Source organism: Nomascus leucogenys, chromosome 7b (assembly GCF_006542625.1).
Source record: "Nomascus leucogenys isolate Asia chromosome 7b, Asia_NLE_v1, whole genome shotgun sequence".
NCBI lineage: Eukaryota > Metazoa > Chordata > Mammalia > Primates > Hylobatidae > Nomascus > Nomascus leucogenys.
Window position 1 is genome coordinate 34812957 of NC_044387.1, and position 144179 is coordinate 34957135.

Consider the following 144179-nt stretch of genomic DNA (forward strand, 5'->3'; position numbering starts at 1 on the left):
AATAAATAGCTCCTGTCAAGGTCACTAAATGACGTCACTTTTTAAAAACCAGTGTGAAATTTTCAGGTCGCTTACTTATCACAAGTGATTGCACAGCAGATCCTCCCTCCTCAGTTGGCTTCCAGGGCACCATACTCTCTGATTTTCTCCCTGGTAAGTTGATGCTTCTTACCAGTCTTTTTTCTGATCTCTCCTCTTTCCTATTCTTTTAATATTGGAGTGGCCCAGGGCTAAATCACTGGACCTCTTCTATACTCTATGTTGGTGATCTCTCATGTAATCTCAGGGCCTTAAGTACCATCTATTTGCAGATGCTTCCCAAATCAATATATCTGAGCTGATCTTCTCTCTTTAATTCCCAGGTGATATATACAACTTCCTACTTGATGGCTCTACTTGGATGTCTAATTTGCATCTTAACTTTAACATCTCACAAACTGAATTCTAGATCTTCCTCTTTAAACCTTCAACCTCCTCCTCACATAGGTTTCCCCATCTCAGTGAATGGCAACACAAGCCATCTAGTTGCTCACACCAAAAACTTTGACGTCATTCTTGTTTTTTAATTCATTTAATTTAGTTTAATTTATTTATTTTTATTTTTTGGAGACAGAGTCTCATTCTGTTGCCCAGGCTGGAGTGCAGAGGCATGATCTCAGCTCACTACAGAACTCTCTCCTGGGTTCAAGCGATTCTCTTGCCTCAGCATTCCAAGTACCTGAGATTACAGGTATCTGCCACCATTCCCAGCTAATTTTTGTATTTTTAGTAGAGATGGGGCTTCACCATTTTGGCCAGGCTGGCCTTGAACTCCTGATCTCAAGTGATCCTCCTGCCTCGGTGTGAGCCACAGTGTCTGGCCTGACATCATCCTTGAATTCTGATTTTTTTTTTTTTTGTGATGGAGTCTCACTGTGTTGTCCAGGCTAGAGTGCAGTGGCGCAATCTCGGCTCATTGCAACCTCCGCCTCCTGGGTTCATGCCATTCTCCTGCCTCAGTCTCCCAAGTAGCTGGGACTACAGGCAGCCGCCACCACGACCGGCTAATTTTTTTTTTGTATTTTTAGTAGAGACGGGGTTTCACCATGTTAGCCAGGATGGTCTCGATCTCCTGACCTTGTGATCCACCCGCCTCGGCCTCCCAAAGTGCTGGGATTACAGGCGTGAGTCACCGCACCGGGCCCATCCTTGAATTTTTTTCTCGAATACCTCCCATCCACTCCACCAGCAAATCCTTTTGGTCTGACTTCAGCTTATACTCCACCCACACTACCCCATCATCAGAATCCTGTGTCTGAAATAGCCTCCTACTGGTCCCATTTCTATCCCTGCTCCCCTAAAGTTTATTCTGAATGTAGCAGCTAGAAAGATTCCTTTGGAAAAAAAAAAAAAGTCAGATTACGTTTTTTCTCCACTCATAAATATCTAATGTCTTTCAGTGTCTTCCAGAGTAAAAGCCAACAGCCTTGTAAAGGACTATTGAGTCCTATGCAATGTGCCCTTTTCTACTCCTCTGACCTCATCCTTTCTCCTCTCCCTTCGGCATACCTCCTCTTTAGATTATAGATAACATAATAATTTCAAGGCTAGAGAGACTTTAGCTTAGCCAAGAAACACTTTTTCTCATCCACATAATACCAAATGGGAAACTTCTGAGATAATTACAATGACATTTAGCAGTATCTGACCAACTTTAGCAATGTAGAATGATATGTCTGCCACTCACCATTGTTCTGCTAAAACATTAATTTATATAAGCAATGGCATTGAACAAAGGGAAAGGTCATTATTTAAATGACAAAATTACAATAAAATATCACTTTAATCTGAGGATAAATGAAACCTTACTTTATTATATTTAAATTCATTTAGGGAATGTATTTTACCAACAATTTACCTATAAATTAAACCATTGAGATTTTCAAATATGATTTTGGAAAATATACGTAGAGATTTTTTTTCTTTTTTCTTTTTTTTTTTTTTTGAGATGGAGCTTCACTCTTGTTGCCCAGGCTGGAGTGCAATGGCGCCATCTCGGCTCGCTGCAACCTCTGCCTCCTGGGTTCAAGTGATTCTCCTACCTCAGCCTCCCGAGTAGCTGGGATTACAGGCGCCTACCACTACGCCCAGCTAAGTTTTGTATTTTTAGTACAGACGGGGTTTCACCATGTTAGCCAGGCTGGTCTCAAACTCCTGACCTCATGATCCACCTGTCTCAGCCTCTCGAAGTGCTGGGATTACAGGCATGAGCCACCGCGCCTAGCCCTAGATTTTTTTTTCTTTCACCAAAAGAATATTTCTGGCTATCCTCAAAAGACTAGTTTCAATAATTTTAGGTTGATGCTGAGAATTCCAGAGGTGCAGATGGGTCAATATAGATTTAGGTTTGCTAGTGATGAGTAGGAACACCTAGGGGAAAATGTCAGATAAACCAGGGGAAGCATGCACCAATATCCTGCTTACCTTGTTACTGTGCCTGACTTCCCTCTATTTACCTCCTCTGTGTCAACCTAGGTTAAATATGGTGCTTCTGTAAACACAGATACCAATAAACTTGTTTATAGACCCTAACGCAAAAGCTGAAAAACGAAATGTTAAGCCAACACAGGACTTTTATTTGTATACAATTTATTGATACCAAGTCATTGAAGAAATGTTACTATAATAATGAAAATAAAGTGATAACTACAATTTGCTTTAGAATGTTCTTGTGAAAATTATTTATTCTTTAGTGTTCAAGTTTCCTTTATTTTAGTAATTTGGTTAATAACATTTGGTTTGTTTTTTGTTTGTTTTTGTTTTTGTTTTGTTTTGTTTTTTGAGACGTTGTCTCGTCTTGCTCTGTCGCCCAGGCTGGAGTGCAGTGGCGCGATCTCGGCTCACTACAAGCTCTGATCCCGGGTTCATGTCATTCTCCTGCCTCAGCCTCCCGAGTAGCTGTGACTACAGGAGCCCATCACCAAGCCTGGCTAATTTTTTTTTGTATTTTTAGTAGAGATGGCGTTTCACCGCATTAGCCAGGATGGTCTGGATCTCCTGACCTCGCGATCCGCCCGCCTTGGCCTCCCAAAGTGCTGGGATTGCAGGCGTGAGCCACCGCGCCTGGCCAATAGTATTTGTTTTCACCTCATTTCCTGTGATTGTTTCCCCTGTCTCTTGGAAGGTGTAGAAATTGATGTCTTATTGGATCTGTTTATAAGTACATTGGAAGCATTTTAGCATATAATTTGTAAAAGAAGGGGGAGAATGGGGAGAGGGGTTACATAAAAGAATGTGTTTTTTTTTCTAGGGCAATGTAAAGGGTAGGTTCTAAGCTCAGTGGGAGTAGAAGTTGGTTCCAGTGTCTTTGGGATTGTGCTATGAGAACTATACTCAGAAGGAGCGTCCTTATTCAAGTTTCCAAAGTTCTAGAACTGTCCTTAACACATGAACCAGTTTATGTGTAGCTGAAGTGGATTGTGTATATTCCCATTTCTCATCTAAATGCCTTGTTACTTTGCTACAAGCTTTAGAGTGTTTTGCACACAGTCAACAATCTTTAGAGACTTTAAAAAATATTTTTAGAGGAAGCATAATGAAATAGTCATCAAAATTCTTTATGCCTCTGCAAAGAGTTGAATTCAGAGGGTTAAGCAGTTCAGCCAGAAAGTGCCGCTATGATGTGGATGAAACAAAATGAAAGCAAACTTTATTCAATGAGAAAATTAGCACCAAAGAAATATTATAAATGCTTACTAGATAAGTATTTACGCTATGAGTCATGACCCATGATTAGTGAAGTATTCCTCTTCGGCTTTCAGTAACCATGAAGGTAATTTTTATAAAAGTAGTTTTTACCCTACCCATAGTGATAGCTGGAAAAGATAAACTCCTACACAAGGTAGTGGTGGGGGTATCGGAGGAGGAGGTTACGATCTGTGTGGGAAGCTGTAGGTTGTTGGGGACGCTTTATAGTTCCAGATGGCTCCTACTCATTCAGCATTAGCAATCACCCGCTTCTTTTTCATTGCTTAATTGGTCTGTTCTCTCTCTCTCTCTAATCCAACACATAATTTCAAAAAACAGCTTACAGTTCTTATTAAAACACTTGAGTTTGTATCAAATTGCATCAGCACATGGAATGAATTATTAAGATCTATTCACACACGTTTTATTATTCAAGCTGTGTGTTCCTGTAAACACCTTATTGACTTGTTCCATTTTAAAATAAAGATGCTGTGTCATTCAATATATTAAATTCAGCATTTCATTTGAAATTATCCAAAGCCTTAGGTAATACTGTTCACAGCTTTTTCCAAGGAAATAATTTCTATCTTTCATGGTGTGATTAAAGATTGTGGCTCAAAATTACCTTAGTGGAGAATGTTGTCCCCCACAGAAGCATTTACCAAACAGGGATTGCTGCTCTGAATTTCTGTGTCTCTTAAAACTGACTGAATTAATTTTCAGATCTTAATAACAATTTTAATTAGTTTTTATCAAAAACCAAAGAATCTCAAACTTTCAACATAATACATGTATTTATACAAATACATTTCTATATACTATAAGTATCTATGTCTTATATATACTCTGTGTGTGTGCACAAACACACACACTCGTATATAGAAAAGTAAATGAAATGAAAAAAATAAAACAGAAGTCACAGCAGCAGCACACTACAGTTTCACAACCATTCTCAGGTATTTTTACAAGTTCACCTCACCTGAAGAGGTCTCTGGTGTGCAACGCTAATTTGAAAATCTGACATATAGAGGTAATCCCAAGCACCCAGTTTCCCTAAAGAGCTCTGATGATGAGGCTATGCCTTTCTGTCTTTTTAAGAACTCTTTTGCTCCTCATAGTGTGGGGTAAATTGAGTGTGATGCTTACTTCACCAGTCTCAACAGCCTGTCACTACAACCCAAACAGGAACTTCCTCTTTATCCACAATTTTGGCACAAGTCTCTGGCCTAATTTCCAAAACTTAGCTTCTCTCAAAATGTCATCTCAGTCATTTCTGAGAACCCAAGGGAACCATACCATATATCCCCCAGGACAAATGTCTCTGGGTTTTCAGATTCCAGCAGACTTGCCTGACAGTTGCTCAGCTGCCGCAGCTGAGTTGACCTTCACAAGCTTGTGGCCTTCTGTGGACACCAGTCCTCCAGTCTGATTCTACTGGTGTTCCCTAGATGGCTTCAGGGAGGGTGGCTGCTCTTCAAAATTCCTGTTGCACAACTAAAATCAGGCTGTAATTTTTATCAAGAATTTCCTGAAAAGTTAAAGATAACAGAAACATAACTCAGAAGTTAGCTTACAACTGCTACTAGAGATCAAAAGTGACCTTTATCTTCCTGGGTAGCCTGTGATCAATGCCAGCTCAATTCCCTCTATTCCCACAAAAAATTTCAAATCTCTAAGCCTCATGATCCAGGGCCCTTCTCTTTTGCCCGAGCCGATTGACATAACATGTTCTAGGTACTTTACATACACCCTCTTCAATTCTCACAACAACTCCATAATAATGATTATAACAACAATAATAATCCTACTTGCAGATGTGAAAAATAAAGTCCAAAGAGGTTAAAAGTTATCCTAGCCGAGATCACAAAGCCAGGATTTGAAAACCGTCTAAGTATCTGACTCCCTCACATGTAGCTTTGGGAATCTAGAAGCAACTAAAACTCTGACAGTGTTTAGAGCACTGACCTCAAGTACACATTTTAATGAAACTCTTGCAGGCTTACCATTTGTTGCAGCAATTTCACTACTGGGTATCTACCCAGAGAAAAAGAAGTCATTATATGAAAAAGATACTTGCACACACCTGTTTATAGCAGTACAGTTAGCAATTGCAAAAATATGAAACCAGCCCAAATGCCCTTCAATCAGTGAGTGGATGAAGATACCGTAGGGCCAGACGCTCACGCCTGTAATCTCAGCACTTTGGGAGGCCGAGGCAGGCGGATCACCTGAGGTCAGTAGTTCGAGACCGGCCTGGACAACATGGTGAAACCCTGTCTCTACTAAAAATACAAAGAATTAGTGTGATGGCAGGCACCTATAATCCCAGATGCTTGGGAGGCTGAGGCAGTAGAATCGCTTGAACCTGGGAGTCAGAGGTTGCAGTGAGCTGAGATCATGCCATTGTACTCCAGCCTGGGCAGCAAAAGCGAAACTCTGTCTCAATAAATCAACAAATAAATAATTAAAAAAATTTTATATATATGTATACATATATATACACATATATATATACATATATATATATATAAATACTACTCAGCCATAAAAAGGAAAGAAATAATGGCATTCTCAGCAACATGGGTAGAATTGGAATCCATTATTCTAAGTGGTTATACTCAGGAATATTATACTCAGGAATGGAAATCCAAATGTCCTATGTTCTCACTCATAAGTGGGAACTAATCTATGAGGATGCAAAGGCATAAGAGTGATACAGCAGACTTTGGGTATTCCGTGGCAAGGGTGGGAAGAGGGTGAGGGATAAATGACTACAAATTAGGTACAGTGTACACTGCTCAGGTGATGGGTGCATCAAAATCTCAGAAATCACCACTAACGAACCTATCCATGTAACAAAACACCCCTTGTTCCCCTAAAACCTATGGAAATAAACAATAAAAATAATAAAAAAAAGAAACTCTGGCAGTCTTGAGTGAAAGAGATGAGGGGGTACATGGGCAGTGAGGAAGGAGCCAGAAGCAGGAGAGCAATAGCCCATATTGTGGATAGGCTAGGAGGAACAGCTGACTCAGGTAGACCCACACGGGAAATTTGAAACACCTACCTTTTTGGCCCACCAATCTCCAGCAGAATTAAAGCTTGCGTGCTCTGAATTCAGAGGAAGAAATGTTCCTTCCCTCTGGCTGCCTTGCCTTGTGGCAAGAATCTCAATAGATCTGGATACTGCACCCCAGTATCACGTGTAGCAGGGAGAGAGGGAGGCAATGCTGTTTCCATTGTCCTTAAACAAAAGTTTCTTCCTATTCCAAAGAAAGCCCAAATCTTACAGGTAAGACATGAGTTAAGCCATGGTTCATTTGATGGCTTGGACGTGAAGGGGGTTCTCCATAAGCCATAAGTCACCGTGCTGTTTGCAGAGGTGTGCAATGTGATGTGGAGACATTAGCACCAAAAGCTAGAACCTGGAGATCCAAGGCCAAGGCCAAGAAAGGCATGTGAGCCCCAGAGAGGAAGCTCACCACTGGAGAGGCCAGAAATCAGAAGCAGCAATGGGTGTGTAACTGGTGGGCAGTCACAAGTCAAGCAATAAGGTCAAGGCAAATTATTCATCGGTGAGACAAGCAAGAACACAAGTTCTCTTCAAAAATGTGGATAACAATTTATAGCTCTATCTGCTTGACATAATTAAACTAACTGCAGATGGTACAATTCTTTGTAGTGTCATGTAGATTTCACGATTACTCTAAAATATAGCTATTTTGATGGCCATTTATTTTATCTGCTCTCTCTAATTATTTGGGGCAACAGTCTCATCTTCAAGTCATTTTACCTTTACCTTCAAGATTCTACACGCTCTTACCAGCAAATAGAGTGATAACAATTCTTATAAGTTTGTATATTCGGGTCAAAATCTGAGCTGAGAAAGTAAAATGCCTTTTTGAGATTTTACTGCAGAAATCTCTGTGTTCCAACAACATGCTACTATCTTCAAGGTAATTTATACAGAACTAAGATAATACACTTCTTCCTCAGTTGTGATAAAAACATGATTATTAAAGATGTACATACATTCCTGAACAACATATTTTAGCTCTACCCTCTAAGTATAACTAAACCTGACTTCATAATCCTAAATTCTCAGGTCAATAGCCAGAAGGCTCCTTTTGACCACAGAACTTCCAGAATTATACAAGCCTCATGGACAGACAAGCCACCCTCCTTTCTAAAGAACAGTACTCATATGATAATTCTAGAATCTGCTCTACTCAGAACCACCTTCCCTCAGGGAGTTATATTTTACTTAACTTTCCAGACTCTGACCTAGCACTTTTGTTCAATCACACTTTGTGTGTGATTTCAAGCCATCCTTTCACTGGTCAAGATTTCCAACAGATGGCAACTGGATGAACTCATAATCACGGAGGGAATTCTCCAGGTGAGAGATTGACTGTGATTTTTAACCCACAATATTTTTTCTACAATCTCCAATAACCACACAATTATTTTATTGAACCTTTCCAAATACTTTCAAATCTGCTTTATTGCGGGTAACAGCCACATTGATGTTTACCTTGATTCTTCTTCTTTTTGGCCAACCTAGTTTGACTGTCTACCTCTAAGTATCACAGCAAAAAGTCAGGAAGTAGTTTCAGCTCAAGCCAAGACCTTTGATCTCCAATATAACTGTTCTATGATTGTGCAGATGTGGACCCAAAGAAAGGTCCTGGGAATTGGATACCCTCACAACCCTTTGATCTTTTCCACACTTTGCTGTTCATAGGCAATGATCCTAAGTCTCACCTCACTGCCCATCCCGGGATTTTCCAAAGCATGAAGCAGGAAACATTGTCTAAATGAACTTTCCATTTATAGGACAACACAGACCCCTTATAGGAAGGGCAGGAAAGGGTAGGAAATTTTAGTCTCATCTCAAAGGGTCCTGGGATACAGTAGTTGTTCTGACTCCTGATGCTAATGGTTGATTCCACCATGTGATCTCTGACCCTGATCTAGCATGTCCTCCTGTCTGACCACTCTGGCCTGTCTGCCCCGTGGTTCTGTGTTTTGAGTTTCTCTGGTAACTTAATATCCTGGTTCAATGTTTTGACTGGGTTTTCTGTACTCTTTGGCAAGTCAGACATCCTGGCCTCCCGCAGAGCACTCTGCTGCCCATAGTCTAGCAGTGCTGCCAGCTGAAGCTCAACTTGCACTGAGACATTTCCCATTAAGGCTTTAGTAACTACTACAACAACAGTTGCTTTCCAATTTCTGCTTGTTTTGAAACTACTTGCTAACTTGAGGAAGTTATAAAAAGTTATCTTTTAATTCTAAACTTTGTTTGCACTAAGCCTCACCTCACTTTGTTTTTTCCCCATTTGAACTCTTAGTTCGGGTATATCCGTTGGGGATGACTTTGGCAATTTATCCAAAACGCATATACGGAACTCTACATGAAGGTGTGAATCATTCACAACTCTGAGGCTCTTTTATTTTCACTTAACCCCAGAAGGTTTTGCTTAGGTGCAAGGTGAATATCTTTTTCTGAAAGAGCTTTAGAAGCTTTTTCTTTAGAAGCTTTAGAGCTTTTTCTGAAAGAGTTTTTCCCATAAGAAATGCAAAGTGAGAACAGAGTCCAGCTTTCCAAGGAGCACTGGCCACAGCTGTCTTTATGAGCAATGGACCAGAGGACGTGCAGCTGTTGGATCTTCAGGCTAAACCAAAATAGGCAGGGACAGGTCCCCAGAGTCACTCCCTCAGAGAGGCAGCAAAGCATGGCTTTGTCAGAGATGGGAATTGAAGAGCCTGGGCGGAAAGCGTGCTAGGCAGACGTTTGAGATATGGTTTCAGAATGAGGAAAGAAGGTCTCCAGACTTGCTTAAGAGATGTCAGAGCAAAAGATAATAGGTAATCATTTGCATTATTTGTTTCTTTTCTTGGAAGTGGGCCTGTGGGCTGTGAATTGGATATCCTTCAAAGTTTTCCAAAAGACAAAAGTAAAACTAGAATTAAATTGTAATGTTTAAGAGTTGTACATATTTTATATCTGATAAGGCAGTCTATTAGTTTTTGCTGCATAGCAAATCACTCTAAAACTTAGTGATATAATATAACAACCAATTATTTAGCTCTTAATTCTCACAGAGGCTGGTGAGGCCAGGCAATCACACTTTTGGGGTTTGGCTGGCTTTAACAAGGAGGAGAGTGAGTGGGGCATGGGAAGCACCTGAGAATATGTCTCTCCTCTTGATAGAGGACAATACAAAGTCACATTGCTTCTTTTACTAAAGGCTGGAATCTATTTTTCCAGGCCTTGAATCTGGAATACCCTTGTAACTTGCTTTGGCAAATAAAATATGCAAGAAGCGTAGTTGTACCATTTCCGAGCCTGTGCCTCAAGAGATCTATTCCCATTTACTCTCTCTCTCTCTCTTTGTTTTTTTTAGAACTCTGCTAGCTACCAATGAAATATTAATGAAATTTCATTGAAATCTGAATTGCAATTTTGGGAAGAATGCATGGTTTAAAACTGGCTATTTCAGGTAGAGCACCAAACTTACACAATATTGAGTTGCTTCAATAACTTAAGGAAAACTCATTATCTATCTTATGAAGCGGTGAATCTGTCATTACCTTTTACCCAACATCCATGAAGCACTAAATTTCTTAGGAAACAACAAGTGTTTAGGTTATTATTATTATTATTTTGATACAGAGTCTTGCTCTGTTGCCCAGGCTGAAGTGCAGTGCCACAGTCTCAGGTCACTGCAACCTCTACCTCCTAAGTTCAAGCAATTCTCCTGCCTCAGCCTCCTGAGTAGCTGGGATTACAGGCGCCTGCCACCACGCCCAGCTAATTTTTGTATTTTTAGTAGAGACAGAGTTTCACCATATTGGCCAGGCTGGTCTTGAATTCCTGACCTCAGATGATCCGCCTGCCTCGGCCTCCCAAAGTGCTGGGATCACAGGCATAAGCCACCATGTCCAGCCCTATGTTTGTTTTGATTATCACAGACTTACTGCTCTGCTTCACTGATATAAACCAGATTCCATATGGAGGTAGCTATTACTGTATGACTTATATATAATCAAGCAGGCTTTTGAACCATGTGCATAAAGTATTTTTAACATAAACTAGAGAAATTCATAGAAAGCACTTCTCTAAGATCCTAAGGAACAACTTTGAGTTTTGTTAGAATACACTAGTGACACAGACAGCATGGAAGCCTCAGAGTTTGAGAAAAATCAACAGCCAAATATGAGATTCCAGACCTCAACTCTGGGGTGGCTCATGGTCTCAGACACATACAAATCATATAGAATGGCCTCACTGCCCAAGAACAGGTAGTCTAGAGTAGACAGTGACTGAGATTCACATGGTTTCCTGTTCCATTTGGAAGGCAATCACATAGATCAGGTGGCAGAAGTGACAAAAAGATGCTTGAAGAAAGAGAAATAGGCCAAGTCCAAGTGAAATATACTTATAGCCAAAGATGGCTGAAAAATCTTGATACTCCCACACTAGGATGAAATACGAAAAGATATTTCCAGTGGCCCTTCAAGGGCAAGACAATGAAGGAGATCCAATTCGAGAAAATGTGGACTCTGAGAGTTGGAAAAAATGTAAGTTTGCCATAGCTTCTGAAGTCAGACCCAACAAACAAGAACCTGGGGCTAGAAATAAGCAAGTTCTCCAATTCCAGTCAGCAAACACCTCACCTATAACTTTATTCTCTGACTCCATACCCTCCAATCAGACTGGATCTCAGTTTGGAGACCCCATTCGCTAATTTGTTTTCATCAGGATGGGATGAGTCACAAATGGGAGGGCCACTTACCCCTGGTATTCACAAACTCTGCCATGGATAGGCAATGAAAACACTATCTCCTTGATAACATTCTGCTTCTTGATGTGGGTGCTGGTTACACAGGTGTATTTAGTTTTTGAAAACTCATCAAATGCAAATGTATATGTACCATTTCTATATATTATGCATCAATTTAAAATATAAAAGAAAAAACGAAAGATTACCTCCTAAATGCTTTCGACATTGAGGTTTGGACGTAGCCCTGTATTTTTTTCGAATGAGTTGAAAAGGGACATCTAGAGGCAGCTTGGCTTGTAACTTGAGATGATGTTTTCCAGAGAAACAAATATTCCCTTTCACGTTACCCATGGTCCCAGCTCGAGCACACACCTCTTCCCAGTCCTAGGAATGAAAGAAGGAATAATCCAGACACTACTCTGCTAAATCTGGCAGAGTCTCCTGAGTGCAATGACACTGACCAGGAAAAACAAAGATGAGGATCCTGCTGGACTGTAACTAGAAGGACTCTGGAGTGCAAAATGAATGTTGACTTTCTCATTGTGGACAGTGACATAGGTTTTACTACAGTTTCGCCAGAAATGCTTCATAACCATTTATTGTGAGAATTACAGTCAAGAGAGAAAACTATTACATTCTTTAGATGGTCCTTGCAGGTAAATGACCCAATCTATGGAAAGTCAGGTTCTAAAAGTCCTCAAGAGGACTGGGCTTTGTTTTATGGTGACTGAGACATCAAACTCCTTTGGTGGGGTCTGGATATATTCAAGAGAAGTAAAGCAGAAAAAATGGAAGTGAATGCAGAAATTGAATGGGCAGAGAGAAATTGGAAACAATGAAATCTTTTAAGTTTAGCTTTGGATCGGGTTTTCACCCCAAATGACTTTAGAAATTCTTGGTTTATTTGTATAAAAGTCATAATAATCACCATATGAGATGGTGGGAAAAATACAGGCTTCTGAGACTCACAAACCAGGGTGTGTTGGGCCTTAGATTCTGCATTGCTAGCAATTTTCCTGGTAATACCAGTACTGTTGATCCAAAGACTCCACTTTAAGTAGAAAGGAGATAATGTTTGTAAAGCATCTGGTATACCATAGATGATCAGAAATAATTACTGATCATTATTTTCAATCATCATTGTCATCAAAATCACATGTGTGAATTCCTTCCATTACAATTAATTATATACCACAACAATGATAATGTTATTAAGTTAAACAATAATTGTAAAATACTTATTTCAGCAATAAACTGTCCATATATGCTTATTCCTTATATTACACAATTTTTTAGTATTTACAATTTTAAAAACAAGAGACTATGAAAGCCTGTTGAATTTATGACATTTTTTATTCTCTCTCTTCATTGTAATAGATATAGAAAATTGTGTGAAGTATTCTTAGTATTGCCCAATTAGAAATATTATTACCAATAAGAATACTTGTTGGCTTCATTCAGTAACAAAATGTTATGCCTTGTATAATGTCACTTATTATGTGTATAGAGGAGATAAATATTAGAAGAATATATACCAAATTTTCTGAAAATGACTGTCATCTTTGGAAATCACATTCTAATAATAGGAGTCTACTTCTCCTTTTTTTTTCCTTTTCATGTAGTATAGTTTTATACTGCTTAAATTTTGCATGACTCTTACGTTTGGCTTTGTAATTTAAAATATTTTTTAAAATAATTATTATTTGGGTCTTTGGCTATGCTTGACTTTCCAGAATCCTAGCATCTTTGTGAAATAGAGAAAATTGTCTTAAGAGTGACGTACTTCCTCTTAATGTCAAATGTTTTTACAGCACCATGAAGTACACAAGAAGACAGCTTTTCTAAAGGCCTAATTACTCCTTTTCAGGAAATTAAGCATTCAGTTATATAACTTTTAAATTGTACTGGGAGTCCAACTCTTTTAGGTCTTTGGTACTTTGGTTTAATATCTGAAATCATTTATGCTATTAATTCTATAAGTAAAATCAACTCAGAGTATACACATTGTAGAGCAATGTGAGGGTCATAGTTTTGGGATATTTTTTCACAATGATACAAAGGACCTTAAGAAGACTATTGATTTCATGCCGTAAAACCAATCAAAATGGAAATGTGTCGTTTGCTATTTGGGGTGATATCAAATTAAACTCTTCTACTGGGAAGGGATTTTTAGGCACTATGTATACCAGTCTCATTTTTAGATAAAGGAATTGAAGCCTCCAGGGGTTAAATGAATCTGATATGTAATAAGTATGTTAGAACAAATGCCCCTGGAGAATAATGCATTGGTTTAAATTAAACTTCTATAAACAGTTTTCTCATTTTCTCTCCTTGGTGTATAAAATTACTTTTGATCAAGCTTTAAAATGTTTTTGTGAGTTTCAAAGTGGTAGAGGTAAACTTTTACATTTGTTACATAATCTTTTGGGTCTTTTGGGATAAAACAATGAGGGCTCTTCTCAAACTTCAGCTTAGTGAGTGACTTTACCTTAAAATATCCATAAACTTAATCATTTTAGTAACTGTTTTTATAGTTCCAGAGTTCCTGTCTATTCCCAAGTGCATGAACCCCACAATACCGTAGAGCTGGAGTGAAGATCTGAAGATCATATAAAAACAATTGACTGTAAATGAAGGTCATAGAAGGTGGAAACCACAGCTTAACATGAGAAGTTATTTTTCCATTTTAGGTTTTCAACTGAAAACAAGAAACTGCTATAAGAAAAATATCCCTTCAAATGTCTCTGTATTAAAAACAGAAAAGGATACAGATATGGTGAGAGTAAAAGTCAAAGGGCCCGAGTGTCAAAGAGTTCTCTGGGGACTTCTCTGTCAACACCTGGGATTGCCTTTTAAAGACCACCATGTCTTTTGGGCCTGGCTTACAGTGATAACTGGACTTTGGTCCCAAACAGCTGCATTTCTGATTTATCTACATCCATGGTTCATCTCCTTTTTTCATCCTCTTTAGTAAGGAGATTTATGCCCATCCTCTGTCCCAATAGTTTACATGATATATCCTCCTTTTGGCAGCATTTTACAGAACAAAAGTTGACTACAGTTTTTAGGAAAAAGCAGAACTGTGATACTTTAATGATTTAAATCATGTGTTGTTTGCCCCTTTGCTATCCATATCAGAGTAAAGACAAAAGCACATATACAGTAATGGAAGAGAATGTAGCAAAAATGCATTGAACGACTCGTTTCTCTAAAATAAGAGTCATCAGATATTGAAATCAGCTAGCCATACTTCTAGTTGTGATAGGAGTTTGTATCTGTGAGAAAAAAATGCCATTCTTTTTTATGAAGAGCAGAAAGCCCAAACTAACACTAAAGTTTGTTCCTAATAAACTAAGCCAGGAGAAAGTAGAACACAAGCCCATATAACCCTTTCTAGTTTGATATCCAGTCCAGCTGAGGCTTCTAGCACAGCCACCCTCTGTCCTTTAAGTAATATTACAGGTGATGTTCTGAAGTTGCCATGGGAATATACTCTCTAGTTTGCCTCTCTCATCAAAACAATAAAGACCAAAGTTTGGCAAGAGGCCATGGCCTCCGTCTTGAAAGACCCTGGAGGGTCATTAAATGTCCCTAATCCACAGAAAGCTCTCACCTAACAGACAAAATCTAGATCGAACACTTCCTGAGGAAACTGTACTTAAATGGGACAAACATTGCCAGGTTGGCTTTACCACACTTTGTAGAAAAACCCTATGGTGGTGAAGACTTTTAAAATAATTTCCTCAACTGTGACAAGCACATTTATTGTCTCCACTCAATCTCCATTTCTTACCCATGATTTGGAACTTGGATGTTGGGAGGCCGAGAGGGAAAGCAGCCTGAGTGTGTGGTGGAGAGGGAGGGAGGAGAGTGCCTGGAATCTCGCCGGAAAGTAAGCATGTGGAAGCACTTTGCCTGTCTTCTCGAGGACACCTGTGGACAGCCTACACACGAGGCACGCGGTGAGGTCCGTGGGATCTTACTCTTGAGTGACGCATTCAGCTCATCTTCAGAGACAAGTTGGATTTGCCCTTTCTCAAGCCTAAAGCTTGGAAATTTTCTTATCTTAGGCTCTTCAATACTCTCGCTGAATAAAAGAAGAAACATTGAATATGACTGCTTATTTTTCCCCCCAACTCTAAATGGCCTTGTCTTACTTCGCCAGTCTCATTTTCTCCTTTCCTCCCCCATTTCTTTCAGACACTTGTACCCTCAGACATGTGAAATTAATTTTGGATCGATCACTTTCGACACTGGTCTTCAAGTTTTATTATTTTCCTAACTCATTTCCTCATTTTTCCCTGAAGGTAAATCACTAAACAAAATACTCTATTGTGAACAGTAAAAATCATTTAGTTGGCATATTGCCAGTTTCTGCTCACAGTTGATGTCAGGTGGCTTAGATGTATACATGAAGCAATACAGCGTTTTATGTGCAAATAATGCATTTATTTCATGGTGGCATTCAACAGAGTCCAGTTTCCCCTCTACAGTTAGAACGGTGAGAAGCAGTGATAACAACATCTGTCTTTCTGTTTTATAGACGCTTCTCCTCCCCCAATAACAGTTCCATGAGGTAAATAAATATGGTGTCTTTCTACATTTTCATTTGACTAGCATTACCGTCCTCACCATCCATCTCATAGTTTTCGGTTTTTTTGTTTGTTTGTTTGTTTGTTTGTTTTGGAACGGAGTCTTACTCTGTTGCCAGACTGGAGTGCTGTGGTGCGATCTTGACCCACTGCAACCTCTGACTCCCTGGTTCAAGCAATTCTCCTGCCTCAGCCTCCTGAGTAGCTGGGATTACAGGCAGGCGCCACCACACCCAACTAATTTTTGTATTTTTAGTAGAGATGGGGTTTCACCATGTTGGGCAGGATGGTCTTGATCTCCTGACCTCGTGATCTGCCTGCCTTGGCCTCCCAAAGTGCTGGGATTACAGGCGTGATTTTTTTTTTTTTTTTTTTTTTGGAGACAGAGTCTCACGCTGTTGCCCAGGCTGGAGTGTAGTGGTGTGATCTCGGCTCACTGCAACCTCCACCTCCTGGGTTCAAGCAATTCTGTCTCAGCCTCCTGAGTAGCTAGGACTACAGGTGCATGCTGCCATGCCTGGCTAATTTTTTTGTATTTTAGTAGAGATGGGGTTTCTCCGTGTTGCCCAGGCTGGTTCTGAACTCCTGAGCTCAGGCAATATGCCTGCCTTGGCCTCCCAAAGTACTGGGGATTACAGACATGAGCCATCGTGCCCTGCCACGGGTGTTTGTTTTTTTAGAGACAGAATCTCACTATGTTGCCCAGGCTGGACTCGAATCTCTGGGCTCAACAGATCCTCCCACCTCAGCCTCCCAAGTAGCTGGGTTATCCCATAGATTTTGATGGAAATAACTTCTTGCTTGGATCAGTACTCTCTGAAATATGCTTCCGTGCTCTCTCTCCACACTTTAATTGATGTGATCGTCAAATGAAAAGACATGTGGCTTAAGACGAGATCGTCTTTCAACACACTTTGGGAAAACTTCAGTTCTAATAACAGCAATCACATTGTGAATTTGCATAGCATTCTGTAATTTTAAAAGTACTTTCAGGAAAGAAAGACATTAGTTAGATCTGAAGATTCCAGTCTGTAGGGATGGCTTAACTTTTAACCCCCTTGCTGTTGGCTGATTAATTTCTCCTTGTTCTTTTGATATTGCACTAAAATAGCATATTCTTATGAAATATTAAGTAATTAATTTTCTCACATTGAAAGAAACTAACAGGGTAAATGTCATTTTGTGTTCATTTAAAAGGCTTTTTAAAAGACATATTCAAAATGCCTTAGGGGACCTTGAAACAATGGAATTTTCATATCAGATGTATTTAATTTAATAACTCAGGTTAAGGATGGACTGTTGACTTCCTAAGCTCTGTTTTGATTTTCTTTTTCAGTTCACTGCATATGCAAGCTGTATCATATAATAGACTATTTTTTAAAACTTTTGAAAATACAGAAACATAAAATACAGTAGAGAAAAAGAAAATACAGTAAAGAAAAATGTAAGAAACAGTTACGGCTTTACCAACCAGGATTGATACTTACAGCATTTTGTAATGAAAAAGATAATGTTGAGGCCCCCTTTGTCTCACACTTCCCAAGGCATGTCTGTAGAAGTGGAAGTGTAGAAGGGGCTCATCATTGTCCATCTGCTTTTCTGAGGTCTCAACGCCTGTTGTGATGAGAGTTAAAGTAGAGCAAACAACCAAACTCTGAGACAATGTCTCCTCCAGCAGATCGCCAGTATGCTAGCTGCCATTTTCTTAATCTTACCGTGCCTATCTGAAAAATGAATACTTCAATATAAGCAAATGGTATAACTAATCAATAATAATCACTATTAGGCACTTCATCAGCAAACATTTTATTCCCAAACTGGTACAAATGTCTTTAGCACTTTGGAGAGGTTTGCCACTACTAATGATTATGCAGACTGTTTTCTGGTATGATAAGAAAAATTCACATAATTCCTAATGATATAGTGCCAGTGAAGCCACATAGAGACTCTAAATATAATTTCCCCTCTAAGTAAGAAAACACTCAGCAAGTCTATTTTTAAAAGGTAACCAGCTTATTTCTAAATTACTTTAAAGGGTGACTGTTTAAATGTTAACCTGGGTGCTAGCTCTCTCAGGGAAAGAAATAGGAAGATGAAACACAGGAACATTCCTAGAAATGAGTGTGTGACCTATGTGGTCCTTACAGTAAGTTATACTAATTCTAAATTTATGTTTATGTGTTGTGGCCCTATTAAGCTGATATAACTTTTCCATTAAGTGGGCAGGTAGATTTCCTGTAGTACCCCTGATTGCCTGAAGAGGTATATTGTTTTCTTGTGTTTCCATTACAACATAGAGACTAAGAGGGAATCCTCTGTGGTATTTTCACATAGGTTGTGAATCTTTTATCTGTAGGTTGTATTTGTATCTGAGAGATGAATATTAATAGCCTCTTGGCAGCAGAATGACTTTCTTAAAAAAGGGGTTTCCCTGTGTATGGGTGGATTAACCTTTCAAAATACATGTTTCTACTTAAACCACTTAGTTACTGTTTGATTCAAAGAGTCTTAAAGACAGGTCTCTGTATTAGACCTTGTAGTACGCTTACCTAGATCTGAGAGGGACTTTCAGGATAGAACATGGTGAGTAACATAATGTCTTGTGCCTTTACTTTCATTTCGCTTACTTACCAGAGTTGGTTGTAACTTAATTTCTTTCTTAAAATGCATAAAGTTATCCTATTAAAAAGACATATATAACTGATCAGGAGCTCAGTAATATTAACAATTAAGATAAGGTTTTATGTGTTCCCGGTGAGAAATAAGATAGAACTTGTTGTAAATGTAATAATGTATGCTGTTTCCTTCAATTTTTTTATTTTAGAGCTTTTATCCGCTCCTTTGTGCACATCAGATAAAATAAGCTTTGGAAATGACACATTTAACTATGTGGATGTTACCCTATTTGCTTTATTACTTCTAAAAATCCTATAAATAATAACTAAATGTAAGTACCTATACGAATAATTATGCTTTCCCTCTTGGGATATTACAGGGTTGAACAATCTTGATTAAGCAATGAGCAGAGCCAGCATACATTTAGTGTGTTCCTCTGCAGGGGACATTTTTCACCGTGTTCTTCATGGTGCTATAGAATCACATCGATGGGGAGAATAAAACATTCTAAAAGAATGTATTTCTGAATGGAAAGCTACCGGACTGTTTTATTTAAACAGTCAAATTTCCCAAACGAGATTACAAAATAAACTTCCCTAGGAATAATTTCAGTGTGAACAGTTAAACTATCCTGCAAGGAAGGTTCGTTTTAAAAGCCAGCAGTAGACAAAGGTAGACTAGATGCTTACAGGCGCAGTGCTGGTATCTCTTGAATCTGATAACGTTTGCTTTCTGGCTTAACCACAAACTCCCTGCTGTGAAATGCTGAGAACTTTGTTCTTCTTAGGAATCTCGATCGATGCCCTGTGGCAGAGACTCCCAGAGTGTCCTTTCAAGTGGCACTGCATGCACAGACCTGTCCCCACAGTGGAAGGCCTGAATCAGGCCTTAACCTAATGAGCAAAAAGCAATTATTTGTGGAATGGATCAACGTTAACAAACTATTTTCAGATATGATCTTCTCAACTTTTTTAGTCTATTTTTTATATCAGAATTTTAATGAATTTTTAAAATCTAGAAGAGAAAATTGTCTTTTCATTTTCTCCTTTCCTTTTCACTCTGTCTCTCTTTCTTTGTGTCTCTGTCGCTATCTCTCTCTGTCTTTCCTATGTGTACCTCTGCCTCTGTCTCTTTTCCTGTCACTCTCTGTCTCTGTCCCCCTTTGTCTGTTTCTGTTTCTCTCTTTTTTGTCTTGATCTCTCACTGTGCCTCCGTTTTTCTGTCTCTCTCTTTCTGTCTCCCCTTCTGCTTTGTCCTACTGTCTCTCCAAGTATGTATTTAATTATCATTGACTTCCAGTACAATTCTCTCAATGAAATTTGCAGCCATTAGACAATTTCCCAATTTTAATGACATTAATGAGGCATGAATGAGGAAGAAATAATTATTTTTAAACATGGGAAATTGGCTGTTAAATACAATTCCTCCTGTTAAAGGAACCTAAAGCACATAGCTGGTAAAGAGATCTGTGGCACAGCGTAGAAGAGACAGGCAAAGTTCCCATTTATTTCATCAATCAAAGTCCCTGATTCCTCAAAAGTCTTGGGGGCCTCCTTGTCCAGGTCAGGGGCAAAGGTAGAGAAGGTGTGAGGAGGGGAAGACAAAGGTGCTTACTAAGTTTTTGGTCAACTAAATACTTCCTGCTGAGGATAAAACCTTAGACCTCACTTTAACTGTTAACTTTTAAAAATTGCTCTTTAACACTTTATTCTTTAGCTCTTTTTCTAAACACTGCTTTCTTGTTAAGATCAGATAATGATGAATTATTAGAGGAACACCTATTAGTGATAGCTGTACTCCCATCTGTTTGGAGTTGTGACAGTTTGGATCTTTCAAATATTTATTTCATGAAGGATAAAGACCTTAGAACAAAAAGAAACCTCACTTTTCACATGTACGTCCACAAGTCTTAAACAAAAAACCAAGAATAAAAAATGCCTTTCTCATGAAATTGCACAGAGCATGAGTAAAAAATCACTTATATTTGAAAACACGGCCGAGATTAAATATCTCCATTGTTTTGAAACAAAGACATCATATGGGGGGAAGATATTCTAGTGGTTGCAAAGCACAATCCAAACAAATGAATCTCTTGATTAATCTAAGTATGTAAAAATCCTTGGATGACAGTCACAAGAGGCAGTTAGTGCATAGTTAATAGATCATTGTGGTAAGTAATAAAAGTTAATCATTCTCTGCCATTGCTAATCTAACATGTATGGATTCTGCAAGAAGAAAGGATATAGGATGTAATGTAGTATTAAGCAGTATAGTTAATAAAATACATTTGAAGGCAAATGATCCCTTTCTCAGTTTTCAATTACATCTTAAATTTCAAACATGGTGAAATGTTTCCTTTTGATGTGAATAAATATAGATATATAGATTACAGACAGATGACTCTCAGACACAGTGTATGCAAACACACTATATTCAGTATGCTGTTCAGTATGTTGTCATTTTTTTTCAATATTAGAGAATATGTTGTCATTTTCCCCCAAACTCTTTACTTAGAAAGGTGTTCAAAAATCTTCTAGGAAGATAGTTCACGTTTTTTAAATTATGAAAGGCAAAACAATTATAGATATTAAAATAAGAGAAAAATCGTTCAGCTTAACTTTAAGCTGTAAAAATCGAACTTTATTTATAATGAAAAGAAATACCTAAAATCATTTAATAGAAAAAAATGAGTAGAAAGATTATCAACTTTAAAGAGTTTAATGTAGACAAATTAAAACCTGCCTAAATGTGGGTGAAAACAAAAAGATGAATTTCTAATTAGAGAGTGTTCTGTCACTTGTTTAAAAGCAAGAAAAATATCAAAAAACATAACCATGAAGATGAACATTAAGATATAATTAGTCTGAGACGATCTTGAACTTTACAGGTAAAAGCCGAAGTGTGGATTCTGTATCGGAAGTCCAGTGCTCAGGGATCAAGTCTCATCTCAACTTTTCTTTTTCTTTTTTTCTTTTTTTTTTGAGACAGAGTCTTGCTCTGTTGCCCAGGCTAAAGTGCAGTAGCATGATCTCTGCTCACTGCAACCTCTGCCTCCTGGGTTCAGGTGATTCTCCTGTCTCAGCCTCCCAAGCTGGGATTACAGGCGCCCACCACCACACTCGCTAATTTTTGTACTTTTAGTAGAGACGGGGTTTTGCCACATTGGCCAGGCTGATCTCAAACTCCTGACCTCAGGTGATCCTCCCGCCTTGGCCTCCCAAAGTGCTGGCATCTCAACTTTTCATTATCAGCGGAGAGTACTAATTAAAATCACAGAGCTGAGATCATTCATTATTATTCATTATTATAATTGAGCAGTCTTCCATTTATTTTCATTTGAGGAATTGAGACAGCATAGTTCTTTGTACTGATGTTTGTTAATCTGGGGATAATCACTGTGTAGCCTCCGGTGGTTAGATTTAGCACAACTGATTGATTTTAATAGTAATAATATATGTTTTTTTGAAAGAATAGTCTCTGATATGGCTTCTATTGCTGAAAATTTGATGGAAATCAGAATTCATTATACTCTTTCCTCTTAGTTGCTAATGATCTGTTGACAGGAGTAGAAAAACTAGTATTACAATTATGCATATACCTACTGTGCTAATGGATAGGAAAGCTAAGAAAGGTGTTCAAGGACACAGCTCTGGCTTCTGCTCTTTATGCTCTGAATCTCATAAAGCTATGATGAAATGCAAGTGTGATAATGAGGCATTTTACCTTTTCTAGTTTCTGTGGAGCCTTGTTAGGTCTAAATAAATGTGGTGGAATTTAAATCTTGTTTGATATTCAAAACTCACTGGAAAGCAAGTAGCAAAAGTGATTTTCTTATAGGACCTGAATATTATTGTGTTATTATTTGAAACCATCTTTCAGCTACTTTACCATGGAAGTAATGAGAACGAATCCAGCATTAAAGTTTGAATTGTTTTTGTACAAGACCAGGTTTAAGTTTGGTCATTGCTTGCTAAGCTGCATTCAAAATTAATGTATAGTTGTAAAACAAAATTTGTTACTTCAGAACAAAATCCTGGTGTGCAAAGATTTCTGATAAATTGGCTCAGGCTATCCTTTACTTCCCTTTCAAGCGGGTGAGCATCTGCCTGGAGGAACTGGTACAGTTAGCAGGAGGCTAAGGATGGGCCGAGGCTGGCACACCTGTAATGGAACTGAAAGCGATCCATTACTAGTTTCACCTGAAGCATATTCTCATAAAAACACACACACACGGCTGGGCGCGGTGGCTCACGCCTGTAATCCTAGCACTTTGGGAGGCCGAGGTGGGTGGATCACGAGGTCAGGAGATCGAGACCATCCTGGCTAACACGATGAAACCCCGTCTCTACTAAAAATACAAAAAATTAGTCGGGCGTGGTGGTGGGTGCCTGTAGTCCCAGCTACTCGGGAGGCTGAGGCAGGAGAATAGCGTGAACCTGGGAGGCAGAGCTTGCAGTGAGCCGAGATTGCACCACTGCACTCCAGCCTGGGTGACAGAGCAAGACTCTATCTCAAAAAAAAAAAAAAAAAAAAAGCCCACAAAAAAACCACCCTCAGCTCCACATTTTCATGATTTTCAGCAGAACAACCAACTATTAATAACTAATAACATATATAATAACATTTATGTCCCATAAAAATCACTTTATCTATAGGCTTTCCAGTGAGTTTTGAAGATTAAACAAAATTTAAATTCTCTCACATTTATTTGGAGCTTACTATCTGCCATGCAACACTAGAAAAGTCATCTTATAGTGCAACTGAGGTGGAAGTTGCTCGCAAATGCAGTATCTTGTTTAATCATTATGGACTTTTCTTTGAAGAAGGGAAGTATTATCCTTACTTTGTAGGTGAGGGGCTTAGAGTATTTAAATAATATGCCCAAAGACATATAGGTTGTTAAACGTGAGAGACAGATTGGAATACACATCTTTTGACTCTAAACCCAAGCATCCTTCCAATATACGTTTGAAAAAGCGAATTTGTAATTTGGGGTGCTTTGATGAAATTTATCAGTAGAAATCCACAATGCAGGAATATTCCCAAATAGAGCTGAATAAAGACTCAGAACAAGGATATGCTCATTTTTATGCCGAATGAAGGAACATTCTATGGAAAACTAGACCCTCTTCGCAGGGTAGAAAATTCACTAATATTTCACTAAGCCTCTAAGATGCATCAAGAGCAATATAGCAACATTGCAAAAATCCTAGGATGACCGGTTTTCATAACACTTAAGTATTAGGAGCACTCTTAGCTACTATAATGTACAATCTGTTCTCATGTCAGAGCCGGTGATGGACATTCAGGGACAAGCAAATGTAGTGATAGCCCTGGTGACAGACAGAATCTTAGTCTCCTGACTCCTGGTTCAGGAACTTTTTTAGTTTCAGTCCTCAAATGTCAGTTTCGCATACAGAAGAAATGCAGGTGTTCTGATGTGATTGAGCTGTAGAGAATCTGTGGTGGTAAAAAACTTTATTGCTATAAAACAAAAAGACTTCTTAGAAGGAAATAGATGATGAAAGTCCCCTGATTTGACACCTTTCTCAGAAATATGAAAAGGAAAAAAAAATAGTTACAGCTCTTTTGGGTAGTTCTTTCTTTTGGTTTAGCCAAACGATGTGTAGCCAAAAATCTCTTTCTTGTTCTCAATTTCCCTTGAGCCATTACTGTAAATGAGAGTGGCGTGTAATTTTCCTCTCCTCCAGTTTCTTCCACACTGTAATCAAAGGTCCTTAAGTACCTGTTGGGTATAGGAATCTTATTTGCTAGAGGAAATAAATGAATTAAAATGTGTAACATATCCTTTTTATGAATATCATTATCATATTCTTAAAAACACTGAGCATTTGCCTCATTTTGCATAGAAATTATCTGAAATCTTTTATTGCTGTTTTAGCTTTGTGCTTGTAAATTCAGGTTAGTTTTCTAGTCACGTGATCTGCTTTACTGTTCCTGTTTCTAGGCTAAGTGAATTCCTGTTTCTTTTTTAATATTTATGGAGATAAAATGACTGATAGGGAGCTTTAAGGATAAAGCTTCTTGAACATACAAACTGGCTATTTTGTATATTAAGAGTGATTTAGACTGAATATTAAAGATATTATTAGAAAAACATAACCAAGATTTTATACTAAAAATGCTATAGTTCTTTACATTTCTTTCTTACCAATAATAGCAAGGATCTCAAAATGTTGTCCATTATCATCCACGTATTGGCAACAAATATCTCAAGCTTTGGAAATTACAAAAAGCCATGAGAATTGCTAACAGTAAACCAAAAATTTTTAAAGAGCATTGTGTTTTATTTGTTCACATTGATTTTTTTAAACAGAATTTTAATACCTTTGGGGAGGATATTTCTTCACTTACTCACCACAGCCCCTACCACCACTTGTCACCAATTTATGCCAGCTTCCTGACTCTGCAGGCATTTTCCCACTCTTGACTGAACCTATTGCTCTTTTTCATCCCCTACTCAGCCAAATCACAGCAGGAATGAATCCTGCTGTCCATTAGTTCAGTAAAACACACAGACTGGCACTTAAGGCACGCTGAATGCTCACAGCTAAGGACATTCACCTATTTCTGACTCTAAAAGTTAAGGGGTACATTTACCTAGGATCATCTTTGTTTATTCCCCCACACTGTTTATGACAATTTTACTGTTTTGCCATTACATATTTAAATAAAATGCATATAAGCCGATGATACATGAGTACCAAAAGGTTAAAAAAAAATTGTTTCAATACAAGCTAGTTTTAGCATCTTGGAAACATCTAGTAAAGGTTAAGTTACCAAATTTGAATTGGATGTTGGTGAGGGCAAATACAAAAAAAAGTAGTTAATTATCATAAAAACCTAAAAGCATTCTGTTGAGATTGCTTTGTGTCTTAAAATTTTTGCTCCCTTGTAAAGAAACCAAAACTAGAATTCACCGAGGATTTATTGTGGGCCAGAAGAGACATGTGGACAACCATTAATAGATCTCTCCTTAGAAAACAGAGCTTAGCAATGATGTTCACCTGTATAATTTCAGTGACATTAAATTAATATGGTATTAATGTACTATTCTTCATGAGTCCCAGCTTTGATCAATATTTTGATGAACTGACTGCCTACCTGTAGGTCTCTTATGTGATCAATAAGAAAGCTTTTCATGTATTCTTAAATGGTATAATGTCATTTCTAAAAAATTAATATAAGTGCTTTTATATCTGTAAGCATGTGAATGTACATATATGTATGGTTTTCAGCCTATTACTTTATAGAATCTTTATTATTTATTATATATGGATACAAGGATAGTAATTTTTATGATGGTTTAGTACCTGATGAAGACATTTTATCCTAAATGTATTGAACCTGGTTAACATTTAACGTTAATTTAATAAAGATAGTGAAATGAAACAGTTTCCGGGAAGGTATTATGAGCTGTAAATTGTATGACCCAGAAAGAAACACATTTTATATAAATAAATATGCCTTGTCAGCTTCTAGTCCTTTCTACCTTAAGTGAAGTTTTCATGCTTTTGATTGTATATAAATTACATTTGGACACCTCTCAATGTATAACATAGACTTGACCAACATAAATGTAAACAATAGTATAAGAATTCATTGGTAATGTTTTATATAACATTTTCAAGGTCTGTAAAACCTATTTGAGCAAACTTTGACTATAACTGGTAATACTAACACCCTGCCCTTGAATCTGACTTTAGAAATCCAAGTATATTAAAAGGTGTCACCAGAAATGTCAAAAAGCTCATAAAACTTGGTTTACTTCCAAAAGTAAGTTTATCCTTCAAAGTTGGGTTATTTTGGAACTAGGGATTGTGTAAACTTCTGCTTAAACAATCAAATAGCTTATGATCTTCACCGATGTGCTGAAATGAATCCAAGAATAGAGGACATCTTTTGGCTAAGTTAAACAGAAAGCAACAGCTGCTTCTTTAGCAGTATAGGAATTCCTAAAAAAAGGGGAAAAGGAGGAGGAGAGAGGAAAAAGGAGAAGTAATCAAATGATGGAAACAAAGACATGTGTTTGCTTTTAGCTTCAGAGGATGATCAGCCAGTTGGGTACTCTTACTTCTCTGGGTTTTTTGTTTGTTTGTTTTTTTGTTTTTTTGAGACGGAGTTTCATTCTTGTTGCCCAGGCTGGAGAGCAATGGTGTGACGGCTCACTGCAACCTCTGCCTCCCTGGTTCAAGTGATTCTCCTGCCTCAGCCTCCCGAGTAGCTGGGATTACAGGTGCATACCACCACACCCAGCTAATTTTTGTCTTTTTAGTAGAGACAGGTTTTCTCCATTTTGGTCAGGCTGGTCTCGAACTCCTGACCTCAGGTAATCCACCTCCCTAGGCCTCCCAAAGTTCTGGGATTACAGGTGTCAGCCACCATGCCTGGCCACTTCTATGGTTTTTAATTGTAAATCTTTTTGTTCCCAGAAATTGTATGTGGCTGTATCTAGGGAAAGTAGTGCACACCTGTAGTCCCAGCTACTCCAGAGGCTGAGGGAGGAGAATTGCTTGAGCCCAGGAGTCCCAGCTACTCATGAACCTGAGGGAGGAGAATTGCTTGAGCCCAGGAGTTCAGAACTATAGTGAACTATATAATGGTGCCTGTGAACAGCCACTGAACTCTAGCTTGGGCAATATAGTGAGACATCGTCTCAAAAGAAAGACAGAGAGAGGGAGAGGGATAAGAAGAGGGACAGGGAGAAGGAAGAAGGAAGGGAGGGAGGAAGAAAGGAAGGAAGGAAAGAGGGAAGAAAGGAAGGAAGGAGGGAAAAAAAACTATTGGAAATTATAATTTTGCCTGGGATATTGACTTTTCTGATTCTCACTGGTTAATATTTTTACTTCCTGGATAGAATAATAACAAATGAAAAATTCTAGCCTAGGAAAAGGCAATTTAGGAAGGAAATACAATGTTCAGTAAACTAATTAATGTCTTTGAGACAATTTCCATCTTGTCTGTTTCCAGTGCCTCCAAGATATTATTTGTAAATCTTAAACTGTACAATATTAAGTCTGGAGATTTCCCTTTGCACAGGCCATTTTTGGGGTGTTTACTACCAGAGTTCAAATAATACAATGCCATTACCTAAGAAATATAGTTTTATGGGGTTGTATCTGTAATGTAAAAATTTTGTGGGTTAGTTTTAAAATATATTAGTATTAAAATATATCAGCACCTAATTTTATTTTATTTCAAACTTAACATTTCATTTGTATAATTTTCAATTATGGAACAACAATAGAAGATCATGACTAGGAGTCAGATGATTTGGTGTCTAATCCTAGATCAGTCATTAATTAGCCAAGTCATTTGTTTTCTCTGGACTTGTGTTTCCTCTACTGTAAAATGATGGCATTATAATTCTTAGCGTGTTCTCCACGGTGTCAGATTCTATGATTCCCTGATACTCCAGGACTCCATGTGTAATTTCGCATATGCTTGGAAATTAGCATTTTAAAGGTAATTTTTGAAATAGTGAAAGAATATAAGACATTTCAAAAACCTTACTACAAATTTGTTTATTAATTAAATATTTGAGACTTCATGTTTCAGAAATGGGCACTTATTGTAGTCTCTCTATCAGATGGTTACCACTTGGTTTCCTCTTCAACATATTTGCAGAATTGTGTAATATCTCCAGCGTGCCATATAAACAAGATGGGCAGTTTTGCAATTTTGCATATTTAAAAGATAGCTGTACTAGTTGGTGGTCCAATTCCTTCAACAGTCCAGAAAGGCATTTGCTTTCATCTAGTTACTGGCTACCATGGTGGTAACAGGCGATTTTTAAACAGCTGTCACAAGCTGAAAACAACACAAAACAAAATAAAAAGCCACCCTCCCACACTATGTACAGCCAGCTTGCCAATAGCTGAAATGAATCTTTCCTGGAGCATTTTAATAAACTTTTTTTTTTGGTTGTTGTTACAATTAAACAGAAACACATGAAACTCAGACAAACTGGCTTCATGTTTCCCATGGGCCTAACTCCTAGATTTTCTGATGGGGTCACAACAATTGGTGGTTTCCAGATGAATTTAAAATGTGTTAATTGCCTGCAGGAATTGGCTTTTAAAGCATACACAAATCTTCAGATTCTTCAATCTCAAGATTCTACTGTAAGTCCCCTGACGTACTATGTAGTCTGTATAATGTTTGTCCACAGTTTGGTGCTTAAGTTGCACCAAACTTAAGTGAAACTTAATAATAAATTTAAAAAATGAGAAACAAATTCTGTTGCAAGTGCAGTTTTTTTTTCTTTTTTTCATTGTCCCATTACCACTTCCCTTGTTACCCTGAAAATCATAGAAATAATCAATAACTCCTATTGGAGAAAAAGCTGGCATGAGTGGTCTTCCTAGAAGAAAGCTGCTGGCGTCCTGGGGTCAGTAGCCACTCCTGGAGAACTCATTCTTAGACTGGGGTTAATTAAACTACAAACATGTCAGTCTGACAACTTTAACCGTTCATGCTGTATGTATTAGAATGTCTAGCTTTCTTTTACTTGCTCCTGGACAATTTCTCCCTGTCATGAGATTCTTCCTTAACTCACTGAGCCTGTGTTTACACCCAGTGTTTTACCTTTCATTGAAACTAGGCAGAAGGCAGGCTTGTGGTCTGTCTTCTCACATCTGGCAGGGCTGAAAACAAGACATGAGAATAAAAACATGGCTTTTGATGAAAAATGCATTTAACGGGTGGTTTTCTCCTTTGGTGACTGACATAGTTAACTTCCCTTGAGGTACATCTGAGCCTCATGTCCTTCATATTTTTTTCTTTTAGATTCCATGTGGATGGCTCATGAACAAAAATGAGAAACACGATGATAAACTGGTAATGTTCACCAATCAATCTGAAGATTCTGAAAGGTAATAACAGTTTATTTGGAGATTATATGCTTCTAATACTAATATTCTAATTAGAGCACTTCTGCTTTGTGGCAATGATAGTGTATTAAGAGTAGAAGAGAAGCTGTCTGAATGGAGCTATACAGAATAGAAAAGGAAAAGAGGATGGGTAACAGTACAGCCTATCTATCTGAACATATTTTCTTTTATTGCTATCCAGAGGGCAAAAGTCATGGTAGGTTATGAAGATTATTTGATTTTTAGAGTATTTGTAAATTTCCATTGACAAGCCTTGGTAGATGGTTTCTCTGTAATTGCACAAATTTTTCTCCTAGGAAACAACTGTATTCCACCAGTAAGGTGAAGGAGTAGCTGTATATTTTCTCCTGATTTGCTTAATCCTTAGCTCACCTGAAGGAGGGTGAGAAGTTTACTAAGTTCCTTATGAAAAAAAATTCCTTACTTAGGCACTTTCCACATTCTATCAATCTTTCAATGTTTTTTTGAAGTCTCATTCTATTCATTGGTTCATAGTTATTTCTTTCTTTTTTAATGTGGCACCTTTTATGTGCAAGATATTGTGCTTGCTCCTTGCAGAAGAGGAATCAGATTCAGACCCTATCCTCAAGCTGCTTGAAGTTTAGAAGTGAAAAGCCATGCAGATGCCTAAGCATCATATATGGTAGGATGTTCTGCCTCATGAAAGAGGCACAGATAAACTGTTCCTCGAAATCTGAGGAAAGTGAGATTTCCAGAGACTGGGATAGAAATACACAAAGAAACCTAATTTCTGGCAAAGAGAAACTGGGGAGAAAGATGGAAAAACAGAAGGAAAGGCTATTCCAAGCTGAAGGCAGAATGTGTGCAAAGACGTGGTGGTAGGAAAGTCGTGTATTTGTGTCTGGATCAACTAACTGTTTTGGCTTCTGCAGGTGGTGTGTAGTAAAAAGAAGGAAACTCAGTTGATACTCTCTCTTGAGTGAGAGTAAATAGCTGAGAATTTATTCTACAGGCCAATATTTCTGTTTATAAAGACAAAACTCCTATTTTGTGATACCTTTCAAAGGAAAGATAATTTCAAGAAATAATCAAGTTCTTAAGTCGGTGTTTCTTAAACTAGGGTTCTGAGATCCTGTGCATCTGGAGTCATATTCTCAGATTCTCTACGAGAACCTTTTCATTAAAAGAGGCCCATCTGTACTTTCAGTGTGAAAATCATGACTGGACAACTGGTACCATTAAAAATTTTGAGCCAAGGATTTCCAATAGGCCTACTCTAACAATAGTGTTTAAAATTAATTGGAAAGGGAAAAGATCTGAAGTTCAAATAAATATAGAAATATTGATTTCTCCCATTCACCTCAATCAATTACATTCAGTATCTTTAACAAGAATTTTAGCCTTCAATTGTATGTAATTTGGCATTTTCCTGTGCACTATATTATTCTAGAACTGTGCTGGGTCTACAATAAGCATTGATCTATTTTATATACATTTTAATAAAATATTAGTAAAATTGAAATTTACATCACAGGAGTCATTTGAGGATGAAGTTATTATACTGACAACCTCTAAGATACTATAGGCATTACAGAAGCAAAAAATATATGATGTGCTGTTGAACAACTTCTAGGAAAGATGATACCCATCCTCCTTTGGTAGCAGAAGCATATGCTTGGCAAAATTTCACCGTGTAGACAAGAAAGAAAGGAAGGAAGGGAAAAAGAAAGGAAGGGAGAAACCTATTATTTCTAAGAGATAGGGGCTATCCTCACCCGGCCGCCTCTCCACATTCACAAGCCATTTCCTTCCACATGGAGAATTCTGAGGAATTTGTGTGAGCTCCTGAGTCCCATTCTCTTGCCTCCTTTCCACAGCCAGCAATGCATTCGACTGTTTAGTTCTATTTACCAATGATGAAAATTATGCAGAATTTAGTAGTTAACATTTTTTCTACAGTGGCTAAAAATTTGTATTTCTGAAAGAAATAGATAGGGTTAGGTTCTTTGATAGTAATCTAAAATGTTCAGAAGATGGTTTTCAAGTTGCCTTCTAGGGTGTATATGCCCAGAAGTGCAGAAAGAAGGATGAGGGATGAGGCAGTGAGGCAGGGGCCGCAGTCCATGTCTTTGTCTGAGGGAAGTGGGAAAGAAGAATAAAGAAGAGAGGCGAGAGCGAACAGGGCAGGAAGAGAATAGTGAGCGCCTGAGTCATCTTTCCCTCTATCACTCCTGAACTGACTCCTTTGTCATTGAAGTGCTTTAGGTCCTACGTATTGATGTTATTGTTGCCACACCAGGTTTCCTTTCAAAGGAAAATAAAGGAGCGGAAGAAATAATTTTGATTGTCAGTGTGGGGGATTATCAAAGTAAACATGGTGTTTTATAGTTTTTATATTTCCCTTTAACACAGTTTTGAAGCATATTGTTATTATAAAAGTGGTCCCACTCAACATGTATGATCCTGGGGTCATCCTTTTTTTGAAGTACTCTTGTAATACCAGTTCCTCATTGTAATTTTTCTAAAGCAGATGCTTTCCTGTTGTAATATTGTAAGAAGAATGTCTTTTTTTTTTTTTTTTTTTGAGACGGAGTCTCGCTCTGTCGCCCAGGCTGGAGTGCAGTGACACGATCGACTCACTGCAAGCTCTGCCTCCCAGGTTCATGCCATTCTCCTGCCTCAGCCTCTCTGAGTAGCTGGGACTACAGGCGCCCGCCACCATGCCTGGCTAATTTTTTGTATTTTTAGTAGAGATGGGGTTTCACCGTGTTAGCCAGGATGGTCTCGATCTCCTGACCTCGTGATCCACTCGCCTCGGCCTCCCAAAGTGCTGGGATTACAGGCGTGAGCCACCGCGCCCTGCCAAAGAATGTCTTTTTTAAAACAAATGGATTATGCATTCAGAAAATTGTAATTATAACCTCGCAAGAAAAACGACTACGATTCATTTTAGCCTGAAGTAGAGCTCATCTCAGAAGAATGAGATGACTTTATGTTCTCATGAAGTGACCCTTTTACCTGGCATTAAACTCATTCACAACAGCAGTCATTCAACCTAATATTAAACAGGATCGAATGCCATGAGTTTTTCATGACTTCTGGTAACGATATAGTGGATTTCAGATGCACTTAAGGAACTCTGTGTCTTTCTTCATATTCAAATCATTCAAATGTCTTTATGTAAAGCATTGGTGGACATTAAGAAAATTAAACAATACTTTTGTCTTTTTTTCTCCATGTGAGTAGCATACGCTCTTCCAGATGCAACATTGAGCAGCCAAACAGCTGCTGGCTATTAAAAGTCCCTTAAAGCTCTATTATTTTTTTTCTCATAAAAGGAAGAGAAGTGTAGGAATGTTTATGGGGTGACAGGCAGATGTTTTAGTTGTACTGTTTATGTGGTAAGCGAAAACTAAAATGATCTCTTTTATGATATCATCGGCATTTTTACAATTCTTTAGGCCTCTTTATTTTTAACCCCCTTCTTACCTGACTCTAAATTAAACTATTCTGGAAAGGCAGAAGAAAGAACCATTTATACAGTTGCTATAAGTTAAGGATATCTCACACCTTTTCATAAAGACAGACATCCCTGAAAATGTATCTTCCGTCCATTCATATTGTTTTGGTAGGTAGAAGAGAACCTTATAGTTTGAAGAGCTAAATAAGAGTATTTTTCTTTTCACTAAACAAGCAGCAGCACTGATGAATAAGTATTTTTAATGACAAGCAAAACATCATAGACCAATCGTAATTTTTTTCATAAATTTTACTAATTTATTTATTTGCAATTCAAATTTGTTAGTTTTTCAGAAATTACATGTCTTCAAACTAATAAACATCAAAGTCACATTGGGTTTCTGGACAATAGACTAAGTTTCTTCTCTTTCCACACTAAGAAAGCTGTCTCTCAACCTTATTTATTTATATGTAATATAGTAGATGAAATTAAGTTTTATTGGATGGGTAAATTCACAGAGATTTGTGACAAGGAGCTTTGGGACAACTTGTGCTTTGAACCAGGCTCTGTAAAGCACATTTCAGAAAAGAAAGCCTCTTCCATGCAAACAACGCCCATGGGATAAACCCAGATTTCCATATTCTGAGGACTACCTTATCCAGAAGGTCCAAGAAGATATTTAGAGTACACCTTTTGTTCTGTCTGCCTTTAATACTTTATGCTTGCATAAACTCTTTGATTCAAGGTAGAAATCACTTGTAAGGCTATTACTGTATGCTAGAAAGTGTTTGGGAGATGTTGTTGAAAAGAATACCAAATTAGAATTTTCCCAAGAATCAACTTAGCATTTTTCTGGGACGTACTGGTACTAGCATAAAATTTGTGTGTCTAGAGACTGGAAATCACCCAGCTTTTACCTCCGTGGAAATGTCTTTGATAAAAGCTGTGGTGGCACAGAGCTTGCTTGGAGGTCTGTAGGAGGCCCCAGGCAGGCCACAACCTGCAGCCAGCTGAATGAATTTTAAGTCTGTACTTTCTGTGTGTGGCAACTCTAAGGAGTTGCTCTCTTTTTGCAGAAGGCTTCAGAGTTTATGCTGAAAACATCTCCTCCGAGCTGATAATTCAATATACAGACCCTCCATGGCAGTACATTCCATTTCTGTGGCTTAAATTTGAAGCAGTTTCAAAGCCAGTTAATATAATAGAAGGTATTGCATTAGCAAAATTCTAGTTTTCAGGGCAATTTGGAAATACCAAATTCACAACTCTCTCTGCTACTCTGACAGGAATTTGTGTAAATGCACTAAGTGAAGAAATAATGGGGGAAATGAAGAGACTAGAGTTTGGAAAATTCAATTTGGCTTTGGTTTGAATCTTTTTGTTTTTATTCCTTCACATAAATTGAAAATTTAAATGTAATACCCTCAGTGAGTTGGGTTTTCATCTCTCGTAGGCTTCGACTTGGGATACTACTTATGTCCCTGCTCAAATATGAGTTTAGAGAGTGGGCAGGTTATATTGAGGATTTGTTTCACATACCTTTTTATTCCTCTTTTTAGTATTTTATATCATTTGCTAGTATTTATATTGACGTAAGACTCTAGCTGTCACTTCATATTTTAAATATTCTGCTCGGTTAGTTAAATCGGATCATAATTATTTAAATCACACATCACCCCTCTTTCCAAGCCAACTGAACTAGAGAATCATTTTCCAGTTTCACATCTAGGAAATATTTCTATGCCAGGGGCATTTCTGCTTTCCAAGCCCAGTTGTTTTCATTGTTCTAACCATGTAAGTTCCTTTATTTTCTTTATATTACCAGATCAGGGTTTTCAATTATGGCAGAAAATACCAGCATACTAAAATGCAAAATAATATTTATTTTAAGATCCAAACCATTTGATGATTTCTCTTTTTTGTTTTCATTTTTTGCTGTGCTACATCATACTTTGTTTTAGAACACAACAGTGGGACTGAATTGTGTCCCCCTAAATTCATATGTTGAACTCCTAAACCCCAATGTGACTGCATTTGGAGATAGCGCCCTTAGGAGGTAATTAAGGTTAAGTGAAGTCATAAGGGTGGGGCTCTGGTACAATAGGATTAGTGCCCTTATAAAAAGAGACACCAGAGAGCTTGCTGTCTCTTTCCACACGTGCACAAAGAAGAGGTCATTTGAGCACACTGCAAGCCTTGAAAAGAGGCCTTAGAATGAAACCTACCTGCTGGCACCTTGCTCACACTTCCCAGCCTTCAGAACTGTGAGAAATAAATACCCACTGTTTACACCCAATCTATGCTGTTTCCTTATGGCAGCTCAAGAAGACTAAGACACCTATTTATGCTACAGGTACTTAATAAGGATTTTATTTGCTTTTCTTGTTGATCTATAGTGATTTCAGAGGCTGTGTGAAGGAGTTTGGCTTAAGCAGCTATTAATATCTAATAGGCATCTAGAAGTCCAGGCAATATATTAGAAGATATTTCCTTAGGGGACCACCAATACTTCTGTTATTCAAGATCTCATTACTAAACCTGATTCAACTTCAGGCTATTAAAAAATATTCCAGAGAACAAGGACTTATTTTATCTCTATGTAATAGTAATTTTTCCTTTCTTTATTATAAATTATGATTCATTAAAGGATGGTGAAATACCTTTTCATCCATGGGCTCAGGGTACCTCATACCTACCCTTTTGAGCAAAGCTGATAGCAAAAGTTCTTATTTATTTAGAAGTGAAGAGCATCCACTATCTCAATGACACCATTTAAAATCAGTATTGTGGTTAAGAGTGTGGTTTCTTGAGTCAGACTCCCTGAGTTCAAATCACACTTCTTAGGTAAGTCATTTACTCTAAATCTTTAAAAATACTTCAAATTTTAATAATTTTCTCTTTTCTTAGAAGCACTCATGTAAAATTCAGCAAAACTCTATACATTACCAAAAAAATGTGCCACCAACTAGTTTTTTACAGTAAGAAATATACTATAAGAAGTACCTAGAATAGTTCTTGGCCTGTAGTAAACTTCAATAAATATTTGTTGAGTGAGTGAATAAAAGTTGCATAACTAAAATGATCAATAAAACATCAATAAGATAATATAATTGATATTTATCTCTTCCTATTTGGAATAAAAAAATAGAAGATCTTGAATCTTCTGTATTTGTTTAATGGAGCTTCAGAGGTACAAGTATGTGTGATATTTGCCATAACTTTATTGGTCTGAATTTACAAGGCTAATCTGGAGCCTAATTATTTCCTCTGGGCTCACTATTCCTTCTAGGAATAATGCTGCTTGCTTGAGTTCATTTAAGCATCCATTATACCCAGTGTGACATTTTTTTCATGACCGCAAATGCATAGTTTTTTTCCCACAACTCTCCATGCCAACTACGTATCCAATAATTCAATTCGGTTTTGACACTACCAGAAGTTAGTACAGACCCCACATGTTAAGGCCTCAGTCCCACAAGACTGCCTGCACTTCAGAGGCCAGTTACAAGTCCAGTCACCACCCATACTTCTGACCAACATGCTACAAATTCAGAGGTTACCACAACCCCGTCCTCAGGTTTGGCAATTCATGAGAAGGACTCACAGAACTCAGGAAACACATGTTGCCAGTTTATTATTAAGATACAACTCAGGAACAGCCAGATGAAAAGAATCCAAAAGGTGAGGCATGGGGATGCTGTCACACAGCATCCTTGCCCTTAACAAACCTGCCATCTTCCCAGCACATCAATGTGTTACCAACCAGGAAGCTTTCCAAATCTCCTTGCTCAAGAGTATACATATCCATACTGAACCCAGTAGACACAAAATTTTTTAAAAGAGTATTTACATCCCAATGTCCAGCTCTCTCCCCTTCCTGGAGATTGGGGAATGGGGCTGGAAGTTCTTACCTTCTAATCACAAATTTGATCTTTCTGGTGGCCCCGCCCTGAAGCTCTCCATGGACTCCACCCTGACAGACTTCATTAGCACAAACTTAGGTGTAGTCCAGAGGACTGTATAGTTAACATAACAAGAGACAGTCATTCCTATCACTTAAGAAATTCCAAGGGTGTCAGAAGCTCTGTGCCAGGAACCAGAGACAAATAATATGTTTTTTATTATATCACATCCACTTGTAACAGCCCAATGGATTCTCCTTGCCTGTTGCCTAGACAAAACCAATTTATAAAGACAGAGGAATTGTAATAAAGAAAGGATTTATTTCAGGCATAGCCAGCTGAATGAGAGACCAGTTTTATTCTTACTCAAATCAGTCTCCCTGAAAACTCAGGGATCAGGGCTAAGGATAATTTGATGAGTAGGGGATTGGGACGTGGGTAGTGCTGATTGGTTAGGTTGGAGATGAACTCATAGGGATTTGAAGCTGCCCTCTTGTGCTGAGTCAGTTCCTGGGTGGGGGCCACAAGACCAGATGAACAGTTTATTGATCTGGGTGGCTCCAGCCGACACATTGAGTTCAGGGTCTGTAAAATATCTCCTCTTGGGTTTTGCAATAGTGATGTTATCCCTAGGAGCAACTGGGGAGGTTTCGAATCTTGATGTCTCTGGCTGCATGACTCCTAAACCATAATTTCTAATTCTGTGGATAATTTATTAGTCCTATAGAGGCAGTCTGGTCCCCAGGTAGAAGGGGGTTTATTTTGGGAAAGGGTTGTATATTAGTTCATTTTCCTGCTGCTGACAAAGACATACATGAGATTGGGAAGAAAAAGAAGTTTAATTGGACTTACAGTTCCACATGGCTGGAGAGGCCTCAGAATCATGGCAGGAGGCGAAAGGCACTTATTACATGGCGGCAGCAAGAGAAAATGAGGAACATGCAAAAGCGGAGACCCCTGATAAAACCATCAGATTTCATGAGACGTATTTATTACCTCAAGAACAGTATGGGGGAAACCACCCCCATCATTCAAATTATCTCCCACTGGGTCGCTCCCGTAACACATGGGAATTACGGGAGTACAATTCAAGATAAGATTTGGGTGGGGACACAGCCAAACCATATCAGGTTGTTATCATCTTTGTTTCAAAGTTAAACTATAAACTAAATTCTTCCCAAAGTTAGTTTGGCCTACATCCAGGAATGAACAAGGTCAGCTTGGAGGTTGGAAGCAAGATGGAGTCAGTTAGGTCAGAACTCTTTCACTGTCATAGTTTGCTCAGTTACAGTTTTTGTAAAGGCAGTTTCAAATTTTTGGTCTCCTTGTCTAAATTGCTCTCCTCTGTGTGGCTGCCATGCCCCAAATCTACAGGCTTATTGTTTTTATTAACGAATACCTTAAGTCAGTGTTAAAGTAGTTAAATAAAGCATTTAAACATCACTGAAATTATGAAATAATACAGAGAGTAAGATTTAAAGATATAGCATCTACATATAATTAATTGCATAATCCATTAACATTTAACTATTATAAATCATTCATTGACATATCCTGGTTTCTACAAAACTTTAATAGATTTAAACTTAATGGAATTTTCTTGATTTTCCTGGGACTTGTTAGTTGCTCTTTTTAATTTACAAGTTTCTGCTTTACAACTGTCAATGCTTAATGTCTATTTTATGCTTTGAGTTAAAATATGTCATTGATCATTGTTTATTACTGCTCTTGAGGCTTTTTTTCTGTACTTCTGGACAATTCTCTGAATATTCAGGCTTCCTTCCTCTTTCTTCTTCAATTTCCAGTCATTAACAACAGCAACAAATAAACAGCAAACAAAACAAAACAAAGAACCCCAGATCACACATACTATATTTTCACTAATGTGATCTTCCATGACTGTTTTTTTCCAATGAAAACATTTTCCTCTACCTGATCACATTTTTTTGCCTTAGCTGTTTGCCCTTTGGAGTCTACATCTGAACTTATTTCTATTTTAAATGGAAAAGTTGACCTTTGAATTCATGTACAACTCCCATGAATTCAAAATTAGATAGCTCTGTACCCTCAGGAGCTTAGTGCAAGAAATAAAACATGGCTGGGCTCAGTGGCTCACACCTGTAATCCTAGCGCTTTGGGAGGCTGAGGCAGGTGGATCCCTTGAGTCCAGGAGTTTGAGACCAGTCTGTGCAACATGGTGAAACCCCATCTCTATTAAAAGACAAAAAAAGAAAAAATTAGCTGAGCATGGTGACATGCACCTGTAGTCCCAGCTGTTGTGGTCTCAGTTACTCAGGAGGCTGAGGTGGGAAGATCTCTTGAGTATGGAAGGCTGAGGCTGCAGTGAGCTGTGATTGCACCACTACACTCCAACCTGTGTGACAGAGGGAGACCTCAAAAAAGAAAAGAAAAGATAACACACACACACACACACAAAATGTATACAAATGTAACATCTCAACACCTTTAAATACATTTATATTTTAAAAGTCAGAACAATAAATTTATGATAAAATTCCTGTGAGAATAATGAATAATTTATAGATTATTTTTAAGGAACAAGTTGATTATCATCAAATTTAACTTACCTGAGGATCAGGGAATAACAGCTCCTTCCTAATTGTGTTAAGGTGAGGATTAAATGAGATAACACACGCAAAGTGTTTAGCAAAAGGTTCATTTTGATTAAGACTTGTGTATTCATCTACCTAATCAACATGTCTACTTGAGAAGTCTAAAAGGCATCCCAGGTAAGACTCTCCTAAGACTAGTCTCAGTTTGCTCTTCTTTTGATCTTCCCTGTCTGATATTGTTTGGCTATGTCTCCACCCAAATCTCATCTTGAATTGTAGTTCCCATAATTCCCAGGTGTTGTGTGAGGGACCCAGTGGGAGGTAATTGAATCATGGGAGTAGTTACCCCCATGCTGTTCTTATGATTTTGAGTGAGTTCTCATGAGACCTGATGATTTTACAAGGGGCCTTTCCCCTTTGCTTGGCGCTTCTCCTTCTTGCCACCCTGTGAAGAAGGTGCCTTTCTTCCCCTTCGCCTTCCGCCATGATTGTAAGTTTCCTGAGGCCTTTCCAGCCATGCAGAACTGTAAGTCAATTAAACCTCTTTCCTTTATAAATTACCCAGTCTCAGGTATTTCTTCATAGTGGCATGAGAACAGACTAATACACTGTCTCAATAAAGGGCAATTTTATTATTTCCAGTTTCTTAATCTGAAAGAACTTGGAGGCATCCTTGAACTTTTTCTTTCTTTCCCTTTTCCCTCCTACTGGCTAAATTCAAATTACGCCCAGAATCCCACCTTTTCTCTCCACATCCCTCACTACCATTCTGTCCAAACCACTAGCATCCCTAGCCTGCATAATTTCAAGAGCTTCTTAAACTGTCTCAGTGCCTTTACCCATGCTTCCCTATAGGCTGTTCTAAACCTACCAACGAGAGTGTTCTTTCCAAACTATGTCACATCATATCCCTCCTTTGCTGAAAACCCCCATCCACTCAGAGTAAAATGCAAAGTTTTTACAATGCCCACGAACCTCCTTGAGCTGGCTCCCTTTTACCTTTCTAGTGTAATCTGCTACAACTCCCCTTCTCACTCCCCCAACTCCAGCTGTATTTTCCTTCTTGCTGTATGTCGGAAAAACCACACAAGCTCTAGCCTTACAGATTTTGCATTGGCTACCTTTACAGGGAATGTTGTTTCCCCAGTAAGCCACATGGCCCATACTACACCTCTTTCATGCCTTGCTTAATTGTCACCTTTCAGTAAGTCCCACCTTTGATCACTCCATTTAAAATTGCAATTCCCATCTCCCCAGCTAACACCTCATAACCCTGATTCCACTTACATTGTTCTATATGTCTTCTATGACACCTATTACCTGTTAAAATGCTAACTAGACAAAGAACTACTACAAATGGGAAAGGGAAAAGACACCCATAATGAAAAATCAGTCAAGAACCAGAACGAACAATTATAGAAGAGAAAAGCAAATGAATAATGAACATACTGAAATATGATCAATATCACTGGTAATTAGGAAAATACAAATTAAAACAATGGAATTCTTTTGGTTGGCAAAAATACCAATAACACCTAGGACTGACTTCAGTTGTAGGAAAATAAGAATTCTTACACATAGCTGATAGAAATGAAAATTATTGTAACCAATTTAGAAAATAACCAAGAAGCACTATTAAAAGTTTTAATGTCCATACCCTTGGACTCAACAATCTAACATTGGTAAATTTATTCTATATAAATAAAATACTAGTACGTAAGAATATATCTAGACAGGTATTTCTGTTGTGCATTAATTGTAGTGACATCAAGAGGAAAAAGTAATTAGAAACAACTTGCTATTCCAGCATAGAGAAATGATTTAAGTTGTGAACCCTGAAAATCTGAGACAGGTCTCAGTTAATTTAGAAAGTTTATTTTGCCAAGGTTAAGGATGCACGCCTTAGGAGGTCCTGATGACATGTGCCCAAGGTGGTCAGAGCACCGTTTGATTGTATACATTTTAGGAAGATATGAGACATCAATCAATATATGTAAGACAAACATTGGTTTGGTCTGAAAAAGGCAGGACAACTTGAAGCGGGGAGGGAGCTTCCAGGTCATAGGTAGATAAGAGGCAAATGGTTGCATTCTTTTGACTTTCTGATTAACCTCTCCAAATGAGGCAATCAGATATGCATTTATCTCCATGAACAAAGGGGTGACTTTGAATAGATTGGGAGGCAGGTTTGCCCTAAGCAGTTTCCAGCTTGACTTTGCCCTTTAGCTTCGTGATTTGGGGCCCTAAGATTTATTTTCCTTTCACAAAGTAAATTCGGTCCATTCATAATTTTCAAATATTATTTGGCTATTTAAAATAATTAGAGCAATATGTATGAACTGATGGAATATTCAGAGATGTTTGCATAAATGCAAAATAACCAAATAGTTAGCAGAGTTATATATAATACAATATTTGTTTTAATATTAAATATTTAATTTCTAAAATATATATATTTTTAAAAGAAAAATATTTTGTGTATTATATATATACATATATTGTATATATACTCTACTTATATTTGTATAAACACAGAGACAAATATGGAAGAATGATGTTAATACTAATTATCAGAGTAGAGTGGAACTGAAAGAAGCATAAGAATATTGTTAACTTTTTGTGTTCTCTAGTGTTTGCTTGTTAAAATGGGTGTATTTCTATAATGTAAAATATCCATTAAAAATAAAACAGGCTACTATTTGAAAATACATGGTCCAAAACCTGATAAATAAGTGTATGTATTATATCAGATGACCTAGATTGTTTTGAATGTTTTATTTTAATAGGTTTTTGGGGAACAGGTGGTGTTTGATTATATCAGTAATTCTTCAATGGTGAGTTTTGAGATTTTGGTGCACTATCACCGGGGCAGTATACACTGTACCCAATGTATAGTCTTTTATCCCTCACCCCTGTCCCATTCTTTCCCCTGAGTCCGCAAAGTCCATTTTATCATTCTCATGCATTTGAGTTCTCATAGCTTAGCTCCCACTTGTGAGTGAGAACATATGATGTTTGTTTTTCCATTCTTGAGTTACTTCACTTAGAATAATGGTCTCTAATTCTATCCAGGCTGCTGTGAATGCCATCATTTTGTTTCTTTTTATAGCTGAATAGTATTTCATGGTATCTATCATCTATCTATCTATCATCTATCTATCTATCTATCTATCTATCTATCTATCTATCTATATCACATTTTCTTTATCCACTCATTGATTGATAGGCATTTGGGCTGGTTTCATATTTTTGCAATTGTGAATTGTGCTGCTACAAACACGCTTCTACAAGTATCTTTTTCATATAATGACTTCCTTTCCTCTGGGTAGATATCCAGTAGTAGGATTGCTGGATCAAATGGTAGATCTACTTTTAATTCTTTAAGGAATATTCACACTGTTTTCCATAGTGGTTGTAGTAGTTTACATTCCCAACAGCAGTGTAAAAGTGTTCCCTTTTCACCACATCCACGCCAACATCTATTATTTCTTGATTTTTTTGATTATGGCCATTCTTGCAGGAGTAAGGTGGTTTTACATTTTGGTTTTGACTTGCATTTTCCTTATAATTAGTGAATTGAGCATTGTTTCACGTTTGCTGGTCATTTGTACATCTTCTTTTGAGAATTATCTCTTCATGTCTTATGCCCACTTTTTGGTGGGATTATCTGTTTTTTCTTGCTGATTTCTTTGAGTTCCTTGTAGATTCTGGATATTAGTCTTGTGTTTCATGCATAGATTGTGAAGATTTTCTCCCACTCTGTGGATTGTCTGTTCACTCTGCTGATTATTTCTTTTACTGTGCAGAAGCTTTTTCGTTTAATTAAATCCCATCTATTTATCTCGTTTTTGTTGTATTTGGTTTTGGGTTCTTGGTTATGAAGTCTTTACCTAAGCCAATGCCTAGAAGGGTTTTTCCAATGGTATCTTCTAGAATTTTTATGGTTTCAGGTCTTATATTTAAGTCTTTGATCCATCTTGAGTTGATTTTTATATAAGGTGAGAGATGAGGATCCAGTTTCATTCTTCTGCATGTGGCTAGCCAATTAATCCAACACCATTCGTTGAATAGGGAGTCCTTTCCCCACTTTATATTTTTGTTTGCATTGTCAAAGATCAGTTGGCTCTAAATATTTGGCCTTATTTCTGGGTTCTCTATTCTGTTCTGTTGGTCTATGTGCCTATTTTTATACCAGTACCATGCTGCTTTGGTCAGGTCACTATGGCCTTATAGTGTAGTTTGAAATTGGGTATTGTGATGCCTCCAGATTCATTCTTTTTGTTTAGTTTTACTTTGGCTATGTGGGCTCTTTTTTTGGTTCCATATGAATTTTGGGATTGTTTTTTCTAGTTCTGTGAAAAATGATGGTAGTATTTTGATTTGAATTGCACTGAGTTTGTAGATTGCTTTTGGCAGTATGGTCATTTTCACAATATTGATTCTACCCATCCATGAGCATGGGATATGTTTCCATTTGTTTGTGAGATGATCTAGATTTTTATCTCAATGCTTCAAAATAATGTGACACGTAAAATAAATTATATGATTTGAATGTTGGAGTTTAGGCAGTTTCCTTGATTTACATATGAGGAAAATGAGATCCTCACGTACTGATACATAGCAGATTCTTGGTATATAACTGTTGAATAAATGAATATGTGTGTATTAATTTATATACAAATGAATGAGCTAAGTAGTTGCCCAAATCATATCTAGTTGGTTAATCTAGAATACAACTCTTCTGATTCCAGGTCCAGGGCTCTTCCCATCATGACACAAGCCTGGGAGAACAACATGCAGACATGTATTGCATGAAGCTAGATAGGTTTAGCTAGAAAACTCTTACAAACTTTCTAGCTCTAAATTTGCCTAAGGCAAAAATCATGATGCTCATGCTGTAGAACCATATTTATGTCTTCTTAGAAAACCTATTGTCTTTTATTTTGAGAGTTTTGTTTGATTTTGAGACATACAATATAAAGCTTAAAAACTAATTTTAAACACATGAGATACAAAACAATGCCTAGTAACCAGATGTTCCACTCTGGAGCCTGCTGCTCTGTAAGAAGCCAGCCATTGACCACACGCCATCTTGCATAGAACGTCCTCATGGTTTCTGCAGTAAGCCCTCCTGTGGTCCTTCCAAGCACTAAATAAAGCATCAGTATGGCCACCCAGTTGTCCCCTTTCATGGAACATTTAATTAGCACGTTTTCTGGACTTTCCTCATACCTCAAAACTTTCTTTCCTGCCCCCTACTCATCCAGACTCATCAGAAGCATCCATTTACATAGCTTAGAGTCCATTCATAAATTAATCATGGTTATTGCAGCCACCAAAGTTCCCCTTGACCTTCAACTCCTACTCTCTTCCCCAGCACACAGTTCCACTTTTGCTAATATTCAGAGTATCTTACCAAAAAGTGACCTTTACTTTCATTCTCACCAAGCAGATCCAAAAAGCCAGTTTCATTTTGTGACACTTCCCTCCGGGTTTATTTCTACCCATGATAAGTGATTTTCCAGTACAGTTTTGTTTGTTCTCTTAACAGAGCCTGAACAGAGGACTTGAAATGGCCAGCTGAGCTGGGATTCCAGAAATCTGCTGGATAAAAAGGAACAAAAAGCTCTCTGAGGAAATTAAAACAAAAATAAACAACAACAAAGAATCTGTTGAAAAAAAGGTAGCCAAGGTGCCTGATTACTGGCAGTAACTCCAGGATCATTAAACCAATAGCTTTGGCAGTAAGTGTTTGCCACAGTTCTCTTTGAACTAGATTGTTCTATCATAGGAAAAGACAGCAGTTTGTTGGTGATTACTAAAAGCACCACAGGAGTCCGCTGGTCAGGGCATGTGTGCTCAGGGGTCTCTATGAATCCAGAGACTGCCAGGGACCCCACAGCTGCCAACTGTCAAAGCTCTGCGTAAAGATGAAAAACGTTGCTCAGAAGTGTGGAAACCCCCTCGGCCTGACAAGTTCTAACTAGGTACAGTTTTGAGACATTGTGTCTAAATAAAGTCTACTAAGGGCCCTACTATAAAGTTTTTGAGAAATCTTGGACTGTTAATATTCCTCTTCTTAGTGGATTATGCAAAAGGGAATTTGTAATTTTGTAGCATCTCTGTTGAAACTCTTCTGCAGTTGTCTCAGTGAACCCATTGTTCAGCATTCTCAGGGGTGGTTGGTGTTGCCTATTTGGGTGAGAACCAAGGCAAGAGGAAGCTCCTTTAGCATGTCTGTGCCCATTTGGGGGCAGTAAAGGAACCGAGTGAACGTGGTCACAGTGTTGCAACATACAAAAGAAAGAAATGCCAAATGCCATCTCAATATTGACAGGGAAGGGCTCTGCCTCTGACCGTGGTTTTTGAGGGGATGCAGTTCCCAGGGCAATGCTAGCTTGCGTAGTGCCTTTGTGTAATTGAGAAAAAAGCATTCTTTCTTCTGGGCATATGCAGCCCCACACGAGGTCTCTTGGCTGGGCAAGTAGAGAATGGGCTGTATCCCAGCCTTGGCTCCTAAGCCATGTGCTCTTACACAGCAACCTACACAACCATCCTCAGGTACCTACCCTGACAAGTTACCTACTCTGATGCCACTTGAAAAGATTAGGCTTCCTTGGTTTCCTTTCTTATCTGAGGGTACCAAGAGAATGATGCCTCTCTTCTGGGCATTGTGAATTTGTGTTTACATGATCAGCTTCTCTTCTCCAGGCCATTCTTCTTAGGCTGTTGAAGCTTGGCGCATACACTCTTCTTAATTCCAGTGAAGAATAGAGGAATGTGGGAGATAAAGATCAATTCAGTGATAAGCTTAATCTCAGATCTCTCAGCTTGTCATGAGATGAAATCTTTAATCAATAGTTCCCAGGCGTCACTTCCTCCTCCCATTCATTGATCCCTGCTCATAACCAGGGCCTTTGAAGACCTTGTTTTTCCTGCCCATCTACGTCTGCCAGAAAGGGGTATTTCTGGGCTAGAAACATAGTAATATTGTTTTCTTATAGACCTCATGTCCGACTTCTTTTAAGTGCAAACTGCTGTCTAAGTAACAACTAGCTTTATAGGTATATCTTGAAGCTTAGTGTGCTTAGATATTATCAGTACTTTACTAACGGTTTCCCAGCTCTAGCATCCATCCCTTCCCAGTTCCCTGAAGTTGTATCGCCACCATTTCCATGAGTGTGTCCCAGGTTTCCCTAAATTTTCTGGTTTTGTTTTTTGTTTTGCTTTGTTTTTTTTGTTTCGAATTATCTGTCCCCTCTTTCTCCTTGCTCAATGCTTTCAACTGAACCTGCCATGTCACATCTGAGTTTTCTCAAGTCCTTTTGTTTGTTTGGTGGGTTTTAGGATTTCACTAAACTTCCTCTGAATTGTTTACAACTTTGTATCTCTGGCCATCAAAAAGGATCTATACCCTTTTCAAAGATCTCTTTTAAAGGTTTACATGTTAAAGGCAGCCTCTTTCTCATTATCCTCTCTAATTCTTCATTTTTATTTAAAAATTTTAAATACCTCAGAGCTATATGTATATTTTATGACAGCTCAGGCCATCATTACTTTGAAAGAACAGCTTGTTCTCATAACATATTGTATGATTTTGTTGACACTGTCTTTGAACTTATATTTTCCAGACACATAAACCAACTTTTAAAAATTTTGCCTTAAGGCAACCCATCTTCTTGATCAGTTGAGTTGGCCTTCACTAGATCTTTCAGGCCATGTTTATTAAGGAAGTTGAGGGTAAATTCACTACAACTTTGTTTAGAGGCAAAATAATGCTATAGTTTTTGTTGTTTTTGACAGAAACCTTGAAATGTAAGCTCCATAAAAACAGGGATTTTTTTTTTGTTTTGTTCATTGACATAATATGCTCACCACCAAGAAATGCATCTGGCCCATAATAGGTGCTCAATTGTTATTTGCCAAATGAATGATAAAATCTAGTCATTAAGAAATTTTGCACTGTAGCTCTGTGAGAATGATTTCATAAGCAAACAATCTAAATGCCTTGTAAACCTCTTTGCACCAGAAAGTTTATGCTATATATATCAAATCCATATGTTTTGGGTTATTTTCTTCTCTAAACGCAATTCTTTCCAATGAAGGACATGTGCTACTTTTCAGCCTATTCCCATAAATTTGTGCATTGTCTCTGTAGCTTATTCCTTTTGCTTTAGCATTTTGGTTTGAAAAGTCCTAAAAATGTCATTGCTTACTTTCCCTTACAAGTAATTTCTAAAAAAAACAAGAATGAAACTTCTCCTAGCCAAGGTCCTTAAGAGAAAACAAATATTTATACTCACACAGAAACACGTCTATTATCCACATCCTCTTGTTCTTTTCTAGGATCTATTTTTAAAAACATGACAAATATTTTCATAGTTACTCAATGTTTAAAATTGCCTTTGCCTGTAATATCAGTGAATCTTTCATATGTGTATTTATTCAGTCAAACAAGATTTGTCATTACAGAAACTTTTCTTTCCATAGTGCAAAACACTTGAATAGTAGTGAATCTATACCATGACATTCCACTGCTCACTTTGACTTTCTTATATGGCTCTCCTTATTAACAAGAATAATACCAACAAATCTTCATTTCTCTTTCATGGTGGCTAATGTATTTAGAGGAGGATTTCTAAATTTGCCCCCAAATTTCTTCAGAATTCTTGGGTAATTCCCAGTTTTTTGTTTATGTTTAGTTTTCCAGCTGGGTTTGGAATTGATTTACATGTTAAAGATAATCTCTTTCTCATTACTTTCTTCAATTCTTCATTTTTATTTAAAAAATTTAAATACTTCAAATGTGTATTTTAGCTTGAACTTAGGTGTTCTTTTTTACTGAGACAGAGTCTCGCTCTGTCACCCAGGCTGGAGTGCAATGGCCTGATCTCAGCTCACTGCAATCTCTGCTCTGCCACCGAACTCAAGCGATTCCCCTGCCTCAGCCTCCCAAGTAGCTGGGATTACAGGCACCCGCCACCACGCCCAGCTAATTTTTGTATTTTTAGCAGGGAAGGTGTTTCACCATGTTGGCCAGGCTGGTCTCGAACTCCTGACATCAGGTGATCCACCCGCCTCGGCTTCCCAAAACTCTGGGATTATAGGCATGAGCCTCCATGCCCGGCAGGACTTAGGTGTTCTTAAAGAGAACATTCATGTAAGAACATCCAAAGTCTTTAACAGTTAAGCTAAACAACAAGTTTCTTAACTCTTAGCAGCTATCTACTTGTTATTTATGAGTACAACTTTTATATTGCACTGATAAATAGCCCACTGCTTTCTAGTTGATTTTTTCCCATTTTTGATGTATTTAACATATTGTATTTAAGTTCATTAAGACTTTGAGTCAAGTCTATTTGTGTTTGTTCTTAAATGCTTTAAACTGAATTCTTATTCTACCCGTGGTTCTTTGAGTAAAAGAAGGAGAATTTTGTTTCTTATTTTTTTAATGACTGATGAAACACTAATCAGAAAAAATAAAATATAAAACACTTTGTATCTCTAATCTCAATTTTAAAAATACATATATAAATAGAAAGGAAATAGAAGCAAATCTATCATAATTTTATTTTAAATTTTCTACATTGAAATTGTATTATCATAACAATTATTATAAAAATCTTTATACAAAAGATTAAAGTACTTGTTTTTTCTATTTATTTATTTATTCAGCATTTGTTGAGCCTTTGCTAAATATTTATAGTTATCTTTGGTATTAATGTATATTACTAAGCAATTGTTAATTTTTTTCATCTTCAAAGCTGTATATACTTTATATCTCAGGTAATTTGTAATTCCATTAAAAAAATAAATGTGATAAATTCTTTGGTTTCCCAAACTGGGAATTTCACATTTAATTGTTATGATTTCTATCACATAGTCAACCACACACAATTACTTCCTATACCAATTGCAGAATTTTAGCTCTTTAGAGCCAAATATTATATTCATCCATTTATTTTCTTACTTAAAAAAAAACTATACTTATTACAGGAAAAAACTTATTAAAAAGACCTACCTCTACCATTATCACTAGTTGATCTGTCTTAATTCTTTACCTTTAGCAATTTACAAACACAGGTTTAAAATGGATTTTTATCACAGTATTAGTTTTAGACACAAAAGCTATAAAAAGAAAGTATTGTGGACCTTGTCAATTTATTTCTGAGTACAGAAAATGGATCATTTATTCCTGAGTAAATGCGGTGGTTAAGAGCTCACCGTGAGCAAATTACTTAATCTCTGTGAGTCTCAGTTCCCTCAACTCTAAGAATAGGGAGACAGTTTCCACCTTAAGAGGGCCTTCTGCAGACTGAATAAAATCAAGCATATGGTGTTTAATGCAGTGCCTGGCTCCATGAATCCTGCCATCACTGTGACTAGTCTGGGCAGGAGGTCTGTTTGTTTGTATGTATTTCTACAAGCATCAGCAACGTTGAGTGTAAATGTCATTTATTTAGCAGAATGCTACTGCTTCCCATTCATCCTATCGTCACTCACAAAACCAGTTCACTTCACTCCCTGCTGGTCCCTGTTCTTACTACCAAATGCTATCAGCCCTGGTCAGTTTATTTCTGAAATGCCAGCTATAGTGAGACTTGCCATTGCTGCCAAGTAATCTAACTTACCCAGTTTTAGGAATTTGTCTTCTAGCCTTTGTATAGCTACATTACTACAAATACTAGATTTACTTTTACGTCAATCATATAAAGAGGATTATGAAGAACAACAAACAATTTTATCCAAATAACTTTTAATTTCCTGGTCTCTTACATTGTCATGACCCTTGTTAATTCCCATCTGAATTCGATTGTTTGACATGTTATAATAAACAAAGAGAACCCAATGTTTTTGACATTTCACCTGTGAAAAAATGGTCCACTCTCTATAATCAAAAATAAATAAACAAGGTCCATAATACTTGGGTTTTACAAATTTTCTAGCTAAAGGTAATGCTGTGATATAATTCCATTTTAATCCATGTGATGCTGTCTGATGTCAAGGCTCATACCACTGTTGTTTAAAGAATAATTTTAAAAATTCTTTATTTATATGCACATTTCTTCCTTTTGTAATCCCATCTAAAATTATGAGCATACTGACAGTTGATTTTGAAGGTGTATGGGGGTTACACAAAGAGGTTTTTAAAAAATATTTATTGACTTAATTGAGAAGAAGTCTTTTTTTTTTTTTTTTTGCTTTTTCACCCAGGCGGCAGTGAAGTGGCGCAATCTTGGCTCACTGCAATCTTGGCTCACTGCAACCTCTGCTTCTGGGGTTCAAGCAATTCTCCTGCCTCAGCCTCCTGAGTAGCTGGGATTACAGCCACCTGCCACCACGCCAGGCTAATTTTTGTAATTTTAGTAGAGAGAGGGTTTCGCCATGCTGACCAGGCTGGTCTCGAACTCCTGACCTCAGGTGATCTACCCACCTTGGCCTCCCAGAGGGCTAGTATTAGAGGCGTAAGCCACTGCACCCTGCTGAGAAGAAGTCTGTGTGTGTGTGTGTGTACATTTTTTTTTCTATTGTTCATGGATATTAGCACTGACTCACATTTCCAAAGGCAGGTTTCTATAATCTGAGGATTCCAACAGAGCCTATTTGTCTATTATGAGAAGTCCACAGGGAGGTGAAATGCCAGCCATTAAGCAGAGCAAAGATGAAGACACTCAAGGTTTAGGGGTTTTGTTTATTTTGTGTTTTTTACTATTTGAACTTTAAATATTATAGTAAGAGTATTTCATTTCATTTTCTAGAATCCTTGGGCTAGAATATGCCATCACAGTAATACGATGCACACAAATGCTCTTCCTCCACATCCTTTTAGAAAAACAAAACAAAAACTAAATCATCTTAGTTGCTTTGGTTTGCACTAATTTCGTAAACCCCAAGAAAGATTTATTGGTCTGCATCTTAGTTCCCGCTACATAATGAAATGCTAATTTCATTTTTATAAAATAATTTCTACATTGAGCAAAAGATAATTTTAAGATCAAATCAGATCTTATTTTTTAGGTTTAATATTTTAATTGCTTTTTTGCACTTATAAAATAATTTTAAACTTATCAAAAATTTTTAAGAAGTGCACAAAAATATTTTTTTCCTCAGCCATTTGGAAATAAGTTACCATTGGAAGTTTAAAGTCTGCTTTGTGAGAGAGAAAAAAAATTTAAAAAGGTGCCACTGGATGATTTAGTATGCATATCCTATAAACAAGGACATACCACAAGATAACCATCAAAATCAGAAAATGAACATCGATACAGTACTACATCTAATCTTCAAACCCCATTCAGGTTTTGCCAATTATCCTATTAATATCCTTTGCATAAAAAAGGCTCCAATCCAGGATCTTACATTACATTTAGTTTTCATAAATTTTATTCTCTTACAATCTGGGTCAGTTTCTCAGTCTTGGCTTAACTTTCATGACCTGACACTCTGGAATATTATAAGCTTGATATTCTGTAGAATGTCTCTCATTTTTCTTTTGGCTAATGCTTCCTTGTAATTAGACTCAGGTTGTATAATTTTGGCAAGAATATCACAGATGTGAAACGTTTTTTATGCATCTTGTCATATGATCATAGTTTGGATTTTTCTCATTACAGGTGATTTTAACCTTGATCATTTGATTAAAGTGGTACCTGCCAAGATTCCCCAATGTAGCGTTGTTCTTTTACACTTCCCCTAGTATTCACTACATACTTGGTGGTGGGAGTATGAAATTATGTAAAGATCCCATTTCTTATCAAATTTTCAGCCACCAGTCTTAGCATCTATTGATACTTCTTACTGAGATTATTACTATGACGGCTGTCAAATAATGATTTTCTAATGGGATAATGTGCTCTACACTTATCAGTAGGCATTCTAATGTAAAGAAAAGCCTTTTCTTATCCCCATTTATGTTTATTTTAACATTTGCATCAGTATAGGTTAGTAATTCCTACTTTATTTGATGAATTATCATGTATTCTTACTGTTACATATTTTGAGATTGAAAGTATGCCATATTTGATCAATTCTTTGAATCCTACCTAATTTCTGGCACAAAAAGAAACTCCAGGCTCATCAATTTCACATCCATATGAAGATCACAGAAGAAGAGAATGAATATGAATTATTGCAATTTTTTATAAAAATGAGCTTACATATGACAACATAATGTCTCTTCTCATCTCTGATAGCATGTCCCAATCCTTTTGTATAGCTGATAAAGCAGAAGCCACTTTTTGTCAGACCCCTTGCATTAGTTTTGTTAGAGATGGTACGAAATATTCTGAATCAAATAATGATCAGTTGTTATTACGTATAGGGTAATTCTACATATATATAAAATGAGAACTGTTTCTGAAAAGCTTCTATAGATCATATAGGAGGAAAGTTATTGGATGTAAGTCTATTATATAAATGTCCAACAATGATTGCAACTTAAAAACCAACTTTATTAAGGAATAAATAATTGTGCTCACTTCAGCAGCACATATACTAAAATTGGAAGAATACAGAGGCAATTATCACGGCCTGCATGGAAGGATGCAGTGCAAATTTGTGAAGCATTACATATTTTTTTAAAAAAGTTTTAACATAAATGAGACAAAGGAAATGAGCTAAAATTATTACTCCCATGTACACCACAAATTCTCTACACCCATACCCCTTCTCAGGAACTCAAAATTCAAAATGAAAACCTTGGGGAAAAGCGCAAGCAATCTTAGAAACTATTTTCGACCTGAACTGAGTGCAGAGTGCCCTCTAGAGGCGTCATTAAATCAATGCACTCTTTCCAACGGCAGATGAACTGTTTGAAGCTTTTCAGAAGCAGTTCTCGTCAAATAGGTAGAATTACCCTACACATAATAACAACTGATCATGATTTGTTTCAGCATATTCTGTACCATCTCAAACAAAACTAATGCAAAGGATCTGACAAAAAGTGGCTTGCGCTTTATCAGCTACACGAAAGGACTGGGAACGTGCCATCAGAGATGAGAAGGGACGTTAACGCTGTCCTATGACATTTTGTAAGCTGTTACGACGTCTTCCAAATATTTCACGCAGAAAGAATGTCTTCAATAATTTACTCCATTATTTCTTAACATTCCTTAACACCCAGAGACAGTTCAGGCGTCGATTGAGATTGGCAAACTGCTTCAGCGGTCAGACTTGACTTGGCTCGGCGTCTCCTTTGTGTATGCACACGAACTCAAAAGACTCTGGTGAGGTAGAATCAAGACTTGTAATCATGTCTTGAAAGGAAATTCCAGTACAGATGTGAAAAAAATGCACATTTAAACTGTTGTTTCAAATAAATGTTATTTAATGATTAAATAGAAAGGTAATGCATTTCTATTATACAATTTTTAGACAGCTCTTAAATATATGGTATCTAAATAACTTAATATGCCAGATATACTCATAAAAATTATGTCTTTCTCACCACCTTTGTCATAATTTCCAAAGATTTGAATAAAATTATTTTCATCAATGGCTGTGTCTTAAAGAAAAAGTCCTTTCAAATATTTGTCCCAATGAAACTCAGCCTTAACAATATTGGTTTGGGTTGAGAGAATAATTTTAAGATAGTAGTGTCTTGTTATATGATAATAATCTTTACTTAAATACATAGTTAATAAACAACAATGAGATACTTGGGAAAATTATTAGACATGACTCAAAATTTAGTCTTCTCATATTTCTAGAGAATGTCACAACTTGGAACTGTACCTGTCTAAAATTCAGGTAGAGATTTGAGAGAAATATTTTGATAAGTTAAAGGACAACTATAGTTGACACAGGATGTGGTTACATGAGGTGAATGTATCAGACATAACTTATATACTCTACTTCATTTTGCAACATAGACACAACTGTAAAATACATCATTTAAATGTTCTTGTTGAAATGCCTATTTCCAAGAACACTAACAATAAAATACATAATTTTTCTGTGCATGTATAGCTAGTTTAACTTTGTTCTCTTCCAGGTGTTTATCAATAAACCCATCTGAGTGTATTTCTACTGTAGAACAATGGTGCAAAAGTATTAACAGGTGATACAAATGTTAGATCAAGTGCCAAGTTTTTTTTCACCTAAATATAGGGGCTCAGCCTTGTTCATAAAGTTGATTAGGAGCCAATGTTTCCTATTCTCTAAATCTTTGGGCATTCCTTATAGTCTCTGCTTCTTCACGAAAATAGAATTTCAAATAAATAAAAATAACCTTAATGATAGCATGCCATACTAAAATAATAATAATAATAACAACAACAACAACAAAAACAAGGAAGCTTCCCTCTGTTGACCCAAAATGCTATTAAGCCATGTTCTTCCTGTGTCCCTGTCGGAGGGTAAATTTTGTGTAATTTTCAACTTTGGAATAAACGGTAGTGAGAGTAACAGTGTTTGACCATCTTCTTAGTTTTGTCCTTTTTCTCTACTAGGGTCCTGGCTCCCTGGGTAGAAGATCACATCTTAGCATAACTTGGTCTTCCAGGCTTACCTTACCCATGAAATCTAATGTGACATCATTTTTCTTTGAGCTTTTATGGAGAAACTCTCTGAGAGTTTGTTCAGGGAGTATTGAGCTCAACACTTACCTTCAGTTAAGGTTCTACCCTTATTCATATTCATTTCGAGTATTGGCCTGACTACAGCTTTAATTCCAGGGAACTTGGAAAGGACTTCTCAACTCCAGTATACTTCCAGATCCCTGCTCACTGATATTGACATTCTATGGCTTGTAGCAGACAGGTGTGTCCCCTGTTATGCAACTCAACTGTTAAGCCTTTGTCAGCTCCTTTCCCCAGCAGTGGATTTACTGAGGCTGAGAAGGAAAAACATAATATGGATAACGTAGATAGAGTGCATCTGAGGAAGACAGGGGACCAACTTGCACAGGACTTTTTAATGGGAGCTTCTCCTCTTCCAATTTAGATCTAGTTATTCTTGTCAATTTACTCTCTTGTCAAATACTTAATAAGTATGTGAGGCTCTGAAAAATACAATGATTAGGCTCTGTGAGGCTCTGAAAAATACAATGATTAGCAGGCTAAAGCTTTCTCTGCCTTCGTGAGGTTTATAATTCAAAGGATACTAAATATGAGTAAACACACCAGGAAAAAAGGCCAAGATATGCATGTATCAGAATATCTTCTGTTAAAACACTGTGTTTTCAAAAGCTCTATATTCTGTTTTAATCTGTCACTCTGTTTTGTGAATGAGATTGTTTCACCCATGCAGAGCAGTCCCAAGAAGAAGGCCAAACCTGTGTCAGCAGGATGCCTGTAGGAGGATGTGGTTTCTACACAGCTCTGTTCACTCCTAACCTCTCACTGGGGCTAGCACCAGCACCTGCAGCCGCACTCTATCTCTGCTCCAACTGCCTCCTCTGCCTGCACGGTCCTCCTGGGCACAGCCACAAGAGGTTTGGACCAGGTTTGTGGCATCAGTATAGTGAGCTAGCACATCACAAAAGCAGGGAGGAAATAAACAGGGAGCTAGCCAAGAATGCAGATTGAGGGCAGTAACAGAGCTCAGGTTGATAAGAAACATTCCCCACCCCATTCTCTGGGCTTTCATTTCAGACACGCAAATACAATTCTTCGATATCTATTTGCATTTTTAAACCACATAGCCTTAGGTAAAACTTTAGAAATGTTCCTTCTCGTCCGAGGAAAATGTTACTTTCAAAATTCTCTCAGCAAACCCTGTCTCTTCTACTACACTCTTAAGCCACAACTGTTAATATTTCCAATTACTCAAACAATTAAGACACCTGAACTCAGTCATCTAAAACACACATACACAGAGTAATTTATGAGTCACTTGTTTCTTCCCAAAATCACCGGGAGCATACTTAGAGTAAATCATAGTAACAAAAAGTAAAACCTAAAAATTGCTGCTTGATTAGCATCTTTTAGACAACACTTCTCATTCTGGGTCACCCAGATTCCTGATGTTTGAACATCTGGAAGCATTTCCATTACAGAAGAATCCACTGTCAATTCTTCCTTTTCTCATATTTGAAGATGAGCTTTGTTCTCCAGGGTCTTTCCTGAAAATAATAGTTTATGACATAAGATCAAAGCAGAAAATGTGACCTTGGTAATGGACTGGAAAGAAATGTGGCATTTGAGGTAGGTGAGTGTGTGGAGGAAGAAAGAACACTAACATCCTAAATTCTTATTCTGGCTTTGCTGTCTATCACTTAGCCCCACTGAGCCTCATTTCTTTGTTATGTTAACGCAGGAGGTCAATTAAATGATTTTTCAAGTTATTTCTAAGACTGTGGTTATGTGTTTTTCCTATTGAATGTAATTATTTTCCTCTAGAATTTACACTACTTGCCAATACTAATGAGGCAACCATACCATGTAACCATAAAAACCAAGTCTGGTGGTTTGGGGTTGCATGCTCACCAGGCATCATTAGTGTCAACTCGAAATTCAGTGGTCTTAAAGTGCTGATATCCAGGAGTGTTAATGTATAATTTACAAAAAGTTAAAAACATGATGTTCACGCAAACAAAATGAACCCATGTCCAAGGTTTTATTCAATGTATTAATTAATGAGGTATCCTGAAACATGAGACAGCTCATTTCAGGAGCATTTGGGGAGCTGGGTATTTATACGCAATTTAGTGGAGAAGTGTTAGAATAGGACGATTAGATACAAAACTGCCATTCAAGGCAGTAAACCATAACTTTTAGATTATCTTCTCTACCAGATAGGATTCTACAAGTTTAGAATCCTATTGATTCAGGTTCTAATCAACTAGTAAAATTTAAATAAACAAACTTTAGATGAGCTCGTTAAACAATGACATTCAACAACATATTGGACGCTTTAGATAATTTTTTGGAGACTTCTGTACTGGAGACCTTTGAACAAGTAACAAAAATATGAGGGCTCCGAACACCTGAATATCATTGATCTCTTCCTGTGTCCTCTCTGGCTGCTCACAGAGATTACAGGGCAGATTGTTATTTCCCAATGTTAGTCTGGGAAAAACAGTTCACAATAATATATAACTTAGGGGAAAGTTTTTTTTTTTAAGTTTCATTGTCAAATTGGTGAAACCTACTATCCTACTGATAAAATCTAATTCATATTAATATCATTTCTATTTAATTTCTATGTTGATTTATTCTTGTGAGTGAAGGGCAGGAAGGAAGGAGGTTTCTGTCCATGTAAGTTTAAAATAAGCTGTGAAGAAGCCAAGACCCAACAGGTATTTACTGAATTTCATTTATTTCTGTCACTCTCACCTCAAACTCTTAGCCTAATAATTTTGCCTCCATAATTCTCCGTTCATTTATAATTTAGTCAAGAGGCCCCCTTAAATCGAGATTTTAGTAATAGTATTTGGTTCAAAGAGTCATTTCTGAATTTTTATAATTCCTGCATGGTTAAAAAAAGGAAAGAAAGAAAGCATAGTAAAAGTGTACTCTTAGACCAAAAACAGTAGTCACCTGTGAAAGTAACTAAAGTTGGGTCAGGGCTTTTAAGCTTTTGAGAGGTCCAGAACTTGCTAGAGACCCTATCTTCAGGAAGAGACGATAAACACATAGCACACATATTATTTTGTATTTAATTTGATTGAATCCCATCCATGGACTTTGGTCAAAAATATGGAAGATAGACTTGATCCCTATATGTTATCTCCCAAGCCTCTCTGAACAGCTGACTTTACAAATCAGCTACATTTCAGTTGGAGGGACCTATAGTTGTTTTCTTTAGAACTAGAGCAGAAATGCCTGTCAAAATGGAAAACCTAAAACAAATTCTTTGGAAATAACATAGCCCTCCATGGTCCTTCTTTATTAACAATGGCTGAGGTCACTAAGATCCCAGATGTAGAGTAAAAAGTCACAAGCGTCAGCATGAACTCTTACCCTGCTCTTCATTAGTCAAGTGACCTGGGAGAAGGTGTCTAGCATCACTGCTTAGCCGCACTGACGCTCAAGCTTCCTATCTGAAAAATATGTATGAGTAAGAGGTAGGGCCCAGAGCAGAGATCATTGGAGCCATAACTCTCGATCAGTTGAGCAGATTCTTGGAACAGATCCCAAGGTGGGAACAACTATGTACCCACAGAACTAATGCAAGGATTATATAGGATCTGTTCTATTGGTGTTTAAAAGTTTGGTAGGGTGTTTTTTGTTTGTTTGTTTTACCCTCGGGTCATAGTGTTGTATTAAGAACACAACATTGTTGGATGCAATTATTAAGTGATCTCAAGAAAAAAGGAGGATTTTTCAACTTTAATTAATTCTGCCTCTCAATTGTCAGAATGTTGAGCTTTATAGGAAAAAATGAACTTTGATAAGCACTTTCTTCTGTGAAATAAATCTAGGTCAAATTGAAATTTATGAAACATAATTAATTTCACTAATTCAAAAGAGAATGTAAAATATTTTCATGTACAAATTCCTACATTAATTAAAGACTAATCTAAAAGATTTCCTAAGAATGTTATAAAGCCCAAGTTGGTGACATAATTCTCATTTATTTGAGGTGTGACTAAACTTCTTGAGAATATTTTGAACCCAATGAACATTTTTTTGTGCTTTTCTTTTCTTTATGGTGGTATACTAAATTTATGGCTCCTACTTTCTAAACTCGTTTGTTAGACTGTTTGGTAACTATTCCAGACCCTCAGAATAATAACGATAGCATCAATCACAGAGCATCCATGGCATGCCTGGCACTGTGCTAAGCATTATACATATGGCATCACTAATCCTACTGTCAGCATCACAATATTACATTGTTTTCCTCTGTTTACAAAACAGGCCAAAAAGGTTCATAGAAGCTAAAGGACTTACACTAGGTCCCACTGCTATGTTCAACTCTAAAAGCGTGTTGATTTTCTACTGCATCACAATGCTTCTTTCAGAGGGTTCATATGCAAGTTCTGAGGCATATTCATTATAGTGACAGTGACAATGTCAATCATATTGGCAATGAGAAAAGACAGTGAGTGCAAGTCCTTACTGTGCTACAATCCCTGGAGCTCCACCCCTCCTGTGTCCTTTCAGTTCCCAGCTGGATTCCTGAGTGCTCGAAACCTATCCCTCCCACAGTGGTCAACACTGACACCCACTCTCTCCATAGGTGTGACCAAAGCCCCCACGTCTGGTCACCACCATATGGTTCTCTTTTTCTTTGCTGCCACTTCTCCTCCTTCTGTAGTGACTGAAGTTAGTGAAGCTGTAGTCACCACGCTGAGTCTCACTGTGCGCCAAGCCCAGAAAACCACTATCCTCTTGAGGGCCCGTCCCTCTTTGGTTGTGGTCCTGAGGGACGTGTGCTGAACCAGGCTCATGTGAGAGGATGCAGGGCCCCAGCTCTGAGGCTGAGCCTTCACCACTCTGTCCAAATGAAGAGGGAACAGTAACTGCTGGCTTCTAACATGCTCGCCACTGAAGTTGAAACAATTTTAACAGTGATGACTGCATGTGATTATTTCTGTGAAAAGTCAGCACCTTGCAATAATGGATACTCAATTGTTGTTTAATATCAAAGAACACATATAATACAAGTAAAAAAGAACAAGGCAGCCATGAGGGCAACACCAGCTGAGCTTGAGTGTCCGTTCTGAAGCTCCTGCTAGTGTTTCCTTGCTTACTGATTTGTGTTTTGACTTTATCAGTCCTATGAGTTTGAGTTTATTTACATACGTTTTAGATAAGCACTTAATTTATTGGTTAGATTTGAGTTAATAATTAGGTATTTTGAGTTAAATCTCATCCTGGAGTCATATTTATTCAATAACAAACCCTTATTGATGTCCTACTGTGTGCTAAGAGACTGAGCAGTGAATAAACACAAAGGACTTTCCTCTTTCCTGGGACATAGATGGGGCAAGGGAGGAGAAAAATAAACAAATATGAAATCAAAATAATAAAAAATTCAAAGAAGAAAATAAAACAGAATTAAGGGACAATAGTGATAGGGCTGAGAAATCTAGTTCAGATAGGTTAGTCAGCAGAGGCTTTCATGATAAAGTGACATTTGAGCCAGCACTGAATGAAGTGAGAGAGCAAGTTTTGCAGAGGAAGAGCAAACACCAAGGCCTGGAGTGGGAACTGCTTGGTATGTTCCATAAAGTTTGATGATGCAAACGTGTCTGGAAGAAAAAGAGCAGGAAGGAAGAGAGTAGAAGGTGAGACTAGAAAGATAGCAAGAAAACGAGATCATTTGAGGACTTGTAGATCATGATGAGTTTTATCTCCAAATGATCCTGCCTGGGATTGAAGTGGCTCAGTAACCTTTCTGTCACAGAGCAAGGTAGGACCAGAAAGTCTTGTGACATCTTGGCAGGCAAGTCTGGTTCAGAATAGGTCCGAAAGCTGCCTCAAGAGCTTAACATTTAGACTAGTCCAATTCTGTTGCTACTTGGGAATCTAATTAACCTGAAGGATTTAGGGCAGTTAGTAAACAAATTTTGTGACTTTCCTCCTCACAGGTTTGTGGAAAAAACCTGAAGATAGGTCCAAACTCATTGTTATGCATATGCCACCTTTTGCACCATGAAGGATTTACCATAGACCCAGCAGCCCATATTTTACAATGGGATCATAAATGGCACATGATGTACAGATATTTCACAGCCTGAAAGAAACAATATAAATATGAAAGTCAAGGTGCATATATAGGGATTTTTGATTATAGATAACAGAAACCAAGCAAAGCTAGCTTTAAAAATAATGAGAGCGAATTCATTATAATGACATGGAGTGTTTCACAGAATCTAAAAGTTGGAAGGTAGTCAGGCCTTAGAAGGGGCTGATTCTGAACTAGAAAATTGTCAGGACTCTCTACGTCTCTCAGCTCCACATTTCTCTACCCATATGCTTCATTCTCAGCTCGCTCCAGACACAGAGGAGAATCCCACTGGCCAAACTGGGATCAGTTGTTTACTCTTGGTCCAATCAGTTATAACCAAAAGGCAAGTTCAAGTCATATCAATGCAAACATGGCTGTCAGAGCCTACTCCTGTGAGCTACTCTCAACAAGGGTAGTGGATTGAGCAGACAACCCTAGCAACCTCTGCCATACAGGCATTTGATTAGGCCATCCATCTAGTTATTTATTTTATTTGGAGACAACTTTGAGAAGTACTCCTGCAAGAACTCCTCCCTCAATCCAAGAGGTTATTTTCAGGGGGTGAGATATGATGAGGCAGGCAAAAAATATATATACAGAGAGAGAGAGAGAAAAAAAAATCACACAATTAGTGCATTTTTCCTTGTGAGTTGTGTTTTTAATGAGAAAATTTCTCCATTATAACAACATCGTGTAAAGCAGTAGTCCCCAACCTTTTTGGCACCAGGCACTGGTTTCATGGAAGACAGTTTTTCGATGGACTGGGGCAGCGGGGTAGGATGGTTTCAAGCACATTACATTGACTGTGCACTGTGTTAGTATTATTATTATATTGTAATATATAATGAAATAATTATATAACTCACCATAATGTAGAATCAGTGGGAGCCCTGAGCTTGTTTTTCTGCAACTAGATGGTCCCATCTGGGGGTGATGGGAAACAGTGACAGATCATCAGGCATTAGATTCTTATAAGGAGCAGGCAGCCTAGATCCCTCACATGTGCAGTTCACAATAAGGTTCGCACAACCTAGACCCCTCGCACGTGCAGTTCGCAATAGGATTTGCATTCCTATGAGAATCTAATGCCACTGCTGGTTTGACAGGAGGTGGAGCTCACAGGGTAATGTGAGCCATGGGGAGGGGCTGTAAATACAGATAAAGCTTTGCTCACTTGCCTGCCTCTCACCTCCTGCTGTGTGGCCCTAACAGGCCCCAGACTGGCAGTGAGGGTTGGGGACCCCTGGTATAAAGGAAAAATAAAAATTTGATTTGAGTAGGAAGCTCTGGTTTAAATCTTGGTGTTATCAGCTAATGGCCATGCGACTGTCAGCAACTCCCTCTGGGAAGCAGCTGGACTAGATTCTCCTAAGGGGGCTTCCAGATACTCTTCAGCTGTAATATATTATTTCCATTTGGTGGCAAGTAGCTGCTTAGGGATTTGTTTTCAGGTTAATTGAAGACATACAGCAAAAATGGTTGAGACAGACTGTGGAATTCTACAGGTCTGAGTTTGATCTTGGCCCTGCGGATGTTTCAGTTTGACTTCACTTAAGTTAGTAAATTAGTTAACTTCCTAAACTCAAGTTTACTTACCTGTCTAATGCCTGGGACAGTGACTACTTTAATAGGTGGCGCTGCACATTGAATAAGAAAATGCATGAAAGAACCTGGCTCACTGTGAGTGTTGGATTCAATTCTTGCCATTGTTCTCAGACTGAAAATTCCTAAACTTGTCCGTATCTTCCTTTGTAAGGGAAAATTAAATTCAAATGCTCTTTCAAAGTGCTCTCATGGCATGGACTAATGAAAACATAATGAGATTAGAGTTTGGGAGATCGTAGAGAAGTATCATACATAAATAACACCTCCATGTCATCCATAAACTCACTCTACGCCTGAATAATTTTTAATTACCTTTGTATAATGTAACTTTCCCATGTCTTTCTGGGCAGATGTGAAAGCATGGAGCTGGACAAAAGAATCCAAGATCTGATTGAGAGAAATGCTTCTCCTCATCCAAAACGGTTCACCCCAGAGGCCATGCCAACTCACAGAAATCTATGTTCTCCAAAGGTAAGAAAACACCTTTTTTCTCCTTATCTCGATGTACCCTTCAGCAGTTTATTCATCAAGAAGAATTTGTGGGGACAGTCCCCAAGTCATTTACAGTCAGTCATGTACTTCCTTGTCAGCTGAGAGGATAAAGTGAAGCAGTATAAAACTTCTCTCACACAGCCACTTCCTGTTACTAAAGAAATTCTTCAGCAGAAGACTTTGCTGGCACTTTCCAGTTTAAAGTGTCCAGGCAGCTGTGACTACAAGAAGGTGAGGAGATCATGCTACTAGAAAGAATGTTTAGTGCAGGGACAACTCTTTCCTGGGAAGAATTAACCCATTTAAATTGGGTTACCAGAATCAGCACAACTCATGTCAACGATTTTTTGGAGTTGTTTTTGTTTCGTTTTGTACTTTTGTAAGAAAAAGCAAGGTTTCACTGATTAAAGGAGTGGTTTGACTTTGAACTTCCACTTGTTTCAGGGTATTTGTCTATGGTGCTTTATATAAGCAAATAAAATTCAAGGGTAGCCTCAAGCTAGGAATTTTACAGATGACTTTCTTGACATGCATCCTATGACAACATGAACTCTTAAACTCTGTAATCCTCCCAATTAAAAACTATCTTTCATGATTCTTACTAAAAAAAAAATCTAATGTGAGTAGTTTGAGAGCATGGCCGGCATTTTAAAAAGTAATTTATACTTCTTTTTAAAAATAACATTAGTTCTTCTTTCTAAAGAAGCTCTTACTCAGTGTTGAAAATGTATATGGATAAACACAGAAAACTATAAAAATCATGTAGAGACAGATTCACTGTGGAGATAATGGAGCGTGGGCTCCCTTAAACAAATATTTACTTTTATAACTAATTTGCATCCATAAATTTATTTGTTTTTTCTTTTAAAGGAAATCCCAGAATTGTATAGGCCTCAGGGTTCACTAAACATAGAACTGCCTCTGAAACCACCAGTAGGCTCACCACCTATAGAGACCATCTCTTAGCATTTGGGATACCTCTGTGTTTTACACACACACACACGCACACACACACACACACCTGTCTTGTTAACTTACCCTCTTCACTTAATATGCTGTGGATACTCCTGTACCTCTTTCTTTCATTCATGTCATGAACAGTGTTGTGTGCTTTCTGCATTTAGTCACTTTTTCCTGTCTAAAAACTCACTTCTTCCTGAACAGGTTGTCTTTATTTTTGGAGTTACAGATGAATGTGTACTAATGGTTAAGAGGTCAAATAAGGCCTCTTTCTTCTGTTTTCTTCTGCTCTTCTCATCCCAACTCCAAGCCCTCACATATACACCTCTAACTCCCAACTAGAAATTTATTCCTTCATGGAAATGTGTGCTTTTTCCAGCCACCTTCTTGTCTAACCACAGAAAGAAATTTCATGGTGATAATATCAATTCCCTCTGGAACCCTCATCCTCATATCCTCCCATTATCATCCTCTAAGACCCATTTGCTCATGACTGACCTTCCTTGCAATTCTGTTCATTCGTCTTCTTGGTCCCCCTTTACATGGCAAAAACCTCTTCTACATCCTTATTACCATCCTCTTAGCTATAGATTATGTCTCCTTTTGGGACTTCACTGAAACTTGTGTCTCTGTCTCTAAGATACTGATTCTCCTATGACCTCACTGAGGAAATTTGCTCATTCTCCTGCACTTCACACTTCCAGGCAAAGGGCAGCAGATTCTTAGCTGATGTTTTCTATTTTCTTTGTGAAGTATGAGGTAAAGACATCTACAGAGACTGAGAGGGTAAGAGGTGAGACCCAAGGCTTAAGGGAATTGGGGCAGATATGAAATGACTGTTGGAAGGCAGGGAGACAGAATAGATAAGTAAAACAAAAATGAGTTGCAGAGTAGTAGTGAGGACGGAGTTGAGTTTGAAAACCACCACTGTATAAGACCAATCACTTAACAGTGTGGGGGTTCCTGTATCTCCAATCTCTCCATCACCTCTCACCAGCTGAAAATATGTACCGTTCTCCTCCACTTCAAACATATATGAGACCCCATCTTCTTTGATGGGTAATGTTTGAACTCACTCTTACACAACATAGCCAAGCTCATTGATCACAGCATCCAAAACTTTCCCTCTCCTATCACACCATTAATAACCTCTATCTGGATAAATCCAATGGTCATTTTGCATTCACTTGTCTTCTTATTTGCATTTGACACTATTTAGTCATTCAGTTGTCTTAAAATGTCTTACTACTTTGACATCTATATATTTTTTTGAGGCGGAGTCTCGCTCTGTCGCCCAGGCTGGAGTGCAGTGGTGCGATCTTGGCTCACTGAAAGCTGTGCCTCCCGGGTTCACGCCATTCTCCTGCCTCAGCCTCCTGAGTAGCTGGGACTACAGGTGCCCGCCACCACACCTGGCTAATTTTTTGTATTTTTAGTACAGACAGGGTTTCACCGTGTTAGCCAGGATGGTCTCGATCTCCTGACTTCGTGATCCACGTGCCTCGGCCTCCCAAAGTGCTGGGATTACAGGTGTGAGCCACCGCACCCAGCCCAACATCTATAATATTAATTCCTGGACACCCTCACCACCCCTTCCCGCTTTTTTTCTCTGGTCTCTCCTTCTCACTCACCTTCACTGGCATCCCTTACATCACCTGGTTGTGCTGCATTAGTGTTACTTAAGGATCTGTCCTGGGCTCATTAAACTACAAACTATATGACAATGACTCCAGACACATGCACTTACTAAACATGGAGTGCTTTTCTACACATACTTTCTTTCCACTCAGTCTTTCCTGAAGTGAATTCAATATATTTCCTCCTATATCTGTTTGTCATCTCTCCCCCACCCTGGCCACCACACACACATTTTCTATGCTGGTGAATGAATCACTAGGCAACCAATCATTCAAATTTGGGGGAATCCTGGATTCCTTCAGGGCCACCATGCTGCACCACTCAGGTGGCACCATTCACAGAATAGTGCCGTCTTTCCTTCACTCTGGACCTTTCCTAAGGGAAGGTCTAATCTGCCTTTATTATATCTTTGGACTTTTTTCCTTTTCTTCATTCTATCAACATAGATCTTACTAATGTACTTAAAGCCTAAATGTGCTTAAAACTTAAAAGTAGATCTCTTTACACACATCATTGAAACCAAATGCCTTTGCATCATATATACATTCCTCCAAGATATAGCTTCTGCCACATTTAGAACAAAACATTAGAAGAAGGATGTAATACTTGTTGGGGTAAATACGTATTGGGGTAAATATTTTATTTTGTTTTCTACCTACAACAACACTTAAATATGACTGTCTTTATCCATATTTTCCAGATGAGGAAATTAAGGCTCATAGAAATTTTAAAACATTGCCTAAATTCACAAAGTTGTATCAGGATAGAAAGCCAAGTTTGTACATATTTTTCCTGTAGTGTTTTAGTGTCTTCTATATATTCTGCTATTTCCCAAAGTGCACCCTGTGTTCTAGGTACCCATAAGCCTTTAACAAACCATGAAGTTTCCTGTGCTATCATTTCACATGCTGTTTACTCTTTCTGGAAATCCTTGCTTCCTTGCCCATTTGATGAATTGCGTTTTTTATCGCAATTCAAACCTTTCTCATTTTGAGACCTTTTCATCCTCTCTAGTCCCACATGGCATTACTCAGCCCGCTCCCTGCTTTGTCCTACATCTTTATCTTCTTTATATGTCATTTATAGACTTTATCACTTTGTTTTTTGTGATCACTTATGTCGCTATGTGTTTTCTCTTATATGGATTATGAGGTACTCATGGATTTCTTGAGGATGGGGTATAAAGTGTTCCATGAAGGTATAAAGTATCACAACATAGAATTTTCTAGAAAGCAACAGTAGTAAACAATTTGGTTTCATGAGACATGGTAACACTGAATATACAATCGATTTATCCCTATAATTCCTCTACAAATAGTTCTCAGAGTCTGCAGGGGAGTATCAAATGTACACTCTTAAGGTTAATCTCTTAGTTCTTGTATGGAAGCTACCATTTGGTCTTACCCATCCTGGTGTCATGAAGTTATTGACTGCTGAAAGTCTTCCAGTGCTCAAACTGTCCTTGCTTCTCAAAGTTTGCTGTACCACTCACAGGAGCACCATTAGGTACCACTCACTGTGCCAAGTGTGCTCAGTGTGGAATATGTCTTTGAGAACTCCAAATGCAACCAACTACTATTGCTCTTGCAACCGAGGTGAAGAGACTTCTTCTTTTCCAACTTTAGCTTGCACTTCCAGTGTTTGCCAGAGGGTCACGGTCCTTTCAGTTTGTCGTTGTTCGAGTTTTAGCTGCTGTGTATTGAGCACCTACTCTTGGCCAGCATTTTGCAAAGTATTTCTATTCATTAGCCCATTTCATCTTTATCCCTCTACAGATGGGGAAACTGGAGTTCAATGTGGCTAAACAATTTTCTCATGATTGTACAGCTAATGGGATTTAGATTCTGGACCTAAACTCAAATCTGTCTAATGAAAACAATTGCCCTCTACTTTCTACTTTTAATTTTCCCTCCCTCACATCAGAGTTACTTGAAGACTAGATCAGAGCTCCAGCTGGTGTCAGGAACGATACTGTCATCAGACTAACTCCTCCTCTTTGAGCTAAAAGCACCACACTTGGATCAAGCCACTATGACTTGATTCTCTCCCCCAGGTAAATTCTCCCAGAACAGCCCCCAGGAGTCTACATTCTTTATCCCAATAGACCACTGGCATATCCTCCTCAATTGTCCTCTGCAGGTATTTCAAATATTTGATTCTTTGAGTAAGCATGGCTTAGTTTCCAGGTGGAATCCCTGCTGAGCTACTATTTACACAATAGCACTCTGCAGAAAGAAACCCTATATTCAAAACAAAACAAAGACCTTCACATTTTTGCTGAGATATTGATAGAAAGGGAAAATATAAGAAAATTTCTATTTGGTTAAGACAAGGGTGAGCCAATGAGAGGGAGTGAAGAAGGCTTCTCTCGTTTTCACACTGAACGAAGTTAGCCTAAGAGCAATAAGGTAGATTCCATTTCCAGGAGCAGGAAATTGGTTTCTTTATGACTTTATGGGATGTGAAGGGTGTGACTGAATAAAACAGATATTATTTAGTGAAAGAGCCTGAGATATATGTCAAGTTCCCTTTTTGTTCAACTACTATTGCCAAGAATCTGTAAAGAAGAAGAATTACTATAAGAGAAATGAACAGAGACTGACTCACTGCTTTGAGGAAACAGAAAACCACTATTGATGAACATGAGGAACTCCATGAGCATGAAAGTATGCTTTTATATTCTGGGAGAGTTGAAGAAGTAGAAAGTTAGTGACCAAAGATCATTTAAAATCTTGTAGGCAAAGGAAAAATAATTGCCTAAGTGAGAATGACATTGAGATTCCAAAATGAATGTTAAATGAAAGTTATATATAACCAAGTTATAGTCCAAGTACTATGAGAAAATTACGAAATAATATATTAACCTGCAGTCATATATCTTCAAATATAAAAGAAAGGGACAGGATGCTTGAAATGTATTTCTTGGATAAACAAATACAGTTCCAATAATGCTTGAAAACAAGGATGAAACCTGAGAGTGAAAGGGAAAAGCGCCCAAATTTTAAGCAGACCCGCCAGAATTGAATTTACCTAAAAGCCCCATCCTGTCTTTGGATTCCATTACTTCTGATTTTGACTAAGAGGCAGAACTAGAAATGGGCTTTTAATGACTTTTGATACAAGTTAAGGGAAGAACTCCCAGTGGCTGGGGACAAGTTGTAGACCTGGACACTCTTTCCAAGGTAAAAAGGCTTGAGAAATTGCTTTGGTTGGTTCAGAGATTAATATATACTTATGACACTTCAAATGATTGTGAGGGAAAAACTTCTTGCAAACTACCGTAAATTGACACATGTTTTCTGTAACCACACTGTTGGGGAAAAAGAATCTGGCTTTCCTTTTCTTATTTCCCTTTTTTTGAAAGCTGTTTTTTTTTAATCAAAATCTTGTTTTCTTATCAGTACAATGGGTTGTGTTAATTATACAAAGTGAGAGAAAGTGCACTCTGTAAATATAAAGTGCTAAACCAACACAACACTATCATCATCATCATCATCATCATAATGCTAGTAGGATGAGCTTGAGCCTGGACATTTTCTTTAATGGTTTTCTCATACAATAACTGACTTCCTCTTTGAATCTCATTATCTAATTTCAAAGGTTGTAGCTGTGGAATGTTTTGATCTATTTTTTCTGCTAGAAAAAAAATGTTGCTTGAGATCATTGTAGATTCTGGATATATGTTCTCACTCATAGGTGGGAATTGAACAATGAGAACACATGGACACAGGAAGGGGAACATCACACTCCGGGGACAGTTGTGGGGTTGGGGGAGGGGGGAGGGGCAGCATTAGGAGATATACCTAATGCTAAATGACGAGTTAATGGGTGCAGCACACCAACAAGGCACATGGATACATATGTAACAAACCTGCACATTGTGCACATGTACCCTAAAACTTAAAGTATAACAATAAAAAAAAGAAAAATGTTGCATTGTTGTGTGAGGATCTGTTTAGCTTTCACTGGGAAACCTTTGGATAGCTGGCTGAAAAGCTCTGCCTGCAAGTTCTCAGGCAGTGAGGAGCCTGTCCGCTCAGCTGCTGCACCTTATGGCATTTGAAGCTCATTACTGGCAACATGGGTGAAGTTATTTAAATGAGTCATGTATCTTTCTATTATCTGTAAAGCTTGGCTATTAGTATTTAGTCTTCTGATTCTGAAAGTATTATAAGCCCTCCAAATTAAACAGATTAGTGGATAAATAGGCCAGGTTGTATTTCCCAAAATATCGCCATAGAGTTAATTTGATCCCATGATTAATTTATGACATATTTCTCCTCCCATTCATTACAAGGATTTTTAAAGGATTCCACTCTACATGAGTATCAGGCATACATCCAATAAGGAGATCTCACTGCATATGCCCAGCTTGAACTCTATTTTCTAATAAAGTGCACCACCAGACAACCCAGGAAAACAGAGACATAGGTCTGTGAACTAAAATTGGATCCTAAGATAAAATAATTAAAACTCATAAAAATTAAGGGAGAGAAAATATTTCCCTAATTTTGAAAGCCACCCACCTGTTGGGCAGAAATTTCTATACAGGACAGAAGTGGTGCAAGGGGGGGATATAAACTGAGGCTCCATTCTTGTTGATAAGTAAGACATGCTTTTGAGTAGGATGCTTTCTATTTACTCAGAAGTCATCTGTTCTATCACTGGGAGAATTTGTCCCATGTTCCACAAAAGAAAGAGTGACAGAAAACTGGGAGATGCAGATTGTCTTTTGGAAGATGTAAGCAGTAGGTAGAAGAGGATTCTCTCTGCCTCAGTGAACACAGCAGTCCTGGCAGCTCCAGTTTGGGTCAATGGGGTGGGCAGGGGAGAAGATGACAACACTGGGAGGCTTGATGGGGGAAGCAACCAAGACTTGAAGTGAAAAGTGGCATCTGTGTGGAAATTATAAACATTAATTAGAAGAATATAAGTCTTCTTAGAACCCTACAAAGAGAAGAAAAAGAACTTGAGGTCTCAGGGTTTCTACTGAATGGACACTTAAAGCCAAAGGTATTATCCTTACTTTTGGAATTATCACTCCACCTTTGTCTTCTTCCAGACTTGCATGACTTCAGCAAGTAAATCTGAAGAAGTTTTGGATAGGTATTCCTTTCAATGTAAGAAGAAGAACAGCGTAAGCCTGTGAGTTAAGAAATGTGTTAACTCATGACAATGTTAAGGAAACAAAATATTGGGCTTGAGAGATACCATAAATAACATGTTCATAAGAGTTGTTTAGCAAATGTGTTCATTATGTTCTTGATCTGTTTAGCTTTGTGAGAGGATGTGGATGTCTCCTGGGGACATCTCAACCCAAGCTGGGTTTTGGAATCTAATGCATCAATAAGCCTTCTTTCTTGAGTAAATCTTCTTGTTTCTAGTTTGATTGAAAATATTTTTGAATGGGCATGGGAACAGTACTAGCAAAATGGACACTGTAAGCTCTTGCTGAAGAATGTTCGTGTCATTCTCATGTCCACCTTCTAGATGAAATGTAATAAAAACGCTTTTTACTTTATTTTGTACTTGTGGGGAGAGTGAGGCATAACTCACAAAGTATGTAAATATGTTTTCTTATGGGACTCTAGAATAAGTAGCAAAAAACCAAGGTCAATTATTCCTTTTTTTATCCAGTGAGGAAGATAGCTATTCTGATTTCTTTTTAAAACAAATGTTGGTCATTAAAACTGAGTTAGCAAATGTTTGCAATTTTTTAGGCTAGCATATTGGGAGATTTTTTTTGAGTCAGGCTTATTTTCAGACAAAACACTTCTGGTATGTGTTCCTTGTATCACCCATGTTTTGAGTCCTCACCATAGCCTTTCCATATACCTACATCATCTTTATATGCACATGTTCTTTCTTAATTTTTTTATTTTGTTTATTATTATTATTATTATTATTTTAGAGACAGGGTCTTGCTCTGTCACCTAGGCTGGAGTGTGGTGGTGCAATCGTGGCTCACTATAGCCTCAACCTTTTAGGCTCACGTGATTCCCCCGTCTCAGCCTCCCAAATTGTTGGGATTATAGGTGTCAGCCACCATGCCTAGTCTCTTAATTTTTATAATTATAACTATAGGTATTTAAAAATAGTGTCTAAATCTGTAGATATGGTGTTGAATTATATTGCCTCCGGAAGAAGGTAGTTCTCTTTCCCCTGAAGTATCCAAGCTAATCTGGACAACCCCTTCGCAGGAATGATGCAGAAAAGATTCCATCATCAATGGAGTGGTCCCCTCTAATGCTCAGATTTTATATTCAGAAAACAGAAAATACAACTGAGATGTGCCTTTTGCTCATCTTCATATTCTAGTACTTAGCACAATACTTGGTCCACAGACAATAATCACTAAGTATTTAATATAAGAATGCATACATTGGTCAGGTGCAATGGCTCACGCCTGTAATCCCAGCACTTTGGGAGGCTGAGGCAGGTGGATCACTTGTGGTCAGGAGTCTGAGACCAGCTTGGCCAACATGGTGAAACTCCACCTCTACTAAAATTACAAAAAAATTAGCTGGGCGTGGTGCTGCACACCTGTAACTCCAGCTGCTCAGGAAGCTGAGACAGGAGAATTGCTTGAACTCGGGAGGCAGAGGTTTCAGTGAGCCAAGATCTCACCATTGCGCTCCAGCCTGGGCAACAGAGCCAGATTCCATCCCAAAGAAAAAAAATGCGTACATGAATGAAGGTGAAGTCAACACATGGGCAAAATACAAGAGAAAAACAGAGTGATCTGCATTGCTATAAAATGATCAGCGGCTAATTTCCTTCCAGAGAAAATAATTTAAAAAAAAACAAACTCAAACACAGATTACAGTTTTAAAAGGCTGAATTTCTCTTTTCTAACCACTACGGTTTTTGAAGGCTGAATTTTCTCTTTTCTGACTACTACAGTTTTTAAAGACTGAATTTCTCTTTTCTGACCACTAATTTCTATTTTGGAAATAGAAATTAATCTCTAGGCATGCCATGGTGGGAATTTGTTAAGATTTTGTTTGGATACAATGTCAAAGGTCAAGCCACCTCATATCTATCCCTCAAAAATGCTTAATTCCCATAAAACTTCCCTGAATCATATTCCTAATGGCTTAGGCTCCTGCATTGCTTTTCCATCATTGGTAAATGATGTCTCCTGCTATAATTTTTAGGTGTGTTATTTATGTCTACCCACATAGATAAAAGGTTCTTTGGGGGAAGTAAACCAGGAAGACTAAATGAGCTCTGATATGGGTTCAGCCACCCACTTGTCACATCATAATTGTGAGCAAGTCATTTGCCATCTCTAAATTCAACTTTGTCCTCATTAACATTAAAGCTGCCTCTTCTTACGGGGCTGTCGTGAAGTTCAGACTGAAGCAAATAAAGTATTTTAAACCACATAACTCCTTAGTACAAAATAGTAATTTTCTTTGTTTTCTAAACTAAATTTAGTTCCATTCTAGGACCTCTAGCTTGTCCTTTGGAAAGTAATTTATCTAGTTGACTGCAGAAAATTTCAGTCACTTCAGTGTTTTCTCAGGCAATTTATATTTTCTGTGCAGTGGTATGCAAGAATTATCCCCTGTCCCTTCACATAATGGTACCTAGGGATTTGTGGAACAGATTTTGTGAAATAATCTGGTTAAAATAGGGTTGCCAGATGTAGCATATAGAAATATAGGATGTCCACCTCAGTTTAAATTTCAGATAAACGGCAGAATATTGTATGAGACAAACATACAAAAAATTGTTGTCTATCTGAAATTCAAATTTGACTGGATATTCTGTATTTTTCTGGCAACTTTGGGGTGGAGGCATCAGGGTTACGGTGATCCCCCATCTGACACTGCCATTGGCACTGATGTAGTCTATCCCTTACGGGTTTTTTCATTGGCCTATATCCTCACTGGCAATCGCCAAAGCTTCCAGGTCACTCAGCATATCTCTAGTCCTTAGGGCCATGTGGTAAACACTACATCCTCCTCAATTTGACTCTGAGGCCTCCTCAAACCCTCAGTTAGCCACTCTTTCATCCTTCCCAGGAACATAGGAAATTTCTGGCTCTGCTTCCACACCACTATAAGGTTGAGTTGTCTCAGGACCTCTCTATTTAGACAAATCCTAAGGCCATGTCACAGCCGTGTACCTTGGTGGTGTGGAGAAATTCTCTTCAAGGCTTGCACCTTCCCTGGACTTAACCCAGTAAGGCTGGAGCTGACTCTGCTCTTTGATGTTCAATGTAAGCAATTTGGAAGATGACAGATGAGTACCTAGAAGTAGGGGAATAGGGGCCAGGTGTGGTGGCTCATGCCTGTAATCCCAGCACTTTGGGAGGCTGAGGCAGGCGGATCATTTGAGGTCAGGAGTTCAAGACCAGCCTGACCAACATGGTGAAACCCCATCTCTACTAAAAATACAAAAAAAAATAGCCGGGCCTGGTGGTTCATGCCTGTAGTCCCAACTACTTGGGAGGCTGAGGCAGGAGAATCGCTTGAACCCAGGAGGCAGAGGTTGCAGTGAGCCAAGATCGCATCACTGCACTCCAGCCTGGGTGACAGTGTGAGACTCCATCTCAAAAACAAAACAAAACAAAACAAAATGTAGGGGAGGAGGGCTCCATTTCCTCATGAGAACTGAGAAACATCCAGGCAGTACTCTTTTTGCCTGATTCATTTTCATTTTCCTGAGGCATGAAACCTTTCTCTTCTAGGGCAGATGGTGAAAGTGGTAAGGACAGGTTACACTGACTCTTCATCTACTCATTTGTTTTATCAGTTATTCTTGGTATAAGTTTTTATGCCTTGATTCAGACTTTTCCCCTAACGTTTTATCATGAACATTTCAAACACGTAGGAAAGTTGAAAGAATTGTATGGTATACACATACACCCACCATCAAAATTCTGCCATGAACATGAACATTTTACTCTACTTGTTCACCATCTATTCATCCATCTATCCACCCCTCTTTTAATCCATCAACTCATGTAACTTTTTGAGGCATTTCAAAATAAATTGCACAAAATAAATTAGCCTAAAATCTTTAAAAATTGTTTTGAAAACATTAGCTCTTGAAATTCAAAGGTTTGATTCTCCAGATGGTGTCTAGAGTTTGGAGAGTCTATTTTGAAATGCAAAGGCCGAACAGGGGCTGTTCTCCTCTTTTTATTCTATGACAAACTTAATCTGACAAAAGATATCCCTTACTGGCAAGGCATGGTGGCTCACGCCTGTAATCTCAGCACTTTGGGAGGCCAAGATGGGCAGATCACCTGAGGTCAAGAGTTTGAGACCAGCCTAGCCAACATGACGAAACCCACTAAAAGTACAAAAATTAGCAGGGCGTGGTGGCAGGCACCTGTAATCTCAGCTACTCGGGAGGCTAAGGCAGGAGAATTTCTTGAACCCGGGAGGCAGAGGTTGCAGTGAGCTCAGATCATGCCACTGCACTCCAGCTTGAGCGACAGGGCAAGATTCCTTCTTCAAAAAAAAAAAAAGGTATCTCTTGCCGAGCAAAGAAAGAATTAGCTCCCTAAAACAAAAGAATAGAGTGTGTTTTGGGGGATCATCAGTTAATACTTCGGTATGTTAACTTGTAAGATCTTAGAAAGCACCATGAAAATGTGGAAAATATCATTAAAGACAACAGTTCTGCCTTTTAAAAATTTTCCCATAGCATATCTAATTATTTATATTATTTATTTATTAAATATTAATCAAAATCAAGTAAAAAAATTTAAGAGGAATTTGTATGAAGGCTAAAGAATATTGATCATGTAACCAAAATAGGATAAATTAAAATATTTGCCTATAAAATGAATAAAAAGAAGATACATGGAAACAGGCCAGCTCTTTAAACATGTGTTAACAGTCCTACCTGATCATTTCTGGTTTGGCAAAGCCTATAACTTTGTGTATCCCTGTGGTCATTGTGTGTTCTGGACTGTGTTCTGAAAAGCAGGGGTGTGCTATGCTGAATCTTGTACAATAGATTCATACATAAACGGACTCATTCAATAAAAATGTATTATACTACTCTGTACCTTGAAGGTACTGTGGTAGTTCCTAAGGCTAAAATGATAAATATCGACCTCATCTTCAAGAAGTTTATAGCATCTCAGAGGCGAAAGGTACATCAAATTAACAACTGCTTTACAATAAGTGCTAGAGTTGATGCTTCACAAAGCACCACGAGATCATAAAGAAGGAAGTAGCTAACTCCACTCTGGAGGACCAGGGGAGACTTCACAGAGGAGCTGATGGTCAAGGTGGGTCAGATTGTTTACTGCTTTGTGGGGCACTCAGAAATCTTTAAACATGGATTTCATGAAGTCTGCAGTTTTATAGAGTCTGCAGACTGGTCAACAAAAGCCAATTTGCCTTCTTATGTATCTGATGTGTCCTAAAAACTAAAAGTGTATAATCAAAACAGACTCCAAACAACCTCACTATATTGCATAGGAGCATTGTTTCAGAGTTCCAACCAGGAGGGGCACAAGTGTATATCCTCCAAGAGGCTATGGAATCTGTGACACCCCATCCCCTGACTCTGCTAGTTCAAAACCAGGTTTGGGGGGATCAAAGAGAGGTGATTTACTAGTTGGAAGCCAAAAAGTTGAAGTTTCTGATCTTTACATCCCATATAATCTCGAGAGGATGTATGATTTGGGAACATTATACATTTGTTTTGGGGTAAGGAAGGCAATTTGTATGTGTCTGAGTCCCACATGAACACGCACAGACACTAAAATGGCACTACTTTGGGCTCGAGAAACACAGAGTGAACACAACACACAAAAGTTGCTATCATGGAGTTTACAACCTAGTGTTGGGAGGCAATCAACAAAAAGAAGAAAAAAATTTAGTGCTATGGAAAAATAAAGCAGGAAAGGTGAATGGAAAGTGCTGGGGTGGAGAGCAATTTTAAATTGGGAGGCCAAGTAAAGACTCAATAAACAGATGTCACTTACACCATTACCTGTCAAAGGTGAGGGGATGTACCATGTGGACATCTAGGGAAAAGATAGTTAGAGGCAAGAGAGAACTATCAAGGGGCAACAGTGTGGTCAGGACATGGTGCAGAATGGACTAACAGAAGGATACCGAGAACGAGGTCAGAGAGGCCTGGGCTAGATTGTGCAGGACCTTGCCACCATAAAGAGTTCTGCTTTCACTCTGAGTGACATGGGAAACCACTGAAAGGTTCTGAGCAGAGGAATGACATGAAATGACATTTTAAAAGCCTCACAATGACCGCTGTGTTAATAATGGGGAGGGGAGAGTAGAAGCAAAAATAGAAGCAGGGAAACCCTTAGGTTATTGCAGTACTCCAGCTAAGAGATGATGGTGAGTTGGTGTCAATGCAAAAATGTCAATCATCTTGCCCAAGGTCACATAACTAGCAAGTGGTGGAACTAGGTTTGACACACAGTCAGAGATCGGTCACTGCTGGACACGCTCTTAAAAATGTTCCTATGAATAAAATCAGGAAGCAAATATTAAAGTCCTCATTTTGAAAAAGTTATTAAAAGGCATTTTTTTTTGAAAAGCTGTGGTGGGAGGATCATTCAAGGCCAGGAGTACAAGACCAGTGTGGGCAATATAGTGAGACCACATCTCTACAAAAATTTAAAAGATAAAAATAGCCAGACGTGGTGGTACACACCTGTAGCTACTCAAAAGGCTGAGGCAGCTGGATTGCTTGACCCCAGGAGTTGGAGGTTACAGTGAGCTATGATTGTACCACTGCACTCTAGCCTGTACTACAGAATGTAACTCTGTCTCTTAAAAAAAAAAAAAAAAAAAAAAGAAAGAAAAAGGCCAGGCATGTTGGCTTATGCCTGTAATCCCAGCACTTTGGGAGGCCGAGGCAGGTGGATCACAAGGTCAGGAGTTCGAGAACAGCCTGGCCAATATGGTGAAACCCTGTCTCTACAAAAAAATTAGCCAGGCGTGGTGGTGCCTGCCTGTAATCCCTGCTACTCAGAAGGCTGAGGCAGAAGAATTGCTTGAACCCAGGAGGCGGAGGTTGCAGTAAGGCGAGATTGTGCTACTGCACTCCAGCCTGGGCAACAGAGCGAGACTCTGTCTCAAAAAGCAAAAACAAAACAAAACAAAACAAAAAACAAAAAAAAAGAAAGAAAAAAATGGTAAGTTTATTTCACCTTGCCACTTGCTTATTAAACTGAGAAGTCTCCAGGCTTTTGTGGCAATGTGCTACTTCCCTGTCTGGATATATTTTCAGAAAGCCTACAAAATGTTCAGATAGATTGGATACAGGATGTAAGAGAAAGAAGAGTCAAATATGATTCCAAGATTTTTGATCTGGAGAATAAAAGGTGTTATTAATTGTAACAGGGAAGGCAAGTTTTGCAGGGAAAATCATAAACTAAGCTATCATGATCAAACAGGTCAGGTGAAGAAGGAGGTAACTATTATGCATACAAGCAGAGATGACAATTAAGCAATTAATACAGGAGTCTCGAGTCCAGGAATGTGGTTCATTCCTAGTGCCCCTGGGGAACTGATTGCTAAATATTCTGATTGTCACAAGCTGTTAAAATAAATATTTTGAATATTACTTTTGCTAATGTATATTAACTGCATTGCAGTTTCCAGTCTCTCCCATTTAATATATGAAGAGCTAAAACCAATTAAAAAACCACTTTGATCATGTAATTCCTTTGCCCAAAGGACTTTAGTAACTCCATATGGCCTATAAGGTCAACATTTCTTAATCTGAAATTAAAATCTTTTACGATTTCATCCAAATAAACTTTGAAAATACCACATGGACCCTACTCTAGGTAAACTGGATTTGTCAGAATCCTTCATAATTAGGTTTGCCCAATTGTATTCTGTTTCTTACTTTGCTCCCTTTACAGCATTTATAGCTCAGCTTTCGCTCTCTATCAAAATCCTATCTACCCTTCAAGGCCCAGCAGAAACTCTGACTCTTTCCATAGGTATTAAAGGTGAGAATGAGCACTCTCTCCTCTGAATTCTTACAGGCCTTATTGTCTCTATGATTCATTTCCTGGTTTTCATTTACTGTTTAGTTTTTCAAATATATATATATATATATATATATATATATATATAGACATACACACAGCCACACACACGTATGTATGTGTGTGTACATTTCATCATAAGCAGGGAATTTTTGCTTTTGTTTTCCTTTGGAACCCACACAATGTCAAGTACAGGGTGAGTGATGCATAAATTGTGGATTTCCCTTTCCTTTTGTCATATTATTTGTTTCATAAATAATTTGATTGATGGTCCTATCTTTAAAACCAAATTGTTATTACTATATAAGCTCAGATAGCAACCCTAGGAGAAGGATACTATTACTATCCCATTGTATAAAATGGAAATTGAGCCTTAGAGACCTTAAGCATCTTAGATGACCAAAGGCACAAGCAGTGAGTGGCAGAGCCAAGCTGTGAGTCCAGATAATCTAATTCTAGAGCTAGATCTTTTAGTCATTAATAATCCTCTCTTTCCTACCTACATAGCACATACACTTAAAAATTCATGCAAATAGATTCAGGAAACGAAGGTTTTTCAGCTCCCATTGTAAAAGCATGAAAAGGAAAAAGGCATGTTTCTTTTACCTGCCAAAGAATGCCTCCAATAACTTATAGAAATATGGTGTTCTCCTCTTGGACTAATTTTAAGATAATTATTGTCCACTAGAATGATGGTTATAGACCAGTGACTGGTAGTCCTTGTTCCTTTACCACATTTCCCTTTGTTAATTTTAATTTTAATTTTCTTTCCTCTGTATAATATTTTAGTGACTTCAGAAATGAAGACTCTTCACAACAGCTTTGGAAACATGGAATGACACCTCTGTTTCTCTGAAAGTGATTTCAGCTAGTGAGACTTCTCATGAAACAAAGCTTGACTAAATGCCAGACTCTTAAAATATGTGGCACAATGTGAGAGGGATGGAGGTGAAGTGAACAGAGCATATGTAACAGAAAAGACCCAATTAATTCTTAGGGATGGCCTATTGAAAGTCTCATTTTTCTGAAACCAAACTTGTGGTTCTTCAGAAGAGTTATTACTTATTCATAAATAACCATATGGCTCTCTTGAGCTAATAGAAAATCTTTTTGTTGTTTATCTGCATAGTAGAGGAGGCAAAGGAATTGTAATGAAAGATGCAAAGGTATAGAATTTCCATTTAATAGAAGCCGTCGCACCTAACAATGTATGTGCATCAGGATATTTTACAGGGGAGATTCCAGGGGCACATTGCCAGGGATGGTACATTTCCTGGCAAGAAAGTGTTCTTCCCACCCACTTTTCTAGGTCAATGTTACCACATCCCTAGTTTATTACTACCAAATACAAAGTTAAAGCTGAAGAGAACCTTAAACTATATAGAACTATGGAGTGTGTATGTGCATGGTATGTTTCAGAAGAAAAATATTTTTACAGTAGAGTTTTCTTTTTCTTTTCTGATGAGCAGATTTTAGTGCTGATAAAGTGTCAGTTCAGGAAATCGCTGCTTTTATACCCTAAAGTCAGATCTTATGTGAGTTACAACTCTTACTTTCAGAACCCTGAATGAACAATTTGATTCTTACCTGTATTTTTGGATTTTGCCTTAAAGCATCGTCACTCCCTTTCACTCAAGCGTAGACCCAAACATAACAAGAAACCAGAAGAAAGTAAACACACACACACACACACACACAAACTAGCAAAAAGTTCATTGATTTGGTATATCATTATATAGATATTCATTCATTTATTCATGTAGCAAAATGAACGCCTGTTGTGTGCCAGACAGCTCAGTGCCTGTGTGCGTGGACACAGAGATGAACACAGGAACATGGAAATATGTAATCGTAATGCATGGTGAAGTGCTCTTCTTAGCTGACTAGAGGAGGTCAAGAGAAGATCAGAAGGAAAGAGAGGCACTGACTCTAGGTTTTCCCGGTCACAAGGTTGGATGGAGGGCCCAGAGAGGAGACATCTGAGGTGGCAAGAACAGCATGCACAGAGCTCAGGGGGGTAGAACCACCTCACTCATTTCAGGAGAGGGAGGTCAGTCAGGATGGTTGGAGCACAGGGGAGAGTTGGGGAGTAGGGGGAGATATTCAGGAGAAATGGGAGGGCCAAATGTGGGACACTCAATCACTCCCTTTTGAATTTTAGGAGTTTTAGGCTTTATCCTTTGGTGCTTTCTAAGATCTTATAAGTTAATATATTGAAGTATTAACTGATGATCCCCCAAAACACACTCTATTCTTTTGTTTTATGGAGCTAATTCTTTCTTTGCTCGGCAAGAGATATCTTTTTTTTTTGGAAGAAGGAATCTTGCCCTGTCGCTCAAGCTGGAGTGCAGTGGCATGATCTGAGCTCACTGCAACCTCTGTCTCCCGGGTTCAAGAAATTCTCCTGCCTTAGCCTCCCGAGTAGCTGAGATTACAGGTGCCTGCCACCACGCCCTGCTAATTTTTGTACTTTTAGTGGGTTTCGTCATGTTGGCTAGACTGGTCTCAAACTCTTGACCTCAGGTGATCTGCCCATCTTGGCCTCCCAAAGTGCTGAGATTACAGGTGTGAGCCACCATGCCTTGCCAGTAAGGGATATCTTTTGTCAGATTAAGTTTGTCATAGAATAAAAAGAGGAGAACAGCCCCTGTTCGGCCTTTGCATTTCAAAATAGACTCTCCAAACTCTAGACACCATCTGGAGAATCAAACCTTTGAATTAAATATATGTGAATATCTCATAGGCAGGTTAATGAAGTTAAATGATTTTCTCTTTTCTCTTTTTAGTTACACATTCTTTCCTTTTTTGTATTCCTTGCCTCTTTTTTTTGTTCCAAGTCCGAAATGAGGTCTTCTGTTCCATCGCAGTCCATTTATGTTGCTGCAAGTATCTGCCATTTCCGTGCTTTTATCTGTACTACCCAGTAGTGCTCCATTACCTCAAGTCTCCTAAAATGACAGCAGTTAACTAATTAAAACTAAAATGATTCTCCATGAGAAGATTTCACTTCAAATGAGTCATGGAGACAATCTGGACTTGATTTATAGAAAAGACAGTTTTAAACTTGAGAGGCGAGTTTAACCTTTCTGCCAATATAAAAGATTAGATTTGCAAACAATGCCCATTTTCTTTACAATGAATTATTTTCCTTTTTATTTCTATAAGGATTAGTGGCACTTATAGTATGATTTATTATGAATTATGTATGACTCATTAAGTTCTACCAAGCTATACTCACATTTAGAAGGCATTGCCAGAAAATCCCGCCTTTAGGGAAACCGAGCTGTCAAAAAGTCAACAGTTACCTAATTGCTCTGGGAAATACAATGCATTTATAACAGTTAGGCTACTGAGGAAACACTTGGATTGCCCAGGCTTTCTGTGGTGGAGAACTTCCTCCTCCAGTGGGAGAAACTGCCAGTAAAGGAAGAATGACGATTTACATACCATAGCAAGGCTAATCTGCCCCAGATCTTAGTCACAGCCTGCCTATTTGAGACATCCTGGGAAATCCCTATTTGGAAGAGAAGAAAAGTTAAAATCCCAGTTGCAGTGCTTATAACTTTATTCTGTGTAATTCCTATCCACAGTCACTTCTGTTCATGTTTAATGAAAACCTATTGCTGTTATTTTCTATTATGAGTTAATGGTGATGTGTGTTTTTTAAATTTTGTATACTTACTCTCACCCTAAAATATATTGTAAGAGACTTTTTCCCCTCTTGTTCTTTCTGCTTTCCAAGACTCCAGGAAAAACAGCTTCCATGGCACATTTTGTACAGGGCACATCTAGAATGACTGCTGCAGAAAGTTCTACGGGGCATAAAGAGGTAAGAACATATTTCTAGGAGATGAGTTGATCACATCTAGCATTGATGGCATTTCTAGTGGTTAACTGTGCACTTATTAGTAAGAACAGAAATGGCTAGTTTGCTTTCTTTAGCCAAGATTTGCTCTATATTTTTAACCAATATTATGTAACATAGAAAAAAATATCTAAGTAACCAGTACGTTGCTTTCAACCCACTGGGCTTAAATTCCTTTCAGCCTTCCAATTCTGTGGGTTCCTTATTTTGTCCTTGATTTTTGTTATATATAAAATCTAAAAAGAATACTATATTGGTGTGGGTAGAAATAGAACATATTGTAACAATAGAGTATCTGTAGTAACATTTTTATATATTTACAATTGGTACCATAGATTTTGTTCAGCAACAGAGACTACTGCTAATTGAATGAATGAATTCAAGTATTTTCTAGTTTTCTTTTACAGATAACCAAGGTATAATGGGAAACTAAACGGAAACTTCTATTCATTTAAGTTTTTAATTTAGTAGCATCAGACCTTGAATATACATTGGTAAGGATGTTATCATAGAGAAAGAAGTGCCCAGATGCTTTGAACACAAATTCTACTTTACAGGGAATAATTATAGGAAATTATTTATAGGGAATAACTGTTCTGTAAGCAGCCCTTACTAGAAGCAATGACTGAAAATCTTTGTAGTTACTGCAAATCAGATGCCTTCATTAGCAACTGCAAAGCAAAGTAAATACTGATGAAAATGTCCCCAAAACCTTTGTATTTGATTAATTTCGCTTTATTTTATAGAAACCTGAGACATACGAAGTATAACAAAATGTTGATTAATCTCCAGAGACAGCTCTGGTGATACATTTGTAACTTACATGCCATTCCTAGTCACTATGTTTTCTATCTTTCCTCCCTCCTATCCTCCCCCACTTATAACTAAATATTACTCGTGAATTTCAAAAACTAGTGCTCCTGCAGTTACAAATAGAGCCTCTTGCAGATTTGGTATCTAGATTTTCAGTAATTTTTATTTATAAAAGAAAAATCAAGGGTGAAATGTATTATAATTTTCTTCCAGAGAAAATTGTTTATGGGGAAACAAAGACAAAGCACACTGTCTCATTGTTCCACATCTGGGATCCCAAGGGCAGGGACATACAAAGGCTTGCCAGTCACAGATTTTTGTCTACATCACAAACAGAGAGGAGCCATTTTTGAGGACCCATAATTTATTCCCTAGAATGGGAATATATTGAACTTTAGTATGAGTCAAGATTACCTAGGAAATGTATTAGAAATACAGATGACTTGGCTGCTCTTCTAGAAATTCTGATCCATTGTTCAGGATGCTCTATGTTTAGCAAGCTTAACGGTGACTTTGATGTGCTTTTGTGGTGAGAACCACTGTTCCAAAATCCAGTCTTGCTGTGCCTTTACTTTGCTGATGACCTCAAGATACACTAAGTAGAGTTGGCTCACAGCATTTTCCAGATCAAAGATGCTTAATAGTTAGTCTGTTCTAACCCAGAATGGGTCCAGTTTCTTGGAAGTCTTCCCCAAAAGAAGAAGGTCCAATTAGGGGCCCCAACATACTTGACACTTGGGTTTCAGTGTCACTCTTGGTGCTCAGACAGACCAGCTTCTTGAGGTCAAGAGCAAATATAATCATTCAGAATTTATTGACCCACAGAAGACTGTCTCTTTTTAAATGTGGTCTTAATTGTAACATAGGTCTAAATAGGAAGAAGCTAAGGAAGCGAGAGCATCTATGCTTACTTAAAATATCATCAAACCCTAAAATGCTGAAACATAAAGAAACAGAGAAAAGACAGAAAATACAGTTTTGTAAACAATTTCTGATGAAAAAACATGCTTGAAATCCCATGAAAAAGAACAATTTCCTGTACACATTTCTTTTTTTTTTTTGGTGATGATATAAATGTCAATTTAATAAAGAGAGTAATAAAAAAGCAGATATTTAAGAACATATTCCTGTAAGCCTGTGACAATGTTCCCATACGAGCTCTCATGGTATTGATTAGAAGGAGAAGCTTAGGGCTACATCTTGAAATATCTTCTGTGATGGCAAAGAAGAGTGGCAGTAGGGAGAATAATTCTGAGCCACATGAGAGCCTGGGCAAAAGTGGAGATACCTGTGCCACGTGGAAATACATTACAAATGGACTATGGCAAAGGGTCTGGCCAGAATCTTGCCTGACACAGGTCATACAAAAGCCTTCAGTAGTTCACCCCAAGAAATAGCTGGTCCAGGCTGTAGATGAGAGGCACTGGACAGACAGATCCACACCCGCCTCCTGAGTCTCAGAAGTCCGGTGTGCATCGAACATTAAGCCCCTAGCCTACTGAGACTTCACCTCCCAGCTGGTCTTCTACCATCTGATTCTTGAGCCCCATCATGTCAGTGTCATCTCCATACTGGAATTGCCAACAATGTTTGATGGAGGGTTTCACCCTGGGTATTTCTGGCAAAGACCAACAACATGTTTTGAAAATATTTCTTAATTGTTCACGAATAACTTTAAGCAATTTAGTGGTCCACAGTAACTATTAAGCCTGAAACTGATTACAGATGTAGGAACTACTCTCATCACCCGATTCAGTGTATTACTTATATGACTCTAAGATGAGATAGTAATAAGACTATTGAATTATTATAGAGGATCCAGTCCTTTATTTAAGTAAATGTTGTTCTTAGTTGATTTAGGCAGATGGTAGACAGCTTCCACAGCGTTTTTGTTATCTTTAAATGAATACTCTCACTCCTGAAAAAAAATAACTGAAAAGAAAGGTGGTAAACTTTTCATTATGCCAGTAATTTATTATTAATCTAAACTAGTAACCTAGTGACTTTATTTAAGGAGCTGGCTAAAATTACACAGTAATTACACAGTAATAGCTGTGTGTGTTTGTCTTTATTCTCGATGATTTTGTCCTTCCTCTGACTTTTACTGGGTCTACTTTTCAGAATATTACTCACATACATGTTCATGGGCAGAGTACCAAAATGACTTTTTTGAAATGTTTACTATAAAAATACCTAAAATAGATCCATGAAACTTACCTGATTTCTGAATTGTCATTTTTTTGGAAAAGGATTGAAATCCAAATTCATAAAATTTTAATCTCTGACTTACCTGTTATAGTATACAGATATATTTATAATTTATTAAAAAATTATTTTGGTAACTAATTTATATAAAGGATTCTAAAACATAATATGAAGCTGATTCATCCATCAGCCACTATGAAGGACTTAGGGTGTGAGGATTATTACTGCTAGAATCAAGTATTTTTATAAATGGCAACAGGAGAGTTGGCCAAATGCATGGGGTTTGTGAGGAACAGTACTTCTGTTTATTTTGTAAACAGCTTTGTTTCAATCTTCTTCTTCTTCTTCTTTTTTTTTTTTAAGTGTGCTGAATCATCAACAAGAAAGAACTTGACGAATTCTCTTGAACAAAAGATAAGGTGTTTGGAAAAACAGAGGAAAGAGGTAACTTAGAAATATTCACTAAAGCCACAGGTGCCATGGATTAACACTGAGGATAAAATAATGTATTATCCTTGTGCCTTTTATTTTTGTTATCAGGTCACAGTATTTATCTTTAAGATACTGGACTGCACTATTTTGAGAGCAAATGCTTTTTTCTTATTCACTTGTATGTCTCATACTTGTCTCAGTGTCTGCGCAGTGACGAATGAAAAATGACAAAGTCATAAGTCTGGTAATATAATCCTAATTTTCTCAAAACTTAGATGTTTCCTCCACACAGACCAAGTGACTTTATCCTTTATGCCTTTATCCTTTGTGCCTTATGACCTTTACCCTTTATGCCTTGCAACTTGACACACCTTGAAACTCAAGGTTTCTTGAGTTACTTGAAAAGTCTTTAAGTATAGTTGATTTAGGTGCTATGACTTCATGAATTGAGCATCCAAACACATGGGAGTTAAAAAGCATTATCATAAGTAAAGTTTGTTTCTAAAATGTTCCTGGGAATTAATGGGTATTATTTTGAGTTTTATTTTTCTGAGCTTAATGAATGTTAGAACCTCTTTACTCTTCTTGACAGAGGAAGTAGTTAAAAGTATAACAATTTTAGCACTCTGTATACTGTCAATTTTGTAATTCCTTTTTTTTTTTTTTTGAGACAGTGTTGCTCTGTCACCCAGGCTGGAGTGCAGTGGCACGATCTCAGCTCACTGCAGCCTCCGCCTCCAGGGTTCAAGTGATTCTTGTGCCTCAGCCTCCCTAGTAGCTGGGATTACAGGTGTGCATGACCATGTCCAGCTAATATTTGTATTTTTAGTAGAGATGGGGTTTCGCCATTTTGGCCAGGCGGGTCTTGAACTCTTGTCCTCAAGCGATCTGCCCACCTCAGCCTCCCAAAGTGCTGGAATTACAGGAGTTAGCCACCATGCCCAGCCTGTAATTCCTTTTCTAATTCATTCTGTGTACTACATCTTTCATGTTCTCTTCTATGGTGTCTTCTGCTGTTCTTTGATACTTGAAGAATATTGTGACCTTCTGGAAAATTACTGAACTATGGCAGAGTAATGTTACTATAGTATACACATGGGAATCCCTAAAATGCCAACAGGGTAACTCTCGATATAATAATATTATACAGTTTCATACTAAATAATGATATGTATTTTCAGCATAAGAGTTACCTAGTAACTGCCACTCTGGATTCAGTAGTTTGCTTTTTAATTAGGAGAAAGTTTTGCTACTTTTTAGTCATTATGACTATCTTCTCGGTGTCTGTTCCATATAAATAAGTGTTGGAATTTCTCTTAATGCAGAAAACCACAAACTGCCCCCCAAAAAAGCTAACCACATATCACAGCATTTCTTCTGTCTTCTAATTAGCAGATAGTTTTAAGATCTTTAAGTTATTTGTAGCCTAAAATGCATCTAAATATTGTCTTATGACAAAACTATAATTTCTTGAAAATCTATATTTTCAAAATGGTGATATTATCTATTTGTTGAGTATTTATTATAAATCATGTGTTAATCTTTTAAAACACATTATTGCAAGAAAATCATGATCAGTTAATGGAGCCCAGGCTTTGTTAGCATAAATTCTGCTTTAAAAGAGCTGGAAAAAATATTTCATTATAATCAGTGTAAGCACATAGAAAAATACAAAAAAGTTTGGGAAAAGAACCTTCATGCATGAAGAAATCTTACAGACAATCATCAATACTTCCAAATTTTTATCAGATTGTGATTGGATTAAACAAAGAAAATGAAAATTCAAATAACTAAAAAAAAGTTAAAAGTTACTGATAAACTGTTCAGCTGACTTGTCAAGATATACCTAAGACTTACTCGTTTTTCTTTTCTTTTCTTTTCTTTTCTTTTCTTTTCTTTTCTTTTCTTTTCTTTTCTTTTCTTTTCTTTCCATGAGATGGAGTCTCACTCTGTCGCCCAGGATGGAGTGAAGTGGCACAATCTCAGCTCACGGCAACCTCCGCCTCCTGGGTTCAGGTGATTCTCCCGCCTCAGCCTCCCGAGTAGCTGGGACTACAGGTGCATGCCACCACGTCCGGCTAATTTTTGTATTTTTAGTAGAGACGGGATGTCACCATGTTGGGCAGGCTGGTCATGAACTCTTGACCTCAAGTGATCCCGCCTGCCATGGCCTCCCAGAGTGGTGGGATTACAGGTGTGAGCCACCGCACCCGGCCAATAGTTTTTCATATACGAACCAGTTATGAAAAGGTGAGAGTGCATTCAATTTAATCATCCCAGCCCAATCAGAACTTGATGGAAAAAATATTGTCTTCATCTATGACTTCTAAAATCTTAATAAGCTCAGAAAGTAATTTCTTTTTGACCAAATTTCCAAATGGGCAGAAATTCTTCGTTGATTCACCAAATTTTAATAATTTCAGCTCCTGGAAGTTAACCAGCAATGGGATCAGCAATTTAGAAGTATGAAAGAGTTATATGAAAGAAAGGTAAATACCTCTATCTATTCAGTATTTTCTTTAAATCCATTATCCTGGTGGGGCCAATTGTGTGAAGAGTCTCATTCATTTCAGCTACAAAGAGCTTTGTGGATAGCCAACTGTTGGAAAATGATGGGGAGAGTGCTAAGTGTAGTATTGGTCTCATGGCACTGAAGATTAATGAACGGTGTCAGTGAGTTGTCTTGAGCAATAGCTGAAGAAAGGTGCAAAAATGGCCCCCAGTGATGTCTCAAGAGTTCTTGTGCACATTTATCATGGCTCACAGAGTATCCCAGCCTTGCCTTTGTCACTAGAAGCCACAAATACACAAAGTTATATGTGAGGTGAGATGTGGTTTAAAGTCCATACTGTTTACGCCAGGTGAGCCCTAATTCTTTAATTAGCTAGCATGAGCTATTTTCCACAAATAGAGAAACAAATGGTGGTAGCAGTGAAAATGTGAGTAAAAATGGGGCAACCTCCTCTTCCATCTAAAGCATATTTGCTCTCAAGAAGCTCTGGTGAGAAAGGAGCTTTTGGAAGAAAACCTCCTTTAATACATAAAAGACAATTTATAATTTAAAATTATTCTATCTTCAAAAAGATAAAAACAGAAAGTACTTTCCCTTAAATAATTCAGTATTAAGAAACTTGACCATGAGTATTATAATACAGCAGCATTGTTCCTTTCTTCCTCATTTTGTTACCCAGAAGTATTGAATTTAGAAGGTGCAGGATAATGTTCCCGCTGCACCAGGCAATGGTCAGGCAGCCTTGCAATATCCCTGCTGGGGCAGTCCGGGTCTATAAATGTTAAAGATGATGATCCCGGAGAGAATGCTTAAGCTGCTTTCTCGAACGGCTTGCAGGTGTGTGAAGACAGTATTAGTGATGGCTATAATCTCCATCTTGGAAGACGCACCCATCTCTAAGATTCTCCCTCTGGACTGTGGCCACTTTGAGGACCTGCCACTCTGTCATCAGAGTGATTTGGCGCCTAGTAGGAGGTCAAGTGCTGCAAATTACTGATAGATAATGGCCATGTCTGTTTTTCTCTGGTGTAGGCATATTCTACTTAACCTGCTGCCCCTCATTGCCTTTTCCAGACCAGGCTAGGCTCACCTGGAGAGTTGAGAATAGAATGACAAACCTACAGAATCCCCTGGGTATGGTCTAAGTCTTTTATCCCCTCTGAAGTAGGGGTGGTTTGGAGAAAAGAAGGAAGAGCTGGGTGGTTTGGAGAAAAGAAGGCTGTTTTGGTGCAAGGCCAAGCTCCCTTTGAAACTCGAATATCCCGATCTGTGTTAGGGACGGTGGGAACTAGAACCTCTCCTTAGGGGACGTACTGGGGTGGGGCGTTTCTGTCCAAAGTTCATAGCCTGGGAATAAATCCAGGGGCTTGTGAGTTTCAGAGAAGGTATCTGCAGCTGTCTGTGAACGACCTCCTCAGGTAGCAGAGCTGAAGACGAAACTGGACGCCGCAGAAAGATTCCTCAGCACGCGGGAGAAGGAGCCGCATCAGAGGCAGAGGGAGGACGACAGGCAGAGAGAGGACGACAGGCAGCGCGACCTGACCCGGGACCGGCTGCTGCGGGAGGAGGTGGGCGGGCCCCGGGTCCTCGAGCCCAGAGGATCCAAGTAAAAGCAAGGGGGCGGGGAGATTTCCTGTAGAAAACCTACCGTTTTATTAAAATCAACTCACTACTGAGCAACGACCGATGTGCAAGGGTGCATGGGTTACGCAAGTCCCCAAGAGCCATGAACAAGGGTCGCTTTTCTAGAATAAGAAGGAAGGAGATTCTCTGCCGGCTTCCTCCTGGTTTGCATAAATAGGCAGACAGTCATTCCCCAGGTCCTTCCAGGAAGAAGAAAACGGATCCATAGATTTGCTAACTCTCTAGGGCATTTCAGCGTAGGAGAAAATTATTTTTTTCTTTTGCTTTTATTCTTATTTATTATTTTTATTAGTAGTGTTCATAATAATAATATGGCAATACTTTGTATTTGTGCAGTAGCTTTTCAAGCTTACAGAGAGATTTATATATGAGGTTTTACTTCTGTAACCAAAAATTTATAAGCCTTCATCCTCATTATCTCATTTAACATTCTTGGCCCACCTGTGAGCAAAATATTATTTTTGCTATATTAAAGATGAGAAAGCTGAGATGTAAACAAATTGAATTGCCTACGTTGATAAAAAGGGACTTGAACCCAACCTCCAGATTCTAAAGCTCCATCAGTCCCTCGCTGAGAACTGGATGGTGACAATTGAGATGACAGCTTTTCCTAAAGAACACTTTTTCTTCCTGGTTTTACTTTCAATTATTGGACTTCATGAATATTGTAGAAAATGGGAGGAAACCTTAAACTCTAATAGCCCCTCGTTATTTTAGGTTTAGTAAGAAAAAACAAAGTGTAAGGACTCTGAGGGGAAATCTTATCACTGATATCATGAGGCATTGGCAATATTTTAAAACATGTACAAATCTTAAGGCAATGTCTGAAATTAGCGCAGACAATGCCAGTCCAGGTTTTCCTACCTTGCTGAGGATGTCTTTGTCACAGTGAGTCAGGAAAACAGAGTTTAGCAACACTCCCTTTCTGCCATGTAGCAGTCATTTCCTTTTCCAATTACACCCTAGCCAGGAATCTGAGTAATTTTTCCCTCAATGCAGTTGGGACCATTTTCTCATTGGAATAATTTTCTCTTAAATTATGCTAAATTAGAAAATAATTGGCTTATTTTCTAAGTGTATATGTTCATTCGATTTAAATAAAAGCAAATCGAAATATTTTCCCTTTTAAATAAAATGAATTACCTAAAGTGGATTTCTTAAATTTAATAATCATATTGGGAAATATTAGTTACTCAAATAGCACACTTTAACACATATATTAGCTATTTTTGCATGTCAAATTACCTATTTTCTTCAATATTTATTTTACTGGGTTAAAATCTCAATCTCATTAAGAATCCAATTTACTTCACAAAATGTTTGCTATCTATTATACAAAATTAAGAGGTAGGAGATATTGTCTGAATCCAGAGCCTGTTGATGTTTAAGCAGCTAACCTTCAGTTGTTTAAAACACTGCACTTCTGGATGACAATTTTAGATTGTCATCTAAAATTGGAAGAGTGGTGGCAGTTGGACTAGTTGATTTCTACCTTTTAAAAATAATAATCACAACAATAGAGTGCTTTAAATAATGATCTGTAACGAAGGGTCTTATTGGCCTAAAGACTATTCTCTTTTCCCTCTTTCTAATACAGAATGATGCAGGAATGAGCTTTGAGATATTTAGTGTTGTTTTCTTACAATGAGAGTTTTTCTTTTTAAGACTTTCAGCTATTTTTCTTAATCACTTATCCATCACCTAGTAACAGTATATAGGGACTTGCTTATCCTGCAGACCCATTTATTTGATGATTGAAAGTAAGAATTGGGAATCCAGCACTTTGGGAGGCTGAGACGGGCAGATCACGAGGTCAGGAGTTTGAGACCAGCCTGGCCAACATAGTGAAACCCCGTCTCTACTAAAAAATATAAAAAATTAGCCGGGTGTGGTGGCAGGCACTTGTAATCCCAGCTACTAGGGAGGCTGAGGCAGGAGAATTGCTTGAACCGTTGAGGCGGAGGTTGTAGTGAGCTGAGATCACACCATTGCACTCCAGCCCGGGCGACAGTATGAGAATTCATCTTTAAAAAAAAAAAGAATTGGGAATTTTGATGTTTTTTTTCTGGGGTCACAAAACTTCTAAGATACTTCAGTAAATTCTGATAAAAGAAAGATTCCTTCAATCCTAATTCTAGTGTGCATCCAAAGAATATTGCTCAAATGGAATATTAAGTTTAAAGTCTTGCAGGTCCTGTTTTTATAGTATTTCAGAAGGGTGACCCCTCAATCTGCCTGCCACTGCTGATATATCAGAATTCTTAGAATATCATCTCATTTGACTTGTACTGATTTTTATTTTCTTTTCTTGGTCTTAACTTCAGAAGGAAAAGGAACGCCTAAATGAAGAATTACATGAATTGAAGGAAGAGAATAAACTTTTAAAGGAAAAAAATACTCTTGTGAACAAGGAGAAGGAACATTACGAATGTGAAATAAAACGCCTCAATAAGGTATCAGTCAGGTCAAGCATGGGAGATTAAAATGAGAAGTCCCTGCATAAAACATTCTTACTGAGAGTCACAACAAAATCTAGGCTGCGGTGTGCGTCCCAGCCTTGGAGGCTTGCACAAGAAATTATCTGTGATTTTATAAATCACTCCTAGCTGCAGCTTTCAGCCATACTTGGCTAAGGAGGCTTTAGGGAATTTTTGTCCCTGCAAAGATTCATCATGAAAAAGAGAAATGAGGAGGAATTATAGACAGTAAGAACATTTCTTAGTTTGAAGAACCACATAAAGCAAGTGGGTGTTTGCGAACAATAACGTATCTCTTGGTCAACCGCAAAAGCTTCCTCAGGAAACAAACTGCTCTTTAAAATGATCACTATGGAGTTGGGTGTGAAACACTCTAAGGAAGCATGCTAAATGCCGAATCCAAGGCTGAGATGATAGCTCTCTCAAGTGCAAGCCTAAAACCTATTTTAAACCTACTTTAAAGTCAGAGAGAGGAAAGGTGTGCGTGTGTGCATGCAGGTGTGTGTGTGTGTGTGTGTTGTTTTACGGACTAGTTCGTTCATATTTTGGAGGAATGGGTCGCTAACTAGTTCAGGAAAAATAATCCTATACTGTTGACTTTTCCAAGAGCCAACCCATATGTGGAACATAGGAATGCTCTAGCACATGGTTGAGTTGAGATATGCCTCTCTCAACTAGATATTTCATGATAAAAGCAACAGAAATTGTCTTCTGAAACAAGAGTAGGTGATTGGACTTGAAACAGGTGCTCAACCCCTGTATTTTGGACCACATGCCCATGGTTGTAGTTAACTAGTGTTCAGAGATGTCATTTATATTTATTTATTTATTTATTTTTTTGAGACGGAGTCTCGCTCTGTCGCCCAGGCTGGAGTGCAGTGGCGCGATCTCGGCTCACTGCAAGCTCCGCCTCCCGGGTTCACGCCATTCTCCTGCCTCAGCCTCTCCGAGTAGTTGGGACTACAGGCGCCCGCCACCACGCCCGGCTAATTTTTTGTATTTTTTAGTAGAGACGGGGTTTCACCGTGGTCTCGATCTCCTGACCTCGTGATCCGCCCGCCTCGGCCTCCCAAAGTGCTGGGATTACAAGCGTGAGCCACCGCGCCCGGCCCCAGAGATGTCATTTAAAGATCCTCAAAGTATTAAGTATGTGCCTGCATAGTTGATAGGATGCTTTGCAAATGTGATCCTGTAGTAGATCTGTTTGTGGGACAAGCTATTCTTCAGGAGAAAGTGGCAAAGTGAGGATAAACTTCATAAACAATACACTTTATCCTCTAAGACAGAAAAACCATGCTCAGACATACAAATGCGGGACAAAATCTATCTTTTCCCTTTTATTCTCTTCCAGGAAATGTCACACAAATGCGTTAGAGGAACTATAAATAATTGAGATTATATTTAAAATCCTCCCATTTTTGATACCATATTACAAGTTTTCTTACCTTGTTTAGTTAACTTCCCTAAATGTAGACACAAAGATATAAACCTTCTAGATACTAGAACAGCCAAGAATGCTGTATTTTTGCTCACGTCCATGTGCACTCTTCATGTTTGTGTATCCATATTTGTAGTTCACAGAAAATTGTTTTAAGTTAGGAAAATATAATTTTTCATCATGCAGGTGATTATATAATTTAATAACTCTACATGAAATTTTACGTTTTAAAATTTTATGATTTTATAATTATAAAATCTCAATGAGAAAAAATAATTTGAGTAAAATCAGATCTTTATACAAATGTCACTTCTCAAAGATGACTTTTCTGGCTATCCTAATTAAAATTACATACTATACTACTGGTGTTTCCTGGTTTAATTTTTCCTTGGAATTTATTGCTAACATTTATCTAATATATATATGATGTCTAACTTTTATGACTTTGTTTTCTAGCTATTAATCTTGGTTGTTATTCCATGAGGGTAGGATTTTCATGCCAACCCCTCCATTAGGCACCAGAGGCACAGTGGCCAGGCCTATAGTACTGGTAGGGACCCATAAGTATGTTTATGTTTAATTTCTCTTAAAATTAAAAGAAAAAATAAACTTTGGGGTTGAAAACACATTTTCATATATTATGTATTCATCTTTATAACAACGCATTTGTAAAATATCATTTTAACATGTGTTTTTAGGGAGGGAGGGACTCAGGCAATGTCATAATGTGGTTCTGAATTTTTTCTGTCTTGTTCACTGCTTTATCTTGAATACCTAGAACAGGACCTTGCTCAGAGTAAGTTCTTAAATATTTATTGAATGAGTGAATGAATGAATTTAATTAGCTAGTATGTAATATGTTTGGTAGACAATTCTGGACCCAGAATTCATGCTTTAACAAGCATAATACATTACTTATGGATAGTGAGCAAAAAATAAAAGGATGCTTAAAGCCAGAAAAGATTTCATCCCACGTCTATACTTTAAGCTGTCCCTTAAAAATATAGATATAAAGTGATGAGTTACAACAGTAGATTTTTGTCTTATTTAAGATGGGTATTGGTACCTAATGTAAGATATTATTGTTCTTCTATTTTACAGTGAATATTTTTCTTTTCCTTCTTACCAATGTGATAAACAAAAGTTACTCAAAGTGTTGATTTTGGTAGCTGATTGTGCACACCATCCATCACAGCATGGAATCCAGGGCCTACCCTCTATGTACAAGCTGAATGCCTGCTGACCCATTCACTCAGAAAAAATTTGTAATATGTCAGCTTAGTAATTAACATACTGTTTTTAGAAGTTCACACAATTATGTGTACTCAATTCAATTTATTTGCTTTGAAGAAAATACCTGGGAGTTTGTTTTTATCAGGTTCCCGAAGCCAGATGTTTAACCAAAGTGAAAACAATTACCTAAGGCTACTCAGCTCGTGCCACCCGTGGGCAAAATTGATTTGTCTAACATCTCAGTAGATCTGTTTAGAATATCTGTACTAATTGTAAATATTCTAGAATAGGTTATAGGTGTTTGTTCAAGGAAGTTGGGAAAGCCCAAAATGGAATAAATATCTATTAGACTCATCTTTCATTTATGACTCATTTACAAAATTTCTAGGATACCAAATAGCATGAAAAGTAGATCAGAAAATTCAAATAACAAGATCTACAAAAGTAGTCTATTCCCAGGTGTAGGATAAGGAACCAGCATATTCAATTGCCATAATCCATTTCGCCCACTTACCCTAGATTCTCTTTACTACTATTCACCAATCGAAAAAAAAAATTGAACTATTCTGACACTTCCTAGAGCTTAACACATATCCTCACAAAACATAAACTATTAAACTGCTTTTGTTGTTTCTTTAAATTCTCCCTGAAGGATGAAAAAAACTCTTTTTTTCTCTTACAACTTTCTGAAAAAAATGATATTCATATCAGGCTAGACAGTATTTGTATATTCTAAGACATTCTATTAGGAAATTCCCAGTCTGTTCACATACTCAAAACCACACATTTGCTTTTCTTTTCCTACCTTTATGACCATACATAAAGTATTTCCTACCTTTATGACCATTACATACAGTAATTCAGTGGAGTAAGTTACCACTAATATCACCAAATAGACACTGTTGAAGTTACTAAAGAAATACAGAAGCAAATTATTCTTAGATCTCTGAAAATGAACCTTTTCTATTTGTACAGAGGACTCATTTGATAATGAGCAAGTAGTCATTTTGTGGTCTCTGAGGCCACACCAGGATGAGAAGTGTTCTGTCACAATATTTGAAAGTCATTTTTATTGAACTTATCATGAACCAAAGGTCTTCAAAATACAGGCAATGTCTTTTATATGATGTTACCAAACATAATGTAATGATATGCCCATCATGAGCTAACGACTAAGGTTGATAATCATTCTGGTGAATACAGGTATTACTTCTTTCTTTCCTCTCCTCATGCCATGCTAAAAGCATCAACTTATACTGGATGTCAAGAAAGAAGGGAACTCTCTGCACTCGGTAGTGAGTTAATGAATGTTTTAACAGAAAATAAACAGGACTGTGGCTAGGCCAGGGCAGAAGAGCAGCGCAACAGAACTAACAGATAATGAATCTGCATGGGCTTTCATTTCTGTGGATGTCCCTCTCTCTTGTTGGAGGCATGCCATAGTTATATAGTAGAATATTACTCAAAACATCACCTGGGACTAGCAGCACCAGCTTCTGAGAAATGCAAATTCTCAAACCATACCCTCTAGCCTACTGATTCATAATCTCTGGGAGTCAGTACCAAAGGATGGGCATATTTGCTGCCTCTGATTTTCCCTAATGGCTAAACATCATTGAAAGGGTATACATTTGACTGAAGCAGAGAATCTGGAGAAAGTCTATAGATATAGATTTTGTTTTCATAGTTGGCTAGGTGGAGGAGGAGGGTCCAACATCAAAGCCTAAATAATAATGAGGATCGACTAACATAAGCATCATCGTGGAGAAAAGACAGAGATTCTGGAAAAAAAAAATACATATACGAGAAAATCAGAAAGAAGAAAGTTACTTGGTTATGTGCAGCATTAAATATGAAATGCGTATTTGCGGGTGCATTTGAGATGATTGTAACAATTATAAAAGAATTCATTCCATGTGGTAAATCTTAGATCAACAGTGTACTTATCTTATTACGTAGGCTCTTCAGGATGCCTTGAATATCAAGTGTTCATTTTCCGGGGACTGTTTGAGGAAGTCTCGAGTGGAATTCTGCTATGAGGAGATGAGAACAGAAATGGAAGTTCTGAAGCAGCAGGTGAGAAGCTGGAAGTGGCATGATCTGTGGAGAACATATTGCCCACTGTTCATGCTTCTTCGGGCATTTTTAGATGTCTTGCTGCTAGAAATATGTCAAAGGTTTTTGCATTTATTTGAAGTAGAATTATATAATTTTCAAGCCTGATAGAAAGAATATAGATCAGCTAGTTCAGTCCCACCATTTGGAACATAGGGAACTTAGTTTCAGATGGATTAAATGCTTACCCAAGATCACACAATTAAAAGAGGGGCATGTCAATTAATCTTTAGGTGAGGTTCTATTAGCACTGGGGCTAGAGAGTTCCACGTAGACATGGTTTTGGTTTTTGTTTTTGTTTTTGAGACGGAGTCTCCCATTGTCACCGAGGCCGCAGTGCAGTGGTGAGACCTCGGCTCACTGCAACTTCCACCTCCCGGGTTCAAGCGATTCTCCTGCCTCAGCGTCCCGAGTAGCTGGGATTACAGGCATGCGCCACCATGTCCAGCTAATTTTTTGTATTTTTAGTAGAGATGGGGTTTCACCATGTTGTCCAGGCTGGTCTCAAACTCCTGACCTCGTGATCCACCTGCCTTGGCCTTCCAAAGTGTTGGGATTACAAGCGTGAGGCACAGCACCCAGCCACATGGTTTATTTTAAGAACACTATTAATCCCAACTCTGGACCTTTTCAGAAAATGGTAGCAGCTGAGTGGTGATTCTGTAGTTGCTAGCCTCTAGGCCTTCGCACAATAAGAGCAGTTTTAAAGAAAATACTTTGTACTTATTATAATCACTGAAACCAGGTCTGCTCAGCTAGTCCCGTGTATGGATGGCACCACTCAGCAATTCACTGATGCACAAGAGCATTCTCCTCTCCACTCACCTAACCTCACGCACTATTGCCAAGTGGACAGCAAGAGTAAGGATGCACTCTCTACAACTTCTGCATGTATCTATTGGCAGCATAGGGCTGTGAAGATACTGCACTGGTTAAACTACTTGTGTCTAAATTTAATCAATCTGCTGAAATTCACTTAGCTGAGGGGCCGACCATGCATATCATGTCTCTTTTTATGTGAGAGGTTAAATTAATGTAAAGAAAAATCTGGAATAGTTCATGGCAATAATGATAAATATAGGATACATAAAGGAACCTCAATCCCTGAGGCACACATTGTCAGTAACATATTAGCAATGGGAGACAGGGTGTCATAGAACAAAGGGCTGGAAAGCATTATTTTTCTGATGTCCCTGGGTATGATTTACTGACTGCTTTTGCCCTGAGCAAGTACTAATTACAAAGATTTTTGTTGCAATACATGGAAAAATTGAGCAATTGTGTTATTATTGTTGCTATTTACTTTATTTTATTGCTACATATGAAGTAGCCTGTGAATAGATCTAAAAATTTTATAGCATTCGATGGTGAAGTTGGATTTTCTCTTCCGTCAGTTGTACTTGAATAATCTGCTTCATTACATTCAGGGTAAAATACATAGCCGAAAAATAAACCAACAAAGAGAATAAGGGTAATATGCACAGTCTTAAAGCTCTGTCAAACTCTCAACCCCTAAAGTACTGTTGGTGCTAGCCAGGATTTCTTCAAAAACTAAAAGTACTGCTTATGTTCAAACACTTGACATCTTCAGAACTCACATATAAGGTATACCACATGCAAGAGTCACTTCTACACATAAAGTTTATAATAATGGTTTGGTTCATACTTGTTACAGTGACAGGTATTCTTTTCTCATAATCCCTGTGGGAAGACCAAAATCCATCTCCGTAGTTTTGCAGTGTCTCTACTGCTGACTTTCTCCATAAATATTTTAACTGTGCACGTTTCTAATCAGGCACCCACAATCATTACATCACCAAGTGCCACATGAAACACTAAAGGGTTTAAATGCACAAAGAAACTGAGTTGGAATCTTGGCCCCTACCTGACTAAAGTGATGACGTTGCCAGTGTTTAATTCTAATCAGATGTGCTCCTCCCATTTAAAATGCCTCTGGTAATTGTTTACAGAGCACTAGTTTAACTGTCTCTGGAAATGAATGTCAGTTCTCAAACAAAAAAATCATCAAAATGTCAGTATGGCTGGATGTAGTTTCCCTTCAGTGCTTCTGGTGAATAAAGCCTTAAAAATGTAATATGTGTAACTGCATGTAGATCTATACAAAATGTTTAATTTCTTCCCTTGCATATTTTGTTCTATTGCTGTCGACTTAGAACAATAACATTGATAAACCTTTAGTTAAAATTTGTTGGGCTCTTAGTGATGAAAGTGTAATGTGCATTAGTCTTAATAGATAAAATTCTAGCTACTAGGTTCCAATATAAGTAGTAATTTAAATCAGAGTCTTAGAGGAATGTTTTTCTCTAACTTTCATTTGTTTTCATAGCTTATATACGAGTCTCCTAGCCTTCAGTCAACAGTAAGTCAGTTGAAAACAATAACAATAATTAAACCTGGTTTTGTTTTTAGTTTAGTCACTTTTCTCAAATATTTGGAGTGCCTCTCAAGAGATGTTCCACTCAAATATTACTATTATTTATGATATACATCCAAAATAACTTATAAAGGGAAAATTTGTGAATACCTTTTAACAATCATGCTTTGCTTTTCCACATATGTAAGGGTTTCATTTCTCTTTTGCATTCAACATATAATTTGTGTCTGGAAACTTGGGCATGTCAGTATTTATGGCATCACTTAACAGCTATTGTCAGTAAACTGTCTTTTAGAAGTTCAAGCAGTATTCATACATCAAAGCCCTTGTGTTAGGGATGGATGACTTGCTCCAAAACAGTGACACTGAACACTAGTTGGGAGGGTTCTTTACAATAATGGAGTAGGCAGCAGTCATTTAAAATAAAGTCATTTAAATGGCTTAAGTGAAAAGGAAGCTAACAGTAACAGCAAGTTAATATTTCTTAGGTGCAAATATACGAAGAAGACTTCAAAAAGGAACGATCGGATCGAGAGAGACTTAATCAAGAGAAAGAGGAGCTACAGCAAATTAATGAAACTTCCCAATCCCAGTTGAACAGGCTGAATTCCCAGGTACAAGTCAAAACAAAATAATCTTTGCCAGCATGTATGTATTTCTTTTTTCATTTAAAAAATTCAAGACTTTTGGACTTCTGTTAATTGACATTGAATTTTTTTTAAAGGTCAGCACCTGGGATGAAGTCATTCTTAAACAATCTTGTAAAGAGATGAAAATGACTGGAAATTTCTTTTAACTTAAGTATATTAAGGAATTGCCCAAGAAATTGGATTCCAAAGTTTTTTTTATAAAATACAGTCCTTTTGATCTTTTTCTCATAATATTTATCCTGGTAGAATGAGAGTTGAGCTACCTAGTACTCAAATAAAGTGAAGTAGTTTTTAAAATTCTTGTCATTTTCCTTGAAGGGCTATGTTGGAATGCTCCTGTCTGCCAAAAACATACATATTTCTAAATGCCATTTATATGTGAGACTGAGGATTTTGTTCAGTGGTTCCCAGATGTAATGTAACTGGAGTACTTTCAAGGAAGCCAGATAATGGTCACCAGTTTATTAAAATAGAATATATTAAATGTAAGCATACTAAAATTAAGTGTAATTGAATATATTAAAGTAGACTCAGGAAGTTGCCACGATGGGTAGTGATGTTAATGAAGGAAAATATAGCTAACATAATTTTGCCTTAAAAAATTAAACAAACTGCACCTTTTTTTTGTAAAATATTGCAATACTTTTAAATAAATAGAAAATTGTTATGGGAATGCTGTGGCAGCTCTTAGCTTCAAGATTCTTAGTCATAAACAAATTTAAAACAGTTAGTCATCATTTTCTTCCAAATACAAAGTGGATTGTGAATTAAATTTAATTTTATCTCTGATTTTTTTAAGATTAACTTGAAATTCCTAATTTTACATAGAAAAATTGTTTTGCAGAACCATTTTCTCTGTAAGAAATTAGAAAAAATAAAATAGTAGTAAAAAATCAAATAATTTTATGAAAGTAATTCAGGCAACCTAATAAATAATTCATACAATAATAGGTAAGACAATGTTCTGATTACTCTTGGTAAAAAAAGAGTATATATTATATATTCTCTCTCTCTCTTTTTTTTTTTTTTTAATGAGATGGTGTTTTGCTCTTGTTGCCCAGGCTGGAGTGCAACGGCATGATCTGGGCTCACTGCAACCTCCACCTCCCAGGTTCAAGCTATTCTCTTGCCTCAGCCTCCCAAGTAGCTGGGATCACAGGCATGCACCACCATGCCCAGCTAATTTTTTGTATTTTATTGTAATTTTTTTATTTAATTTGCTTCTTACATGCCCGACTACCCTAATTTCTTTTAAGTTGTCTCTGCACAAACTGTTTTACTCGGTACCAGCAAAACAGTTTTAGAACAAAAAATAATTTGTTTTTTAAAGCAATTTTAAAATTTGCTGCCAGTAAAACAGCAAGTAAAACAACTTTAATTTTAAAACAATTTTTAATAAATTATTTATTTTTATATGATAAATTATATATCAATATATAATTATATATAATTAAATAATTTTATTTATTCTACTATATTAAGATTGGTGATAGACTGGCAATGTCCTTGCCATTATAGAACTTTTAGTCTGGTCAGGAATGTGTATCTATCTACTTAACATTATATACTATAATCCACAAGTCCTTAACTGTGTCACCTGTAAAGTTGATTGGTATCAACAAAATAAATGTATTTTCTAAGTGCAGTATGGTATAATTGTGCCTAGAACCTAAAGGACAATCTTAATGATATCTAAAGTGATAGCTTAAAGCTATGAAATTTTTTCTTTAAAATAATGAAAGCCCAATCATTTTTTTTAGTCTCATTTACTCAGTAGGAGAATGATAGAATTCACAGAGATGTAATAGATAGTTTGATGATCTATGTTAAATGTATTAACAGCAGATTAAATGCTATGATATTTTAAAAAGAACTGACATTACCTTAGTTGAATAACATATTATTTGTTGTCCGAGTGGACTTTTAGAGGAATATTTAGGTCAAATCATTCTGGCATTCTGAGTTGCTTTCTTACCAGAATGTATTCATTCTATCACTGAGGATGTGTTAAGCCAGTGAAAATAAGTAATGTGGTAAAGTGAAAGATGCTTAGGGTACTTAGAAATAGGAGAATTTAGGGGAAAAAGACTTGGTGTTCTTGCCTGCTCTAATATTCCATTGGTGGTAACCTTGAACAAGTTATTTAACTTTTCTATGCTTCCTTTTCTTCATCTGTACAATGACAAAGTTGAACTAGATGATCTCTAAAATGTTTCTTATTACTCTAAAATCTCTCTCTAAAAAATAAGTTACCTAACCTAACCTCTTTTAGTATACCTGCCTGTAAAATATAGATAATGAAACCTACCTTGTGATTTCACTAAGTTGTTCTCAATGTTAAGTGAACAAAGCAAAAACAGGCCAGCTGCGGTGGCTCATGCCTGTAATCCCAGCACTTTGGGAGGCCAAGGCGGGCAGATCACCTGAGATCAGGAGTTTGAGACCAGCCTGGCCAACATGGCAAAACCCTGTCACGTTTTTACCCCATTTTGTAAAACACAAAAATTAGCTGGTCATGTTGGCATGCGCCTGTACTCATCACAGCTGTTTAGGAGGCTGAGGCAGGAGAATCACTTGAACCCAGTACGCAGAGGTTGCAGTGAGCCGAGATTGGGCCACTGCATTCCAGCCTAGGCAACAGAGTGGGATTCTGTCTCAAAAAGAAAAGAAAAAAACAAAAAACCCTTTAGAAAACATTTAGCTCAAGTCAAGTCATGGCTCAGAGGTATTTTATAAATTATTTTAGTCTATTAGAAGAGGGGGCATGTTTAATGGTTTCATTTAGTTTATAATTAGCATGCTACTTTCAGTTCCCTGTAATCTAATTTTGATGCTTTCTTTTTGCAAGGCATTCTGCTATATGCTGTGAGAAAATGAAAACTGGTTCTTTCTAGTAAATAACTCACAATATAGTAAAAGAGACGTGTACAGTCTATCCTCATCATCACAAATTCTGCATATGTGAATTTCCCTACTCACTAAAATGCATTTGTCATTCCCAAATCAATACTTGTGGTGCTTTGTGATACATCCTTACATATGAGCAGAGCAGCAAAGTTGTTTCCTGACATATACACATTCCTAGTGTTCTTTTTGTGGTCTATTTAGTGCCATGTTTGCTGCATTTTTGTGCTTTTTGTTGGTGATTTCATGGTTTAGAATGGCCCACACATATATGCTGACATGCTCTCTAGTATTCCTAAGCATGAAGGATGTGATGTGCCTTATAGAGAAAATGTGTGTTAGAGAAGCTTCATTAAGGCATGTTATAGTACTCCTGACCATGACTTCAGAGTTAATCAACAATACATATTAAATAAGTTGTCTTTAATCAGAAACACACATGAAACAAAGTTATGTATTAATCCGTTGGCACAAATGTTGTGACAAGAGGCTAGCAGAAACTTAACCCAACATTTCTCCTAGGAGCAGTTGTTCAATATTCACTAATTCAGTGTCCGTGGTGACTTTATGGAATATGACCACACAAGCAGCAAGAATTGCCTGTAAATAGTACAAATTGGTCTAAAAAATCACACAGTAAATGTACAACACTACATAAGAGGACAGAATAATTCTGATGAGTGGGACTTGGAAAGGTATCATTCAGAAGGGGATATTTGACCATCCCTTATGGGAATGTGGGACATGGAGTGTAGGAATGACAATGATGTGAATGAACAGTCAAGGAAAAGCCAGCTTTCTCTAAGTGCGTCTTAAGTTAAGGGAACCCAGGTTAGGTGAGTCATCTAGATGAGGCTGAGCCTTAAGTAGTGAGAAGCTGTGGAATATAGCAGTGTGACTTTGAACAAGTTACTCAGAATCTTATGTCTTACTGTTCTCATCTATAAAATTGAGATAATATTAAGTATCACATAGAGGGATTTGGAGGATTCAGTGAGTTATTGCATGTAAAAAATTTAGGTAAGTTTCTGACATGGATTAAGTGCATATATAACTTCTAAAATTTATTGTGGAAGCCTTTGAATGCCAGGTTGACAATTCCAATGTCATTCAGTAAGCAATGGAAATTGTTTCTATATCTGTATCTAAATAGATCTACCTAAAACAGAATTGTAATGGCCTCAAAAAACTGGAATAGCAATTTAAAACTATCACATTTTTCAAACTTCAACTGGAAAGTTTAAGAATCAGTGCATGTCTGCAAAAACCAACCTGTGGCTGTTTTTGTTGGTATTACTGCTGTCAATGCCTGACACTTGAGTAGGTCAAGAATAGCTTGGGAATTAATGGTTTGAACTTGTCTTGATTAACAAATGCCTTTGTTTTGTCTTTAGATAAAAGCTTGTCAGATGGAGAAAGAAAAACTAGAAAAGCAATTAAAACAGGTATGTTGATCTAATTTTCACGCATACATTTATTCCCACGTACAGCATTTCTCATTGTCCCAATTAAAGACATATTCAAGCTCTGCTACGGGTGGCCTACAACAACCCATGCTTTTCATTACTGACTACACCATCAACGGATAGGCAGTGCTTAGGCACCACCAAGGCCTTTCAACCCTAACACTCATAGAAAGCATATGCTTTATAGAGCATGTTACCAGTAGCACAAGCCTTAGTGCTCCTTAGACCCACAAGGACCTGGAAATAGATTTCACTGGTATTTCATGCAGTTGCTCACACAATTAACAGTAGAAGACTAAATCAAATATTGCCTCTTTTGAAAAAATAACATGCCTTCTTGAGCACTGAAGCATTCTATCCCATGGGTTCTCTAATAGCCTTAAATAATGAATATTATTTGTCTTAATTCCTAATTTCCTTTCTGGACTTTAGTTTTCCCTGGCTACAATTTACGAAAACCTATTTTATGACTCAATGGATAGATTTTCTTCATTGAGGGCCCTCAATAAAGATAACTCAAAAACATAAAGTTAACAGTATATACTTCTCAAGTGTGTCTAATTTCTTCAGAATGGAGAAATGATTATAGTTTCACCTTAGGTAAAACTTGACCTGTGAGCCTCGTCTGTATCGATCCTGAGTCTATTGACGTGTTTACTATTTTGAGTTATAATTATGCCAGATTAAGTGGAACCTCAAGATTGAAACCAAACCTTTTGTATAAAGCAATGTCAGTGCGACTCCTCAGTCTCTCCCACTGGTAGTGAACCCACAGCTTTGTTCTCCTCAGATGTATTGCCCAACCTGTAACTGCGGCTTCGTTTTCCACCTGCAAGATCCATGGGTACCAACAGGACCTGGAGCTGTGCAGAAGCAATGGGAGCGCCCAGTAAGTAAGAGTGCATTTGAAAAAGTGCTTAGTATACTGTTTTGGTAGAAATTATGTGCATCTCTGGAATTTCAGCATATTATGTCATCTACAGCAAGAGCCTCTGTTTTCTCTCAGCCTCTAACTTGAAAAGTTGGAGTGGTCAATGTACACTAGAATTATCTTTGGGACACTGAATCCACAGGACATAGATATGAATCCATAGATATGAATAAATTAACTGAAAGATATTAAATTGGGAATAATTCCTTGAACGACATATAACATTTTCAATTGGCATACTTCATTCTACCCAAAGGACATTTTATGTATAAAGTGTATTTATGTATAAAGGAAAGTGGATATGGCAAAACAAGAAAAATGAGATGCTTTTGTTCAGTTGTAAATTTATATTGAACTACTACAGATATTGCTACATATGTGTAAAATAGTTTTTGACATTTTCCAATTGAAAGGATTTTCTTAAAGGATCCAAGAAAAAGTGACCCACTTAAGTTGTGCTCCATGGCTGTGTCTTCCCACACAAAATGAAATGCAGAGTTGAGCAATTATTTGTGAGGGGAATTGATTTGGACAGTCAACCTGAATTAGTGAGGCCCAAAGCACCCTTTTTTTCCTTCTCAATAGCAGTATTCCACCCACCCTCCTCTACCTTCTATTTTGCCTACCTAGATGGAAATTTATCCAGGAAAAAAAAATATGCATTTTCTGCATCTTGGATTTACCCAGACAAATCCTGCCACCCTTTAGGTTTGATTAATTGTGTTTCTCATGATGAAAAAATCTAAGATTTTTAACTGAGATTTTCCTACCAGAATGCTTACAGAGAGCATGATTCTCTTGGCTTCCTGAAAGTTCTCATACTTTTGTTCCAGTGTGACTCAATACCCTTTTCCCAAGGGAGGAGATAATGACTCTTTGGGTGGCTGAAGGAATGTGAGGATTTAATGAGCATCTCTTATTTGACCCTGGTATGACACAGCACACTGCTAAGAATTGAGTCTTTTCATGTTATTGCTGGTTGCTAGTTCTGTCTGCTCTCCCTCCCCCATTTCCTTTTTTTTTTCTTTACCTGTTTGCTTACTTTTCAGTCTTTACCAATAACATTAAATTTTTTTTTTCAAGAATGTAGAAGTCAACTCAGATTGTGAAAAACATAAAGAGAAATTTACTGTAGGAGTGAATTAACCTATAGGAGTTGGCTTCTACAGGTTGGGGGATTGGAGAAATAGTTTTATGAAAGGTTAACTATAAAACCAGTCAGTCATTCACATTTACCTAGGAGTACAAATTATTGTTTCAGTCAAATCTTTATTTATGGAAAGAAGGAAGGAATTCTCCTACTATAGCTCATCAAACAGTCCCTGTCAATTAAAAAAGGCAAGGCAGTCCAGGTCACATAAAGTTGTCACCAAATAAAGGCCTATATTTGAAAAGGGACTCCAAGCCATGTAGAATGGCCTACACTTTCTTTCTTTTTTTTTTTTTTTTGAGAAGGCATCTCGCTCTGTCATCCAGGCTGTAGTGCAGTGGTGCGATCTTGGCTCACTGCAAACTCCACCTCCTGGGTTCAAGCAATTCTCCTGCCTCAGCCTCCCGAGTAGCTGGGACTACAGGCACACACCACCACACCTGGCTAATTTTTGTAATTTTAGCAGGGATGGGGTTTCACCATGCTGGCCAGGCTGGTCTCAAACTCCTGACCTCATGATCCGCCCACCTTGGCCTCCCAAAGTGCTGAGATTACAGGCATGAGCCTCTGCGCCTGGCTAGAATGGCTTACATTTTCACGCAGTAGTCAGATGAAAAAAATCTCAGCATAACAGTAGAGTTTACAACCAAATCCTCAAAGTTAATTTAAAAATAATATTTCATGTTTCTTGTCTATATTGAAGGCTGAATTAAGTCACATGCTATAGTGTTGGTAACATTACAGGATATTTATCTTCTTTTGGCAACTCTCCTGGAATATAAAACTGAGGCTCACATCACTTATCCTATGTGTTATTTGAGACATCTAAAAATAAACGAGAAGATAAAAAACAGAGGTGATCTCATTTCCTCTTCTAGCTTTTTCATAAACCAGAGGAGCCAAGGGCCTAGGTGTCTAGAGTAGGGGTACAGTGGGGTCAAACTGCACTAAAAGCAGCATTTCTCAGTGTCTTATTGAGTAATTGAACTTTCTAGGCTACTTTCAGTGGTCTGGCAGTCTTGTAAATGCTCTCTGTTGGCTCATATTAGAAAAATTTTCCTCAAGTTATTTTTAAGAGATAATTGAATTACAGAACAAAAAAAAAATCTATATTCTCTGTGTCTTGTGGGGAAGTAGGAGGCAGGGGTGAGCATTCAGAGCAGAAAGACAGACCTGCTTTGTGGGCAGGTAAAGCTGAGATTGCTCCATTCATAGGGGTTAAATACAGAGGTGCTGGCCTTGGAGATATCTTGATAATTCAGGCCTATGGGTTTACTATTTATTCAATGCAATTTGTTCGACATTCAATATCTAGCTGTTCTTAACTGGTGTAAACCTAGGAGAAAATCCCAAGAGAAAAATCTTGTCTCTGTAGACTAAACTATATGAGCAATTTAGAGGATAGTTTCTGCTGGATCGGTTCTTCAGAACAGCAAAAAGGGAAAGATTTGCCCTGCTTCACCATCCTGAATTTCTATCAATGCCAAATCCCCATTTAATAGCTTAGATTTCTTCCTTAAACCATTAGAAAACTTGGATTAAACTTTTTTTTTTCCTGGCCTTCTCATTGCCTCTAGTGTGAGGGTCTCAAAAAGAGTATTTGTTGATGCTAAGTTGCTTTGTTTTATTGATGGGCTGTAGTAAGTTTTACAAGTGTTTATACTTCTGCAGATATTCAAAACACATCTGTTTCAAAAAAAGAAAGAAAACATGTCACAACCTCAAAGTAGTAGAAATTCTGGCCAAAAACAGAGTGGATTTAAGAGGGGTAGGGAGAGATGATGGCAGTGATGGGGGGTAAGCAGGACGAGTGAGGTTGGCAATGGGTTTGGATAGAAATTACTTTTGTGTTGCCTGCTTAATAAAAGCCACATAGTCTAATTGTATTTTTGACATGCCACTATATTTGAAGTCCATATTGCTATAATAATGCTGTATTGTTCCACACAGCCAGACTATCAGTGGTATGCTTTTGACCAGCTTCCGCCAGATGTACAACACAAGGCAAATGGTAAGACCACAGCTGTATTGAGCATTCTTTCATGTTTACATCTTAATGGGATCTTTTTGGGATGTTTACTCAACATACATTCATTCGTACTTGGGGAGGACTTACTATAAAGTTGTGTTACATACATAACTTTAATTTGATGCCCCTGGGGTTAAATTGAACTCCTTAAGACAAAGAAAATATGCAAATGCAGAAATGCATGAACCTCAATTCTGGCTTCTGTTCCTTTTTCAGTCTCAGAGTCAGAATTCCATCTGGGGTTAGAAATGAAAACTGTAAGCAGAGCTGTATTATAACAACAACGAAGCTCTGCAATTGTACTACAAAGCACAGATGCACATCCACTATTCCAGGTTGAGTTTGCTAGACAGATGTTTTAAATGTCACTGGCAGACAGACAGAGGAAACCAAAGCCTCAGAACTGTGTTCCCTTATGACTAAATGTCAGACTCCAAGGCAGGGCTCTTAGTTTAGGCCAGGGTTGCCCACAACGCCCACCTCAAAGTATGCTGGGAAAAACTAAAAGTCACTCATGAAGTACTCACAACTAAGAGTACTTTTTTAAATCTTATTTTTTATTGATTTAACATTTTCTGTTTTCTTTCTAGACTCTGCTATACTTTCTACTGCTTGTTTCTATGGTCTTGTGAGGCCACCCAGAAGCGGGCTGTATAAACTGAGCTGTAATCAAAATCCCACTTCTAGTCTCATCAAGTATACATAATCAAAAGTTAGAAATGTCTGCTACATGTTTAAAGTCTCATATGACACACACCTGGGACTCTAACTTGTTAATTTCCAAAGATTTGAATCTATCTAAAAATGCTGAAGATGAGCTATATAGTCTAATTTCAGGCCATTCTTAAAATCTGATCTCGTTTGAAGTCACAGCTGAGATCACAGAAATCTAGTTTTTAATACAAGGAGTCTGTTACGGAGTGTAAATAGGGAGTCAGGGATACCACATGTAGTTTTGCAAGTTGTGAACTTTACAGGTCTGAGGGGCTCATCATGGTAGTCTATGTGAATGGAGCCTGCTGAAGGACAATACGCAATCTGGACAGCTGTACCCAGCAGCAATGGGAGTGGCAAAGGCCATAGATTACAACAGCATCATAGAAAAGGAATATGAAATGTGAGAATTCCATAATAAAATGTCTAGGTATTTATCAAAACACTATAGGACTCTCTTTTTTCTTTGCTTTCTACTACAAATACAGCCAGTGGTTTTAATGAAGTTCTTGAGTTCCAACAATAATGGACTTCTTTTATTAGAAAGGCATACCATTAACCAGAATGAGTGTTGCATAATATATGCAATTTTAAAATCTATTATTGTATAATAGCAGAATTGCTACCCAATTATAATTTTCCATTTTATATTGCTCTGGAATGACTATTAAAGATATTTTCTTTCTGAATTGGAGTTTAATAACTGGAAAATAAAATTACTTAGTACAGAATTTGGTAATACCATAAGGTCATTTATATATCATTATTAGATTCTTGCTGGACCAATATTACACAAGCTAATGATTACATAAAATAAAAAATGAATTGTGATGACATTCAGAAACTAAATAGAATATGCAATAATGAAATATTGTAGTCAGTGTATGAGACTTACTGATTTTTGTCTAGCTAAGGAAAAATGTAGTGAGCTTTGTATAAACATACCATGTAACAGTGTCTACAGATATTAAACTACCACAAAAAAACTCCATGATGTACCAACATAAGCTTTGTGGCTTTTTTTTTTTTTTTTTTTTCTGAGACCATCTTACTCTGTCACCCAGGCTGGAGTAGTGCAGTGGTGTGATCATAGCTCACTGTACCCTTGAACTCCTGGGCTCAAGAAATCATCCCACCTCAGCCTCATGAATAGCTAGGGCTACAGGCGTGGACCACCATGCCCAGCTAATTTTTATTTTTATTTCTTGTTCAGATGGAGTCTTGCTCCACCTCCAGTCTGTTGCCAGGCTGGTCTCGAACTCCTGGCCTCAAGTGATCCTCCTGCCTCTGGCTCCCAAAGTGCTGAAATTTCAGGTGTGAGCCACTACACCTGGCCTGTTTTTAAAGTATTATTTCAATCTTCACAGCAATGCTATAAAATAGGTTTTGTTTTGCACTATTTAACACATGAGGAAACTGAGGCTTAGAGAATTTAAGTAACACACCTAAATCACACAGTTAATAAAATTTAGCACGGGGATTAGATTATTTGATATACAGGATTCTAAAACATATGGTTTGAATTATATAGTACAGTGCCCCTCTTACTGTACCCCTCTCACTTTATTAAAATTTTCTGAAATTGTAGATACAAAAATGAGAAGGGGGATCTAACATAGATAATAATATGACTAGCATTTAACGCTCAATAATCTCATCTTTGTATGAACTCACAGCATGCTACTCATCTGACATTTAGAATATCACCAGTAAAAGGCACAGTACTATGTAAGATTAAGTGTGTAATAAATATGTTATGAACTAACCTGTGCATGGACATCCCTGGTGGAACCTGACCAGGGATATGTTGTCGTTTGAAACCTATCCTTTTCCATACCAACACAGCTCTGCAACTAACTATGGCTGGCCAGCAGCAGGGAAGAGGGCTGATTGTGGTTAGGGCACCACCAAAAAATTCCTTACTCAAACATCTACCTGTTTGGGATTACTATACCTCCTTTACTAGCTTCCACAGTTGATGTATTTCATAGCTCAAGCCATGTCATAAGAATTGGCAGAACTCTGAAATCACTCTTGTCACAAATGATGGATGTGTCATTATTTAATTTCAGTAGTGGTTCTTGCTGGTTTGGGGTTCATTTAATTAAAAAGGTCCTTTTAATCTGTTGGTGCAACTGAATTGCTCAGAATTCTCATAAAATAATTTTGTGGTATTGACTATTAAGAAATCACTGGTTTAAGGCCAGGAGTAGTGGCTCATGTCTATAATCCCAGCGCTTTGTGAGGCCAACGTGGGCAGATTGCTTGAGCCTAGGAGTTCAAGCCCAGCCTGGGCAACATGGTGAAACCCCGTCTCTACAAAAAAATACAAAAATTAACCAGGCGTAGTGGCATGTGCCTGTAGTCCTAGCTACTCGGGAGACTAAGGTAGGAGGATCACATGAGCCCAGGAGGTCAAGGTTGCGGTGAGGTGAGATCACACCACTGCACTCAAGCCTGGGTGACAGAGAATGACTCTATCTCAAAAAAAAAAAAAAAAAAAAAAAAAGAAGAAGAAGTAATTTCATGCATTTAAAAAGGTATGGCAGATAATGAGTGATTAAATTTCAATGATACCACTAAAGCCCCCTCTAACATTTCTGGGGCCTGGAGCAAGAATAAGTGGAGAGCTACATCCTATCTGTGTAAATCTCATGAATCAAGCAGAGAAACTGTTAAAGTATAATCTATCCTCCTACCTTGATAAACATACATGGAAAACCAAAGTAAAATTTACAATGCTCAGTTTCAAAACCAATCTGTGACAGGACATGGTGGCACAGGGAGACCTAAGCCCTGGCCTCCTGCCTGGGCCCCTCCACCTTCTCTCCCCACCCTCCCATCATAAGGACTCTTGAGTACAGACTTGAAGACAGCCCAGCTGGGAGATCCCACCCTTGTCCATACACCCCTCACCACTCTACACACAGCACTCTTTCGACAGCCTTCAGGCTGGGAAGAGGACCACATGAGTCTTGGAAGCAGGCCCAGAATCACCTGGGCAGGGACTTTGGGGGTGTGCATTTGGGTGCCAGGAGCTTGTTCTGGAGGAAAGGTCGCTCACACTGTGAGGAAGAGTGTGGCTGGAAGAGGGCCAGAGCAGAGTCCTCTATAATATGGGGACACCAGTGAAGGGCTTCCTGACTAGGGACTGAGGGTGGTAGGTGCTAGGTACCACGGTGCACAGCCTTCCAGTCAACTAATTCCCAGCTTTGCTCTCAGTTACTGTCTGTGGTTATTTCAGAATGCTTTGGAGACATATTGAAAATCAACCCTTCTTTCAAAAACTAAAGATTTTAAATGAAGGGTGTTGAATGTTTTCAAGTCATTTGAGACTTGGCTTTCTCTCTGTATAGCATTAAATTATGATGTTTTTAATACATTGAAGTCCACAGATATTAATGAGTTACAGCTTTTGTTTAGAAATGTAATTTTACAAAGAACATTTTTATCTTGTTTCCTCTGTTATCAGAACGAGATGCAAAATGACTTCCATGTTTATAGAACAATTATGTCATAACAGAGTTAGTTTAACCTTGAAAAACATGTTGTTTTTTTCTTCCTTTCTGAAATGTCAAAAAGCTATGGTTTCTGATTGCATTGCATGCCAGTCACTTCTGTACATTCCAAATTTTTCATAGGGTACAGAGTTATGCTTTGTCTAATAAGCCAGAGCTGGATTATTAATGTATCTAGAAAGGCATAAAATGTAGGGATGTGAAATTGTGTTGTGAAATTATTTCTTTACAATATAGATCAAAGCCTAAATATTATGATTAGCTTTTACTAATGTCTAATAATAACCAATTAAACAAATATTGACTGGATTTGTCTCCTAGGATTGCCATAACAAAATACCACAAGCCGGGTGGCTTAAAATAGAAAAACTTTTTTTTTTCATAGCTCTGGAGGTTCGATATCCAAAAATCAAGATGTTGGCAGGGTCAAGCTCCCTCCAAATCCTCTGGGGAAGAGACTTCCTTGCCTCTTTCAGCATCTAGTAGCTCCAGGTATTCCTTAGCTAGTGGCAGCATCACTGCAATCTCTGCCTCGGTCTTCACATGACCATCTTCCTTCTGTGTCCAAATTTTCCTCTTCTTACACGTACAGCAGTTACAGCGGATTAAGGCCCTCCTCCTACCTTCACTGTACATTTAGGGAAATTCTGCCATCCCTTCAAGAAACTAAAGACCTATCTTTGTTTTTGTTCAGATTTCCATTCTGCCATGGATTATCTCATTGGCCACAGCCTCTCTCCATCTAAAATGTCAGGCTATTGATCTTTAATTCTATACCTGTTTCACAAGAGCACTGTACAAATTGAAAAGGAGTTAATTTTAAAATATTCAAGATACCTAGGGAGAGGTATCATTAGTGGATTAAATGTTAACTTCAGATTCGTTAGATCAATTAATTTATGCTTCTGAGTTCAAATTTATGTTCTCAACATATTAGATACCTTTTTAACATAGTGACCACAGTCCTCAGCAACATAATTTTTCAGCCTGAAAAAGTAACTTATTATCTTCCTGTTTGCTTCTTCTGTTACCAAAATGTTAGTTTAGCACGTCTTTGGTATACCAAATGAGGATGACAAGTACAAAACATTCAGCATATTTTTAAATTATCAGGGATAAGGATAACACTTTTTTTCTTGGCATTTCTATGATTATTTTTTCCTGTTGCCATGAGTAAACTTATTTGACTTTGTCTTTCATGTAGTATTCATTATCAAATAGTACTCAATCAAAATATTCCAGATTTTTCATATTGGTCTTCCTGATACACCAGCAAGTCTTTCTATATGATATTTTCTATAGCTTTGGCAATAATGTACCCAGTACCATATATTAAAAGATCATATTTGGCAAGTTTTCTTTCTCTGGGGTAAGTACTGAACCTAACCTAAGTCATATATATGACTTACTTTCACTTGCCCAAGCCAAAATGCCAGCAAGAGTGAGAATTAGTATAGAACATTCCTCTTCAGGCATAATTAGAACGAGGCCACAACTGGTTTCACAAAATGGTAAGCATATGTCAATGCTTAAAATAATAACCCTCCATTTCCCGCTTCTTGATTTCTCAGGGTAAACTTGTGGGGAGCTTATGAATATAACATAACTTTTTTTTTGCCATCCTGAAACTTTATGTCAGTCTTAAGCCAGAAGAAGAGAAATGAAATGTTAATTTTCAATCTAAAACATTTTCCTATTGTTTTCCATAGGTTTATCCTCAGTAAAGAAAGTCAATCAGTAGAAGTACACACTAACAGAGAGGGACAACAGGCAACGAGGGAGCGTGGCTGAGGACCCTCTTCTTTGTTTATACTGAGGCTTGTTTCTGCCACAAAGGCACATCATCTACCCTGTTATTTGTGCCTGGTCATGTTTTCCTTTGGAATGAATACAGGAAAAGCCTTCTGACAGCTGAGATCCTGATCAAATCGGAGGAGCCAATTATTATACAACCAAATACAACTTCCAGTTTCCTTGAAATGAGACTTGGCAGATGGATGATGCACGACTCCCTGAAAATCTCTTCAGCATATTGCTGTTGGATGCACGAAAATGATTCTATGATTTAAGCAACTCAGTGTTTGCTGCAGGGATATTGTATGTTGATTTGAAGTGCGTATATACGTGTGTGTGTGTGTGTGTGTGTTTCCTGGGGTAAAAATTTCTGCAGTTGTAAATTTTTAACATTGCTCCCATTCTTCTTCCACAGGGCCTTAGTTCTTTTTTTTTTTTTTTTTTTTTTTTTTTTGAGACGGAGTCTCGCTCTGTCGCCCAGGCTGGAGTGCAGTGGCGCAATCTCGGCTCACTGCAAGCTCCGCCTCCCGGGTTCACAACAGGGCCTTAGTTCTTTAGCTATTTGACTACATATTGTTGACCTCAGTGATCCTAAACGTAGAATTGAAGAGGTGTATATACCTCGTTAAATTAAATAAGTGGTTCAGTCTGAATAAAATGGTAAATTGGAAGCTATTCCTTAGACAGATCATTTCTTTAAGATGGTGAGAAATTGTGGGCCTGCTTCACAAGAATTGATTATGAAAGATAAAGTCTTGGGCTGGGTGTGGTGGCTCATGCCTACAATCCCAGCACTTTGGGAGGCAGAGGTGGGTGGATTGCTTGAGGCCAGGAGTTCTAGACCAGCCTGGCCAGCATGGTGAAACCCCATCTCTACTACAAATACAAAAATTAGCCAGGCTCATGGCACACACCTATAAATCCAGCTACTCAGGAGGCTTGAGGTGGGAGGATCACTTGAGCCCAGAGAGGCAGAGGTTGTGGTAAGTTGAGATCGCCACTGCACTCCAGCCTGGGAAATAGAGTGAGCAAGACTCAGTACCCCCTACCCACCCACTCCACACCATCAAAAAAAATAAAAAAGGAAGACAAAGTCCTGATGGGATGATGATGGCTATATGGCTATGCTGTATCCATATATACTTACAGAAATATTTCAGACATATGGATTATAGTTAAATCTGTGTTTTTCCTTCCTATGGATTTGATTAATTTTAACGAAAAACTTAATTCTGACTTCTCAAGCCAATTAAAATGAAAACGGAATTTATTGAAATTTTATTGCAATTAAATCTGATAGTGGCATGACAGATGTCTAAAGATTAAGCAGATTTAGAAGTATTAAGTTTATCCATTTAATAAGAATTCTGCTAGGACTAACTTGAGATCGTCTTCATGATCCTCTATATACATATATACATATATATGTGTGTGTATATATATATTCTCACAAATATGATCTCAAATTATACATTTATATGTATATACATATATATATATATACATATAACAAGAAATGTGAGATCCTTGGATATCTATGCTTCTAGAAGTAAACCTAAAGCAACTGCAAAGCTGAAAATGCAGTTGAAGAAAACAATCCAAACATACTGCTAAAATTATCCAGTTTCAGCTTCCAAAAATTATGCTACTTTATTCCAGCTCAAATTATTATTATTCCAGTGTCTGGATACACCTGAAGCTCTGTATAATGGGAAGATGAAAGAGCCTTAGGAAAATAAATATTTTCAGATTCAGCCCTTTGCAACCCTGGAACATAATTCTTGAGAAAGAATTATCCTTGTCTTACATTAATTTTCTGAAGCTTGTTTCTGCTACTATTTATCAAAGAGACAAATCATTCTTGGATATTACTTCAGTATAAGTGTAAGTATAAGTCAGCTGCTGACTTGTTAACTGTTGTTTTCCTGATTCACTTATACTGAAGTAATACCCAGGAATGGAAACATTTTGGCATTTCAGATTAGTGAAAAAGTCATTGTAATGTCAATTTCTTGTGGTGGATTTAATTTGCCAACTGAGGTATGCCCACTGGAATAAAAACTGAATGAACACCCAAGAAAGTACTCCTTGAGAGGCCAGGCCCAGGCCTATTTAGCAGCAGGAAAATGTGATTTAACTCTCCAGTCCAAAGTCATCCTCTTGCTAATTAGCAAGTTGCCAAACATTGGCAAGATTGTGGAAATGCTAATGTAATGGGAGAAAATCCAATTTAAGTGAGACCTAATTTAATTTGAACTCCAGTGGGGGACTACAAATGTGGAAAAAGGACCCCTTGCTCAGGGCAACTGCCGTTCCCAAAAGTTGGATTTCACAACCCTGTCCTGAGAGTGACCCAGCCTCTCCTGTGTCCCTCTACCCACACCATTTGTTTGCGGACTTTTCTGCTTCAACTCATTATAAGAGTTTTAGCCTGAGCTGTAACTCTTACTTCATTATTAATAACACACAACTTGTGGAAATTGTGTGAAGAATAGCTATGTCCCTTTGAAAGGAGAGGAAGTCACATGATCTGTTCTTAGGAAATGTAAAACTAAGCATATTTTAGGTTGTTGGTAATCATGAAGATTTTGATCTTTGATTGAAGGTCTCACATGAAGAGAAAGATGTCTTTACTTTGTCTTGGTTGTGATATGGTTAGGTGAAAACCTTCCTTCAGGGTCTGGTTAGGACTGGGAGTTAGGCCAGCCTCTACTTCTCTTTGCTATGTTTTGTTTTGGGCTCCACTTTTCTTATCAACAAAAAGAATATTTTGGACTATATTGCTAGTATTATTGAGCATGAACTAACTTGTAGATGATCTCCCTTAGTTTATTTACTGAGCTTTCTCACTCAGCAGGAGAGGTAAAAATACCGCCTTCATGATTAATCAAGAACACAGAGAGATTCAGTAATTTCCCTAGGTTCTTATGGCAAGTAAATGGTAGAGCCAAGATTCAAAACTGTCTTGAACCTGGGAGCACCCAGTTTTTGGCATGCTACAATTCTGCTTTGTAGATTTCCTTGGCAAGCTCAACTTATTTTTATGATTCTTTTGGGTTATCATCAAGTGGCATTACAGGAGCACACTTCTTAGGAGAAAATATTTTGATTAAAAGTACTATAAATTGAATGGGAATTGTAAGTTGCCTCCTAAATTAAGAGAAGTAGTATCTCATTTGTGCTACTACGCGGGAAAATAAAAGTGTATACTAATGTTAAAGTGCACTAAAATAATGCAAGCATGGGCATAAATGGTGCTTTCATGTGTCAACACTTTTAATGTGGCTAAGTCGCTAATAGAATCAAATCTAAAAGACGTATGACCTCCCAATTTTGTAAATCAATTTAACAATTATTATTTAAATACCTACTTATTTTTAAAAATGTCTAGGCAGCCCACATCTCATACTGCCTCTGTCTCTATGTGCTGTGCTTGGCTGAATGCACACTGAGAGCGGAGGACAGAGTTGTTTACCAAACATTATTCCGCTAACTTGAAGGTCCCTTTGCTCTTTTTTTTATTTCTGCTATTTTTCTTCCCATCTCCCTGGGGAATCCTAACTAGATTACATACTAGAGAGATAAAATCCATTGCATTGCTATTGTGGCCGCACTATGATCCTTCTTTCTCTGGCTCCAATTTGCTGAAGTCCCAATGACACAGCACAAAAGAGAAGAAAATATTTGCTATAATCCCTACTTTTCAATAATTTTAGAAATAATTTCTTTTGCCTAATTTCTTTCCTACATATCTACCTCTTTACTTTCATCGATCTTTTGCTCCAAGAAAGAAAGGTGTTATGGGGAACAGTTGCGCTCATTATCTTTGTGATTCCATAGAAAAGAAAAGGAAGCTTCTGTCAGCACACACACTCCACATATTCATACACACCACAGACACAAACCACACCCACCACACATGCTCACACACCCCACATAAACACACCAGGCACATACTCTGCCTCTGCCTCCCCAGTCTTGAAGGCAACGCTACAGGTTCCTGGCTTCTCCATTTGTGACTGGAGAAATTGATTCCAATTGAAAAAATTGCATAATAAAGCTAACTTTTTCTCATTTTGTCTCAAATCCTTGTGTGTATAATATATTGCCAAGAATACTGACTAACTCCATGCAAAGATTCCTTCAGGAAGTAATAATGTTGAGATCTAGAACCAATTAATTTGGCCAGTTATAGCTAAGTAATGTGAGGGAACTTTTAATGTTTGGGGGTGGGTGTGTGTGAATCTCACTGCTTTGTGTATTGTACTCAGAAGCTAAAATAATTTCCGTCTGCCTTCCTTCCAATTTATTCCATACTAGTATCAGAAGGAAGAGTACAATGAATGAGGCTGCTGACATATTTTGGTAAACCAAATCCAACCCTTGGGGCTTCCTAATGTACTTAACTTATTACTTAGGATTAATTTTCTGGAAGACTCCATCTTATTAACTGCTGTTCCTGAGTCTGCTCTTTGCTGGGTATGAGTATGCTTCAGTGAAACTGAGACTCCATTTCCACATTTGTAGGAAAGCCTCTTGGCCACAGGATAACGACCCACATCCGTCCACCACAGCCACACACAGAGCCGGCAAGAATGCAGCTCCTCACTCACAGAGGCCTCTGCATGCAGGGGGCGGATGGCGCTGAAGCAGAAGAAAAATGGAAATATGAATCAAAAGAAGAAAACCTTTCCCTTAATACCTCCCCGCAAACCTGATTCATTGGGCATTTAAAGGAAGACAACACTCAGTTGGCACATGCAGCATCTCACAGGAACAATTAGGCTTGAGAACAACAACAGGGGAGTGAGAATCGTTAGTGCAGCACCCTAATCCTGACGTATTCTTATTTGGAGAGGATTTAGGAGGCATCAGCGCTGGCTATGCTGCTTGGTGGGTCGCCTCTTGCTCGTTTGCCAACCTCATGGCTCTGTCCTGGCCCTGGGAAGGGAAACTGAGAAACAACGTGTGTGAGATCTCAGGGTCTGGCCTAAGCAGAGGTATTTTGCCTTTATCTCTAGGGGTTCCAAAAATTGGGCAAGATGTGGCAGGTAAAGAATGAGAGTGGACACTTTTCCTCCTTTGATGCTGTTTAAACCATATATTTTTTTTCCTCTGTTCTTGGAAAGGAGGACCTAATATCTTTTCACTTCCTGACCTCTCCTGAATTCTTTAGACTGAAACCACATGTCTTTCCCTTTAACCTTTATTTCTTTGTTCATACTGTCCTCATATTCCTTTCAGGTAATTGAAGGTTCAAAAAGGCAAGATGGATGTTAGAATGGATGTAGACAGTATAATCTCAAAAATATCTCAGGAGATGTGGTAACTTATTTGCGATCTCCAGATTCCCGTTTCTCAATCCAGACCTGTCATGATTCCTAACAGAAAACTCAGTGTCCCAAATGGAATTTTCCTTCCAAACTCATCTGCTCTGTTGTTTATTCACTCTTCTTATGTACACAACTGCCATTTATCTATTCCTGCAAACTAGAGACCTATGAGAGAGCACCATCTGGCAGAGGGTGCCCATTCTGGCTTCCACATCTCTTGAACCCCCCCGTTCCCCTCCAGAGCCTTCACCCTGGGCATGGTCCACGCCTGCACCACCTTCACCTCGCCCACAACTGTAGTCCACATGCCAGCTGGGTGCCCTGTCTTGCACCCTTGCAACTCTCTCCAGGAGTGGCTTACAGTGTTCCAGAAGCACTGGGCCCTGAACTGCTGCTTTTGCTGAATGAGTTCAGTTTTGCAGATGATCTCAGTGCTGCTCTGGCTCCACACTGAGCTGCTCCAGCAATGGAACCCAAATTCTTTTCTCGACCATCCCTCACGCAAGATATGTGTATGCAGTAGAATACTTGGAGAGCTCACTATTCTAGTATACGCTGAAGAAAACAATTGTGTATAACCAAGTTTCTCTGTAATTGCTTAGGCCTTTTAAAGGGATAGTGGGCAGATACAAATCATGTTGGTGAAAAGTAAATCCCTATACAGATGGAATACACTCACAAAGAAGAGCAAAGGATGGGGAAATGGAAAGAACAAAATTCAAATCAAGAATCAGGTCATTTATGTTCCACCCTTTGGCAGCCCAGTAAAGCTGGCAGAGGCAGACTCTTTTGTCCTCCAGCGTGTGTAAAGAGAAGGCCCCAGAAGTAGTCCAAAGAGCCACCACCAGGGGCAATGGAGAGTTAAGTGCTCAGGGCCCTGGTCCTCTACCTAATTCACAGAGAAGCTCCTCTTTCTTTCTCTTTCTTTCCCTTTCTTTCTCTTTCTCCTTCTCTCTCTCTCTTTCTCCCTTTCTTTCCTTCTTTCTCTTTCTTTCTTTCTTTTCTTTTTCTCTTTCTTTCTTTCTCTCCCTCCTTCCCTCTTTCTTTTCTTTCTTTTTCTTTCTTTCTCTTTCTCTCTCTCTCCCTCCCTCTGTCTTTTCTTTCTTCTTTCTTTCTTTCTTTCTTTCTTTCTTTCTTTCTTTCTTTCTTTCTTTCTTTCTTTCTTTCTTTTCTTTCTTCCCTTCTTTCCTTCCTTCCTTCCCTCCCTCCCTTCCTCTTTCTTTCTTCTTTCTTTCTTTCTTTTCTTCCTTCTTCCTTCCTTTCTTTCTCTCTCTCTCTCTTTCTCTTTCTTTCTTTCTTTCTTTCTTCTTTCTTTCTTCTTCTTTCTTTCTTTCTTCTTTCTTTCTTCTTTCTTTCTTTCTTTCTTTCTTTCTTTCTTTCTTTCTTTCTTCTTTCTTCTCTTTCCTTTCTTTCCTTCATCTCACTCTCTCTCCCAAGCTGAAGTGCAGTGCTGCAATCTTAGCTCACTGCAACTTCCACTTCCCGGGTTCAAGTGATTCTGGTGCTTCAGCCTCCCGAGTAGCTGGGGTTACAGGTGCCCTCCATCACGCCCGGTTAATATATTTTTTTTTTTTTTGAGACAGAGTCTTGCTCTGTCACCCAGGCTGGAGTGCAGTGACGCAATCTCAGCTCACTGCAAGCTCTGCCTCCCGGGTTCATGCCATTCTCCTGCCTCAGCCTCCCGAATAACTGGGACTACAGGAAATTATGTTTCCCCACTGGACCCAATTTGATCCAAAGTACTGTCTATCCTCTCCTGGTTTCCTGGGCAAAGGATAAACCATGTGATCCAAACCAGGCCAACTGGACACTCCTTTGCTGGAACTGGAACTTCCATTTGGCAGAGCACCTTGGTAAGGTAATGGTTGCTACCTAGGCCCCTTAAGATGCACCTTGTCCTACAGCTTCCCTGTCATCTCTGAATCAATCAGTATCTCTTCAATCAATTATTTCAGTCAGAGAGTTAGTTTCTATACTTTTAAATGAAAGAATCTTGATTAATCAGAAATGTGGGAGTTAAAGTTCAGAGAGTTTATGTCAAGGATATTGTGGGGAATATATATAAGTGTGTGTGTGTGTGTTGTGTGTGTCTCTGTGTGTGTGTGTGTACTTTTTCTTTTCTTCACAATATGTTTGAAAATGGAAAGTGGAACTGGAGGTAGCCTTATAAGAATATAATCAGATATGATATAATCAGATGAGTTAAGCAATTCAAATGTTATGATTGGCAGTCTTACAGAATATTACCCTGAATCATAGTGCAATAAATGTCAATATATTTTAAAGTGTTAAACACTGTAATAAAGAATAAAACATGTTTCATTTGAGTTTTCTCTGAAATCTAACAAAGCCCCTTAAGAAGATATTTTAATGAAGGAAATTTAGAAAAAGTTATAGTAAAGTGAGACCACCAAAGCCCATGTCTAATTTCTTTATTTCTTTTTCTGAAGTGCTTTATTGCATATAATTTACATTTTAATCAGTTATTAATAAATAAACCATAGGAAATGGAATTCCTTTGTGTAAGAACTATACCAAATGAATTCTGCTTTAAAAACCAGTGGGACGATGGTGATTCTTTCCAGCAAAATTAAATTCCAGCATTATAAACTTCCAGTTATTCTGTCATAAAATGTTAATTCAAACACAGAGCAGCTTCTTAATGAGAGGTTAAGATAAAATTCCTCATGGCTTCAAAATGTTCTGTAAATTAGCACCTTTTTGGACAGTTGGTCAATTCTACACGTATCCTCTTGGTCACTTACCTATTTTGGATCTTACTGTTTGTCAATATCATTTATTAGAAGTTTCATTTTCAGAAAACTATACTGTATGTACAGTGATGGGTGATGAGAAAGAAATAGAGATACTTCCTACATTTTCTATTGTCGGAGGAAAATTATTAGCAGCCATGAGACGATGCAACGAAGCAAGGGGAGACCGAAGCTCCTTTTAATTTTCAATATATTCCTCGGTCTTTCAGTGCCTCTAGTAGTCTTGCCCTCATTATATAAAACACAGTAGATAAGCTGTCACAATTTGGCAATTTAAATTAGAGAAAAATATTAAAATTACATTAAATTTATGTAAATGGTCCCAAAATATCTTAATTTATGGTAAGCAATTAGAAGTACCTTATTTCTTAGTTACTTACTTGCACTTTAAAAAATACATCAAAGTACTACCATATCTAGGGTTAGTTAGAATGTAGCAATGGTACATTCAAGGAGTCTGCCTCTCTGAGGGTTTATCTTTCAATTTTGAAATTCTGAAGATTTATCAGTTTCATATTCTACAGGCCACAATTGAAAGCTGAGGACCACTTGAGTCAGAAGTGTTTACTTTTGAAAACTAAGAGCATTTTGCCTTTTGACCATTACACAAAATCCTTTTTATAATTTTCATTTTGCAATTCTGAAGAATTTTAAGTAAAACTCTGATTCCAGTGTTTTTAAGATTATCTCCTTTAGAAAAGCAAATTATATCACTTAAGGAGAAGCTAAATCACAAATGTGGTTATAATGTTAGCAATCTAGCAGAATGACAGCTTTTGATCTCATATTATAATTTTTAGGCATCCTGATGAAGCCTAACTTACGTGTTACATAGAGAAATTTTGAAGGTCTGACAATATTTCAGAGTAAATTAGCTTCAGGAATATTCCTGATATTAAGGCCTGCAAAGCACCTACAATTTTCAAGAGACAATCAGGCTGTCAATTAGTTTTCACAAAATATGCATCTCAGATCCTAAAAAAATGGAAGTACAAATATGTCAAAAACATACTTCAAACTGTTGTTTAAGTGACAGGAAATTACTGATAGGAAGTATATACTCCAGGTGTTCTTTCCTTTATAGCTAAATCTGTGAAAACTTTTATAAACCTCACAATTTGAAAACAAACATTCTACTTTGTCTAGTAAATCCTAATTTCACGTATTTGTTAAATTCTAAGTATACCATAAAATAGTCACACGGACAATTGAAGTATTCTAACAGAAATTTGACAGTGAAAGAACTAAGCTTATGATAAAAACAAATTTCTTCAGATAACTTTCTGAAAGTGTTTTCGCACCTATAAACATGACATCTAAGTGCATTTCAGATTCTTTATAAAAGATATCCAAATTCACTGCTAAGAATATGGCAGCTTGGAAAAGTTAGCAACAGCCAGACAGGTGTGGCATTTTCATGTTCTTGCACTGTGGATTGCTAGAATAAGAAACTGAACTCAGAATGTAATAAGCTTAAAAATAAATTCTTTTTCTCCTCCTCTCATCTAAGCTGGTCTTTTCACAATCTCCTGTTTTCACAAGTGTCTGGAAGTAGGAGGAAGAGGGAGTAGGCAGAAAGAGGGAAGGTAGGAGGTTGATTGGTAAGGTGGAGAAAGGAAGACATCAAAGAACAGTCATCACCTGTCACTCTGTGAGCAAAACCAATTAGCTTAATTCACTGGGAACCCCAGGAATATCTCAGCCAGAAACCAGCCTTAGTGTCAATGTCTTTGAAGCATCGAAGCCATGTTTGGTAAATTAGCAGCCACTCTAGCTGCATCATGACCCTCAACCAGGCCAGCAAAGAACACTTTTCTGAAAATTGCCATCTATTATGGCTCTTCCTGGAATAAGAGTCATTAAGTTATTTTCTTGAGTTTCTGGATCTTAGCACATAGTTCACAGCAGAAACAGCTTCTCTGTACAGTATTCTTCAATTGCATCAAATCAGCTCCAATAGCCCACAAGGGAAAGGGACTGTCTTTGCTTTGTTGTGCTCCTGGCATTCATCAAAATCACTGCATTTCTTTTTTTGCTCTTCACAAACTTTCCTAAGATAAAAACCTGCTTTTCCTTCTTCCTTTTCCACTGGCAATCACTGCCTTGGGTGTTTTGAAGATTACACTTCACGTGGAACTCCTCTTATTGATCCAGAACCAGTGATGTTGGACTGCACGGCCCTCACAGGGCCAGGGATGCATCACTGAGCCTTCCACATGGAAACAGCATCCCTCTGTGGCCAGACTGGCTCCCAAAAGTGAGGGAAAAGTCCCATAAGGTTTTGCAGAAAAAATATTGTGAACCAACGTACTTGCCAAAATCTTGTAACATGTGTGAATGCTCTCTCTCTCTCTCTGTCACACACACACACACACACACACACACTGTATATAGGAGCTCAGAAAATATATCACTCATGTGAAGTTCTAAAAAAATGTTTTGAAGATACATTGTAGTTGAAGAACATATTATAGATGGACTAGATGGTAAACTAAAAACATAAAACCCTAGTGGCTCACGCCTGAAATCCTAGCATTTTGGGAGGTGGAGGCAGGCAGATCACTAGAGGTTAGGAATTCAAGAACAGCTTGGCCAACATGGTGAAACACCATCTCTACTAAAAATACAAGAAAAAAAAATAGCCAGGCATGGTGGTGCATACCTGTAATCTCAGCTACAAAGGAGCAGGAGGCTGAGGCAGGAGAATCGCTTGAACCCCGGAGGTGGAGGTTGCAGTAAGCTGAGATGGTGCCACTGCACTCCAGCCTGGGCAACAGAGAAAGACTCCATCTCAAATAAATACATAAATAAATACCTAAAAGCTATATTTAACATAACATAAGAAAACATCAATAAACTTGATCCACAAAATGTAACATATATATGTAAATATAAACCAGAAAAATAAATATGTAAACATCATAATAACTTATGTGATATTTACATGTATGCTACATGTAAATTTTTTTAAAAAATATAATATATAAACAAGAAAAACAAATGCATCAAATATGATAAACAATTAGCTAACATGCTTAATATGCAAATTATTCTAATAATTTTTTAACACATTTAAGAAATATTTGGTAAACATTCACTCATATCTACTATCTAAAATGAGCATGGAATTTTTATGTACTGCTGATGACAGTGTAAATTTGTTTAACTTTTCTGGAAAGCAATATACGTCACATATCATGTCTTAACATGTTTCTATTCTTTGATCCAGTAAAGTCCACTTCTAGAAATCTAAATTAAAGAGTTAATAATATGATCAAAGATTTATGCCAAAGAATGTCTAATAATATGAGAAGTTAAGAAAATCAAGAAACATGAAATGAACTATTTTGTTATTATTAAAATTTTTTACAAAAATGTATCTTAAGAAAATATTAACATTACACTAAGTTTTTAAAAAAGCCAGCATTTTAAAAAATGTACTCAGGTTCACAATTTCTTATCTGCAATTCTGAAATCCAAGAAGCTTACAAAAACCAAAAGACTATTCTGTAACTATAATTAAATGGCAAAACATGACCTTAACTAATATAAAAGTATAGACTTTATTCATCTTATTTATTGTGAACAGCTGAACATTCCAATATTAATGTATTTGATTATACAGTCTAACCCCAGATTATACTGAAGGTATCATACAATATACAGTTTATCAAATTACCTTTTTATATTCAATCATTTCTCAATTCTTAATCACATTTGGTTCCAAAGGTTTCAGATAAGAGATTGAGGGTTTAATTTTCAAAAATGTTATCCATTTGTATATAATAATCCTTAATTCGATCTAGGTAGTTAGAAGGGTGGGAAATAGAAAGGCAGAGAAAGGAAAGAGTGCGGGGATAAAGGAACGGAGGAAGTGTTCTAGAATATTAGTAGTGATCTATGAGAAGTGGAATTACAGGTGATTTTTGTTTATTTTTCAATATTTTGAATTTTCTAAAATAAACAAGCTTTTAGAATCAAGAAAAACAAAAAATACTATAAAAATGTCATTTTAAAGGTCATTTTACACCATTAGAAACTCTTTATGAAAAACACAAAGAAATGCTTAACCAAGGTTGTATTTAAATTATGACAAATTTAAACTTAGTGGAAGATATATTAATGGATTTTAGTGTAAAAATATATATATACACATATTTATGTAGTTGGTATTTATTTCAATTTAGCTTGCATTTCTGTACCCACGTAAATGCACACATATATGTAAATATTTACACATATAAAGTATATGCATGTATGTAAAACTTTCTCAGGTCTAGTCTGTCCACCTCATTTAAAAAGGCAACATCGCCTATGCTCTAGATTGTCTGAGCCTGCCCTATTTTTCCCCATTACTCTTACCACCTCTTATCATAGTATATTTGTTATTTATTTATTCATTCATTTATTTTAATTTCAATTTTAATTGATACGGACATAACGATGTATGCATTTTGGGGGAACATGTGATGATTTGATACGTTCATATCATGTGTACAAATGAAATCAGGATAACTGGGATATCCATCACCTTAAATATTTATCTTTTCTTTAAGCTAGGAACATCTGACTTAGTTTACCTATTTTATCATAGTATATTTATTAATTTATTATGCTGATTGTTTATTGTTTATCTTTCTCCCTGTAGGGTATTAGCACACAAGGGCTTGAAATGTTTGTCTATTTTGTTCACAAACATCCCAAGCACCCAGAACAACTTCTGACACATATTAGGTATTCAAGAAATATCTGTTGAATTAGTGAACACATATAATTTTGAATAATACTCAATAACATAGAGAAGAACACACATTAAGTGATTCATAGAATCTCTGAATTTTCAGGATCATAGAATATCAGATCTGAAAGAAGCCTGACATCTCTTTAGTCGAACTAAATATGGTTTATCTAAATGTGACTTTAGGCCATTAATTACTATTTGATAGGATATCCAAGTACGGTATTTCTTTTACACTAAGAAATATTTATAACCAGTTTTCTAGTAAAAAGTCTTCTCAAAGTTTGCCTTTTTAAAATGTTTTTCATTTCCAAAGAAAAGATTAAGTACTCCTCTTAATTATTTTGTGATGTAATTCTGGTTTAGTGATTTATTAAAATAATATTCCTTTGACCCCTTTAATCTTATTTGAGAAAAAATATCCATCATCTAGTTTCTGAAGATAATGTAGAACATTATAAGAATGAATATGCAATACAGACAAAATTATCTACATAAACTTCCATCATATTATTTACATAACCTACATTGACAGGGCCCTAAGTTGAACTCATTATACCCAAAGAGCTCCTCATTCCTCCTGGGAACAAACGCCTTCCATGGCCTCCTCTCACAGGATAACACAACTCCAGAATCAGCCACACAGCAAAGTTAGATACAGCCTGCATGAGCTGTGTATGTGTAAGCATAAAGAACCCACAGACTTATGGTGGGGAAAGATGTAGTCAGAACAAAACCCTTTTGCTCTCCCAGTATTCTGCAGAGCAAGTCATTATCATTCTTATACTTTTGTATACACTTCCTGTGAAAAGTAGCCCTAAGATGTTAGGCTGCCATTGCTTGGGGTGGTCTGGAGTCAGAAATGAAGTTTCCAGATACAGAAGGGTTAGATGGAAGCCTTCTTCTAATGTTTTTCCTTCCTTTAGCCCCTCTAAGTGTGTTTCTTTTTCATTTATACATTCTATTTAGGATGGTATCTTCCATGCTAACGGTTTCTCTGTTGGCCTTTGGTGATGTTAATTTCTGTTGCTTTATGTTGTGCTGTGTAGCAGACACTTGGTTTTCTCCCCAAGGAGCCACTTTCCTTACTATAGAACTTATATTTGATGCAGGTATTATTATAGTTCTCAGAGAAGACCAGTCCTGCTTTAGTCTCAGCATAGATGGAACCTTAATTATCCTCTACCAATCATAATACAGTACAAGAATTGCATTTCCCTTGCCAGTTTGAGGTAAGGTTGCAAAGAGGGTCCTGATCCAATTCTAAGTAGTAATACATGAGCGGACATTGATATATATGGGGTATTTTTTTGGGAAAGATTCCAAGTTGTTAAAAGAGATGAGAGAGAGAGAGAGAGCACCCTTTTGTTTCTTTGTTTTGTCTCTGGACATTGATGTATGAGGATGTAAGGTTTGGAGATAAAGTCATTTTGCAAACATGAAAAGGGGTAACCAAAAGAGCAAGGCTGAAGGCTGGTAGAACAAAAAGAATGACTGTGGATACTTAATGACATTCTTGATTTGCTGAATCAATCAATCCTGGAGCCTCCCTACATCAGAAGCCCTAGTTATGTGTGACAATAAAGTGTCCATGTTGGCCAAGCCATTTTGAGTAAAAATCAAAAGCCTGCCTCTTCAACAATATGATAGCAGCCAATTTGCACATTTTTAAGTCAGGCTTGGTTGTTTGCTGTAGTAATGTATCCTTAGATGTTTTCAGTTCTCACTTTTGCCAACCTCAGTCTATGATTTCAGTTTGAGCAATCATTTGGCATTTTTGAAGTGGTTTGCCTATTGATAGGCTACATCTTAGTCCCTTAGACCCTCAGACTCTTAGACCCTCATCTGTGGTCTTATTTCAAAGCTATTCTTTGAACTTTAAATTTGGCCTAAATTTTAGTATCTTTATTATATGAAATAAATGTATTTCAGGATGTTGACTGCGTTATAAAGTTAGTGTTGGTGATTTATCTGTTGTCTTATATGAAGAAACTAACGGTATATTTGCAATCAAGGGTTCCTTCAAGTAAAATTGAATTTTAAAATATTCCAGCAAAAGAGATTATCAGGTTCACCAGTGTACCACTGGATGTCATTCATAGTTGTTTGAGAACTTGCAAAGTTTTCTCAGATAGAGTATTTTATTCTAGCTTTGCTATCAATTTTCAGGGTCGTGGAACTTCTTACATTCCCAACATCCTTTTGAAATGTTTACCATATCCCAAATTTAACATTTTCTTCTAAGTTTCTAATTGACATTCAATAGTTGTACATAGTTGGGGGTGCATGTGATATTTCAATGACTGTATACAACGTGTGATGATCAAATCAGGGTAATTGGGATATTCATCACCTCAAACGTTTACCTTTCCTTTGTGTTGAGAACATTGCAATTCTTCTCTTCTAGTTATTTTGAAATATACTACACAAATGAAAATCCTTTGATTAATTCTGATGAAAAGAATATAAAAGTTTGAAACTCTATCTTCTCCGAACCTAAGCCCAGACCTAGAGCTGGAAACATCATTTCCTTATCTTTCACACAAGAGAGATGAGCTACACCCAATATTTCTAAAAGTTTTCCACTGGAGAACCTCTAATGGCAAGATGATAATGAATGTGTTAAGAACATAGACTCTTTTGGAAGATCTCCATCATAAATGAAAAATTCAGGCCAAGTTTGCAGTCAAAGTCATGATACATATTTGCTATCATACATAAATATTGAATAAAATTGAGATGCCAAAAAAATGTGCCATGCATATTCTGTGACTACTTATACTTCAGATACACCATTTTACTCTAGTAATATATGTCTCGTAATTTTATAATTTGACAGAACAGTTTCTATTCTAAAATGTTAAGAATGTTTCTGATGACATTAGACTGCAATATCATGTGTCGTCAGTAGGTGCCACCACTTAACATAAATTTTCAGAATATGAACATTCCTTAGTTCAATGTTCACTAATTAGTACATTTAACAATTAATGTCATAAATATAGGAAATGCATAGTTTTATTTAAAATAGAAATACTTTCCATTAGGAATCTAGAAAAAATTAAATTCTGTAAAAAGAAATGCTGTAAAAAAAGAGGCTATGTGAAATTTAATGAAATCTACGGAAAAAATGGATGCAATCCCTTGGAAAGGCATCCATTATCTCACTGGGGTTTGGAATACCAAACTTCCCATTATAATAGATCATGCCCTTGGAAGTTTTCAAAATAAAAAGATAAGCTTGTTCACAAATATATTAAAACAATTCTCTCTTCTTCTTAAAGAAAAAAGATAATAATACTAGCAATACGAGCAAAGAGTTATGGTGGAAAACACATGGGATTTGTAATTGAACAGACCTGTTTGATCCTGGCTCTTCTACTTACTATTTGGACCATTTTAAGCAATTTTATTCAATATTTCTCTTTTCTTTTACAGACTTTTTGAAAGATTAATAACTTTTGTAAATCACCTGGCACATAGTAGGCATTGAGAAAGAGTAGCTATCAGTAGCAGTCATGTTTCAGCTAAGTGTAGCACCAGCATGAATAAAGCACTGCTAGGCATTGGTTCTCGTGTTAGTTTTCTAGAACTGCTGTAATACTCCATCAAATAGTCTTCTCAGATGTCTTTAGAAATGCTTTAAAAATGGGCAGGGCATGGTGGCTCATGCATGTAATCACAGCACTTTGGGAGGCTGAGGCGGGAGGATCACCTGAGGTCAGGAGTTTGAGACCAGCCTGGCCAACATGGTGAAACCCTGTCTCTATTAAAAATACAAAATGTGGGCATGGGGGCAGGAGCCTGTAATCCCAGCTACTCTGGAGGCTGAGGCAGGAGAATCGCTTGAACCTGGGAGGTGGAGGTTGCCATGCCAGATCGTGCCACTGCACTCCAGCCTGGGTGACACAGTGAGACTCTGTCTCACACAAAAAAGAGAAATGCTTTAAAGACGAATGGTTAATATCTCCATGCTTTAAGTATAATTTTGAGGCATGAAAGCAAAAGCCATGTGCATGCCTTACGGGATTTTATATTGTTCTAGGTTTTGTGGAAAAAAAAAAGAAAAAGTTTTTTTTAGTGTTTTTAAAACAAATTCTTTCTTTCTAATTCTTTCCAGAATCTTCTTATTGGAAGACCTTGTTTATTTTTAGCTCAGTATCTTGAAATCTCCCCATTCCCTGTCCAGTGTCCTGGTGGTAGTGGTGGTGGTGGTGCTACTGATGGTGGCAGTTTTTGCTCTACATACACTTAAGTTTGTCTAGAACACAGTTAAAAATTATGCCTGGGTCTTGAGAAGCAGTCCACCTGGACAATGAATAATGTCATGGTGGCTGTGACTCAGTATGTTTCTTTCACAAAAGAATTGCACATACAGTTCTCGAGACTGGCCAAAAAAAGGTTAAAGGTTGTTTAACAATTTAAATAAGCTACCTTGACAATAAGCTTTGCATTGAAATACAGTTGAAATGAAAACAGGAGGTATACTTTGGATAGCTAGACACAATACAACCCAACAAGACCAAGATCAAGACCACAAGAGCCTTGTAAATGAACTGGCATCAGATCATGGAACTCCTGGCATGATTGAAAACAAAGAGAAAAACTGTTTTACAAATGCCAAACATACGGCAAGAATTCTTGTTTGGAAAACTGAAGGGCCAGTGTTAGTGTTGATAATAGATATTCTAAAAAATCAGCTGTCTTGCTTTGATGCAATAAACACATCTCTTTAGAAATTGCTTCAAAGCAACACAATCATGAGGTTATAAAGGTAGACTCTGAAAATCTGCATCGCTGTTTGTGTCATTTCTGGTCCCCAGGATCCTTATCCTGCAGCTTTTTCTTCAGGTCCTTTCCCATTGGTTCTGCCACACTTTCAAGACATTGTTGGTCTAAAAGGGAGAATCAAATCCACGCATGACATTTTAAAACTTGCCTTATGACAAGAGTTTTGCAATAATTACTCTCAATTTTGAGTATGATCTTTTCCTCTGGCTCACTTTCTGAAGGCTAAGCAGTTAGGAATAAACTGTAGGGATCAAGTTATTCTCCATGTTTGGAAAGTCCCAAATACTCACAAGCACTGATACCATGAAAGTGCTGAACTCAAAGTGTGTGCTTAAAAGAACAGTAGCTGCTTCAGCGAAGTGGGCTAGAGTGAGTCTTTCCTGATCACTCCATCTGGGATTTCTGGTTACCTAGGTCTACCCCATATTCAGAGAGGAGAATGGAGCCATCAAAATACTGACATCACGGAAAGAGGGCTAACAGAGGTTCCTTTGTGTGTTTGGTTAACGTTCTACATTGGTCTTAGCCTTTTGCATTTATATGGGCACATTCAAGATACTCACACCACACAAGCATGGCACATAAGCAGAAGGGGAACAAACAGATGATTTTTTTTCCCCCTGGTATGACAGGGCCGTAACTAAAGGGTGCTGCAAAAGCATGTCACACTGATCTCAGCTGGTCTTTACTTTAGCATCTGGTTTTTTTCTAGGGCTCCTTCAAAAGGGATAAGCCTAACTAACCCATCAGGGCCTTCTCTCCCATACATCAGTCCATGTAGAAACAACAAAGGAAGTCGATTGTGCTAGTTTTCTGTGTAAGCCCCCACACCAGGCTTGTTAGCAGAAGCCTCCTCCTTCACCCAGCCTGGCTGGCTTCCCCTTCTCAGTCAGGAGTCTTCATTTAAGTCCCTTTTAATGAGAGGAGCTGAGAGCTAACTCAATATTCCCAACCTTCCTCTTAAAGGAATGAGCTCCACCCTCCCACAACAGCTACTTGCAGCAGCATTCCTAATAAGACTCTGTAATGTTTTCCTATGATACTTATTCAGTGCCCACACATTTTTATTTTCAGAACCAACAGTGCTATTTTTCAGAGAAACAGTGAACTTATCCCATTTGTAAGAGGACCCTGTCACCTACCGCTTTCCCAAATGAGCTTACAGGCTAAAGGTTACCTATTAATATACCAATCTCCACGAGTAATGTAGACTAATGAAAAGCGTGGTCAATCACAGATAAATATTGAAAACGCCTTCATCAGTTTGAGCTTATTCCATCGGAATTCCGAATCCATTATTGCTTCATGAGTTGAAACTTGTTTGCTGAAGAGAGGTGTCTGGCACTCAAAGAAGGAAGGATGGCGTGCAAGGGCTATTTCTGCTTCCAATTATTTCAGCGGTTTGTTTGGGGCTAAGTGAGCCACTTAATCTAGAAATGCTTAAACAATTGCTTAAATGGTGCCTGGGTGAGGGGTAGCTTGCTGAATCTCAGTGGTAGTTCTTTTGATTTGAGGAAGATTTGTACGGGTTCCCAGACCTGCTTGTGGACATCACCAGGAAGTCTATTCTGTGCTATTCTCTGTTTTTGTTTCCAACTGACAGAGTTCTTCAAATACAGAGTGGCGTGTTCATAGATATATGTAGCACAAGTATCACTTTGATTCATTAATATATAACCTCTAATTTACCTCTAGGAAATTTTAAAAAATTATTTAATAGAAAAATTTTAAAAAGTCTATTTTTTTCACCTCTTCCATTTAATCAGCCTGATTCAATCAGCCTTGTTTAACTTTATAATCAGATCTTTCACTGAGGTAGAATTTTTGAAATGCTGCTGTATTGCACCTACCATTTTGCATATGAAATCTTTGGTAAGCAGCAGGGGCAAAATTGGCAATATCTCTCAGCCGCAGAGTGAGAGGTGCACACGTTTACTCAGGTGCTGCTCTTCACTCATGGGCTTTATCACACAGCTTTGGGAACTCTCCAAAATCTGTGACTTTTGCCATTTTAAACACTGATTTCCTATTATAAGAAATGAGATGATTCATGTTTGCAAACAGTGTTTCTCAAAGCATAGTCCTCAGATCAGCAGCAGCAACATCAGCTGGGAACATGTTTGAAAGGCAAATCCTCAGGCCACACCCCAAAATTTGAATCAGAACCTGGAAGAGTGGGGGCCTACTAATCTGTTGTAACAACCTTCCCAGCGCTTCATTGCACACTGAGAAATACTTAGCAGAAGAGCAGATTTTACCTGCACACTAGTTGGATAACACAGAGGAGAAGCTCTCCTGTGCTGCTGAAAGTCTTAACAAAGCACTGTAACATTCACTAAACAATCTCCCACTTGCTGTGCATTCTTTTAATCACAACCCAAAAATACCATGGTCAGTATGATGTAGAAGACCTTAAATAACCAATCCTATTAAAGCCTTTTGCCTTTACTAAAGAAATGCTGAAATTTTTTGTTGTTCTCACCCAAATCCATGTACCACATTAATCATATTCTTTGAAGTGGGAGGCCCTGTTGAAAAGAAGAGAATGAACAATTATGAGGCCAAAAGGCAGTAGAGACATCACAGATATGTACAGCAGGCATGGTTCCCATGAAGAAACCCACAGGTTATGCCTGTTTTAAATATTTTTTTAAAAAGAATCTTCATCTGTAAGATTTTTCTCTTTCTTTAGTACTGAAGCTAAATCTCTTGTTCAGAACATTGTTATCTTGCTTGAGAACTCTGTAGCCTTACTTACCCTAATCGGCTTTCTTCTCAAGCAAATTTATTTTTAATCCTCTCAGGTCAACGCTAAATACAGCCACTCAGGTAATCTTTTCTGTTGTTGTTGATCAATGTGGCACGCTGGTCATTTTCTTTAATTTTTTTCCATTAATTTCTCCGTTCGTATCTTGAGTACTCGTGTCTTTCAGTCATCTCCATTTGGCTTTTTGGTCCTGTGTGGTCTTCTCTTTTATTCACTCACTGTCTTCCACTCATGCCATTATTTTATTAGTTTGATTCAACCTGCCTTTTGAGTGTCCTATCTTTGACTTTTTCTGCCATCTACTTAATGTCAGACAGTATTGCCTCGTAAATAGGTAAGCTAAGGAGCTGTCCATAGTGGCAGGGTGAAGTAAGGACACTGCCTACATAGAATCTCTCTGTGGAGGAGAATCAAGGTCCGTGAGCGCAAGAGACCACAGAGAGAAGTCAGGCTGAACAGCATGGAGTCATGTCTTTACCATCACTGGTTTGTTCTGGGCATACAGAGCCATCTCCAGTTCCATGTTAATCTTCTGTTTTGCATGTCTCTTCCAGCCTCTGGCATACCCATGCCCTTCTGGAAGAGGTCTGCAGTGGGGTTTGAGAATTTGTGTTTCTCGTATATAGCTACTAGTCCAAAAACTGCACTTTGAGAGGCTCTAGACAGAGCAGTAAAAACCAATGCCACAAAAAAATGGTCCCTCTGGGCAGACAAATGATAAAAAGACATACCCACAGGGCAGAAAATGTTGTAAGAGTTTCTCTGGGTAGACAAAATACAGTCTGGTGGTCCTTCCCTTAAGTGGATGTAGCCCTCAAGCCTTGGCAAGTGCTGTCTGGACTGAATTTCAAGCCCCATCCCCACCCCACTGCCCAGCCTAGTACCTTTGTTTCATGCCAGAACTGCACAACCTGATCCATGGTGCTGCTTGTCTTTCCCTCCCTTCTTATTACTCTGTCTAAAGCAATGGCTCTCAAAGCGTGGTTCTTGGACCAATAGCACTATCACCTAGAAACATACAAGAAACACAAATTCTCAAACCCCATTGCAGACCTTTTGATTCAGCAAGCAGCAGTCTGTGTTGAATCAAATCCTCCAGATGATACTGATGCATGCCAAAAAAAAAAAAAAAAACACAAAAAACCAAAAAAAAAAAACAAAACAAAAATACCTGGCATCCAAGTCCTCAGTAAATGTTTGATTGTTACATGAATAAATGAATTTGTCCTTCAAAATTAAGCTCATGCATCGTCTCCTTGAGAACAGCCCCGTTCCCAGCCCCCGTCTTCTGTTCTATATCCTCTGTGTAGCTGTATCTTCCGTGTTCGCACAGCACTCCGTATCACTGTGCAGCAAGATTTAATGCATGATGCAAAATCATTTCCTTTCTTGGCTCTTTCCATGACACTGGCATTTCATCAGCATAGAATCTGTTCACTGAACTTAATTTTGTAGTCCCCAGCACAGTGCCTGTGCCACTGTGAATAGAGACAATTCACATGAGAGGAAGCAAAGGAAGAAGATGCAGGCAAATAAACAGGCAAAGAATAAAGTAGTCACCTTCATCTTCTTTGCATCTTCTTGGAATTTTACCTGCCCAAAGGACCATGGGCAAGCAGATTTCTTTGTATAAAATTCCAATCAATTTAAAAATCCATGCTCGGAAAAAATCTTTCATTACTGTGCAAGAAATAATGTGCATTTCTTCTTGTCCAGTGTTTTGCTTACCGGTAGTTTGATTACTTGTAAAGTTGAAGACATATTATATGAAAATATCCAGTCAGAAGGCAAAAAGAATTTCAAAGAGAGAAGACAGTCCATAGAATTTATGGGACACCATCAAGGAAATCAATATATGCATAATCAGAATCTCAAAAAATAGAAGAGAAAGAAAGGAAAAAAACTTTTTTAAAGAAAAAAACTGAGAAAAACTTCTCAAATCATGTGAGAGATATAAACAATCATATCCATGAAGTTCAGAGGTTCCCATATAGAATCAACCCAAAGAAGATGACACCAAGATATTTATAATTAAAATATGAAAAGCCAAAACCAAAGGGAGAATTTTGAAAGCAGCAAGAGAGAAGCAATTCATTGCATACAATGGAACCCCCATACAGCCATGAATAAATTTCTCAATAGAAACCTTGTGAGCCAGGGGAAAGTGGAATGATATATTTTAAGCGCTGGAAAAAACTGCCAATCAAGAAAATTATATTCAGCAATATTGTCCTTCAGAAATGGAGACATAAAGACTTTTTCAGATAAACAAAAGCTGAAGCAGTTCATAACTGTTAGATCTGCCTTACAAGCAAAGCTAAAGGGAGTTCTTCAAGTTCAAATGAAAAACTGCTAATTAGTAACATGAAAACACATAAAAATATAAAATTCATTGGTGTATGAGTGTATAGTCAAATTCAGAATATTCAGAATATTCCAATACCGTAATTGTGGTGCACAAATTACTTTTAAACTCTAGTATAAAAGTTAAAAGACAAAGGTAGTAAAAATAACTATGGATACAGTGATTTGTTAATGGATACACAGTATAAAAGGATGTAAATTGTGACACCAATAACATGAAATATGAGAGGGGAGATACAGAAGTGTAGAGTTTTTGAATCCAATTGAAGTTAAATTCTTATCGCTTAAAATAGACAACTATAACTTAAAGATGTTATATGTAAGCCTTATGGTAACTATTAAAAAAACTCTAGTAAATATTCAAAAGAGAAAGAGAAAAAAATCAAAGCATATCACCACAAAAATTCCTCAAATCACAATGAAAGATAGCAAGAAGGAACAAAGAAAATATACAACAGTCAGTGAACAATACAAAAAATGGCAACAATAAGTTCTTACCTATCAATAAATACTTCAAACATAAATAGATTAAATACTCCAATCAAAAAACATGGAGTAGCTTAAGGGACTTAAAAAGAAACAAGATCTAGCAATATTCTGCCTACTAGTGACTGCCTTTAGCTTTAAGAACCCATAGTCTGAAAGTGAAGGGTTGGAAAAAAAAAAAAAAAAAAGAACTCCATACAAATGGTAACCAAAAGAGAGCAGGAGTGGTTATACTTAAATCAAACAAAGTAAATTTTAAGTCAAAAAATGTCATAAGAGACAAAGAAGGTCATTACAGAAAAATAAAAGTGTCAATTCAAAAGGAAGAGATAAGAATTATAAAAATATATGCACCCAATATCAAAGCACTTAAATACATAAAGCAAACATTAACAGATTTGAAGAGATAAATAAAGAGCAATACAATAATAGTAGGAGACTTTAATAACCCAATCTGCGTAGCAGATAGATCATCCAGGCAGAAAATCAATAAGCAACAGAACTAAACAACACTATATGCACCAAAATAGACCTCCCAGACATATATAGAACTTTCCATCAACAGCAGAGGAATCACATAATCTTTTTTAAAAACTTGTATATTTAGATGTAAAATGATAAATTGTACTTGAATGTATTTATGGGTTACAAAGTGATGTTATTCAATGTGGAATAATTAAAGCAAGCTAATTAACAAGTCCATTAACATAAATACTTATTTTTTTCTGATGAAAACATTTGATACTTATGTATTAGCAATTTTGAGATGTACAATTCATTTTTTTAAACTATTTCCACCATGCTGTGCTATATATCTCAAAGAAAAATAAAAACCACCTTTATTTCTCCACTGGCTGTGAGCATGCCTATTATCCCAGCACTTTGGGAGGCTAAGATGGGAGGATTGCTTGAGCCCAGGAGTTCAAGACCATCCTGGGTAACATGGCAAAACCGTGTCTCTACAAAAAACACAAAAATTAGCTGGAAGTGGTGGCAGGCACCTGTAGTCCCAGGTACTCAGCTACTTGAGAGGCTGAGGTGGGAAGATCACTTGCACTGAGGAAGTCAAGTCTGCAGTGAACAGTGATTGTGCTACTGCACTCTAACCTCTATGACAGAATAAGACACTATCTCAAGAAAACAAACAAACAAACAAAAACCTTATTTCTCATTTTTCAGGATAGATCACATGTTTGGTCACACAGCAAGTCTTAGCAATTTTAAGAAGACTGAAGTTATTCCAAGTATCCTTTCTATCAAAATTAAAATGTAACTAGAAATCAATGACAATTAGGGATGAAAAAATTCACAAATCCATGAAAATTAAACAATATATTCTCAAATAACCATAGAGTCAAAAAAGAAATCAAACAGGATTTAAAAAAAAAAAATCTCACAATAGGCTGCACATGGTGGCTTGTGCTGTAATCTCAGCACTTTGGGAGGCCCAGGAGGGTGGATCACTCGAGGTCAGGAGCTCAAGACCAGCCTGGCCAACATGGCAAAACCCCATCTCTACTAAAAATACAAAAATTAGCCAGGTGTGTTGGCTCACGTCTGTAATCACAGCTACTTGGGAGGCTGAGGCAGGAGAATTGCTTGAACCTGGGAGACGGAGGTTGCAGTGAGCCGAAATTGTGTCATTGCACTCCAGCCTGGGCTACAAAGTGAGACTCTGTCAAAAAAAAAAATCTCGCAACAAATGAAAACAAAAATACAGCATATCAAAACATATAGGATAAAACAAAAGCAGTACTAAAGGTGAAGCATATAGCAATAAATGGCTATATTAAAAAGGAAGAAATATCTCAAACAACCAACCTAACTTTACATTATGAGGAACTAAAAAAATAAAAACTAAGCTCAAAGTTAGCAGAATAATAGAATTAATAAAGATTAAAGCAGAAATAAATCAAACAGGAAATACAAAAACAATAGAAAAAATCAGCAAAGCTAAGAGTTGGTGTTTAAAAAAATAAACAAAATGGACAAACCCTTAGCTAGATCAACTAAGAAAAAAAGAGAGAAAATTCAAATAAATAAAATCATAAATGAAAGAGGAGACACTACAATGCATGGCTTAGAAATAAAAAGGATCAAAAAGGACTATAGTGAAAAATTTTACACCAATAAATTAAATGATCTAGAAGCAATGGATACCTTCCTAGAAACATACAATTTTGCAAAATTGACTCAAGGAAAAATAGAAAACACAAACAGACTAATAACAAATAAGGAGATTGGATCAGTGATCAAAACCTTCCCAATGAAGGAAAACTCAAGACCAGAAGCCTTCACAGGTGAATTCCATCAAACATTCAAAGATAAATTAATACCAATCCATCTTAAACTCTTCCAAAAAAAGAGAGAGAAATAACATTTCCAAATTAATTGCACGTGGCCAGGATCAACCTAACATCAAAACCAGACCAAGACTACAAGATAAGAAAAATACAGAGCAGTATCCCTGATTAACATAGATGCAAACATCTTGAATAAAATATTAGCAAACCAAATTCAACAGCACATTAAAAGGATTATACACTGTGACCAAGTGGAATTTACACCTGCAATGACAGAATGGTAACAAATATGCAAATTAATCAATGTGATACACCACATTAACAAAATGAAAGAATAAAACCACACTTTCTGATTTCAAAATGTATTACAAAGCTACAATAATCAAAGCAGTAGATGCAGAAAAAGCATTTAACAGACACTTGTGATTAAAACTCCCAACAAAATAAGAATAGAAGAAACTTACCTCAACACAACAAAAACCATATGAAAAGTCCAGAGCTAACATCATAATTAATGGGAAAAATCTGAAAGCTTTCCCTCCAAGATTCCTTCCAAGGCCAAGATGCCCACTGTCATCACTTCTATTTAATATAGTACTGGAAATCCTAGCCACAGTGATTAGACGAGAAAAAGAGATAAAAGTCCTCCAAATCAGAAAGGAAGAAGTAAAATTATCCCTGTTTGCAGATGACATGATTATATGTGCAGAAAACCCTAAAGATTCAACAGAAAAACTATTAGAACTAATAAATGAATTCAGTAAAGTTACAGTATACAAAGTCAACAAAGATTAGTTGTATTTCCATACACAAACAAGGAACTTTCTAAAAGAAAATTAAGAAAGCAATCCCATTCACAATAGAAACAAAAAATGAAATACTTAGGAATAAACTTAATCATAAAGGTGAAAGACTTTTACATTGAAAATTATAAATCAGTAATGAAGGAAATTAAAGATACAAATAAATTGAAAGACATGCTGTGTTTGTGGATTGGAAAAGAATCATATTGTGAAAATATTCATACTATCCAAAGCATTCTACAGATTCATTGCTATCTCTATCAAAATTTCAATGACATTTTTCACAGAAATAAAAAAAAATCCTAACATGCATATAGAACCACAAAAGAATCTGAACAGCCAAAGAATTCTTGAGCAAAAAGAACAAAGTTGGAGACATCACATTTTCTGATTTCAAAATATATTACAAAGCTATAGTAATCAAAACAACATTGTACTGGCATAAAAAGAAACTTACAAATCAATAGAACAGAATAGAGAGGGCAAAAATAAATCCATACATCTAAGGTCAACTACAATGACCATAGATGATTCCACTGTGGTGCCAAGAACACACAATGGGTGTCTTAGTTCATTTGTGCTGCTATAACAAAATACAGACTGAGTAGTTATAAAGAATAGAAATTTATTTCTCATAGTTCTAGACGCTGTGACCTCCAAGATCAAGGTGCCAGTAGGTTCTTTTTCTGGTGAGGGTTTGGTCCCTACTTCCAAGATGACATCTTGAACTCTGTGTCTTTTGGGGTGTGGGGGAGAAATACTGTGTTCTCACATGGCAGAAGGTGGAAGGGCAAAAGAGAAGAGCTCCCTCCATTAAGACCTTTAGTAGGGGCACTATATCCCATTCATAAGACCTTCACTCTCATGACTTAATGATCTCCTGCAAGGCCCACCTCTTAATATTACTACATTGATGTCTCAGCTCATTTTCTGTTGCTTATAACAATATCTGAAACTGGGTAATTTATAAAGAAAAACAATTTGTTTCTTTCAGTCACAGAAGCTGAGAGTCCAAGGTTGAGGGGCTGTATCTGGTGAGAGCTTCTTGCTGGTAGAGACTCTCTGAATAGTCCTGACATGGTGCAAGATATCACATGGTGAGGAGGATAAGCATGTTAACACACTAGCTAAAGTCTCTGTTTCTTTTCTTATAAACCATCAGTTTCCCTGACCCCAAGAAAATCTATTACTCCATTAACTCATTAATCCATGAACCCTAATCATCTAATTAACTTTTTAAAAGCTTCACCTTTCAATACTCTCACATTTGGGGATTAACTTACAACATTAATTTTGGAGGGGACATCAACATTTAATAGCAATAGGGCAAGAATAGTCTCTTCAATAAATGATGTTGGGAAAACTGGATATCCCTATGCAGAAGAATGAAATTGGATCCTTACCTCACACCATGCATAAAAATCATCTTAAAATGGATTAAAAAATTAAAGATAAGAACAAAAACCATAAGACTACTTGAAAAAAGCATAGAGAAAAAGCTTCTTGACATGAGTACAGGCAATAATTTTCTGAGGGATGACACCAAAACCACAGGTAACAAAAGCAAAAATAGACAAGTGGAATTGCATCAAACTTAAAAGCTCCTGCACAGCAAAGGAAACAATCAATATAGTGAAAAGGCAATCTAAAGAATGGAAGTAAATATTTGCAAACTGTATATCTGATAAGGGGTTAATATAAAAAAATTTATGACACTTAATGGCAAAAACAGCAACAAATAATACAATTAAAACGCGGGCTAAGGACCTAAATAGATATTTCTCAAAGGAAGACATACAAATAGCCAACAGTTGTATGAAAAAGTGCTCAACATCACTAAACAGAGAAATGCAAATCAAAACCACAAGGAGATATCACCTCACCCCTGTTATAATGGCTGTTATTAAAAGACAAAAGATAACATGTGTTGGCAAGGATGTGGAACAAGAAGAATACTTGTACACTGTTGATGGGAATGTAAGTTAGTACAGTGATTATGGAAAACAGTGTGGAAGTTTTACAGAAAAAAATAGAATAATCATATGATCAAATAATCCTAATTCTGGGTATATGTCTAAGGGAAGTAAAATCAGTATGTTGATGAGATATCTGCAGGCCCCTATTTGCAGCTGTATGCACAATAGCCAAGACATGGAATCAACCTAAGTGTCTGTTGAAGGATAAATGGATAAAGAAAACTTAGTATGCATATATAATGGAATATTATTCAGTCTTTAAAAAGAAGGAAATTCTGTCACTTGCAACAACATGGACGAACATGGAAGATATTATGCTAACTGAAATAAGCCGGAAACAGAAGAGGGAATACTGCATAATCTCACTTATTTGTGAAATCTGGTAAGTCAAATTCATGGGAGCAGAGATTAGAATGGTAGTTTCCAGGGTCTGGGTATTGGGGAAAATTGGGGAGATGTTGGTTAAAGGGTACAAAAGTTTAATTATTTGTGATGACAAATTCTGAAGATCTTACAACATTATGGTGACTATGTTTAAAATACTGTATTTTATACTTGAAATTTGCTAAAAGAGTTGATCTTAAGTTTTCTCACCAAACACACACAAAATTATAACTATAGGAGATGATGGATATGTTAGTTAGCTTTCTTATGGTAATCATTCATATTGTACATGTATATTAAAGCATCACATTGTATACCTAAAATATATAAAA

The 144179-nt window shown here is 37.5% G+C and overlaps 1 protein-coding gene and 1 non-coding gene across 4 annotated transcripts; both read left to right on the top strand.

Annotated features, from left to right (window-relative positions):
- Positions 1 to 18606: 18606 nt before the first annotated feature.
- TNIP3 (TNFAIP3 interacting protein 3) lies at positions 18607 to 115423 on the top strand. 3 transcript variants are annotated; one of them, XM_003271331.3, is made up of 13 exons: positions 18607 to 18688; positions 29531 to 29616; positions 63104 to 63224; positions 82586 to 82672; positions 86090 to 86170; positions 88582 to 88647; positions 90089 to 90238; positions 92639 to 92767; positions 97422 to 97538; positions 100461 to 100586; positions 104921 to 104971; positions 105783 to 105881; positions 115044 to 115423. In XM_003271331.3, exons 1-13 carry the CDS (start codon positions 18686 to 18688, stop codon positions 115056 to 115058), a joined length of 1131 nt encoding a protein of 376 aa, XP_003271379.2. In that variant the 5' UTR covers positions 18607 to 18685; the 3' UTR covers positions 115059 to 115423. The 3 variants fall into 3 exon arrangements, with proteins under 3 accessions (XP_003271379.2, XP_004088495.1, XP_030671060.1); XM_004088447.2 differs by lacking the exon at positions 18607 to 18688 and adding an exon at positions 29404 to 29445 and having other exon boundaries at positions 115044 to 115311; XM_030815200.1 differs by lacking the exons at positions 18607 to 18688; positions 29531 to 29616; positions 63104 to 63224 and adding an exon at positions 109024 to 109084 and having other exon boundaries at positions 82410 to 82672; positions 115044 to 115322.
- LOC115836134 lies at positions 53001 to 53107 on the top strand. Its single transcript, XR_004031132.1, has one exon. It is a non-coding gene; the product is annotated as a U6 spliceosomal RNA (small nuclear RNA).
- Positions 115424 to 144179: the final 28756 nt, after the last annotated feature.

Coding starts and splice junctions, on each gene's coding strand:
- TNIP3 (XM_003271331.3), top strand. Junction 63,225..82,585: donor GAAATCTATGTTCTCCAAAG/GTAAGAAAACAC, acceptor CTGCTTTCCAAG/ACTCCAGGAAAAACAGCTTC. Junction 97,539..100,460: donor TGGAAGTTCTGAAGCAGCAG/GTGAGAAGCTGG, acceptor AATATTTCTTAG/GTGCAAATATACGAAGAAGA.